Source organism: Acanthochromis polyacanthus, chromosome 20, assembly GCF_021347895.1.
Source record: "Acanthochromis polyacanthus isolate Apoly-LR-REF ecotype Palm Island chromosome 20, KAUST_Apoly_ChrSc, whole genome shotgun sequence".
Taxonomy (NCBI): Eukaryota; Metazoa; Chordata; class Actinopteri; family Pomacentridae; genus Acanthochromis; species Acanthochromis polyacanthus.
Window position 1 is genome coordinate 12889441 of NC_067132.1, and position 144179 is coordinate 13033619.

At 41.0% G+C, this 144179-nt stretch overlaps 1 protein-coding gene across 2 annotated transcripts; it reads right to left on the reverse strand.

Annotated features, from left to right (window-relative positions):
- Window positions 1-22391: 22391 nt before the first annotated feature.
- On the reverse strand, window positions 22392-112762 carry LOC110970245 (matrix metalloproteinase-16). 2 transcript variants are annotated; one of them, XM_022220503.2, is made up of 11 exons: window positions 112255-112762; window positions 90450-90598; window positions 89110-89124; window positions 87311-87433; window positions 79745-80049; window positions 56941-57102; window positions 49466-49683; window positions 37672-37810; window positions 31024-31174; window positions 29991-30106; window positions 22392-24743 (listed from the first exon to the last, which is right to left on the reverse strand). In XM_022220503.2, the coding sequence occupies exons 1-11, from the start codon at window positions 112378-112380 to the stop codon at window positions 24409-24411; spliced, it is 1839 nt and encodes a 612-aa protein (XP_022076195.1). In that variant the 5' UTR covers window positions 112381-112762; the 3' UTR covers window positions 22392-24408. The 2 variants fall into 2 exon arrangements, with proteins under 2 accessions (XP_022076195.1, XP_022076202.1); XM_022220510.2 differs by lacking the exon at window positions 89110-89124.
- Between the last annotated feature and the right edge of the window lie 31417 nt (window positions 112763-144179).

Consider the following 144179-nt stretch of genomic DNA (forward strand, 5'->3'; position numbering starts at 1 on the left):
AAATCATCCCATGAATTTGGGAGGTCAAATGGTCAGTGCATTGTGGGATTAGAGGAGAGATTACATCAGATCTGAATTAGAGACGCCTTCTGTTATTGAACCAGAAATAAAGTCCGAGGCCTGAGCTCGCAGACGTCATATATTCAAGTGTGTCCACTAAAAATACATCTTACTTATTGATAGATACAAGTCTCAGAGTTAAAAATTAAACTGTACAGAGCATTTTAAATTGAGTGCAAATTTATGTTTCATATTTGGAATAAGCTTTGCCCGAGTATTTTAATCCAAACGTTTCAGCCTGCGTTCCTGAGAGGTTTGGAAATGAGATTCTGCTGTCGTGTATAATCCACTTCTATAATGACTTCCCTGTAAAAGGGATAGATAGTCTGAGCCCACAGGGGTTTGCTAAGTAACTCTGTCAGAGAGCCATGGCTACTCCCGCTAACACCGCCTCGTACTATAAATACACTCCGTATGCTGAGCAGCACATTTCACAGCTCTGCTCTTCACTGTAAATAGACAATTTTTCTACATCCTCACGGTACAGGTGACAACTTTGAGTCTCACCCAGCTTACAGCAGAGGCTCATGGATGACTGTTTTAGCTTCCCTCATGTTTCCCCTACAAAGACCCATCCGTGGTGCAGAGTTTTATCATGCCTGACACCGAGTCATTAATAATGAAAATTCCATTATGAAGTCTTAAATCGATTCATAAAGTCGTGCCAAGTGGGGCCCAAGCTGAGAGTCAGAGGAGGCAGAAGGGTTCATTTTTTAAAATTCAGTATGTTACTGTTGATAAAGTCATACTGAGTCCATTCTGACGAGATGCATTAATGAACTTTAATGAATGTAGTTACAGCCGCTCCTCCTTCTGAGCGGATTTTATCCAAAGTACAACTATGCCAAGTGATTTATTACAGTAAACACTAAAATATAACCAGATTTCCAGCCAGCGTCTGTATCTGAGATTACCCATCCAAACACTAACACACATAAAAAGCTTTTTATTCTCCTATTAGAGATCAAATATGATCTGTAAACAAAGTATGAAGGTCACTGTCAGCTGTCATTATGAGGCATTAGTACAAGACTGGGGAGAGGAAAAATAGGAAGACGGAACTTAGAGTAAATTCTGTGATTTCACTAAAACAAAAACAGTATTGCTTGACTACAGCAATGGAGGTATATATAAATGTCAGACAAGCTGCACTTAACACTGAGAAGACTGTCTACAAACCAGTAAACATATCCTCTTAAACCATAAGCTCTTCATTGTTTATAACTTTAGTGACATGGCAGCAAAATCATTTTACCATTTTGGCAGCATGTTTCTCTTTATAATCAGCAGAATAATGGGCACTTAGACCAAAAAAAAGTATCAATAATGTTCATAAAAATACACATCTTCACCTGCTGGATACCTGAGAACATGATAGCGAAGAGAAGTGGAAAAATGTAAACATAGTCTAAAAATTCCAAAAAAAAGAATCAAATGCTCCTCTTTCTATTAAACTGAGATGCTGTCATTGGTGGAACAGGCAGCTGAGGTGAGAAAGACGTTGGCAAAAGGTGGGGACAACATAACAGGACTAATCAAAAACGGGGATGGAATTGACATTTTGCATTATAGATGCACGGGTCAGGATTTTTAACACCCGCTGACCTGTTCTGAAAACCAATCTGCACCACCCAAACCACAAAAACATGGAGGCAATCCACCACCCCAAACCCAAGCTCAACCACTGCTGCAGGACGCCTTATAATCGTGACATTTCTAACTTCACAGTTCCATTTTATCCAGTCATCTTCCTCCTCTGCCGACTACAGATGTGTTTTTTTTAGCTTCGTATTAGCAGCTTAAGCGTAAACACCTCGACACTTAATAAGGCAGACTGTGTTTACTCAGGCAGGGTTTTCTCATGTTTCTCACAATACTCTGCAGGGCCATTTTAAGCTGCATGACCTCGAATTATATATATATATATATATATATATATATATATATATATATATATATATACCGTATTTTCACGACTATAAGGCGCACATAAAAGTCTTAGATTTTCTTCAAATTGTGCGGCGCGCCCTATGGTGCAGTGCGTCCTGTGTGTGTTGTTGTTGTTGTAAGGCGGACGTAGACCAGGTGGTTTTTTCCACGCATCACCACCGCTGTTGATCTGTGACTCTATGCGTGCCCATCTCACAGCCGATGTGAAAAAACAAGTGAAGCAAATGAACTCTGAGCTTGCTGTCATTCCGGGAGGCCTGACAAAGGAACTCCAACCGCTGGACATCGGTGTGAACCGGCCGTTCAAAGTAAGGCTGCGAGCGGCGTGGGAGCGATGGATGACCGATGGAGACCACAGTTTCACTAAGAGTGGAAGGCAGCGCCGGGCGAGTTACGCCACAATTTGCCAATGGATTGTAGATGCTTGGGCTAACGTGTCTGCTGGCACTGTTGTTCGAGCTTTCGCAAAAGCCGGCATCATTTCCGAAGCGCCGCACGGCACGGAAAGTGACTCTGACAGTGAAGAAAGTGAACCTGGCATGTTTAATGGAGGTTTAGCGCAGCTGTTCAATTCAGAAACAGAGGATGAGGACTTCCATGGGTTTGATTGATAACGATTACCGGTAAAAAAAAAATGTGAATACCAAACTCAGTTTTGCTCCCGCTTTATTTTTAAATACGCACACTTGTGTGCTTGTTTTATCTGTGTTTTACCATGCCAGCGCCTATTGATGATTAAAAAATGTTAGTACTTTGTAATCAATACTTAAATAAAGCACAACCAAACTCAGTTTTGCTCCGGCTCTATTTTTAAAAACGCACACTTGTATGCTTCTGTGTGTGTTGTAAGGCCGACGTAGTAGAGGACACCATGAGAACGTTAAAGGGGGAAGTGTGGGCGTGGATTGTATATAAAACCCTCGCCATATAATCAGGTGCGCCTTATGTGTGTTTTAAATACAGTAATGGCACACATAACTGAGACTGCGCCTTTTGGTACAGTGCGCCTTTTGGTCGTGAAAATACGGTATATATAACTGTAGCAGCTGAGCACTGTGGGGTCAGAGCAGGTTAATTTCCTCCATCGCATGCCCTGCTCCGAGGTTACACCAAACTTCTAGACGAAAACTGTATCTGTAGGTTGTTTTTTTAGTTCAATAATGCAGATTCTTGACAGTCGGGACATGTGAGGACGTGATGCGTTTGTGTGTCTGAGAGAGTGTGAGTGACGGAGGGGGAGGAGGAGGTGGAAGGTGGATGAGTAATCAGGCATAATGCACACAATGTTCCTGTAAATTATTTACAACACCAACAACAACACAGCGTTGATTTGTCACTTTTTAACCTAAAACGCTCTAACTTTTGAGATTTTCTACAAACCTTACCTGAACCTTTCGGGTCAACCCACACACTCAAAGTTAGACATGGCCAGCTGCCACATATACCTTTATCCTGAGACGACTTTATCCAAATATAAACACACTTTATGAGAGCAACGATTACGTTCGACTGCCTACGCTAACCTCACATCATCTCTGTTCCTCCCACTGATGTGTTGGTATCTCCCATGGTAAACAAGTGATATTACATGTCAGCCGCAATAGACTCCAGACCTTCACTACACTCTACATTGAAGTGTAATTGAGATGTAGTTGAGCTGGTGTGCTCAAGCTGCAGGAAACAGGGAGGGCTGGGTGGAGAAAGAGAAGGGGACAAATTCTAGAAAAAGCAGCACGGTCCAGTTACATCCAAGCCATTTGAAGCTGTCATGGAAAATACATGTAAATCTGTAACTTTGATACACACAGATGAGTTTTTAGAGGTTAAATCAACAACCGGAGCAGCAACCCTAACCCTTTAAAGCAACATTTCACCATCTACTTCCAAAAACTCATCCTCCATCTTGTTTTCCTGCTGTCATACAAGTGTTTGTTCATGCTCCTGTTGATGATGCGTGTGATCTGCTGTCTGTAAGCTGACCTGGTTTCGCGTCGGCCTTCGGGCTCCATGTAGCCTACATACTGTACGTAGAGCCTGGAGGGAAAGAGTAAACTGTGTGACCCAGCAACAGGATGCTCCTGTGTGTGAAGCCAAATACAAACCTAAATAGGCAAGCAGGCCCACAAACACCAACACCTCAGGACACCTGTGAGTCATACTGAGAGCACATCAGACGTAACACAGAGACACACACACACACATACACAACATATGAAGCATATTTCAGGCTATCCAGGCCACTGACCATACATCCTGTAAGTGGAACACCATGCGGCTCTGCTCTCCATCGCTCCGAGTCAGTTCCTTTGTGATCATACATCGCAGCGTACATAACATGCACTTTGTGTTACAAGGCCAAAGCGCACATTTCCTCAGTAAAGAGCCATTTACATCAGGTTGACTGCCTCATAGAGCTCCGTCTCTTTCCCACAGTCATTTGTCTCATCCAGCCTCCTGTCATCTTATTTTAACCCTCACTTCCTTTCCTTTACATATTCCCTAGAGCCTTAATCCTTATGTTGAAATGTGCTTATGTGGGTAAAATGTTTTTGTTAGATATTAAAGATGTAGATGTGTTTGACTGGGGCTCATGAAATCCCACAGATCTTATCCTAATTGCCTGAGATTTGAGCAGAAATCTGCTGAGCGCAGGAAAGAAAATTGTCTCTGGAAACAAACAGGGGTCCATCGTGACTGTGGTAGCAAAATAAAGTCCAGAGCAGCTCCCTCATATTATCTTCACATCGAGGCTCGAGACAAAGCAAGTGAAAGCAAATAAGACGGGTTGCCAGCGGGTAGCCATGCAGCCAGTCTCTGTGGACTGTTTGAAATGCGTAACACTTCCTGAGCCTGAGTTTCCCCTCGCTGAAAATAATCACCAAAGAGAGTGAGAGACAGAAAAAAGGGAAAACGTCTGGGGTGTGTTGATTTAGCAGATTTGTTGCTGAGGTCCTCAGAAATGGTAGCATTCGACATGAAAAGATTGTATCCCAATGTCTCCTGCTGATAAAACTTTATCACTGTCAAAGGAAGCTGTGAAATCAGTGAAGGAAAAAATAAACAGATATTTTTGCTCTTCGGATGTTCTCACGCTCATGTAACCACTTGTGTAAAGGTCAAAACGCGGACTCCTAGCGCTCAAAGATACTGTAACTTCTGTAAAGGGCACTCCACTATTTACACATAAAGTTCAGTATGACTAGTGATCATTGGTTCATGAAAACAGCTACATATGGTCATAGACACACACACACACACACATATATATATATATATGTGTGTATACACAGTATGAAAGATGGACGTCGCCTCTGTGTGTCACCCATTGGTTTGTGGACCCTTGATTCGAAGCACAGGGAGTCCTTGACTTATGTCAGAGTTCCGTTCTTATGGATCAATGAGATTTTCGATTTTGGAGTTGAAGTTGGAACTCCAGTGAAAATGTAAACAAAGCTGTAACATGCATCACAATATTGATCAGTTCTTGAGAGAAGTCAAGTTCTGAGAATTTTATTATATCTAATTTCAGTTCCATGGAGATGGCTTTACTTTTCTTCAAAGCACTGCCATCAGAAGAGTCTGACTTCTGCTTGAGAGCCATAATGAAGGGCAAAAAGTTAGCAAATGTGACACAGTCCAAGGTGGCGTACAACCAGATAATGTAAACAAACCATCTTAGAGCACCATGTGACGTATTTGTCCACTCTGTTTGCCAACTAGTTCCACGTAGCTGGTTTCATGTAACCAATTCTGACATAACGACAAAACGCCATAGGTTGAGGACGTCATAAATTGAGGAATCCCTGTATAGAATTATGAATTTGACAGCAGATGTGATTAACAAGCAGTAGGTCTGACAGAGAACCCGAAGAAACTATGTATGCTCACATGGTAACTGTCACGTACGGGCGGTGTGAACCCAAGCAGCAGGTGAAACAGACAGGCAGGGTGAATTAAACAATAATTTTAATGTTAACATAAATTAACTCCAAGAGAGGAACAGGGGGAAAAAAATAATCAGGAAGGGGACAAAACTAAACAAACTAAAGACGACGGCTTAGAGCCGCGATGAAAACTAAGCTAAATGAACAGGGAGAGGGAAAACTCACTGAGTGTCCAGGAAGGGAGTCGGGAGACCAGCTGGAGAACAGAGCTGAGGGAGATGGCGGTGGAGATAGGGTGAGGATTGAGCAGCAGGTGGATTGGGAGTGGACAGAAGAGGGGTGCAGAGTGGGCGAGGGATCCCGGGGTGAAGATGACAGGACCGGCAAGGGTAATTACTGGAACCAGAGTTCTGACGGCGGTGTGTGGGTAACGGGGTGCAGCGTGTATCGGGGAAGGCAGATGAGGTGATCCGTAATCCAAAGAGCTGTAAGCTCACAGCAGGGTCCAGTGTGTCTTGGCCAGGAATGGGATACAGGCAGTAGGTGACAGGTATGTGGCAGGCATGTGGTAGGTATGAAGCAATGACGCAGCAGAGTAGAGAGGGACACGCCAGGCTTTATGCTGAGCTGATTGATTGTTCATTGCTCTCAGCTGTCTCTCTCCCCAGCTGCTCCTAATCAGCTGAATTAGCACTGGCACAGGAGGAGTGTGACAGTAACAGTTGAATCACAATGAACACTCTAAAACATGGCCAGTTTTATTTTCTGTTTTACTCTAAATGTAAGCATAACTGACACAATCAACATCATGCTGTATTGAAGGAGACTCACAACTCATGATTGAGACCACAAACATATTAGTCAAATGTTTACTGAGGCAGCAGATCAAGTGAGAAGTAGAATTATTTTCTCACAGACTTTGGTACAGTTGGATTTGTCTTTGAAACCAGAAGAGCCCTCTGCTGGCTGTCACAAAAAGTGCAGGTGTAAGTCATTTTTCAGACACATGTCTGTCTTTTATTTACAGTCTATGGCTATATTTCTGTAGAGACCATTGAAATGTTTAAAAAAATAACTGTTGATATCGTCAGGGATAGTTTAAGGTTAAAGTTAAAACATGCAATGCAAAACTTTTGTATCAAACTTGGGTATTGTTTTTGAAAGATCAGTGCAAGTCTAAAGGTGCTACTGAGTTGTGTTACAGAAAATGTAGGATCCAGGATTTGTAAAGCATTTTCGGGATGCAAAATCAGGACAGGTCACCCCTACCATTCCACAACTTTTAGGTTCAGACTAATGAAACATTTGTCAACTCCATTACATGTAATAGGTCCCTGCTGACATAATATATTCTAGTTAAAAATATTTAATCATAACTGCTTTAGATACACAGACTTTGGCAGAACTGTCAAGCAATATCCCTCTTAGGTTCTACCAACAATCAAGTTTGTAAGATTTATCCATGCAAAACAACACAGAAAACAACGCTGCCTTTTAGCTGCTCGATTAGCTTCTCAATTAGCAACTATGGCCACATTTATACCAGATATTGACTTGTCATCTGAAACTGGGTATATATTCTTGGATAATGACATCTGATCAGAAGGCCTTTACATCTGGTATTATCCCCTGAAGCCACAGAGTACTTCTCTGTGAAAAACATCCCCAGATTGAAAGCCTAACAGCTCCACAACTGAGGTCAAACTGAACAACCTCAGGCTCTACAGATAAGGGACACTCTGGTGAACTTTGAAATACAATAGGACCCTGTGTCCACATCAGTAGGACAGACGGAGATTGGAAAAACTGCACCAAAACAAAATGACTTTTTTTCCACATGCCACTGTCAGAACTATACAGAGAGAATATAATTCCTATGACACTGAGTCAGTTAACAGGGACTTTATTCATCTTGTTCTAAAAATGTTCAACCAGAACTAACAAATTTTATTACAGCAGAACTGGAGCACAATGGTGCTGCAACTATTTTTGCCAAACTAGACGACCTCTACTTTGCATTTTAATAACAAATATGGCCTTGTCCCAGTACAGGGACTCCGGCAATACCTCATCTTTCGAACGAGTAAGCAATGCCATGAGTGGATCTTATTCCTTTCAAAAATAAGGACAACTTGCTGCAAGGAGTGGTCATTTTTAGGCTAGTAGAAAATTGCAGAGCTAGGAGAATATTCAACTTATGTCTACACTCACTGGCCACTTTATTAGGGACAAATTCTTAATTAATTCTTAATCCTTTGTGTGATACTTTCAACAAAGTGTTGGAACCATTCCTCAGAGATTTTGCTCCATATTGACATGATAGCATCACAGTTGCTGCACATTTGTTGGCTTCACATTCATGATACAAATCTCTTGCTCCACCACATCCTAAAGGTTCTCTACTGGATTGAGATCTGGTGACTGTGGAGGCCACTGGAATACAGTGAACTCATTGTTCTATTCAAGAAATCAGTTTGAGATGATTTTACACATTCAAAGTCTCTTAAATTTCCTTCCTTCCGAATTCTGATGCTCGGTTTGAACTTCAGCAAGTTGTCTTGATCATGTCTACATGCCTAAATGCCTAAATGTGTTGCCATGAAGCCGAGTGATTGGCTGATTAGCTATTTGTGTTAGCAAGCAATTGAACGGGTGTACCAATTAAAGTGACCAGTGAGTGTATATATTCCATTTAAACCAGTTAGCCACAACATTTAGCGTAGCTGCCTAATATTTTGTAGATACACTTCTGCTGCCAAAATAGCTCTGAGGCATGGACACTGAACATCTGAAGGTGTCCTCTGATACCAGGGTCCTGGACCCTTTGGGCCCCAGTGGTTTGCTAATTTAGGTGTCCATATATGAGCTTGTTCTGACACATCTTACAAATGTTTAACTTGATCAGAATCCGAAGAGTTTGGAAGCGTTAAGCTCTTTGTAATGTTCCTCAAGCTCTTTGTTAGTAGTAGCAGTAGAAGTTGGGTAGCTGTAGCCTTTGGGGAATGCTTTTGCCATCGTAGGTGTGCAAAACATTGTTTAGATACATGTCAACGTAACATCCACTGGAGTGTGAGGACTCGATGATTAATTCCATTCACTTCATGTGCCAGTGGCTTCAATAATGTGGCTAATTGTAGAGATGATGTAATCAGATACAGATTGTATAGAAACAAGAAGACATCTATCTACAATTTAGGTACAGTTCCTTAATTCTTGAATGAAGGTATTCCGATTAAGAACAAGTTATTCCTCACAGACAATAATGTATTCCACCTTGTTTAACAACCATGATGTAGGCAGTGAAGGAACAAACAGGGTTTTGACCACCAGGTTCCATTGTTTGGGGGCACTGCATGGCACAAGCTCTTAGAAGAAAATCATTGGAGCGACTAAAGGGAAATGACTGGGTTAAGGAATGCAAATGAGTTATTTGCATTTCTGTTTCAACTTTAAAAAATACATAAACAGACCTAAGTTCCTGCCACGGTAATAAAAAAAGCTACAGTTTCTCTTTGACTTTTTTCATTTTACAGGTATTTGACTTTGACGGTTGATGCATAGTAATGGCTTCTCTGGCATCTCCCCTTTGAAATCTCATACATCTCTCTGAAAGGTGGATATCAATAAAAGAGAAGGCTCTTTCACTCCCCCTCTGGAATCTGGCCTCTAAAAAATGAAAACAGTGCATAATGTCTGGGTCAAGAAACCAGCGGAAAATCTATTGAGGGCAGGAAGGAGGGAGAACAAAGGTGGTGATGCAGAGAATAAGATTTAAAAGTTTTTGAGCGAATCACTTTTGAGTCCCACTTCTGTGAATGAGCAGGTGATGGAGGAAGTTTTCAAGCGCAATTCTTCTTAATCTACCGGCAGACAGGTATCGACTGTTCCTCTAAAGAGCGAAAAACACAAAGAGCACGAGAAAAGAGCCTCCAGATAAACAAAGACATTTCTGCAAAGACTATTCCACCACAATCAAAACATATCATTTATAGTTAAGCAGAGAGTCCTGCCAGTCTCCAGAAGTTCATAAGTGCTTCTGGTGAAGGAGACAGAGAAGAGCCATTGCGTTCTGCAGATGACCAAATCAATGGTGTGATTAATGGAGCTAATTTTACCTGGACATAGCGGATCATTACTTCCTGCTCTCCATCTCCTCCTTCCTCTTGTCTATATGAAAGCCGGCATGGATAATGTGTTTGCTTCACTAATGAGAGTCCCACAGAGAGTCAGAGGACAGTGGAGGGTAAAAGCCACGGACGACAAGTCATCTGGGACTGCAGCTCGGGCACGCAGAGATGCTATCTGCAGCCGCCGCTGAAAGCATCGCCACGGCTTATGGAGTCGTGACCTTCCACCGCTGACAATGTGCTGACTTGAAATGTTACCCTGCATACCTGTCTCATAACAATATTTCATTAGTCTGGTTTTCTATGGAGAGGTTTTTTTATGCCTCTGAAAATGTTGTTTCAGACCTTTTTGTACCATGACCTGAATGAAAATGCTGGAGGAAAACATGAACTCAAATGTCAGCTTTAGTCCAAACTGAATCCTAAAATATGAATAGGAATGTAATTAAACACCACAGATTTGCAGCATTTCTTTTGGTTTCTTTTTAACCTATAAACCTATTGTTATACTACTATAAACCTTTGGGAAATCTTTTTTTTTCTAGAAATCTTGTTAACATGCCCATATGGTGTTATTTCGTCTGCCTGATGACACATCATGAGAAAAAAAGCAGTCAGCACCATGAGTGTGCATTTCTTTTATTTTGAAACTGTCGTGGACCAATGAAGCCTCAAAAACATAAATTCAGTATTCCCAGTTTTTATACATAACAAATGAATCCTGTTAACTTGCAGGGTGGAATTCTGTATAACTGTTCTTCTTCGAACATGTATGACTGAATTACTCAAATATCAGAGCTTGCCATTGTGAAGTGCAGAGTAGTTTTACAGGGTCTGAGCAGATTCGTCGGTGAACTAGTGTGCTGGAACTGCAGTGAGCAGGAGAAGGTTAGTAAACAGAGAAGCAGGGACTTCACAGATCTGTATTCTATAGGAATCTATGGTAGAGAGACATTTTAAGGCAGAAAGGGGGAAAAATGAATCTAGATATGTAAATTTGATACACAAAAATAATTTTTTAGGGTATTATTCAGCAATCAAAGAAGGACTTTAATGGTGAAAGGTGATACCAGAGATTGTTTACACTACTGTTCAAAAAATTTGGGGTCCTTATTTTTGAAAGAAACACAGTTTTTTTCAATGAAGATATAATTAATTTAATCAGGAATACAGTTTAGACATTGTTAATGTGGTAAATGACTATTCTAGCTGGAAACAGCTGATTTTTAATGGAATATCTCCATAGGGGTACAGAGGAACATTTCCAGCAACCATCACTCCTGTGTTCTAATGCTACATTGTGTTAGCTAATGGTGTTGAAAGGCTCATTGGTGGTTAGAAAACCCTTGTGTAGTTATGTTAGCACATGAATAAAAGTGTGTTTTCATGGAAAACAAGAAATTGTCTGGGTGACCCCAAACGTTTGAATGATAGTGTACAACAGTGAATGGACCTGAGCATTAGCTATTAAGATCTGTGTGGTTGCCATCATGACAGTGCCTGACTCCTTTAATACCTACTTAATCCAAAAATGAGCAAAGAGTTAAATTCAAAGTAAAGCTGAAGAGTGCCATCCACACATCTTTGGGCCGTGGACTCTCCTGTGACAGTCCCTTAATGATGCATAACTTACATAGAATGAATACAGTTTAAACATAGACGTTTCATAAAAATTCCCTGGACAGCTAACAACATTTTTTTTTCTGCTGTAAAGATGTTTATTTTTGCCGCAAAATCTTGCATTTTACAGTGGAAGTCTATTGGGATTGGCAAGTGTTCATTCGAGGAACTTCAGTTTTGATGCATCTGTGTTGAAGTCATTTATCAGCCCTGTATGTTGCCACTTGGCTGATAACAAACCTGTTACTCAACAAGATAAAATTGCACGAATTACCACAATCAAAGAGGCAATGCTGGGCTAAATAAGGTTTAGTTAGTGTTATATGTGCTACGCTAGTGAGTGGCAGCTAATTTTCGTGCCCAAAACTCTGCAGTACAGCCTCTTATTTATGTGATAAACGCGGTGTCTTTTAGGTTTGTACTCTTTAGTACAACATGTTTCTCTGTGGCTTGATATTTCGAGCTTTTGGGCTCATGAAGTCCTTTCAAAACACAAAATGCTTTGCCGTTTAGATAAGGTCAGCATAAGGCCAGGGCTGGTTTTCCTGAACCCTTGCAACCTTGACATTTTGGAAATTTTCATCTGACAGCAACAATAAGTAAAGCATCTTTAGCTGACCTTAACCTTGAGCTCAGTTTCAGAGGGGGATGGGGTCTTATGATGTCCTTCCGTGTGAGTTTCGGTCGCATGGCTGCAGAGGCCACCTGAGATGGCAGTTTGAAATACGACTAAAAACATGCAGCCTCCTGGGGGTGGTTTTCTCAGGATGACCGCCGCAACGTATGAACTTGTGACCCGTGTAGAGAAGAGAGGAGAGAGAAAAAATGGGCCCACTGGGACTTGTACAATAGATGGGTGGGGATGACAATAAGAGTCAGCTGAGCTTTATGACTCCATTAACCACTGAACAACAACATACTGTGTGCCTTCTTGAAGAGCATATTTCCCCCTTTGTTTACACCACTTTATAATGAGATGAAAAAAGCAGACTTTTCCTCATTACCTGTATCTTTGATAGGATCTGACCATGAAAATGATTTTGCTTTTATTTCTTCATGTAGTGAGGCATCTATCTCTGAGATTACAGCCACCACATCAATACGATGAAGGTCAAAGGAGTTTTGCTTGAGGCATCCTGAAAACGTGCAGTGTGTCCTTCTGTAGTGCCCAGGTTAACAGCTGTGAAGCACTTTCTTCTGAGGAAGCAGTCTCTTTGAAAACTGTGGATTCCCTTTCTGGACAAAATGTTGCTTTTTAAAATGTCCTTTTTCAAAGCTAACTTTTAGATTTAATTTTTTTTATTGAAAAGACTGATCAGTCTGTTCAAAATACAATTAAATGAACTGAAATTTCTCAGTAACTATTGGTTGGACTGACAACAGTTGAATTACTGCCATGATATTTTGTAAAGATATTCACTCAGCCAAAAGAGCGAACCCCTATTATTTTGGTGTTCCACTGACTTTTCATTCAGCAGGTCATTATCCCAACATTTCCTTAAAGGATTGGCATAGAATTTCTGATCAACAATTTGATTTGTTTTTGCTGTTATTTCCAAAGGGATGATGAAGAAAAAGGGAGAAAATGCAGGAAAGATGGCAGGAAATGAAGCTAGTTTTGATGTTCTGTCTCCAGCATTGTAATTTCCATCCCTAAGTATATGAGGGTCTGCTGTGGTATTAAGGATGTACATTTTGTCATCTACACAGTTTCCAAGAGTCCACTCAGACCCTTCTGCACGTGCAGCACAAATTTTGTATCCATGTGGCAACTACGCTATGAGAGCAGTAGTTCATGTGCTCAGCAGTGGTGTGCAGGTGCAAACCACATGCATGGAATGGAGTCCTACTGGTGGACTTCAACCAGACTAGAAAGTACTATATGAACAACAACTATGCATCTGTGGCATCAGCAGCTGTCGGAATGCGCATCCACAAGGGAGTAGAATCGAGTTATTTGTTTATTTCTGCACACATTCAAAGTGAAGGATTATGGGACTTCTTGTTTGAGGTGTGTGCAGTCATCAGTGTGTCGCCCATTGACATTGATCAACTGGTCATTGGTTGAAACGTTGTCTTGAACTGGAAAGGGTAAAAGGTGCTGTTGGTCTGATGAACAATGCAAACCTTTTAAAGCTTGTGATACAACACTCCATACTCCACTATGACTTCTGACTTTTCTACAGGAGGGGCAAAAGCGAAAAGCACTAAAGCAGCACAAGCATGAACAAGAGTAGTCTACATTTCCAGTTGTTCCACAAATTTTAGACTCTGACCCCAAGTAGCAGCAGAAATCTGCATCATGTAGAGATAGACTGCCCGGGCAAAGAAAAAGTTGCCTGCTCAAATATTTTGTTGGACTGCATTTAGCTTTGAGTATGGCACACATTCTCTGTGGTATCGTTTCGATAAGCTTCTCCAGTGTCATAGCATTTATTTCTGTCATGAGATGGACTCATTTTTCACCAAGATCTTATATTGATGATGGGAAAATCTGACCACTGCATAAAGTCTTCTCCAGAACATCCCAAAGATTCTCAATGGGTCTGAGGTCTGGACTCTGTGGAGGACAATCCATGTGTGAAAACGATGTCTAATGCTCCCTGATCCACTCATTCACAATGTGAGCCTCATGAATCCTGACATCATCACCTTGGAACATTTTCATGTCATCAGGGAAGAAAATCTACATTGATGTAAAGACCTGGTCATTCAGTATATTCAGGTATCAGCTGACCTCATTCTTTGGGAACAGAACGTTGCTAAACCTGACCAACCCCAGATCATAACCCTAACCCCCACAGACTGGTAGGAACTAGACATGATGATTGCATCACTTCATCTGCCTCTCTTCATACCCTGATGCCCCCATCACTTTGGAACAGGGTAAATCTGGACTCATCAGACCACATGACCGACCAGATGATGGTTCACCACTATCCTTCAGGTTTTAATGATTCGTTGGACGGTTCTTAACCTGATTTTAGTAGTTTCATAAATCTCCTTAGTTGTTTTTTTTTTTGATGCAGGCCAATAATTTGACCCTTCTGAGACAGATTAACATCCTTTCTATGACCACAGGATTTGCCTTCTAACATGGTTGTTTAAGAAATGAGAAACTCCTCACTGCATCAGCTAGAGTTAGTTTTTAGCCGCGCCTGACGTGTACGTCAGCGGGGTTACTGCATTCGCTTCGGTATCTGGCTGGCTGGGTAAATATGTATGTGTGTGTGTATGTCCGTTCAGATATCTCTGCAAGTGCTGAAGTCAGGATAATCAAACTTGGCACTGAAGATCGGTCTAAGGTCCCCTGCTCAGTTGTGGAGTTACAGGTCAGCAGATCAAGGTCAAGGTCACAGGGGTCACTTAGCACATTTCCTGCATATCGCATCATTTGTATAGGAAGGGATATAAGTAGGATGATCAAAATTGATACAGAGTATCATGCATGGGCGTGGTTCTGCCCTCTACTGAGGGCTCGTCTAGTTGCAGCTGAAACGGATTCATCACTGCAGTAATTATTCAATGGAAGGCTCTTACCTGATTGCTTTGTTAAATCCAGGTGGCAACTTTTGTTTTGCCATGCAGTTTACATCTGTCAAGCTCTGTATAGCACCAACACAGTAGCATGTTGTGACTTTGATGTATCACAAACTCATCCACTGCTCAAGGTACATGAACCCATGTGTTATACTCCCCAACCACTCAGTCTTTAAATATATTTATGGTCACCAGATGACATCCTACAGACTTTGGTTGGATGAAGAAGACGAAATATTTTGCCAGATTTTAACATACAACTCACCTGACAGATGTAAGTAAAGAGGAACCACTTCAGCATGGAAAGGTCTCATTACTGTTGTCTTCATTATTAATTGTAATGATGCTGGTAGACATTAGCTTGAAGAAGCTCAGCAGTAATGGAGACCTCATAGTGGAAGGATTTTTAAAGCTGAAATCAGTATGAATGAATGACCAGATGGTCCTTAGGTTTTTTACCCTGAGTCTATATTACCTTAATCTGCATAGTAAGATAATGCCTGCAGCTCCAACCTCATTAGCACCTAATTGTAGGCTGTGTCATCTAGTGCCCCCAGTACCATTAAACCAAACGCTTAGTAGGAGGGATAGCAAATGGACACGACAGGGAGCAAGTGATAGCACCGTAAAGAACTACTTCTTTGCTTCATTTAGGCCTGTTCTGTATTAAACCTATTCCTCTTTGTGTCTCAATCCATCAGCCCCATACCACTGAAGTTAATGATGTGAACATAGTACGCATAGCGGCAGTGCTGGAGACAGCTGCAGAGTCAGAAACTAGAAAGCTTTCAGTCAAAACATGGTGGGAAGGCTAAACAAAATGTCAGCAGTCAGCAATTAGAAAAAGAAAGAATCTAATACTGTTACTACAGGGCTGAAATACTTTCAACAAAAGCATAATGTGTCTCATTTGAGTGTCTGGAATGTACAATATGCCCTGGGTATGTTTTCATATGCATGTAGGTGTTATTCTAAGCAGATGTCAGCGAGAAGGTGCACCACGGACAAAAACCATTTGGAACCAATGATGGAAATGATAGAAATTGGAAACAGATTACGAGCTCGTCTGGTCCGAGCGGCTCGTTCAAAGCCAGCAGACGCTGAAATGGGTATTTCTTTGTAGATGTAGAGCCCGGTGTATTGCGGCGGAGAGGTGTCATTGATTTGTTCATTCAATATCATTCTACATGGTGCCGTGTTGGAAATTCTCCTGTCCTTACAGAGGTGGTTTACGGCTGCAGAAATATGAAGATGGTCTATTCTGTGGTATGAGGAGAAAGGCTCTCTGCCTCTGAATGGACCTGAGGGAGATTGGAAGATGGCTTTCATCTGTCACACTCCACATCGTGACAGTAAGTATTCTATTTCATTACAAAAAAAAAGTGAAAAATCACGGGCACGGCTCTGTTCATCTCTTTGAAGGAATGATAGAGGATCTCTGAATGGATGTGGGAGGAATGGCATGAAAGGATGACATATGATCAAACTGTGAATATAAATCATCAGAGAAAAAAAAAATTGGCAAAAGATACAATTTAGATCCGCTGTTTGGCAGGTTCATACTCAAATACATGTAAGGGAAAGTTCAACAAAGTTCATCTGTAAACTTTTTTTCCCTCCTGTTGTGTCACAGCTGAGCGAGCTCGACGGTGCTTCTGCAGAGAATGGCGACGGGTCGAGACCATGCAAGCATGAACAAGACAAAGATGCATGGGGAACATCTTTTCAAATGTATTTATTGATCGACAGAGCGGCATTTCCAAAGACAAACCACAACAAAAGAGCAACGCAGAGAAACAATCAGTGGAAAAAATGGTAGAAAAAGACATTTTTTTAAAAATGGGTGTCATCAGTGTGCCTCCCCAAACATAATGACATGACTGGACAGCTCAACTGATGGTTCGCTAAGCTCCATTCCCCTGAAACGGGCCCTCTGCTCTAAGAGGGGACACACTCAGTTTACAGAGACAACAGTGGAACAATTACTGCTCAAAATTCAGGGTTATATTTGAAAAATGAGTTCCTGATTTCAGGTGTTAGTTGAAAATAGCAGGCTTCTCATTTCTACCAGGCAACTGCTTTGCTTGCAAATTTTATTAGCCAGTTAAGCTAACATTTTGCTAATGACTTCAATAAAAAGGTTGTGTTTATCTGACTTTTTTGTGTTTGTGTAACTTAAACTTAGGTGGTATCCTGCTAGAAAAATGCAGCTAATTCACATGTCCCAATTAGCATCCTGATCAGTTGATGAGCCGTGTATGAGACATGGAAATGAACAGTACTGATCTTGGATTGCAGTGCAGAGCTTCTTAGTATTATAACAAAATAAATGTAATATCGCTGTATTCAAATATTATGCGGTTTGGCTTCTCCTGTTTCAATCAAGAGCATGACAGCACAGCTCATGCTAGCAGAGCACCACATAACTCTGTGTACATTCTATGTGAGTCATCTGGAATCTAAAACTTTTCAATTTTTGCAGTGGGATTGTAGAGGGAGTGCCTTCTGTTCCAGGTGCTGGTAAAACATGAGCTAACAGGCTGTTCAGTTGCTTCACTATGCTGACCATCAAATTGTGAAAATGTTTAATTAAAAATGAAGTTGTTCAGTTAATTTAACACAAGCTAGCAAGTAATCCAAAGCGCTTTGGACTCCTCTTTTTGGTTCTTGTGGACATCACACTTTCATCCAAGAGGCTTCCTCAGGTCTGACTGACTGTCCCAAGCATTTATTCTCATCCCAAAATTACTCATTGTCTGTCAGCAACCTAACTGCAAGACTAAACTGCCAGGTGAGGAATGAGTGGAGGTGTTAATGGTGGTGAAACTGGCTGAGGAGGAATCTCAGGACTGCATTATAAGTAGCTGATAAGTGGTGTCAAAGATCCTCTCATCTGTTTAGAGTTTGCATCCATCACATATGGCTTCCTTCACTCCTCTCTCAAACGATCTGTCTTCACTGTCCAGAATGAGAACCAACGAAGGAGTTTCTTATTCTTCACAAGCAGGTGGACTGTTGAGTCTTGTCCCTATGAGCCACCAACTTCTTTAGCAGTTATTTAATTGAACTTACATGTGAGTCTGTCCACTCCTTGCTACACTGAACTGCATGTAGAACACTGCTAAGCTGTATTTGGGTGGTTTAAGTCTAGTCTAGTTGCCTTCTACTGGATTCCCATTATCTTGTTGAGTGAGAATCTACACAGACATGCTGACTGCAATGCCCAGACTGCATGCATGGAGGTTCTCCTTTCTTTTACCAAAATATATTACAGAATGTGCTACACACCTGGCAGGCGAACCTCCTCATTTGTTGCATTAATTCCGTTCCATGCATTACTATTGCTCCATTTATCGCAGTAATGCTCCATGTGCATATTATATGAAACTGAACCATGAGCGACTGATATTAGCCTCTTTGCTGTTTCAATCCATCCATTAAGAAACGCATTTGCTTGTGTTGAATACTGGAGGCGACCATTATATGGAATCATTAACACTAGGTGAAGTCGTGCTGCATCCAAGACCGAAATGCTACATAACGAGCGTGCAGCTAATTGTGGACATGGATATTATGTTTGTATGTAGCCCTCAACTGTAAAATTAATGTAGCCTTACATAGTTAATAATGTCCTCCTTGGCCTTGGAAGTTACTCTTGAAGAATAAACTAATTAGCAGAACATGCTAACAACTGCAGCTTAGGGCAAGAAAACACTGTTGAATCCATTACTCAAACATTTGCTTTAGTGGTTTAGGTAAGGTTTTAAAAAGGACATCTCACTCAAACTCCTTACGGTTGCCTCATGAACACCACTTGACAGGCCTGCTGTGTCTACTTACACAAATCAGGGAGAGTTTTAGCGAACGGTCAGTTTTGACAATGAATGAGCTGAAAGCTGAGGACATGCTACACATGTACAGTAAGCACAATAAATGTCATCAAACTCACATAATGATCCGACGAGCACATAACAGAAAATGGCAAGAAAGTATGTTAGGACTTGATGGTACAATGTTAACACCCGTGATCCACTGGCCTCATTGCTTTAAAACAGTACAAGTAAACAACCGCTGATCTCCGTTTGTGTCTTCAGTAAATATTTTAACCCTTTTTCATCCGAGGCAACATCTTGACCCCTGCTGACCTTCAACCGAGCTCCTTTCAGCTGCTAATAGCCACCACTAGGATATATGGACTTTAACCTAAGAGGGGCCGTTAAGAAGAAGTGCACCGTAAAGGACTCGGGTTAAATGAAAATGTATGACTTTGGTTCCCGTTGTAATCATTCAAGTTTTGTGCCAATGACAGCAGGAGGAGGAGGAGAAGTGCCGACAAAAATAGCACTGTGGAAAAACAGCCCTGGCCAGTAGGTCAGTTTAGCACCAATGTTTTAGCCTGGCAGGCGCAGAAGAGGCTGCTGGGTCCACAGGGTTTTGTCCGAGCTCCAGTTGTGAGGCTGACATGCACTTAAACACACACACACACACACACACACACACACACACACACACACACACACACACACACACACACACACACACACACACACACACACACACACACACACACGATCTCACACACATTTACATACTAGAAAACAGACTGTGAGACCAAGACACGGATACACCCTGATGGACACAGCAACGTGGTGCTCAGGGACCAACTTATAATTTCTATAACACACACGCAGCACTTTTCTCGGTGTAGATATATACAGAAAAAGTTTGTGAGGCTTTCTATCGAACTAAACTGCTTGTATCACTGTTAAGAGGACCTGTACATACAGCAAACCCTGGGAGATGTGAGGGAGACATGTGAACACACACTCCAAGTCTGTATTTACAGTAACGGAGGAATGACAGACAATGAGTAAAAGCCTTTAGAAAAAGCACCAATCTAAACATAGCCGAGCACATAATGCCTTTGTCTGAAAGCAGAGAGGCAATTTCACCATTGAACAGTCCTATGATGAGAACCAATGAAGTGTTATTCCTAAGAGTGTAATTTCATCACACACACAGACACACTCACAAGGAGTCAGTGACCGCAGTCAGTAAACTGGTTTGACCTCACCCACTTTGTTGTCAGCAACTGTATGTCAAATGTGTCCCAGCAAAGCTAAAATAAACACTATCTGGCCCTATGAGGCTCCTGTTTCACATTCAATCCACAGTAAATGCCAGCGCTGCACCTCTGGGATCGTACATCTAAAGAGCTGTTTTTTTTTTTTTTTTTTTATCATACCACCCCAAAAATACAGCAGCAGCCGCACACAATACCAGAGGACTGCTGAGCGCTCAGAACCCACATCAGCACGTATACACATTTTTCTGAATCAAACGCTACTTTATATTTTCCCTCCCCGCTGCTGACCGGGTTAATCTGTGGAGTTCAGAGAACGCTGTGGTTCGAGCCAATACTCTTATTTACTGTGGGTCAGCCCTGTGTGGGACGGCACAGGCAACACTAGTCCCAGTCAAGATTCATGTAAAGGAATAATTCGATATTCAAGAAATATGTTTGTTTTCTTGCTGGGTTAGACGAGAAGCTCAGTATCACTTGTACCTGTAAGGCCAGTGTTATACTTTTCGAGTGTGTACATAAGCAAAGGTCGGCGGGGAAGTCCAAAATTCGTGGTCATGTGGAGTTTCCTAAAAGTAGGGTACGTAGGCACCAACCCTCTCAACATGGATGGAAGGGAGACCTTGTAGACTTTAAAGTAGCACAAGAACAGCAACTATGCATCAGTGGTGTCCACAAGTTGTCTGTGTGCACGTCTGTAACTGAATATAATGAAGGCTTTTTATTTTTTACATCCATGAGGATGCAAGTGTCCATAGGGCAGAATTCATGTGCAGTCCAACATTTGTGTTTGTATGGACTACGCTACAATGGCAGCGGTGCAGATACTCTAAAGTAACCATGCATGTGTAGCATATGATCTGCCGTAAATATATACTCTCGTTCAAAGGTTTGGGGTCACCCAGGCAATTTCATGTTTTCTGTGACAACTCACACTTTTATTCATGTGCTAACATAACTGTCCAAGGGTTTTCTAATCATCAATTAGTCTTTCTACACCATTAACTAACACAATGTAGCATGAGAACACAGGAGTGATGGTTGCTGGAAATGTTCCTCTGTACCCCTATGGAGATATTCCATTAGAAATCCAGCTAGAATAGCTATTTACCACATCAACAATGTCGAGACTGTATTTTTGATTCAATTAATGTTGTCTTCATTGCAAAAAAACCTGCTTTTCTTTCAAAAATAAGGACATCAATGAGCCTTTTGAACGGTAGTGTTTCTAACGGTCCTCGACAAGTGGATTCAAAAGGACTACCGGATGTGGAGGTGTTGTTATTTGAATACCCTCTCGTCTCCTTGGAGCAACATATTGCAAACTATGTATTCCGTACATGCACATTCCTGTCAAACAATACGGCCCTTGTAGCGCAGTTGTTACGGACACGAATTTTGAGTTGTATGCTGACGTCCGCATGGACTCTCGTGGACAAAATGTACGTCACACAAACCCTCATGAACACTGTATTCATGGATGGAATAAGTATAACACTGGCCTGAAACATGAAGCTATAGCCAGCAGTTGCTTAGCTTAGCATAGCATAGCACACTAGAAACAACTACTTCTCTAAGACTCTATTTTTGTTTAACCCACACAAGTGTAAAAATTGTAATAAGGGGTTTAGTTTACCCAGTTATATGTGGGAATATTTCTAGTGTGGTGACTTAAACAAGTGTAGACCAGTACGAGAATTTTGTACGCTTTTCTTCAGTTTAAACAAACAAGATATAATATGTACTGAACAGAGCTAGGCTAGCTGTTTAAGCTAATGTGAAGCTACTTTTCAAATCTGTTGAATGCGTAGTACAAATTTGACCTTTGATATCAAGACAGATGTTTATTTGTGATGGATGCTCAGTTAGTTAGAATCTCCTGTTTTTATTAAATTTCTTATTCAGCCTTTACGCATTCTGGCAGTTGCATTACCCTGACATCATTAGACATGAATTCTGGATGTTCACATTATCACTAGCTGCCATTTCAAGCTACGTAAGCCAGTTGGATGTGTTCAAACCAGACAGCGCCACGACACACAAGCACCACCAGACAAATGCAATACACGACCTGCACCAGAAAAAACATGCAAGTTAAAAGACGAGCAGAGAGTTGGAAGGCAGCTCTTCATCATGTATTGATCAGTTTATTCATTCAGTCGGGACATGTTTTTCTGTTGTCCCAAAGTCTTACATAAAGAAGTCATTGTGAGATGTCCAATTTGTTTTGACCAGAAAACAGGAAAGAAAGAAAAACCAGTATGTTGATCATGGAAACAAACACACATTCAAAGACTGCTCGCCATGGCGGCGAGGACACTTCACGGTTCATTGAGGCCAATTTGAAGAATCCAATCACCCATCAGATCTCCCAATAGTTTCCCAAATGTACCACTTGAATATTTTTGTTCCTCTTAGATTTCATTGTACCTGGAGGAAGGCGGGTGGGGGGACATTTAAAAGGTACAAAAATAAATGCAAAACAGTACTTTTAAAGAGAAAACTTCCTCCTCAGCTGTTGAGAGAGGGCTCCAAAGCCATGTTGAGCAGAACCAGTTGGGTGTACAGTAAATGCTTGCATGCACGTTGACACAGGCACTGATCTTGACTTGGTGTCTCACTTTGTGGGTCCTCAGTCACAAGACAAGAGCATTCTGGGAACTGTAAGCTCTCTCAAACAAGGCAGTCAACAAAATTTCTTTAAAAAAAAGGCCTGTCTATTGACCAATAACCATAAAGAGCGGCCATTTTGGACGCACACTTTAACTGTTCTTCAAACTGAGGGGAATATAGACCAATAACAAACCCAATAACAAGACTCTTGAGACTCTCTATAGCCTGGTTTCTGTTGTATGGAAATAAGAAAAGTAACAGTAACAAATATCTTAACACACAAAAATAGTGGCTTTACTCCAGAACCTTCCAACATCTTTATACGATACAATACATTACTCTCAATACAGGCTGGCCTCTACTGTATATTCTGTCCAGAACGGCTCAGCAAGCCAGTGCTGAGGGTTCTGTGTAATGTACTAAAATCCAGAAAATACCAATCACAAGAAGCACTTAATTAGCTTCTTTTTACAAACAAACATAAACAAAAGCGGTATACGAATAAAAAAAACAAAACAAAAAAACAACACCAAGAACAGCAAAACCAAGCACAAGTAGTAATGATCTATAATTAAGGCGAGTTAAAAATATTGCAGAATAATTTGGCCCCTGTGTCTCAAACAGACTGCCACAACAGTCAGAGCTCCCCGACTCTTAATCGCTGCAAGGATCCAGAGAAGGGAAAGAAGGATGAACTGAAATGAGAACCAAAACAAACAAAAAAAGAACAGAAAATTTAAAAATGTGATCCTCTTTGGAGAGAAACTGATTTTATTTGGTTTAGTTTGGTCTCTTCCTCAGGAGCGTCTTAAAGGGAACAGTGAGGACCTCCTTTCTCAAATAAATTCAAATAAAAAAATGAAATTAAGAAAAATAAAAAGGATGACTGGTAATGTGATTAACTCGTGTTTATCTAAGACTGTTTTTTCGAGTGCAGTATGAAGCTGGGAGGGGGGCACCCAAACCAGAACATAGAAAACTGTTGTTTTACCAACAACCTGATATGACAGATGACAAAGCAGTGCCCTGTGGGAAGAGTGCGAGTCCCCCTGAACGTCCTCCCTCTCGTTAAAAGCAGTCGGGCGGAGAAACCAAAGAAAGGGATAGAAAGTCAAGTTTCTGCGATACAAAGTGATGCTGACCCTCTTTTTGTTTTGTTTTGTTTTTTTTGGACTGGGACTGAAGGTCATTCCTGACAAAGACCCCTCCCTCCCCCCACAAACTGTCTCTCTACTCCCCTGTTTGTTAAAAAGGCTGGGGGCTAGCGGAGTCAGCTTTAAGTCCTGGGATCGCCTTTTGTACGAGGGATCACCGTCAGACTGTCCGGCTGTTTCTGCGGGTCTGAACGAAGGTATCGGGTCGCCCAAGAGGAGGAGGCATGGCTCTGTTTTTTTAATAAAGCTGTCCGAAGTCCGCCGTCCTCCTCTCTGTGAAAGCGGGGGCTGTGGTCCTGTTTTTTTTTTTTTTTTTTTTTTTTTAAACCAGCCTCTCCTCCCACCCTCGCCCCACCCTCTTGTCTCTTTCCAACGCTTCAGACCCATTCCTGCATGGAGCGTTTGCAGTACAGTATGTGGCGTGGCGTACCCTTCCTCTTGAACTGCACCACAGTGTAGACCAGCACCAGGAGGCACAGCGCGAGCACGCAGGGGATGACGATGGCGATGGCCTTCACCGTGTTGGCCTCGTTGTCCAGCTCGATCACCACGTCCGAGTTGCCGTCGTCGGTCGGTTGGCGGCCGGGGTCGATGGGCGTCAGATCACAACCCATGAAGTCCTTGAGGATGGAGCGAGGGTAGCCCGGTTCCACTCGGAGGAACTGGTTGTTGAACTTCCAGTACTCCTTCCCCTTGTAGAAGTAGGTAAAACCTGGAGTGGAGAGACGGGAAAAACAAACTTTAAGTGCAAAGTGGAATGTAGTTTTTCAAAAGATTCAAAGAGTCACTCAGCACTGGTTCAAGTGTCAAGTCTGCCATCTCTGAGAGGTAAAGTGGAGTGTAGTCATAGCCCTGACATAAGTGGTTCTTATGTTTTGCTGTTGGAAAGTCGTTTAAACTTAGACAATGGCTCCGAACCAGTTTTGAAACTGCCTTCAAACTTTAAACAAAGGGGCAACAGTGGATTGTGTCATTTGAAGTGCAAGTAATAAGTCAACCCACTAAAAATCAACAACGGCAAATAAGAAGATTTTCAGTTGCTGTTATGCTGCTCTTTAAAATACAAAAAAATGGAAATGTGCTTTAAGAAGTCACAGAACAAGTCATCAAACCAGATACAACAATGAGATTTTATATCAAGAGAGGACACCATTAAACTAAATGTCTTTTAAGGCGTATGTGCAGTGGTGGGAAAAAGCTTTAGGACCCCCGTAAAATCGCAAATATTATCATGAAATATTTGTGGAAAAATCTTTCTGTGTTTCAAACGGTGTGGCTGCATTAGACAGACACAAAAAATAAAAATGATACAAATGATTTATTTTGTTTACTATTTACAAGAAAAAGTAACATAAACTAAATTCTACCAAAATGACCCAATAGTCAAAAAGTCTTACGTATTTTTATGGAACCAATCAATTTGAAGTTTTTAATGGCTTTTTTTAGGATGTATGTAGTATTTTGGCTGTGACTGTACTAAAACAAATTGTAGCTGAAGACCTCAGAGTCATTCTTAATGCAATATTTCACCACTGTATGTACGCCCTGTGTGTGTGTGTGTGTGTGTGTATATATATATATATATATAGTATACATAGTATACATAGTATACACTAGTAGGAAAAGATTCACTTGAGTAAAATACCACAGTTTAATAACACTATCGTACTTTATAGTAAAAATATGCAGCTCAGTGGTTCCATTATCAGTCATAATATTGTTTAAATAGTTTTACTTACGCCTGACTATGTAAAATTATTTTATTGTTGTATCTGGTTGAGGTGCAGATCAATTTTTAAACAAATTTTTATTGTGTTGGTTTGTTTAACCAATAAAACTACAACGTATTTTATGAAGTTTCATGTTTCATATGTAAAACCTGCAAAGTAAGTAAGGACTGGTGTAAAAGAAAATGGAGATACTTTGGTAAAGTGCAAGTATCTGAGTAACTGTCCTCACTCTGTTTCTTTAGTTCACCACTCATCATACTTTAGGAGCTTTCTACTACTTCTTATGCCGTGAGACAAACTGGCCAAATACAATCCAATAATTTCCAACACCCACCTCACAACATTAAAAATCAACTCGATGACTTCATCTGGCAGATGTAGTGCTTGTGCCTGTTTACTCCCAATTCAGGAAGAACATTTTCTTTCGAAGGAAAATATTCCGTAAACCTGCCGTTCCTCTTAAAAGTAAAATACTGACTCAACTGAAGTCAAAGTGATGACAACCCACCAGTAAGGTTAAGAAAAGCCCACCTCAAACTACTTCACAACCAGTGTGGTGCTGCTGTTGAAGCGTTGTTTCCGTTTCAGCTCGACTGTTCAGCTAAGATGTCTCTGACTGTCTCTCAGGACTAAATATATCGGTCATAAAAGAGAAAGTACACCCATGCAGAAGCCAGACCCCACAACTAGAGTCACACAACAGCACAGCGAATGTCATCGAGACACAAGCTGCTTTTCAAATCACAAGAGTAACAACTGTTTTTGACAGGAACGTGTCTTTGTGCTGCCCAAATGAATACAGCCACCACAGTCCGCCACTGGCCACTCCATTTGGGAACCATTTTTGCAATTAAAATGGAAAGACAATCATTTCTCAGACAAACACAAGTCAATTTCAACAACTCTTCCGACGACAGTTTTTTCGGTTCCATGATAGCACCATATTGGGAAAAGGTTGCTTCCATTTGTGCTGACACTAAACGTTGCTGCCCGCTGCAAGTTACTGTCCCTGAAATGCTTGTTGGGAAAGTATATGCTGTGTAAAACTGAGCCTGACAGCCTGGCTGAATTCTCAAGCTCGCCTCTTCCTCGCTGGCCCCCTTTTACACTTTGTGTCTCGCGATTTATTATTCATGTACACCCTTCTCTGGGAAGATGAGGGAAGGAATGCTCTAAATTTCCAGTGAAGGAGGGCCAGGGCTTTTTAAATCACTTGTTAGCTGGAGATGTTTCTGGTGGGGAAGCAAAGAAGCACAGGGTGAAGTATTAAAAGATTCATCTTGGAAGGAGATAAAATAATGAAGCGGCATTGAGGGCATCCACAAAGGAAGAACTGCTCACAAATTATTGGAAACTGTATAGACCCTTTGTACGCCTTCTCCCATGAGGCTGTCACACACCTGGCAGCATATAAAACAGAGCGTTCATGAGATGTAACACTAGGTTCAATTTTAATGTTACTGGTGTTTTGGATGCCCAGGACATGATGTACCTATACCACTGACATACTACATCTAGTTCAGGGGCAGCAGGAAATCACAACTGATCCAGCAGGCGATAATTTTGGTTTCACATCCAACCAATAATCTATTGGGTGTGACTAAACGCTGGTTCCACTGGTAGGCCTGACATTTAACAGTTCTGCCTGTGTGTGTCTATGGATGACCTGCCCGGGTAGATAAAATCACTCGGTTTCAAGTAACGTAAGTAATCAGAAATCATTTTTGGCCTCACAACCTGAACAAGATCAGAGAGCGCAGTGCTCCACCAAGGCTGTTCATTCCCCTACATGGCATTGTCAGAAATGCAGAATATTGTTGTAGAAATGCAGCATTTGTTTATTAGTTACTGATGATCAGAAATCATGGCAACATAGAATGTGACCACTTAATATAGATGTACCCACAAACAGAATGAAAATGCACTGAGCACAGGTGTGTGTTATGCATGTGTACATTAAGTACGGATGTCGAACTGCGTGACCTGAATATGTAGGGGGCGGTGGGAACTGATGGAACTCGGAAACACCCCCACAATTTAATCAAATGTCCGACGGATAAGTCCTGACAAGTCCGTTCAATTGTTGTCATAGTTACAGTGACGCAGTGCCGCTATCTCGCAATGACACAGAAAGTCTGCAAAAAATCTGTGGATTCAGACTATAAGCCACTTCACTGCCAAAATCCAATCAGGTGGTCTTTGCGTCATTTCTGACTTTCCCTGAAAATTTCATCCAAATCTGTTAGTCTGTTTTTGAGTAATGTTGTGACAGACAAACATACACATATCCTTGGCGGAGTACTTATATGCTTGTGCCACTTAGGTGCACCCGTGCAACCAGATGTAAAACACAAATCTGGTGCCCTGATTCCAGTTTCCAGTGTATTTTGGGAAATCACATGCAAAGATTGATACCAGGTAGCAATGAGTTTAACCAAATAATTAGTTTAGCATAATGCCAGCAATCAAGGAGAAAGCCAGCTTGGCGAAGTTAGAATCTCACTTGCTTACTGGAACGTGTAAACCTTAATGATTCACATGTTGTATTCCTTGTGTTGTTTCATTTACAGGGATTTATGTGCTTTGAGTATTTCTTGGCAAGCAGTGGCAGGGAACGGTGGCTTCCCAGAGCCTTGTCGTCAAACTACTCTACACAACGCTCTCTGAGACCACAAATCTTTGTTTTTTTACACTTCTGTTTGTGTAGAGATTAAATAAATGTAACACAGTCTGCTAATTAGTGATCCTGGAGGCAGGTTTTTTCAACTTTAGACAGAGCCAGGCCTCCCAGCTGTAGCTTCATGCACAACTCACATACATAAGACCAGAATGTATCGTCTAAAACTCTTGGCACCCGAGCAAACACATGTATTTTTGAAAATGTTTAATCTTGTACGGCTTATAAAAGGGTTGGACTCGTATTGTGTTCCATGAGAAAGCACAGTTCGGTCTTCCCAACCTGACCACTTGCAGTCTGAGCAACATGTGGTTGTGTACGCAAGTCAAACACAAGCCAATCTACACACAACGCCCTTTAAGTTCTCATTTAGACTTCAGCTGCGTATTGTGATTAGCTGAAGAATTATAACCGCTGTTGGAGTTTTATTCTTTCCAACCTGGCAGCTGCTTCTGCAATACTTTTCTCCTACATTTAACACAAATTAAGCAAAAACAGGATTTTTTTTTAGAGGTAGAGAGATCCAGATGAAGCAACAGATAGAAAGCAAACATACAGTGTAGTGACAAGAATGGCTATTAGGAAAGGGAACGGGCAGTGAAGGGAGAATGAGAAGAGAGACAGGCTGAGGTATCGTGGGTTAGAGCCAGGTCAGCGTCGCCCTGGGGCCTCTGCTCTGAAACGTGCTGCCTCACCCACACTACCATCGGCTGCAGCAGCATACTCAATTATGCCTGGTTATCTGGGTCAATGTTATGAGCGCGCCACTTGACACAGTCTGTGCAAACAGCCAGCCTGCCAAATAAATGCATGCCGACACATATACGAGCAGAAATACATAGACACATCATCGTCCCCTTGGGTATCAATCCACCCTTCATGCTCTGATTGACGCCTGCTCCACCTGGCCTCACCGGCAGACACGCCCGGCGACGGATCTGGCAGCAGATCCTCGGCACAGATGGCCGGAGCGTTGAACACCACCTGCTCTTTATTTTCCAACCAAGCTGCTGCCAAGACCAGACCCAAACCCACCTGGCACGGTGCGGCCAATGGGAAAAGCTTTCCCCTCTTCAGACTACGTCGCTGGCCTATCGGTGAGCTCTCTGAGAGTTATAAATCCCGCCTCCCCACCCTTGGCAAGTGCCACTTGGCTTAAACCGGAATGAGCGCCCAGCGGTGGTCTTGTCCTTTCTGCTTTCCACAGCCCTGCTCCAACTGGGTCTTATGGCACACTGAGCAGGATGAACTGATTATGGAATATTTCGCTTGTGAAACAATTCAAAAACAAGACAGGCATTTCTGGATAAACTGACCTGTTTTCATCTTGTGTTTGCAATATGCAAACACTGCTTGTTTCCCTTGATATTGCATGTATGGAAGTGTGCCACCCACCAAGACTCGCTGTAATAACTGGGGCAAATTTCAATCAATGCTACCCTGGTTTACCTCCCACACAGTGTGTGCCAGTGACCAGCTGAAATCAATGCAGCCTGGAACATGAACTGTGCTGTTATTGCCAAATCAGAGTTTTGGGCAGGACAAATCGTACCATTGGCTTTGTCGACGAAGGCCCCCTGTGGCGAGTCAGGCACACCTCTCCACACTGTGATGGGCTTAGGATATCCAGGATCCATGGTTCTCATTTCCTCATTGTAGCGCCAGTACCTAAACAGGAACAAATGATGAGCCACAGGAAGACAAAGCTGGTACTGTACGTCTATAAATGTGGAGGAAATAGGGTTGAAACTGACAACAGATGGTAGATTATGTTCATATTTAGTATCTTAACACCGCATGTCAGGTTAAGGGCATCCTCTAGATGACTGTATCTGAATTAAGCCGAATAATATCAGTCAAAACAGCAGTGAGAACCACTGGGCAACACGCAGTTTGCAGAAGAAAGCCCTCAACATACCATCATTTATTGATTCAGAGAGCCCATGCTATATATTTGGGGGAGTTTGCTTTCCTTTAGCTTGCTATGTAGCTGTTTTCTGCAATCTTACAAAGCCTGCAGTTCAAGCCCACAGAAATCCCTGCTCCTTACCTGCCTGAAATGCCACGCTTTATCTTCGGCTACTTATTTATGCCACCATCTCACACACATTTGCACAGCTAGCTTGCCACGAGGCAGAGCATGTTGACAAACTCTAGTCAACCCCCCATAATACAACTCCAGATCTGTAAAAGTGCACATAATGGGATCTTTAAAACTATAACTTCTACAGTCAAACATTTACTCTGAAACCATTTTTCACACTAATCAAATGAGATTACAGACAGATGACAAATTAAAGCAAAACTTAATGACAGTAGTTTCGATGTGATAATGCTCCGTGTCCACAGAGCAAAAGGGGTCAGTGAACTGACAGCGTGTTAGATGGTGTTCTTTAGTACCATCATTAAAGCACAAAATGAAATCTGAAGTAGAATCTACTCAGTCTGTGGTCATGTCTAACCTTTGTTAAAAGATACTAACTATACCGTATATATTAGAATATATTTGTATGATCCTATGTCCTAAAAGAGATTTGCAACCTAAATCTTATCTAAATCAATGGTCCTCTTCCACTCATACCCACCTATCCTCTTTAAAGAAGTAGGTCTTGGCCACGTCCTCCCACCACACGGCGGTCTCGATGCTCTGGGCCGGCATACCGTGGCCAAACTGGGTGATGTCCTTGGGGTATCCAGGCTGCAACACCGTGTCCTTAAACACCCAGAACTGCTTCCCTGCACATCAAGGAGGAGACAGGGAAATAAATTAGAAGAACAAGGACAAGTAACGGCAGGGATTACCCTCCAGGAGGAAAACGTACGTGAAGGACAGATACAAGCCTCGTAACAAACGGTAGGCAATAACCTGTTGCCTTGTATTACTGTATTTGATGTTGATGTTTCCCTAATTTAAAATAGGTCGCAAACATGGTGACAAGTTCTCCTTGCCCTTGCTTAAAGGTACTCTGGGAACTTTTAGGGGCTGGCAAACAGAGCTGGTGACTGCTTAGCTGAGATAAAAAAGAAACAGCACCGACCCTTGTGGGAAAACTGGCGACCAAACAAATCAAATTAAAGCCTTTTTTTGATAGTTTCCCAGCCCCATGAGGCAAAGAAAACACCTGGACTGTGGGCTATTTTTAGGGAGGGCTAATGTTGCTGAAATATTAAAAATCTTGAAATATTCTTAAATCATATTACATTGTGTGTTCCATTTGTTCCTCTTTTCCACTCTTCTCGCTACACATTCTTTCCTGTGGTGTAATTAGGTTAAACTGCACATTTCTGACACAGTATGACCCCAGGAAGTGCGTTTCTCTATCAATGGTGGAGGTGTAGTTTGGCCCAGGAGGAAGTGTGTGTGCGGGGGAGGTGTGTGTTACAAAAGAAAAGACGCAAGTGGAATGACGAGGGCAGAGCACATACAGTTTTTTATTATTCCCTTTTGATTTGGTAAGTCGCTGGAATGAGGCCTAAGGCTACAAATGTTCAATATTTTATGCAAGGGAAAATAAAATTAATCACAAAGACTATAAATATGATAATATCTCCAAATTGGATGTACATTTTACTGAGTCTTTCAATAATCTCAGGAATGACAGAAATAAATGAGCACCTCTTTTTGCCAGCTTGAGAGCGAAAACATGAAAAGACCGACAAAGAAGAGAAACAGCAATAAAGCGGCGGATAAATGTACAATATGCTCCTTCTAGGACCTGAATGTACCTGTTTCTTAAAAAGACTTTTGTTCTTTGCAGTTTGATTAATATTTGAGAACATGAACACTTCTTCCCCAAAGAAAACAGAATCAAACATTCAGATGTAAAATATCTGTGCGATGTTTGCAGAAGCTGATTAACACGCTGTGTTTAAAGAGCCGGATCCTGACTCCTCCTGGGCGTCTAACTAAACACCAGCCAGGCTGGAGACCATGTGGAACTTTTGCAATGTCAGCTTTAAGATGACCTGAGCCCTTTTCTTTAACAAATACAGGAAATGGGAGTGAAAAAAAAAGCAGACGTGATATTGCAGCAATATTTGCACTCTCTTTCTTGCTCCATAAAGGGCGCACATGTGACATTTAACCTTAAAGAAGTAAACTATAAGAGAGTTACAGATGGAGCGTAGGAAGGAACAGTAAGACAGGGTGTTGGTCGAATGTTAAGTGGGAAGGAGAGACCTGTAGTGGCCTCTTTTTGGAAAGGAAATTCCTGTCATTTCACTTACAGTGCTCCATCGCCGTGGGTCACGTTTCCTCTGGCCTTGACACACACACACTAACACACCCCACCCTGAGATTAATAGTCTCCAATCCCTAACAAGAATGAGTTCAAGTTGATTCACAAAAAAACCCCAAACTACCCTTTCTCCCCTTTTTATTCTACATAAAATAGGATTCTCCATTCCGTCTTTCTTTTTAAATTGGAGTCGACTTGCATCGCCCTCCACATAAAAGTCTAGCTTCATCTTCAGAGCTGTGAGGGCTGCTTTGATGTAGTGGCAGCTCCAGCATCTGCTGCAGTGCAGCGACTAATCCTCTGCTTGCCCTCAACAGTGTATGAAGAGTGTTATATAGGATGAAGATTTGTTCCATAAAAGAGATGCCTCCTCCTTACACAGGCCACACACAAGCACACATCGTAGAGGAAAACCAACCACACATGTGCCTGTGCGTACTGCAGTTAAGATGCACATGCACACCCATCATGGCTCTGTGGTAAAACTGCTTGACAGTTTGCTTGAAACCATCAAATGCAAAGAATATGTCAAAGAATCTGCAAAATACATTCTACCACATTCATGCAACTGAAATTACAGGGTTTTTCTACATGCTCTGACCTGAACCACAAAGTTTATGAAAATTTCAGGCCTGTCAGGGCAAAATGTTAAAGCGGTGCTCATGGGGTTCTGATTGGAGTTCGATACCTTTTGATCTCTGCTGTGTGTCATTGCCCTCCTCTCTTTTACCATAATTTCTGCCAATCTCAACTGCAACTATCAAATAAAAGCAAAATCATGTTTAAAAAGTAAAGTGTAAAGGTTGGATTAACCTGTGTGTGTGTCTGCTCTAGTCTCTGCTACAAACTTTAGCAGGTTCTCTTCACTAGGTCACTATTTTCACTGGTAGCCTAGTTTTATCTGCTAAGGTAAGGATCATATTAGCTACTATAACTACTACTATAACTATAAATACATTAACAAAAGCTGTACAGCCGCCGGAAGGCAAAATGCTGGGATATCAAATTTGAGGATAACATTCACAGCTCTGCCCTGAACTTAACTTGGTCTGGGAAACTTTACACTCCAACAACCCTTTACAAACTCACACGTTACTTACTGTAAGACCTCTTTCTCCATCTTAAGTCAGAATGAATAACTTTTAATAACATTATTATTCAGAATCAGCACTAGTATTGTATGATAACAGTAGCGCTAATTAGCTCTAAACTGCCTCACAACAATAATGCTGCTTGAAAACAGTTCCGTTTTGTCTTTAACATGTAGCTTTGGCATTATTTCATCTACAATGCATTCAAAACCCTTTTAATATAATTCTTGTTTTAGAAAAAATCAGCTGGAAACATTAATAAAACAACTAGAGACTGAGCTTCAACCAGTTCACTGATTTTTTGTGTTAGCGTTAGCACCCACTTACAAGCCACAGCTGATAAAACTGTCTTCAGATTTTAGTATTTCAAATTGTAACATACATCTAATGTACATGCTAATACTCATATATGTGCCTCAAGCTAATGTTGGCAGACATATTGGCCCAGCTGATGCACTGCTCTTCCTTTAATCTAAAATAACCTACTTTCAGACATGTCAGCGTGATACAAATGAAGCTAGCAGCTCTGTCTGTCCTCTGACACAAAAGGCCCAATCAAGCTCTGATTGGACTCTGCCTCCCAGGAGGAAAACGCATACTGATGTATAGATGTCGCTGCATATGCACGGTGTCTGGATGTAACCCTGCAAGAAGCATCACTTTAATTTGATTCAATTTATAATGCATCCTCTTACCTGCCATTTAGACTAAATAAAGAGTTCTACACATAAATTACTCAAGATCTACCTGCGTGCTGAGCTGTGAATGATGATTCTGTGATGATGTTCAGGCTGAGTAGAAAAGCGGACAGCATGCTTGAGTTGCATTAATTTCAAATACACCTTCTTGATATGGATATCCAGTGTCTTAGAAGAATGGAAACAGGGAAGCAATGACTAAAAATTGGCACTAGGCTTCACTGTAAGAATGAACAACACATGCTGAATCTACTTCTAATGTATACCAGTGGTGTCTGCTTTCTGACCTGCTCTATGATGCCGTAAAAATTAATCAGTGTCTTAGTCATGACTTCAGCGCAAACTCGACTCTGAAGTCCCCATCTGTGCATTTATCTTAAAAGAATTCATCAGACCAGGAGCTATTAGAGGATATTCAAAGCGGCTGCTTAGACAAGGACCTAGAGTGCTGCATTTTGCTTTCTGACCGACTTTCTGCCTAATTTTTTTCTTCCAAAATGGGGACAGACGGAATAAGGCCTTCTGGGAAATCAGCTGTGTGTGTTCAAATGAAAAATGGCATTCTGTTAGTATAAATTTTCTAAATCTATGCAGCCCGGATGGAGAGCGTGGTGGAGGAAAAGGCAGCAAAATCAAACTTGCAAAGTCTGCGGTGCGCACGGGACCAGCAGTCTGCATTTCCAGGAATTGTTTGGTGTTGAAAATAGAAATGGGTTTGAGAGAAGATTTGTAGTTTTTATCCCAGCAGACTTCCAGTGCTTACCTACATCTCCTTTTGTCAACACTCGTCTCTCTCTCTCTGTCTGCCACCCCGTCCGCCTCTATGGAGCAAATACGAGCGCTGCCATGTTTCTTTGCTGTTTCTTTTGAGTGGCTTTTCAGCTTTAGACATAATTAGCTTTAAAGCTCTGTGTTTTGGGGCAAGCTTAGTCTAGATTTGAATATGTACACAAATCTTTTTAGAAAGGTGCAAAAATCTAAATTGGGCACCATCAAGCACAGACAGGAAGCAGTGAACCTCCTTGGCATGTGTTGTGATTGTGATTTCTAAGAGCTATGCATGCTAATTATGTACAGCTACAGTTGACGATTTACGCTAAAATACAGTGCCTATCATAAGTATTCACCCCCCTTTGATGCTTTACTCTTTTATTGCTTTCATAAATCAATCATGGTCAATAAAATTTAGCTTTTTTAACAAAAAAAATATTAGAAAAAAACTCTTTAATGTCAAAGTGAAAACAGATTTCTATAAAGTAATGTTAATGAAAGAAAATTATATAAATGAAAATAATTGTTTGCATAATTATTCACCCCCTTCAAGTCAGTATTTAGTAGATGCACCTTTGGCTGCAATCACAGCAAGTGAGTCTGTGTGGATAGGTCTCAATCAGTCTTGCACATATGCCCACTGCAATTTTGCTCCATTCTTCTTTGTAAAACTGCTCAAGCTTTGTCAGGTTGCACAGGTATCAGGCATGAACAGCCCTTTTCAAGTCCAGCCACAAATTCTCTATAGGATTGAGGTCTGGGCTTTGACTCGGCCACTCCAGAACATTTACCGGGTTCTTTTTTAACCATTCCTGTGTAGCTTTTGCAGTATGTTTTGGATCATTGTCTTGCTGGAAAATAAATCTTCTTCCAAGATGTAGTTCTCTTGCAGACTGAAAAAGATTGGCCCCCAGGATTTCAGTGTATTTTGCAGCATTCATTCTGCCCTCTATCTTTACAAGCCTTCCAGGTCCAGTTGCTGAGAAACATCCCCACAGCATGATGCTGCCACCACCATGCTTCACAGTGGGGATGGTGCGTTTTTGGTGATGTGCAGTGTTTGGTTTCCGCCAAACATGACGTCTTGTCTGATGGCCAAAAAGCTCAATTTTGGTCTCATCAGACCAAAGAATCTTCTTCCACTTGACCATGGAGTCTTCCACGTGCTTTTTGGCAAACTCTAGTCAAGATCTAATATGACTTTTCTTCAACAGGGCTTTCTCATTGCCACTCTCCCATAAAGCTTTGACCGGTGAAGAACCCGGGCAGCAGTTGCTACATGCACAGTCTCTCCCATCTCAGCAGCTGAAGCTAGTAACTCCTTCAGAGTAGTTGTAGGGGTCTTGGTGGCTTCTCTCACTAGTCTCCTACTTGCACGGTCACTCAGTTTACGAGGGCGGCCTGATCTAGGCAGATTCATACAAGTGCCATATTCCTTCCATTTCTTGATAATTGATTTCACTGAACTCTGGGGGATGTTCAGTGCCTTGGAAATTTTTTTAACAATCCCCTGAATTGTACTTCTCAATAACCCTTTCCCTGAGTTGCTTAGAGTGTTCTTCTGTCTTCATGGTGGAATGGTAGCCAGGAATACTGATCAACCACTCTCTGGACCCTTCAGACACAGATGTTTTACAACTCAATCATTTGAAACACACCAACACCACTCAGGTGATCTTCATTTCACTAATTGTGAGACTATTGGCAACAATTTGATGGACCTCTATTGAATTAGACCATTAAATTAAAAATAATTATGCAAACAATTATTTTTATTTATAGAAATCTGTTTTCACTTTGACATTAAAGAGTTTTTTCCAATAAATTTTTGTGTTAAGAGAGCCAAATTTTATTGACCATGATTGATTTATGAAAGCAATAAAAGGGTAAAACATCAAAGGGGGTGAATACTTATGATAGGCACTGTATATCACTAGCCCCAATAACACATGTATTGTTATTATTAAAGGTCAAAATTGGTTGATTATGGTGAATTTTCAAACCCAGCAAAACATTGCTTTAATCTTCCCCAGATTTACACTGAACTCATACACAGATAAGATCAAGGCAGTGGTTTGAGTGAGCATGATAACATACAGCAGTTATTGAAGATAAAAACCCTCTAAACACAGACACGTGCAGAAAATGTGTGCAGGGCATTAAAAAGACATGAGCATACAGCTTATATAAAAAGACAACAGGGAATCCATGTAAACAAAACACATCGAGGGATTCTTGTGGATGAATAATACATAGGATAATAACAACATGAGGCTAATGTAAACCAGAGCTGCACACAATGTTTTGATTGGACTTCAGAAACTGCAGGATCAGAATAAATCAAAGCTTTATGATGCTTTGCCTCTAATGGAAAAAGGCTTTACAAAGCAAGATGATGGCAACAGTGATGATGGTAATGGAGAGCACAGCCTTACCTTTGAAGAAGACAAACTTGCCCTCGCTGTTCTCGTAGACTGCATCTATCTTGGGTGGGAGGCCCCTCCAGAAAACGCTGATAAGCATGGGGTATCCCGGCATCACAGAGTTGTCTCTCACCCGCCAAAACCAATGGTCCTGAAACGCAACAATGGAGGGTGTTAGGAAACAAAAGAGTACGATAAAGGTCAAGCATGACTTAAAAATACCAACTGATGGGTGTAATACAAGGGTGGGTTGAGCATAAAAGTTGAACACTGCCACTGTGATGGCATCCGTTGATTCGTAAAGTATGGTTGTAAAGCCTTGAGTTCGGGATTTAGTTGTTGCCATCTTGGTCTTTGGAAACCAAATGTTACAAGTGAAGAGTAAGTCTGTTTCAGAACCCGAGGACACTATGTAAGCCCACATGTTGACAACCTTTCAGTCACAAGGTAGACATGTCCTAAAGACACCCCGTTTTACTGTTTATTTTGTTTGGGACCAAAATAATAATAATAATAATAATACATTTTTATTTGTATAGCACTTTTCCAAAATACTCACTTTACATAGTTACACTATAAAATCAGCAAACAATAAAACAGAGGAACATCGTAGAACAAGTCATGAAACACATCATAAAAATAAATTAGTATTATATATTAAAAGCAGTTCTGAACAGGTGGGCCTTGATGAGTGATTTGAAAGTGGTCAAAACTTCAAAGGAGACTGGAAACTAACAACTGAGACCATAAACCCGTTGGAAAATATGTACTGAGACAAATCAAGTCAGAAGTAGGGTCATTTTCTCATACACTTCCATAAAATTGGACTTTTTTCTTTCTGCCCCCTACTGGCTATTCAGACCCGGAGGCTACGTCCATCTTTTAACGGATTACATTTAGGATATAAGACAACGTCTGTGCATTTTTCTTCATGAGAAGTGGTTCACGAAAAATAGGATTGGTTAAAGCAACCAGATAGTGAATTTCTGTGTTGCATATTTCTTGTCAACCGGCTTCTCAACTGTTCTTGAGAGTGGAATGAATTCACTGCTCCTTGTAGCCAAAGTGCCGTAAAAAGAAAGTCACTATCATTACAGCTCTGGCCAACATCAGAAATTCAGCTCAATTCAGTTCCATTTATATAGTTCCAATTCACAACATAATTCATCTCAAGATACTTCCCATAGTAGGGTCACGATTTCACAAGATTATATTAGTGAGAAAATCCCAACAAATCCAACGATTTCATTTTAACAAGCACTTGACAACAGTGGGAATAATAACTTTCCTTTTAATAGAGAGAAATGTTAAAAGAACCAGGATCAGTGAGACAAAGCATCTAACCTGACTGGTGTAAGGAGCCTAATTATAATTAATACACCAGAGTGAAGACGAGAAAGATGAAATGTATGCTTTGAGTGAGTTTTCAAATGATTATTTTTTGATTTACAACAGCAACGCCTGTGTAACTCAATATGTAGTTTATTGGTCTGCAATTCTACTGTTGTTGAAGAGATAAAGCTAGCAAGTAGCTTTTGAACAAAGCTAACAGATAAAGATATTTGTGTTGGTGATCAAAAATAGAACAAGAAAGAGTGAATACTGAACTTACAGTCATCGGGTGGTCAGAAACATGACTAGAATTAAATGACAAGATTACTATGCATCAGTTGGATGTGTAAATATGAACGTTGGCAAACACATTGCCATCAACATTAAAGGTCACAGTTGTGTTTACAGTTTGTTTCCACTGCCCCAAGTGACCAAAAAATCATTTAATGCAGGAATAACCTCTGATAAAGGGCAGCGCAGCGCCGCTTCCCTGAGCTTTTTATTAGAAAGCATCCAGGACTGTTTCCCAGTAGATAAGACACAATTACATGATGCGTGTGTTTGTAGATGGGAGGTCTATTTGTTGTATCTCTATGAGGAAAATCAAGTAGCGACAAAATACAAAAAGAAGTCTCATTAAAGAAAAAGTCTCATGCAAGAGTTTTAATTACTTTCAATGTTTCTTGAGACCAAACAGCACACTGCCCCAAGGCGAGTAAAAATCTATAAAGACTCTGCATATTGTAACACACTTGGTGGTAAATTCTAACATCTGATATTGGTGAATTCAGACCAACTCCTCGCTTTGCTGCTCGAACAACAAAGCCTGCTCGTGACGATCAACTCCGGCTGCTGCTTTGACAGCCGTGATGCCTCTAAGATCCACATACACTCTCTCAGGTTGCCTGGAAAGCTTCAGTGACAGTCACCTCACATGCAGAGCTTGAAGAACATACTGGGGAAACCATCAAGTAACAGGGGCAAAGTGATAGCCAGGAGCTTTATGAGAAGCCAAGAGTCTCTGATTTCCTTTGGGGGGAAACGTGAGCGCGGCCAAGTGGAAGGTGTGTCTTTTTGATGTTGGATGAAACTTGATGACAGAGGGAGCCGGGGTGAGACCCAGCTGTGAAAGCCATTAGGACTCAGCGAGATGTTCCACCCTTTGGCAATGACTGGCCAATTGCGCCTCCTGAACTTGCCGACCGCTCGGGCCAAAAAGCCTGACCTCGTAGCGAGTGACGCAGAGTCAGAGAGAAGGGAGACAACACATCATCATACCCTGCTTCATTCACAGCGAAAGCTAAATAAACAGCCAATTCATCAAGCACTCTCTGTGCTGCTCTCTTTCTCTCTGTGTCTAATACAATTGTTTCTCTGGGACTCTCCACTCTCCCCAGACTCTTCCTCCTCTTTCTTTTCATTTCCCCTTGTCTCTCATTCCAATTCCTCCTCTCTTCCTCTCCCACTCTCACTCCATACCTACTGCCTCTATAGATTTCAATTGTTCAGCATTTTCTTCCGTACACGGCTCGGCCCAGTAATTGAAAACAGATCAAACTGTGAAATCCGACCCATTTGAATCCTTTTGACTTTATAAAAAGGAAAATGTTCTTTCTCCCACCCGCCCGTCCCACTCCTGCTCTGAAAATAAAGCTCAGGCGAGCAGACTTCACTTGTAGAAAATTTCAGCAGGCACTTTGCAATTACAGGAATGTCCAGAATGATCACAAGTTCAGTCGTAGCAGAAGTTGGAAATATTACAGCGCAAACTGTTCATGTTGTCTGCTTTGAGTAAAAGGGCAGTGGAGTGTTTGTCATGCATACTGTCTCATGCTGCATGGTAATGCTTTCAGAGCTATAAGGCTGAATTACCATATGCTCTCTATAGGAATATGACTTGTGGACTGCATTAATAAATTGTTTCTACCAATGGGTTTATGTCGGTGTTGAGGATAGCTTGTGAAGTAGAACAGAAATTTATGAGCTGGGTGTTTTTTATGCTCAAAATAAACAATGTACGAGATATCACTGTATCGCATTAGGCAACTGATCTGCCACATTGACAAATCATCTTTTAGCTTCAGAACAGCATTGTAGCTGCTATGTATTAATACTTACCATATGTACCATTTGTTGGGTTTGATCAAAAGACTTGATGATACTCATAATGCTACAATCAAACCTAAAACAGCCACAAAGATGCAAAAAATGGTTCACAACGAAGACATGTAAACCAAAAAGTGACAAAAGAAAAGTACAAACGGATGCACATGACAGATAGACTACAACAACACATAAAACATACAAAAACAGACATAGTAGGACTACAAAAGGATCCAAAATAACTGCAAAAAGATGTAAAACATTCACAAGGTGACAGATTCAAAACTCAAGAATTTACCCATGTTGATGTCTTTATTCAAAAATCATATACAGCGTCCTCCATAATTATTGGCACCCCTTGTTAAGATGTGTTGAAAGCCTTAAAATAAATTCAGTTTTTATTGCAGGAGCACACCCTCACACTGAAAATTGTACAAAATGTATTATAGGAGAAGATTAGGTGTTGTTTTTTTGGCAAAAGGGGGTTGTACAGAGTATTGCTAATAATTGTGGCACACATGATTTGACGTAAAAGCATTATTTCTTATTGTGTAATTTTATCCTCACTGAATAAATGCACTTGAATTAAAGGTTAGATTTTCCTCTATTTTTCATTGTGGTCCTGTATTATGTAGAAAAAACTGAATTCATTAGAAGCTAAAGAACACATCTTAACCAGGGGTGCCAGTAATTATGGAAGGCGCTGTATGTAATTTTATCAACTCGAAAATGAACACTATGCACTCTCTATATTTGTGAAATTTAAATATATAAAAATGGAAAAATTAAGAAATTAGCAAAAATGGGAGAAAGAGTGTCGAGAGAACTCTGCTATTTAGAGAAAAGAGGAGAATATAGAATGACAAAGGGAGACAACAACAAAGCATTAAAAAAAACCTTTATCCGTAGTGTTTTTATCCTTCAAAGGGCAAAAAAATAAATAAAGGCTTTGTTGTGTTTGGTGGGGTTAAGCCCAACTGTAACGAGGTTAAGGCCAGAACCTCCAACATCCAGGTCAGCCCTGGGTGAGCATCTGCTGCTGCTATGTGTGTCTGTATCTGCGCAAAGAGATGAGAATGTGACAGATAGTGGTGTTAGGATGGCAGTGGCGTTGACCTCTCGCTTGGTTTATATGGGGCACACGCTTTACTGTAAGCAGAATGAGTGCAAATAATTCAGAGGGATGAGGATTAAAGTTGAAGCCTGAGATCACAGCACTGAGCTGCAAAATCTACTCTGTTCACCGAGGAAATGAAGTGCAGAAGACCAGCTCGTTTAATGTGTGTGTGTGGTTCTGTACAGCCTTGAACAAAACCCCTCCAAACTGCATGAACAAAACTGCAATCGTTGTAAATAATTAAGCGTGACCTTGAACAGCAGTGGTCAGAGCAATAAACAGCGGTTCAACTTTTCAACCTGCAGCTGTTTCTTTCCATTACTGCTCATTCTAATATGTCAGCTTTATGTCTGCATGGCGAGATTTTCCGATCCAATAAATGTCAACACAGCACAGTGCTTTATGCAGGCACTTTAATCATACATGTAAGCCTCCATTCTGAAAATCAGAGAGCAGCGGGGTGTTCAACAGGTGAAGCATCAAGTGCAGAAGATACAGCTACATCAAAGCATTGTAGAGACGTGCTCCTGTATTGCGAGTCTGTGATCATTATTGTGCAGTTCTATGATCTAAAATAAGCTTCAGCCACATTAAAAAGAGTGAGTTTCCTGAGAATAGAAGTTACATGACCGTGGGAAGCAATAATAGGAGCTGTTTATTGGAATTATAAGTGTTTATGTTTAGATAAACAGTCTGATATCATGGAAACTTTGATTTTTTGCTGTCTTGCTAAGAGCTATAAAACATGATTGATACCACTCTCATGTCTGTAGGCTAAACTAAAGCAAGGAGACAGTTAGCTTAGCATAAAGTCGGGAAGAACTGGGAAAAATTTCATGTTTTAAATGTGCCCATATGAAACAAATCATATATAACATACTAATTCGTATAATTCTGAATAGTCTTCAGAGGGATTGTGTTTTGTTTAGACATCCTCTTTCCAGCTTTATGCTAAGCTAAGCTAAGCTACCCGTCTAACTCAGCGGTGTTGATCTTTTCTTCTAATGCACTTTTTCTAAGGACTCTTAGAACGGATAAAAAGAATCAGTATCAAAGTTGATGAACTTGACACGGTAATCAGCTCTTTAGTCAAGTTTGACTTTTTAAGCCTTTTAACTGGTCAAAATTTCATTTGGTGTCATTGTAAAGTCCACTCAGTCTTCCTGCTTTTTCTGGACTCTCCATATCTTTCCTCCCAGTACTGGAAAAGAGAATGATTCTAAGAAGGGTGAACAGTCTACTGCCGACTTGGCCACTGTGTTCTCATTAATAGATGTCGGAATCAAAGCATGTCTCCAACAATCCTCAACAGCAAGGGACCCTCCGGCATCCCAGAATCCCTAGCACTATATCTGGCCACATCAAGGAAGGAAATGTCCCTCGTTGAGTGGGGGGAGGGAGGTAGTTTCCCTTATTATACACTGTCTCATGTGGAAAGATGGGCAATAAACTGACAATGGAGGTTTGAGTAGAACAAAGTCAATTCAAGCAGTTTTTCTTGATGCAGGGAGAGTTTCTGTATAAATATATTTGCTTGTATGTATCTAAGTCTGTTTTTCCCCTTTCTTATATCTGCAAATGGGCACAGTGAAAGCCTCTGACTGTGTCTATGCACTGATCTTTTAAAAAAAGAACTGCAATTGTCATTAAATGAGAGCTACAGTACAATGAGCCAGCATAACAATACATGCAGCCTTTCCTTTACCATGGCTTTTACATAAAGGTCTTAGAGAATTATAAATAATTGGCTTTGAGACTAGGAAACTGGAAAAGCTCAACTTTTAACAAGAAATAAATTCACAAAGTGGCTAATTTTGCTTGCTGATGTCCTCGTGTTGGTCTTGTTGCATTATTGTTCCATTACGAAAATATTAAAGCTTTAACGGAAGTATGTTGTAGGGAATGTTTGGTCTAAATCCCTAAATCCCTGTTCGGATTTTCTGGCTCTACAAACTCAAAAGATAGCAGCGAGCCATAAACCCAAATCCAAACTTCAATAATGATGTCTGAGACTCTACATCCATATTTTACTACACTCCAAGCCTGATGGGAAATGAATGGAGTCTTGGAAACTTTCTGTCTGGTTGTTGTCAGACAGTATCAGTCTCACAGTCCGGCGGTACAGCTGGATAAAAGCGGCTGCAATTAATGCCAGAGAAGAGCACTATTCATGTGTGTACGCATGCATATACATGACTGGTGGGATACCATATGGTGTGTGGGTTCAGAGAAAGTTGAACCTGAAGTGAGTTCAACCATAAAACTGGTAACTTTGTAGTTTTAATGGGACATTTACTGGTGACACTGGATCCAGGCAGTCATCTGTGAACCTTAACTGACCCCATGTCACCTCCGTAGAAAAGAAAAATGAGCCACCATAAAACAAGCACTTTAACAAGCATGACTCCAAGCCTGCCTCTGTAGATTAACAGGCCTTGTGTAAATCAGGTACCTCTCAGCACTGGTGGGAAGAAGAGCTTAACACTGCACTAATGACACCTACATCTGCAGTATCTGCAAGAGATGTATTCAGGAAATATAGGCCATAGACATATATAGATGAAGCTGGTATTTTAGAAGTTATAGGGGGTATGTCTAATGAATGACTATATGCACTGTATGTTGATTTTCAATATGTCTTCTGTGTTTCCCCAAACTTCATCAAAGTACAATCCTGAATCTGTAATTCGTCACCACACTCATTACTGTACTAACTGGCACTGATCATGCAGAAGTCCTGCTGTAATAAAGAATATATTTATCTTCATGACTTGGCATGCAATTGAATATTCAACAGTTTCCCCAGCAGTCCTTTGATGAACTGTACTACTCTGTGATTTCAAAAGTGGAGCATTTAAATATTTTTGAAAACAATAACCTCTGCCTCTGCAGGGCAACACACGATTCCTGGTTTCACCATTTTCCGTTGCTATAAACATGAAGAGTCAGAGGCTGTTTGTGCAAATCACTGATATTACAAACTCTGAAAGGATCTAAAAGTATAGCACAGGAGAAATATTTGTTGAAATGACCTGGCATCCCACTGTCTATATTGCAAATAACCCCATAGATTGAAAAGAAATGTTCTATTTACATGTAAATGGGCGGGAGGGCAATATACAAACCTGTAGCCTCCATTTTACTTTCAAAAGGAAGAAAACAATCAAGAGGGAATAACATTCAAAGTTTTGACAAAAGGAATCATCACACTGGTGCCGTGAATGAAGGCTCTTCTGAAAAGATAACTGTAACTGACCATCATCTCTTTCTTTAGCTTTATTTTGCCTTTTGAAGAACAGAAGCTTCCACTGAAATCAAGTCTGATCTCTGAATTGTACTAAAATGCTGACAGTGAGCTGCAAATGCCAACAAGTCGTGCAGTTAATAACTGTTGAGGAAAAAAAACGCCCAATTAGTCAATTTAAGCCAAAAAGTAACTGATTTCTCCGTGATAAATGTAGTTTTTGCTTCCTAGAAAACCTCATTGCTCCCAGTGTATTTCACCAGATAAACCTCACTCTAAGGCCCCCTACTTTACATTGCTGGACCACCTGTGGACCTTAGGGCCAGTGAGACAGCTGAGATCTCTGCTATAATGACTTGGCATCGACCAGACTCCAGTCTTCCAAAACAATCAAGTAGGGACGGTGAGTACAGCCAAGCTGTGCAGGCCAAATGGACCTACAAAATGGAGTTACCAAGCGAAGAATCAATGGAACCGTTAAGCATTGAAGAAATCACCCATATAAATGACAGTAACAAGTGACAAAAATTTTTTAATAAAACCAAAATGAGCTATAACCACACACTGTCCATGACTCCTTCTGTGGGAGCCATCTCTTTAACCAGTCCTTAATCTCATACTTAGACCTTGGCTGGTTCTAAAGGGGATATATCACAGCCTGGAGTAATACAAACATCTGTAATTATGATTCCAGATAAACTGCCTTACAGTTGGGCAGCTTTATCTACCAGGAGAAAAGAAGGCGTTAACACGATACGTCGGTTTTCTTGAAGAAAACTGGCAAAACATTCACTGAGAATCAAGAAATATTGGGACCACCTGCTCCTCCTGTGAAACACTGACAGAGTAAATCCAAGTCAAACCTGTGATCCCTTATTGATTTCACTTCATTAAACACACTTGATTCACAGACAGAGATGAGGATTACGCTAAAGGGTGAGCAAATCATCACAGGTCCTAATATTACTGGTGGTCCTAATGATGTGAAGAGGGTGGATTTACAGCTACGCTCGCATGCGTTCTACAACAAATCACCTCTTTCTGTCAGCGTTTCCTTTCCACTCCTCTGGCTCTTTGGGAAAATGTGAGCTGAAACATTCAAAGCCCTCAAAATGATGGAAGGAGAAAGCCAACTTCACATCAGCAGTGAGTCCCACTTAAGCAAAGTAATTACAGCTACTTCTACTTACTTAGCGTGCTGTCATAAACTTCACAGAGAATTCTACAATCTGGCAAACAAACTGGTTTGCACACACTTTTGGTTCTATACGAGTGTACTGGCTGTTTTTGAGCACTCTCTTCTCACTTCATGTTCCACTTGTCCACACCGATAATGCTGAACATAAAGCTGGCTACATCTCATTGGCTTCTCCTAGGGATCAATTATAATTATCATATATATATAAAATGGAAGGGTGGCAGTAATATGTAAAGTGCAGAGCTGAAATGAATGACAGGAGTCATGCAGCTCATGCCAAACATCATTTAACATGATTGGCACCAGAGGATCGGTTCTCCAAAGTGGACTCGGCAATTCATTTGAAACGGGAGCAGCAGTTTTTTTAATCCAAGTAGAAGTGCAATGCAAAAGAAATACAAGTTATTATATTCAATCAAAAAGTTCAGGGAGTGTTTTTGGTGTGCGCTAAACATGTGCAAACATTAACTGTTACAAGTCCGGAGTTCTTGCGACACTGTGCTAACAGCAGGAACAGTGTTTGACATGTTTTTGTGTCACTAGAAAATGATCAAGATCAAACTCTGAGTCAGTCAGCAACCTGGGATTACAAGCATCATCGCTACTGATGATCAGAGGTGGGTCTGCAGCTATCATTAAGAAAAGAAACTGCAGTTTTTCCTCAACATTTAGGTGGCAGGGGACATGCTTATGTAATAGGACTTTCCTGGGAGTGTGTCACGTGTTTCAGAAGCACTGGGCTCAATGTGTCGCGACACAGTGGGACTACTTTGATCAAGACGTTGGTCAAATTCAAATTACAGTTTGATTTTTATAGAGTCGTGAACTTCATAAATAAACTAAACTTAATCAAAGCATTCCTTTCTATTTTTATTCATTTGACAAAAAAAGTGCTCCATAGATACAAACCTTCTCATCTCTGCATGTCAAGCATCTCAAAAAATACAACCCGGTCACTGGCATTCTTGAAAAGTAATTATTAAGTAGCACACAGTTATATCACTTTTATGGTTTTTGATTGGTTTTTTTGCATGCTAGACCCATATATCCTCTTTATCTCCACGCAGTAAATTAGCATAAATGTAGGCCAAAAACTGTCAACTGGCTGTATAAAAGAGAAAAAAGTTCATAAAAATGTCACACGGGATTAAATATGGCACCAGAACAAAGAGATGCTTTACTGGCACATTCACAGACTGTAAAATTTCAAAAGTGATCAGAATTTCAAAAAAAAGCTGACATACTAAATGAGAAAAGAAATATTTACTGGTGGTTGTTTAAAGTAGTGATTTCATTTCAAAACAGATGTAAGCAAGCAATGTTCAGTGTAACAGAAGTTATAAAAGTAGAAACAAAAAAAAGTAGCACCGAGACAGTTTCTGCTGCGATAAATTCAGATTTAATGACTGTGATTACTGTGACGACGGAGACTTTGTGCAGCCTCTCTGTCCTCGTCTTCTCCACTTCCTTAACTCATAAAAGCATTGACTGATTGCTGAACTCCTTTTTGTCTCAACTCTAAATCTGAACTCTGCAGAAATCTCATGATCCTCATCACTCCATCAGACCAGCCTGCTGCCTTGGGAGTAACGAAGACTCACAAGAGCTGCTGCAGACGCCGTGTGAAAGAGACAGGGGCTGCGTTTACACTATTGTGACAAGCAGATTATTTCAATTACAAAGCAGACACTGTGTGGGCTTTGAGGCTAATTTTGGTTAAATACCTCCACAGGTAGCAGCTCCACTTCCAAGCCAGATTTATTTTTTGAGTGTAAAGGAACACACTGGTGAAGGTGGTGGTGGGGGGCAGAGAAGGGTTTTTCCCTGGTTCCACAAGCCTCTTATTTAACCAGTGAATACTATCTATTTATATCCTCTGAAAAATACAGTCACACTCATGTTAAGCATCACAGGCACTCTTTCTCCTTTCTGTGGAGAACACAGGACAGCTTTGTGTTGCCCCAAGGTTTTTCTCTGTTCCTTGCTGCATGTTGCCAAGGCCTTGTGTTCTCAAGCTTAGACCCAGGATAAAGATGTGTACTTTCTGCCTTGTACTTGAATAAAAGCTAGGCTGAGTTCTCTGGGAGAAAGGAAAACTATTGCACTGGGCATGGTGTTTCATCTTAGTCAAATATCCACTTTCTCTACATTCTTGCTCAGCTGGCCCCAAGTAATCTGGAAAGAGCCCCTCCAGACATAGTAGTCTCTTTAATTATACAATAAAATACACAGGCGCTAGTTTCAAGATAACAGAACAGGTTCCGCCATATTTGTACAAGCTTTAACCACAGTGTCAAACTTTCTCTCCTAAAAATTCCGGCCAACTTCCCGACCAAATAATTTATAGCGCATCCAAGTGAGCTTTTTCCACATTATGCACACTATGCACATGCTAAACATGAAGCAGATTAGCAGAAAAGCTCCCACCCTCTGTATACTTAGGTAATCCTCCAAGCGCTCCAGCAATCCATTCTGTATTCAACCACTGCCAGCTGCAGCTCTCTCTCTCCGTGGGCAGTTTTCAAAGCTACAGGCCATACTGGTCTGAATTAAGGGATGAGTTGCTCTTTTGTCGCATTTATCAGCCAATTAAGTTATACATTTAAGCCCGAAATGTCACACAGCAAAGGACTCTCCTCAGGTGCACAGAGCTGTTTGGTGTGCACAGACAGATTGCTGCGCTCTCACGCTGTTCAGACATCCAGGCTACGGGTAAAAGCAAAACAGCTCGAGGGTTCAAAATGACTGCGGAAAACAAACTGCACGTGAAAAGGCCTCGGGTCTGTTTTGATATCACAGACACTTCATTTACCTTGAAGACGAACATCTCTCTCCTCAGTATGGCCAGGGTGTTGAAGCCTCCGTCGCAGATGTTGGGTTTAGAATTGGGGTGGGACGGTCTGTCTCCTGGGGGCAGCCTTGGGGGTCGCGTCTGCCTGTCTGGCTTACGTGGGTCTGAAGGTGGATGGGAGCGAGGAGGGGGCGCCGTTGGCAAAGGTTTAGTTGGCTGAGGAATCTTATCAGGAGGCCCTGGAGGAAGGAAGAGAAACACATCTCACTGGTTGGGAAGCAAAATCTGCAACATGCAAGTTTACAGCGCAGCTACTCACACTGATGATAATAACATGTTGGTATTTAGCTGGTTTGGTGTTACTGGTGGTGCTGGTGCTACTATTAGCAAATTAGCACAGAATATAAAGCTAGCTCTAATATGAACGTCTTGCAGATTATTCAGAACTAAGCAAGAATAATTAACCCTACAGGCTCCAGGCTATTTTCAGAATAATTTCACTACCTTTACTTTCAAGCCCATTTTGCAGTTACTATAAAGGACCAGCTACACCTGATGTACCTTGTTTTTTTCAGAGCAGTCTACACTATTGAGATATTTACAGTATTTGAATGTACAGCATTTTTAAAGTTTAATTAGCCTTTCTATCAAGGGCAAAAAATGTGTCTCACCAGAAAATGAAGAAAGAAGTGCTTGATGTCTGATAGAAAAAAATATCATTTTTTAAAATTCACCTAAGTTTTGTCATGTTAACATACAGTAGCTTATTTTCAGAGGTGGCAAACCATGCAAAAGTCTGCTTGGCCTCATAGCCTTTTACCCCAGGCTTCTGAGAGTCTACGAACGCCACTGCCTACGTACACAGAGGTGACCTGTCTTACAACTTTTGAAACATTGCAATGAAAAGCATATCCATTATGGTGTCTTTATTTTTCATGCATAGCTGGATGCCCCATGTTGGAGAATATGCAGACATTTGCTGTAATTTGAAAGTCTAATTTGTTTTGGCTGCACAGGTAAACAACGGGCATTATCTCAAAGACTAAGTTCCACTTACGCGGATTTATAGAGGGTCTAATAAATCTAGATGTCGACGTATCGGTGCATTGATGACTTCATAAGTATTTCAACCAATGGTAATGGGTGTGGAGATGTAGACACAGTTGCAAGCAGGTTATATCTAGGATTAGACTTGATATAAATTCCAAATTTTTGGTTAAACAGACAAGCAACTGGTATTGTTGGAAAGGTCAAATCATTTGCTATGCACTACACCTTATCACACTGCAATAAGCACTTTGACAGCAATTTAATCAAGAAGAAAGGATGCGAAAGTAAAGTGTACCCTTTGGGTTCTCAGGGCTAAAGGATCACAAAAGTTATTAGAGTTTATCGCGAGCAGGGCATGATGGGTGAAACACATTTCATGGCAATCCATCCCACATGAAACCACAGAGAGGATCAAAAATCATCTGGGACACTTCGATGTTACTACAAAAATATGCTCCAATCCCTCATTTATTTGTTGATATGTTTTCACTACGTAAATGAAATTCTGATCTGCTCATGGCACTAGGTGACAAGTCACCAAATTCATCAAAATTCATCATCTGGGTTCAACACTAACATGCCAACAGTGGTGTTGCTAAATGCATCTGAGAAATCCACGTTACAAATTCCTTAATTGAAGTATAGCACAGTGTACGAGCCAAAGCAGAGCCCCAAATGCCCAAATTTCATGCATTTCAAAATGGGCTTTCCTGGGTAGGCAGAAGATAAACTAGTTTTTAAATGTGATATTTTCAGATACTTGTGGATGTGAAAATGCATGCAAATTTAGTGCAAAACACTTTGCTCATCATTACTACACCAATTAGACCCAACCAGCAGTCTGAGATTGTAGGAGAGCCCAACGTTCAAGCTAAGTTTGGCTTTTTCACCTGAAACAGGAACCGTGGTGGCAAAAAAAAAAATGCAAAAAGAGACGAATGGCAACAAGGAATCAAGAAAAAGGAGAAAACGACTACAGAGAGACAAATGAGGAAACAGAAAAGAAAACAGGATCATGCAAAAATCAGTGGGTAAACCTAAACTGTGTCACCGGGAAAAATATATATTTAATAAAATAAAAAGTGTCAGAAAAAATCTTAGCAGGATAATCTTAACAATGTACACACTGCAGAGATAAAAATAAAATTTGCTCCCAAATGGAGGCCAGACATGCCTGGGTGTCATTTAACATTCATGAATTACATGAGAGAGAGAGTGCGATGGTTGCAGAGGAAAAACAGAGTGAGGAGAGAGGTAGAGGCGGGCCAAATGAGTGGGCTGTGTGTATGAATAATTGAGAACATGACGACGCATGAATAACACACTGTGTAACTGTGAGGATATGAGTTGCTATGTGTTGATTGGGGCCAGCAGATACAGGAATAGATGGCCGCGAAATGAGAGATGTAAATGTGACTAGCACCCCACTCTTTGCCCCCATTTCCAGCCATGAAAAGTATCAATGAGTAACGGTGGCATATATAGATAATGACCTTGAAAGCTTCTGGAAGCATTCAGCAGCTATGGACGAGTGATGACTTGGCGCATGATTTAAACGTGAGCGAATGAAAAGAGGATTAAAAACTGCTGAATGGGTCGGTCCACAGTCAGCAATCAAACAAACGAATGAAGGAAGATAAAGCATCAAATTAGTTGACAAACCAGACGATTGCAGGATTAAAACATCGCCCAGTCTACAAAACTGATCAGCGGGGCCTACACGAGAGCAATTCCATTCACCGCCTAAATTAAATCCTCTGAAAGACATCCCAGATTAGTGAAGGCAGTGTACTCTGCTGTTATGTAAGCATGGGGAGATTCACAGACATGTAAACAAACATGCTAATGTGTGCACACAGCAGCGTCGCCGTAAACCCGTGACATGAAAAATTAAACGCGGCATTTTGCAGAGTTGGCCTGTTTCAGTCCGGTTGTAATTTGAGCACAACTGAGCTGGAGATCTTCAGGTGGTCCCACTGGTTGGACCGGTGCTGGGAGGACTGCCTCAGCCAATCAGCTCATTTCACTGATTAGCACATTTGAAACCAGAGGATGAGAATCTAATCAGTGATATCAGCTGGTGTGGCGGTCGAGGATCTACACAGGCCTTAATGGACCATAGATGGAAACCAGCAATCTAGACTTGGAACAGAAGCATCTTAAGAACCTTTCAGACTGCTTTTAATCACTTTATGAACTCTGTAACCATGAAGTTACATTCATTTATTACTGATTTGCTTAACTAAATACACAGGGATGTTAATGAATTATGTTAAAATACATTTTAAATGGTGCTGAACACATAAAGGGGCATCTGATGTCCTCGGGGTTATTTGAGGGTGGTGTTGAGCTGATTATTGAAAACGTAGAACATCCAAACAGTCAGGATATGTCAGTTTTCTGGTGTTATGATTCTTATTTTGGTCACCATCCTCAAAAACTCTTCATTTAGTTGTTTTTGTGTAGCTACTATTACATTTTTCTCTCAATTTCAAGCTTGAAATTGAAAATCAATTCAAACTTGGTACAGGTATTGCTGTGCGATTTCAATAACTCAGTGTTGATTTTCACTCTGCTGCCAGTTGACAACATCGTCCCGTGCGGTGATGTCAGTGTTCTCCTAAATCTGAGGCTTGTGTAAATAGGAAGTGGGCTATTCTCTTCAAAAGGGGTAGGAAGTCATTCTCTTCAAAGCTCAGTGAGAAAAACATGATTCGTACACGAGGGATTAAAGGGAGAAAGAATTACAGACTAAATGGCAGCAACTCCACTTCTATAAGCCTGTGAATCATCTGTGTTTATTATTACAGGGTCATTCTATGAAAAAAATCCATCAGTGCCTCCCACCTGACCCCTTACACTCAGCTGATTTATTTTGTACAATAACTTTAGTATTTTTAATAAAGCCATGAAAAATGTATGAAGTATCACAGACACCATCAGTTTGATATCTACGATATAGAGTTAAAGAAAAAACTGTGGTAGATGTGCTATCTGTTTTAAAAAGTGCATTTCTGGGAAACATTCAAGACTGACATCATCATGTGGGACAGGCGGTTGGTCAGAAGAACAATTGTCTAATATAGTTACATTTTATTACATCCAGGATACCAATGCTCGTTTCTATTTTCTATGTCAGACATTAAACTGGTGCAGTTTTGATATTCAAACTATGATCTTGATGTTTATAGTTGGTTATGGACGGAATCGTACTGGACAAAAACATGCTTTTGGCTTTAAACTGTCACACTTGGAGTCGTAAAAATGAGTTGGTTGTAGTTGTCAACAGAGATCAAATGTGTTTTCAGCCTTTAAAAGTTAAAAGGGCTCAAAAAATCTGAAAGAAGAATTAAAAAGTGAACTTTGGAGTCTGTAAGTCAGAAAATATTAATGATACGAAGGTAAAACGTTCCATGTCTTCATTAAATATACTAAAGTTATTGTACATTAAAAAAACTGCTGATTTTAAAGGGGGTAAAGTGAGAACTTTTTTTTCAGATTTGGTTGATTTTATATGGAATGACTGCAGTTACTTGCAAGCTGCTAAGCGTTTTATCATTTTTTAAGGCAATAAATATCTTTATGGGTTTGTAAAAGAAATAAAAATGATCTGAGGAATAAATGCAGCCAGAAGGCATCCCTACAGTACTATCACCTAAGCACAGAGGTAATAAATACAAACAGCAGAGCTGCACACCCAAAAACTGTAACGGTGATTTGTCAGAATTTTTTCCCCCCACAATTCCTTGTTATCGTACCTGACTGCAAATGCATTCTTACATTAAAAACCTCCTTCCTATTTCAGCATATTTATCGTTCTCTTCACATCTCAATAAACGTCTCTGCGTTCATGCAGTCTCATTTACATGTTTGCCAACTGAGCCTGAACTCCGTCACCGTCTAGCCCATTTAAACCGTGCACCTCCCGTCTTTGTCACCGTTTAGCTCCACATCTAGCATCACTGTTGCCATGAGGAAAGAAAAGGAGGCCAATCGCTGCACGGAAACAAAATGAGGCTGAGCGAAGAGCTGCCATCACTTGTCCTGCCCTTCAACTCTTGCTACAACAGAGAGGGGGAGGAGGGAGGGGCAGCAGAGAGGAGTAAAACACAAGAGGGATGAGGAGAGATTTGATCGCTTGCCCAGGTCTGTCACTCCCAGAGGGATGTGCCCTGACCATGTAAGCAGATGGCAGGTTCTTTTGTGCGTTTGCTACTGTGTGTATGTGTGTGTGTGTGTTCATGCAGACATTCATGTGACAGACCCGAATCATCTCAGCGGAGTGCGACTGGTTTACAGCGTCGACAGCTGTGAGGGACAATCCTGTCACTTACCACCGAGTTGTTTCCTAACTTAGATGTCGAACTGAGGTAGAGATGACAGCATGAACGTTCACATTTAAATATCTAAAAGGGTTACTCCTCACCAAAATGACCTCATTGGACTAAAACAATAAAAACGCATCGAGACTAAGGTTTTAACAAGAAACTCTGATTTTGCCACCCTGATCTACTAATTCAGCTCCAAGAGGGTGCAAATAAAACCTAGGTTGCTGCTGCTCACGTAAATCCTTTACCATCAAATTGAATTTCACACACCCCAGAGCCGTATCGGCTTTATGAGGAGACAAAGCGCTCTGCAATCAGCGCCTGTCAACTCCAAATGTGTGTCAGTGAGGAATGTGTGCTGCAGGTGCTCTGATGGTGACGTCTGAGATCCTAAATTTAGGTCTTAATCTTACATCTATGCCTTATCTGTTATCAAAGTGATTCGCTGCTGTAACTGGGGTAAAATAACACAGAAAACACACTATTCCTGCTATGAGAAAGCCATTTACGATGGCTGACTTTAGGCACACCAGCGTTTTAAATGTAAAACCCTACACATGTAACTCTTTAAAACTACACTACTATCCAAAAATTGCAAAGCTGGAACAGGGCATTTTTTAGTGACGGTATGTTGTCTGAGTTGTTTCATATGCTTAGATAAGGACTGCAGTGTGTCGTGATTTTTGCTGGCTTCAACAAACATATGTCTTTAACAAATGAGTTGAGGGTTTGGGGCAAACTCAGACATGTCTGTAATAGCAGCAGCACACAGAGGAACGACCGCTGTGGAAGTGAATTAGGCATTGCTGTAGTAGATGGTGTTCTGTCCTACAACAGATACCATATCAATCACTATAGAAAATAACCCTAAAGACCAGGGATCTTTTTTTTTTAGACAGACAGTCAAAATAAATTCTAAATGATAAAAATAACTGTCAAATTAATCTGTAATGTCACATTGAATCAAAAAAAGGCAGTGTGAATTCAGATTGTTGGCAATAACTGCTTTGGAGCGAATAAACTAGGCTGCATAGTGTCACCACAAGGTGTTGGAAGACGAAGAAGCAAATAAAAACGTGGCAATCTTTGAAAAATGAGTAGTAAAGTCTTCAAGAATTGTTGTTGCGGGCCAGAATTTTGTGGGCTTTAGATATTCAGCCGCAATTAATGACGAATAACGAAGGGATGAGTCGAATACCGATCACAGGGAGGGGGGTTGGGGTAAATATTCAGATACCACTGTAACGACCAAATATTCTGATATTCAGGTCCAGCCCTAGTGAGTTGTAATTATTTCTCCAGGTCAGCTGGTACTGACCATGTTTCATGTTGTCCAGAGACGAAGACAATTAAGACTTATGGCATTAAATAATTATCTGAAAAAGTCAAATACCACCTCAAACTTATAAAGTTTTGTGCAAAGTTGGGGAAATGTTTTCAAACCTTGCAACTTCCATGGACCTTTTCAAATGCAGTGCTTCAAAATAAATGTGCTTAAAAATACATGACGAAAGTTCAGTTATTGGCTAGCTGGCACATGACATCAGGATTTCAACACCATTTCCTGATAATATAAATTCATTTCAAATGAGTTTCTGGGGTCAAGGATTTGCTCATGGAGATCAAGTAAATTCACGTAAACCTTTTATGGTGAGGTCAGTAGAGGACTCTGAAATGCACATATTTGCTGCTGAGCAATAAGGAATGGTCTTGACAATGTTGACTTTAAGGAGTTGAGGGTCAAAATGAGGGAAGATATTGCAGTTAGTTATTTGTGTTGGTCTATCTGCCTTTCTGCTACTCCACTATGGATTGCAAACAGTCATAGGACTGAAGTTGATGGCACAAGTTTGTGCATTTGTACAACACTCTGTTAACTTATTGCCCTGTTAGCTAGCTAAGTAGCTTAGGAAGCTATTGTGCCTGACAGTGTTAGCATATTGTTGGCTTGCTGGCGTAATATGTGTAGTTTGTCACAGCTTTTACAACCAAAAACTTCACAATAACTGGCAAATAAATCTCATTGTTAACTGTGTGGTGTGTCAATATTCAGGAAGTTACTGAGACACTGGCCCCAAAGTTTACAGTGTGCATCTGAATGAAGCCAGTAGGCCTTACCATAAATCTTCTGGATGCCCAGCAGGTCATCCATGGGGAGTTTGAAGTTGTCAGTGTCCATGTACTGGTAAAACGGAGCCATGATGGCCGTGGGGTCGTTGGAGTGTTCGAGGCCTAGTGCATGGCCGAGCTCATGGACGGCTACCAGGAACAAATCGTTACCTAGAAACACAAAGACAGGATAAGGAGAGAGAAAAAGAGATGGCAGTTCTGTCAGTGCTGCTGGCAGTAAATTTGTTTGTAGCATTTTATGTCTTTCACAAGTAAGCGAAGAGGAGTAAAAATCTTGGTCAGCCTTAGGTTATTTTTTGTCACCTCGCGGCTTGTCAGTTTGCACCTGTTCTGGTTGGCAGAGCCAGAGCACTTCCTTCAAAATGAAGCCAAGTTTTACAAGTTTCATACCGACTGATTTTAATAGAGCAGCATAGAACAGGAAAGTTAGTTCACGGTTAGACAATAAATGTACAACTGTCACACCAATATGCATTCAAACATGTATGGATAAGTGTGTGAGCACAGATAATCCATCTTTTATGTACCGAATGAGTGGATTATGTGTGCACTGATACTGTACACAAACACACACATGTATACACACTCACTCCCACTGACAGAGCACAGACAACCCTGCACTCTGTAATTAGACTCGAGCCGTGGTAAGCTGATGACTACACTCTGTTGACCTTTTGACTCAGAAACCCTCTGTGGCCGACAGCCAACCCCCAAACCAATCCCAAATGTATTAGGTTGAGATATTTGGGATTTGAAGCCACCCCTCTGTGTTCTATTCAAATTCCTCAACTTGCGTCACTGGCAACCAAAACAACAACAAAAACCAGCCTCCCTTCTGATGCTTCGCCAAGATGTCGAATCTGACCCAAAAGAAGCTCATCATCATACAATTAGGGTAGGACAGCTCAGTCTTCTATTATTTATAATACTACACAGGCTGTCTGTGGCAAGCTATTAACCTGATTCCAATGAGACATCTCAAGCTTCAATATGTTATTCTTGAATTTCAAAGGAAAGTCTTTCCCTCCCTATCATAAATAAAAAGTTGCGGTCTCTTTTTGCATTAGAAATGAAGCAATGTAGTGACATTTGATACTGTTAAATTGGAATTGTGCTGGCCAAAAGCAAGAAATAGGATCCCACATTTTTAGTTTCAAGGTTGCCTCCTTGATGCCTTTCCCACTGCCATCATGCTCTCATCAGTTTTACCTTTCTCTCTTTTTCTTATCACACTGAGACTCGACAGGAATGGAAAAGAGCATCACTTATTCATTGGAATTCCTACTAAAGTGAGGCACTTATCTGCTGCAAATCTGTCACATGAATAACGCATCAGCAGATAGAGACGGTGATTCAGATCACTTCATTGCAAGTACAGTGCGATACTTAAGAATTTACAGACCAGGCTACCACAGAGAAATGGCTTAATTGAGACCTTGTGAATGATATTTGACTGTATAAATGTCAAGCAGTCTTTATAGGCCTGATGTAAAGTCTGGCACTGCACAGTGTCAGTTTAATATCCAGGGTTTGGCCAAGAGAACTTGATGTTTCAGCCAAAATCTCCCAATGAAAATAGATGCCTTGTTAAAGCTGGAGAAGTCCAGAAATTGAGGCAAAATTTATGCAAGCTTGTAATATTGAACAAGTATCTGGAGATGTGGTTTACAGCAAATAAAGAGAGGCTGAGGAAAGACGGGGGATAAAGAGGACAGAGAAACGACTCAGTGATTCGGGAATCACTTGTGGAGGAAACGGCGTGACGCAGCTCTGCAACTGAAGACCCCTCCTCAGGCTGCTTCCTGTGATAGCAGTGGAGAGTGAAAGAGCGCAGTGAAATCTTAAACTTCCAAATGCAATTTTCAAATGAACTGTGCTACAACAGCTGGTGCAATAAGTGTACACCAATGTGACAATGATCTGTAATGCAGACGATGCTCTTAAAATAGATGTTTTGTTGGTGCTGCAGAACAATTCCTGAAAGGAAAGTGTTGACTGGCATCATTTGTGACTTTTGAATCATACAAGGAGTCATTGACCAGAACATCTTGACGTTCACCTCTATGTTTGTTAAAAGGATATCCAAAAAGCTTGGAAGAATTTTGTTAGTCTGACTGTTCAAAACAGTGTGCTGCACATAGTAATGCTCCAGTATTTCACAGTGTCTGCACTCATACACTACTTATTACAAAGTAAAGAACTATCGCCACTGTAGTATCTGCACAATAAAATGACTTACATTGTGTAAATGGTGAGGCTTGTGTGTTCAAACAATGCACACTTTGTAAAATATGATCCAGAAGAGGCCATTGCCATTTAACTTACAACAGCAAAAAAATTCAGTGAGTGTTAAGGATGTGATGTATTGGTTGAGAGGAATGAAGCTCCATAAAGTTCAATGGATTGTATAAGACGTAATGACTCATAAAATGTACATTTCATCGCAATGAGCATATGGCGCGCTAATGACCATTCTGAGTTGTTCTATTGTGGAAAGGCGCAGTGATAGTTTCAATATATTTAAATCTGTGGAAATGCTTGCCACATCTGTCATACAGAACATGTTTTTTTCAGGAACAGCCTATTAAGCATACAAACCTCCATATATTTTATGAATATTTGTGGTTTAACAGGCCTAGTTGATCCATGATCCGTGTGTATTTCATTTTACATTTTGGCATGCAAGTGAACTGGAGACTAATTGCCAAACTTAACCATGAAAGCGGCTGACAACCTTTCTTTCTAAAGAGGGGCGCTCGGAGATCATGGTCCTCCACATGATTTGGATCTGTAATGGAATTTAATTTGCCATTTCCCATCTCTCCATCAAGTTTCATGAAAATTCACGCAGGCGGTTATTGTATGATCATGCTTATCGACAAATAGACATAAAAAAAAGCAACATTAACACATTTTAAGTGCTACTTATTACCACAAAATGCTCTATATGTCTAAACAGCTGATGTAGCAAACATGTTTGTTCCACAATTATCTACAAGACCCGAAAAAGGGGGGAAAATGAAGGGTGGATTCTGTCTAATTCCCTGCTCTCATACATGCAGCCCTAGTTCCTACAGCCAATGGAAGCTACTTCATTGTGTACGCTATCTGATCAAACATCCATGTTACAAGTCAAGCCCTGCAGTTGCTGTTACACCAATTAAATGAAGTTATAAAAAGGCACTGTCCATTGCTAAAGTAGGTGCTATCAAAGGTGTTCACAGATAAATGCAGTGCAATGACAACAGAGTTGTATAAAGCTCTGATACTAAAGATGCTCCAGTCACTCAGCTGCACTAGTAAAGTGAAAGACTGTCTCGATGTTTTTCCGTCTCGCTCCATCCCTCAATCTTGAGTCAGCCTTTCTGCCTCCTGGGTCCATTTGAGGTCAGCGACGTCACTTTGTTTCAGTTGCTTATGTAAGTCACGTTGCTGTAGACAGGGATGTCCCCTCGGCCCCTGGGGCCACAAACTCAGCCGAGGCACTTTGTACTGACTGCCTAATTATCAGCTGGAAGGTACACAGAGCCAACACAGGAAATGGTGAAGTGTGGAAAGAGATGGGTAGGATATGAGGAAGACGGAGAAAGATGAAAGACACAAAGAGCAAGGGGAGAGTGCACAAGAGGAGAAAAGAAGCGAGATGAAGGGGAGAGAAAAGAAGTTATGGGATGAAGAAACAGATGAGTGGGAGACAAAGATTCAAAGGAGTAGATAAATACAGAGATATAAAAGGATGAGGTAAACCAAGGAGAAAGGGCGTTCGGAGTAACAGTTGTGTGAGGGAAAGTGGAAGAAAACTGGATGATAAAGAGAAGGGGAAAAACTGAGGCGAGGAAAATGATAAGGCTCGGGACTATACGTTATCTCATAAGATGTTCCAGTGTTGGTGCAATCATAGACGACAGATGATGAATTATACAACCCTAACCTTTGACCTTGGCATTTATAGCATCGCCGTCCTGTCAGTGGCCGTATCTCAGCCCCAAACGGCAATAATAAAACACAAAATGGAGGATACAGTTGAAGACAACAATACAGGGAGATGAATTTCATTTCAAAGCTCTGCGGGTCTTGCGTTACAAACCACTGAGGTAAAAAAGTTTATTTTGTTGGTGAGGGGAGAAACTGATCACGTTAAATCATCATTCTTATGTGTGCCATTTACTAGTTTGGGCAGGAATTTAGGATGAAAGTAAGTCATCCCAAGCATCTATTTAAAGCATGAAAACTACATTTGAAGTAACAAAATTCCACTTCTGTTAAATTATTTAGCTTTTTTTTTCTATGTTAAGTGGGCAATGATCACAGAGGCAGCCCGCGGCAGCAGCAGTCTTGTCGGCACTCTGTGCAGGATAGGTCAAGGTTGCTGCTAATGAGATAGTGTAGCTGAGGAGAAAGGAAAAAAAAACTGAAATAAAAAAGGGAAGATGGAGTGGAAGAGGCTGAAGAGGAAAGACACTGGAGATTTATGATCAGATGTGCCTTCCTGTGTATTTCCCCACAGGGGCTGCAGTAAAGCAAACATGGGTTGTGATTAGAAACCAGAAAGCTCTACCTGCTCTTTCTCCATAATTTACCGGCTCCCTGCACATGCCACAGCTGCTACAGTCCATCAGTTGGCCGGGGAGAGGGGGCTCACATGACACAACAATACCGGGTTTAAGACAGAAACACACACAGGTAAACACACACCGGCCCGCAAATCAGATGTAAGGTTCTGGTCACTGCTGTTCAATTGCAGTAATAGCTCAGGTTGTCAGCGGATGCCTCCTGGGGCCTGTAACCCTCTCTGCCTTCTTGCTGCATAACTAAGCACCTGGTTCATTTGATACATGACATCTGACGTAAACTTCAAGCATGGGTGACCAGCAGGCTGCCCAATCCTTAGTTTTTCTGTTCTTTATCCCCCTGCACAAGTTTTCCCTCAGCTGTACATGTTCATTATCACTCTGTTGTCTTTGTTGGCCCAGTGTAGACACACTCCCAATGCCACCAAGGGACCAAGTTTTTCCAAAGCTCAACATCCCTTGTGACATTTACACCATATAAACATCTCGTACTTGTGAAAGTCTTCAAACAAAACAATCATACTTCTTACCACTCTGGTCGTAGCAGCGAGGGTGTCCAGCAGAGAGCTCAACTAACTCCTCCTTTCTTTACAGAACAGCTGTTTTGGCTGCTGTTGCTTTGCCATCCAAATGTAAGCAAGCATACGCGCTCTCTTTGTCCCTGAGGAGCTGCAATGTTCCCCATTGTTCAGCTCCGACAACTCCCTGAGTGGCTGACACAGCGCTTTCGGAATTGGTGGTGGAAAAATTAGTGTTGCACAGTAAACACAAAAAGGTGTTAATTGCAATTTCAGGAATGTTTTTGGTGGTTTGGTAGAGCGCTGGGAACACTGGGCGGTTTCTGCAGCGCCACAAGAACTTAAAGCCTCCTTCCTTTTAAAAATATTATTTTAAGATGTACACGGACAAGCATGATTTGTGGAACCACATATCACAGACCTACAAGTTATGTACAGAGTAAGAGTGTAGTATGCATGTTTCTAACTTTAAGCAAACACACAATGACAATGGACTCTGTGGTAAAGAAGGAGAGATGTTGCTTTAGATTTAAAACTTGTAAAAGGAACAATAATTACATATTCAAAGATATTGATTTTTTTTTAGGAAAAGAGTTAATGAAGTTTTATGTGGAAAATAAAATGACACACAAGTCATTACTCACACTAGAGTAGTGTTAAGTGTCCTAATGGCTAAAGGGACCTTTAAATATCTCCTACAAATTCCTAAATTAGATAATAAACGGGATGTTGTTTAACACTATACTACATGAGTATCACCTTGTACAATTGTAGAAGTTTTAACCATTTAAATTCTAACTAATCTTTAATAACTATAAAACTAATTATTTAAACAGTCTGTCTATTATGGTTAGCAAAATATTTGTTGTTAATCCAGCATTCTTTACTTGTACACACTTCAGCTGTTTACCCATTGCTGTTGTAACTCATTATTTCAACTATATATCCATTTCTTTAAACTTAATTATTCCAATTGCTGATCCATTATTTTTTTTAGCTATTTCAACTATTTTTCCTTTACTAATAGCTCATTATTGCAACTGTTCACATATATTTTTAGCTAACTACTTCAACTGCTTATCCATTACTTTTAGTTCATTATTTTACCTGTTTATCTATTACTTTCAACTGACGATTCAAATGCTGTTATAACCTTTATTTCTTTCAAGCAATAATCTATTTCTTTTAGCTATTTCAATCGTTTAACTAATTTCAAGTCTCCATCCATTTAGTGCAGCTAATTATTTTAACTTTATTCAATGCATTTAGCTAAATATTTTAAATGTTTATCTAGCCCTTTAAAATAACTCTTCCACTGTTTATCTGTTACTTTTAGAATTTTTTTTCAACTGCCATACAAGGACCTCTGTTTGGGAAGCACTGATACAGGCAGCGCTGTCTCACTAGCTTCCATTCTTTACACTTAAAGTTCATAAATCTGTTTGGAAGACACCAACCACAACCTTTTTAATGAAGCAGCAGTCATAAAAACCTTGTACAGCTCAGACAAAGTCTCTCCAACACTAAAAGAAGGGAAGGTCACCTGAAAGGAGCTAATTAAAACAATTTCAATATTTGAAAAGTGCTTGTCCAGCATTGATTCAGGAATTGGCAGTGAATTTTATGAAGCTAAATTCAACGTAAAATGCACACACTGTCACACTTCACTGTTCCTGACACTGGCTGAGGGCTCTACAGTGTGGAGCAGGAAAAGGAAGGAAATCAGCTGTTATCCACTAGCTGTGGTGAAGTACACAATCCTGACACAAGATGTTGTTTGTTCGAGGCAGTACGTCATCAGAAATCAGAACAACCTCGACACCGAAGGAAGCTGCAGATATTTGAAGTGAGAAGGAAAAGCAGAGAGTTCGGAGCAGCAGCGAAGACAGTGAAACAGAGTGTGAGTCAATGAGAGCACTGGCTGTCCAGGAGTGGTGTGCTGTACTGACAAGCTGCCAGATGATCTCAGCCCAGTGGTTCAGTGCCTGGCTCAGAGGGCCCCGGGCACGCACAGCTCTGCTGGCTGTCAAACCAAAGCTGTGTGCCTGATTTGACAGAGTGACCATTGTGAAGAATGCAGCCAATGTACAATGGCTGCATTCTGTTTGCTTCGCTTTCACACTCTCCCCCGCTTCCAAAATACCCCCACAGGACAAAACAGAAACACACATTGTATCAGTTGGTGCATTTCACCAAATTAACTTACAGTACCACAAGTATAAACACCGAGGTTTTCAGATGTCAGATCTTGAAAATATCTTTCCTTCCTGGTGTTGTGGGCACAATTTGTTATTAAAATGTAGATGAAGCACCCACCACTAATAATCAGTTACTCAGTATATTACACAAGCTGCCTTTTAGTGGCCAGTGTGGCCACAAGACAGTCTGGAAAATGATCATACATAATGTTAAAACACAAAGCGACAGAGGCAGAATAGTTATACAGTGGTCCCTCGTCTGTCATGGGGGTTACATGCCAGACCTCCCACCCATATTTCGATAAAATACTGTTGTAATACGTTTTAATTACTATTTTTTTAACATTGTTTTCAAATTTTTAGGCTAGAAAATGCTTATTTTACCACAAAAAAAATTAAAATAATGTAGCAATCAGAGCCAGTCACTATGACTGAACTGTTCTGCAATGCACCATGGGAGACAGGTATGTTGGGGGTCTACATGTCATTATTGTAGTTTTTGTTAGTGTTACAGTGTTATTAGTGTCTGTGTTTTATTGTGTTTTTGTGGTGTAGTCAGCCTAGTTAATTTGGTTAAGTGTTATGCTGTCAGGACCGTGAGTGTGAAGTGTGTTTGATGACTTCCTACAACATTTGCTAGGTCTGAGTGTGTCAAAATAAAAGCATCTGCCAGTTGCAGAGTACATAAAGGGCAGATATCCTTTCTCCGGCGTCATTCTTCAACGCAGCTAGCCACAATAATAAATATATAAAAATTATGATATAGTGAAAAATCTGTGCTACAGCGGGACCACAAGAAGTGAACCGCGATATGGCGAGGGACCACTACACAATCAACATACTCAACAATGTTACTTTTGGAGAAATGTAACAAAACTACAAGTCTAATATCATCATAATATCATCCATTTGCAATGTTCTCTCAAAATGTCTTACTTCAAAGCAAATTTATCATATTCATAAACCTATTCTTCTCAAAAGGTGTTTGTAAAAGTGCTTCCTTACTTCAAAAACACCACAAAGACCAGTGGAAACTTCAAGTAGCCTCACCCTCAGTGTGGTTATCCGTAGCGTTAATCAAAGCCCCGACCCTGTAGTATTACAGCACTATCCACTGAGTTACACTATCCTGCAGAGGAAAAGACTGTGCTGCTCTCCTCCCTCCCCTCTTCTTCTATTCCCTTTCTTTTGGTCTGTCCTCTCTCTCTCTGCTCCTCTCGCTCTAGGCTGTTGACACTGGTTGAGCAACACTTGTGCTGCTGAATCTATTACATTTAATTCTCACAAGCTTGTCAGAGAACAAAACCCCGACTGATGAGAGCAACATACGTACACTGGAGTAATTATTTATTTACAGAGGCTGCTACAGACTGAAATTCGGTGTGTGGAACGTTGCCAGCGATCCAAATATTGGTCGCTCCTGTGGACTCGGGGTAAATAAAACAGCAGAACTGAGGGGAAAAAAACTAAGGCTGCCATCCAAAGGACATCTTTTATTCTTGTCATGTTTATCTCTTCGCTGCACCTGTGAGCGAGACAGGGATGTGCGTACATTTTCATTGTAATCATTAATCATTAATAATGCATTGGCTATGGTAAGTGCAGCGATGGTGTATGCATGCGTGCATTTGAATACACTTCAGCAGCTCAGTCTGTAGTAATGTTACTTCACCAGAAAAATGCTGGAGGTAACTGTCTGAACTCACCTTGTACCAGTCAGCAAGACAGATAATGGTAGTAGAATTTTAAATAAAACCATGAAAAACTCAACATAGTATACATATATTGTGTAGACCCTCTTAAATTCAGAAAGTAAGTTCAGCAAAGATGTGAGGACTGGACCAACACTGGAAGATACCATTCTTCATCTTTGTTTCTACTCTTCAAATAACGATTATTTCTTTAAAGAGTTGCACTTCAACACTTCTTTCCGTTCGTCTGACACTTCAACTTTACTTAAATTGACACTTCAGGTTCTTTCAGTGCTTCCGGTTTCAGTGCCATATCAACTTCTTGAAGTGTTTCTACTCTGGCAGTCACTTTGACTACAATAACATTTCAGCCATTGCAACCTTTCAGCTATATTCAAATGTTTCAACTGCAAAATTCAGCCTTCTACTTTCTCCACGTTTGCGTAGAGTAAAAGGATTTCCTGTTTTGTCGAAACTCTTCTTGCTTTTATGATTGGATCAACTGAAGCAGCATTATGAGGTGCGATTTTCTCCCAGGATGCAGAGCTAGAAATCAGATATTTACAGACACGTGCTGTCTTTGTGAATGTGTTTCAGAGCGTCTAGCCTCAGGTCTTAATGTAAGTAGGTTACAAGTGACAGTCTGGGTTTGGAGCATTTCCCTTGAATGATCTAAACAGGAAGAAAGGTTGAGATCTCACTGATGCCACAGAGTCCTTGTAAATCAGTAAATTATTTAATTAGAAATACCTAACATTGATGACAACATTGCTATTTCCATCTTCAAAACACAGAAATATGCACAAGATGAGTAATATTTCTTCAAGAATGTTTTGAAGAGAAGGAGGCATACTCTGGGCAGGACTGTTGACACTGTTTGTTTGCTAAGGATTATGGGTACGAGGTTATGACAGCATCTGACTGGCTAGTGGGAGGGCAAGCCTCCCCAGGTGCGCGATTTGTGTGCCTCTGAGTGTGTGAGTGCGTGAGTGTGTGTATTCATGTGAGGGGGCGGAAGAGAGTACTGCCACCCACGAGGAAGTTGATGCCGCTGTCAGTAGGCGGCCGTCTATTTCTAGTGGCAACCTGGTGGGCAGGAACGCATGGTGATATCTCTGCTTTCTCTTCTCTTCGTTTCTTTTGTCTTTGAGAAAGTGTGAAAGCAATGATTTAAATCGTCCATCTCTCTCCAAAGCGGTAATCGGAGATGCAAAAGTGGTTATGTAATCACCAAAGGCATATTCGTAAACATAAACGAGGTATTAAAGATTCTGGATCCAAATTCAAGCGGTAGTAAAAACATGATAAAGAAGCTTTGCTGTTATCTAACACCTGTGCAATTGTCACTGCATATATAAACAAAAATATAAGACCATACTTCACATAAATTTATTGACTTTCTGCCATGGAATAAATGCTCATCCTTTACCTCAACCCTCCATGTTACTCCTGTTTTTCATATGCCTCTTATTTGATGATTTGATGACACGGGTACAGGCGATCCTTTCACTGATCCTCACGCCACCAGGAGCGACCACAACGCATTTTTTATAGCTTTCTTTCCTTACTTCTGCACATCTAAATTTTTGACACAAGCAGCTAGTCTTATCGGTAATAATCTCTAATTCTGACTTTCATTACGGTTGTATTTGTATCTCTACAAAAACAACAACAGTTCTTTGCTAGCATTTGAATGGTGTACATGAGTTGGGCTGTTTTAGTTTAGTGCTTTTCAATGTACAAATGTCTTTCTCATCACATCACTCCCAGCAAGGATGTGAAAAAGAGACACAAGGAAGACACAAGTTGACGGAAGAAACAAATCTGCCAAATGAGAATCCCATCGTTCCATAGGGCCAGTTTAAAGTAACACCAATGACTTATTACGTGCGGCACACCTCCTGTCAAATCGAACCAGCACCCATTTTAGAGAAAAATTCTGCACTGGATACAGTTGAATTTTCCCATTCTAAGCTCCTTCTCTTTCTTCTCTCGTCTTCTCAAGGTGCATTTAAGCAACAGGAACATCCTCTGTGATGGTGGAGGGAGAGCAATTTTTGGGTCTTTGGAGTCTTTGGAGGGGAGAGGATGGGAGGAAGCATAAGTTAGCATAATGAAAAGCAGCCCTGAACATCCCTGAACAGTATTTGCAGCTCTTCCTGTCAGGTCACGTACAGCCCCTTCCCTACTCAATGTTATGACAGCCTGTATCTAGCCTGAGAGACAAAGCCCAGGGTTAAAAAAGCATTGGGGGGGGGGGGCTCCTTCAACATACAGAGCTATATGCACTACACCATACTTCACAGATATACATCGTATAGTATAGTGTATGCTGTATATATGTATGTAGTATATTATATATGACTGTATAGTCATCATGACGTTCCTATACTGGATTGCACAACATCACACACTGATCTATTATATTACACAGGATCATATCACAGTGTTACATCATGTAATGTCAACCGTCATCCAGGATCCTTGAGATAAACTGCCTACAATATAGTGAGTTCTTCCAGCACCCTTGAACATGGTGTGTGTGTGTGTGTGTGTGTGTGTGTGTGTGTGTGTGTGTGTGTGTGTGTGTGTGTGTGTGTGTGTGTGTGTGTGTGTGTGTGTGTGTGTTTCTGAGCTGTTTTACCGCCTGTGTCCTCCCACAAAACCATTCGACTTACAGTAACCCAGCCATCAATACTGTTCCTACTGCCTGCCCAAATGTAGCCATGCCGGTCGTAGACTCGCACATGCACATGTTTCCAGTAAAAGATAAAGATCTACTCCGGTGGTAAGAAAAAGCATCTGAATCTCCCCATTTATTTTCTCTGGGAGCTAGCGACAGGCAGCGGCAGAGTTAGGGAGATAGAAGGACAAAGATAGAGACTGAAGGACGCAGGAAAGATTAAAAGTCTTTACAGAAACAGCAAAATCATGAAGGAAGGTGTTTTGTTGGCAACCTTGAAAGAACGAGGAATTATTTAACTTCCGGATCATCCTTTGATTTAACAAGAGCTTAAAGACCCCTTGAAAACCTAATATTATATGTACATTTTCAGTCCACTCAATATTGTAATGTATTATTATGTACAGGTCATCAAATTTAAAATCCAACTCCTTATTTACGCAGATGACACGCTTCTTTTCCCTATAGAATGACTACAAATACTGAATCTGTAAAGAAATCTACATTAAAGAAACGGGACGTACATTTTAAATGGCATGGAGTCTGCAGAGTTACACAAATGTTTTATGGAAACATGAGACTCCCAGAGTTTAAAAAGTCATTTTAAGCCACTGATCGTTCATTTCCAATCCAAATTCTGCTTAGACAAAGAGCTTATGTGAAGCTTTTGAGGTTTTGCCCTTTCCTATAGTTTCTTATGCATTTTGTGCATGTAAAAAGGTCTTCAGATTTAAAAGATCCACACAAATCATCCCCCATAAAAACACACTGCTCCTTACCTGCTTCAACGCATCATTCGAAGTCCAGGCTTTTCTTTCATTACTTGTGTACATCACCATGTCATGTATTTGCGTAAGCTAGTGTGGCATGCCAAACAAAGAATCAGCAGCTGCTTTACAGTTATTTTTATGCTTCTACTCGAGACAGTTGACCTATCAGAGCAGACTGGGCTTTTTAGAAAGAGGTCCTAAAGTGACAACAGCTAAAACTGAGCATTTTTAGTGAGTAGAGGTGCTGCAGCAATGTACAGTCTAAGAACAACATGTTTATAGAACATAAAACTCCGTACACGTAATCTACATGACCCCAAAAACAAAATCAGAAACTTTAAAATGTGCATCGGCTCTTTGATGTGAACATTATTAGTGATTATGAGGAAACAACAAATGTTTTCCCAAGAATTTCAGAGCTTTATCTGATCCCAGTACAAAGTTGGTGTTGCCAAGTAATCTACTTAACAATGCACCACAGAGCCCCAGAAAACACTGAGACTATCTGTCGAATCATACTGGAAATAGACTGTGAAAGGCACTTCCATTTGATTAAAGTAAATAATGCTCAGGGTTTCGGTGAGATATGAGGCTCTACCCGCTCCAATAAAGAAAGTGGAACAGAAATCTATGTGGAACTGAGCTCAGCAAGTATTTTCATGGCTTAGTAAAGCTCACACTTCACTTGAGGTCAATATCTTTAACATTTAAAAAGATCTACAGAGACACATAGAAAACAGCGACTCTACCTCTTAACATTACTAAGCCCTTTTTTGCTAAGAGGATGGCACTAAAAGGAGCCCCAGAACCAACCTGAACCAGCCATGTAGACAGAGAATATAATAGCAAATTACCACTAAAGAAAAGCAAAAGTAGATCATTTTCTGGGGTAGAACGACAAACGCAAACAAAACTGAAACACATGCAGCACCACATGAAATGACTAAAATAAAATACCTGATGAGAAATCTAAAAAATGCCATAATAGTATATAGCCTGAGAGTATAGTCTGACAGCAGACATGTAGACCACACACTCCAGACTAACTCAACTTCCTAAAACGTTGTCTGAACAACATTCTTTCCAACATTTGGAAAAATATACACAAGTAAGACTTTAATGTCTGGACAACGAGGTGAAATAACTCTTAAATCTGGGGAAGTGCTGGCTGTTAAGTATGTTACTGCCTGCCACAAAAACCCGACACCCAGAGGGAAATATCATCAAGTCAATCAAGCACATAAAGTGGATTTTTACATTTCCGCTATTTGGGGATATGCAGTCACTCGCATATCTGAGTCAAATTTGTTTTTATTCTTGTTTTGCCAGTTTGTTTTGTAGTCATTATTATTTCAAAAGCTTTAACAGTGCTTTGGAAACGCATCAGGCCAACCAAAGGCACTGAACGTAATGGAGAGAGTGAGTGCAAGAATGACAAGTGAGGAACAACAGAGAAAGAGAAACAGGGTGGAAAAGACAGAGTGCACTGCTTCCTCCTCATCACCCAGTAGGAGTAGCAGCCTAAAAATAAACCTGCAAGGACACCATATGCTCCTCTATTCCTCAACTACTCTTCCGTTATCCTCTCTTGTGTTCTACCTGCTCCTGAGTTTCTCTTATTTCCTCTTCTATTTTCTTTCTTTACAGTGTCTTGACTCGACAGAGGCTGCTCCAGATAACAATGCCGGCCGCGGAGAAGACAGAAATTGATCCCCTTTCATAGTCAACTGGTAAAAACACCTTAAATGACAGCTGCTTTGAATGGGCAACCGAGTAGCTTCGACATCGATGATGAACTGTTCTGCCAATCGACGTCAAGACGCCAAGTTTTCTCCCATGACCATCAATCAAATCAGTTGATTGATGTTGTGTCCGACCCAACATCTCCTCCCTCAGCCAATCATCACTCAGTTATCGAGTGCCCCACCGACCCAGCCCCCGTTGTCTAATCCCATTACCTGGAAACATAAATTCTTGCCATATTTTTTCTCCTGGTGGCTGTGTGTTTTCCTAACCTCTTTGGTTCATTTTGGGGGCAAGGGTGAAGAACATAATAAAGCCCTGGAATCTCTCATTTCCTGTGTGTAGGTCTAGCTCGCATGCTGTGTTGTTACATAGTTTTTCCACTGATATTACTGGAGGCTGGAGGTCCTTGACATAGACATACCAGGCCTTATAAGTCACCCTCGCGTGAAACTGGGTGTTTGTGTACAGTCATGGTATGCACTAGTGGTGATATTTTTTTCTCCGGGTGCCAGGCTGCTTTTTTTTTGTCTTTTTGTAAAATCCAATCAGCCTCAGCGCGACTGAAAGTCTAAATGGAATCCGTCTTATCTATTCCTGCGTGAATCGCTTTGATTTCTCACAAAGAAAAACATGGCAGCCTCAGCCCACAAAGATGACCTTGTGATAAAGCACAGATGAGCTCTCCGCTTGTTCGCCTTTTTTGTTGCGCACAAGTGGAAAAGCGGAAAACAAAAACGCCTTTTGCAAATGCGCTCCCTTTGAAAAGTGGTCGTGGCATGCTGAGATCTGGTGAAAAGACAATCTAATCATCTCCATCTCCAGTTCCAGTTCTTTTCTTCCTTATCCCGCATTCGCACTAAATCCCCCCACAATCCTCTCCTCTCTGCCCTCCCAGGCTCTGCCTCTGTATCCCCATTTCACTTTTTCCATGATGCTACATGCAACCATATTTCATCCTCTTACTCTCCCTGCATAATTTTCCCTTTTCAGCCTCTACTCTCCCCCAGCGTAACCTATTATGTCTTTAGTTTTCTCTCCCATGCGCCTATCTGTCCCTCCATCTATTGATCCCTCACAGCTATTCATCCATCAGGTTCTAAAGCCAAACAGTCAAAGCAGCTGAAAGAGCTCCAGAACCACTTTCTGTTTTGGCCGTAGGGTTGTTGCACTCTGAATGGGAGTATTGGCTGATCACCCACCCCCTCACGCTGCTTCCCTGTTGTCTCTCGCTGTGCATCATCCTGGCTAAAATAACACCAGGAGCTATCATTGTGCAATCCTTAACACAATAATGTGCAAATTCTCACAGTGTGAGATAAAATGAAACGGAGCGAGAGAAAGAGATGTAGAACAGATGAAAAAGCTCCAAGAACAGTCAGTCAGTGTGTTTCATTTTAATATGACTTCGTCTTTCTTCGACGGCTCAAAGGCATGAGGGAAAGGAAGTGCCCGGTTTAAGGTGCCAGCAGGTTTGAGATTAAGTAACAGTGTTATCTATCTCTAGAATGGATGCACAAATCAAATCCTCCTGAAAGCTGCTCTGTTTAACAGCATCTACTCTATGTACGTGGATGCAACCAGGTTATATTTATCCAATTTACTTTCCCCACCCAATAGATACATGTTTGTTAACGCTTGTTAACAAGAGTCGATGTGAACAAATGTGATACAGATTTTTATTATGATGGTATAAAACTTCAAAAAGAGCCAACAGTCAATCTCTAATCCACTGCTGGAAATGTTTTTTCATTTAAATATTGCGTCAACAAATCCTTTCCCTCGACTACAAGCCCGCTTTGTTTTAAAGCAGCACCAAAAGCCAACGCACGCTTTGTAGTAAACACAAGGAAAGTGGCAGGCAGGGAGGAGCATGGGTAAATCCATCAGTTAGTATTCATAAAAAAAGAGGATCTCTCCAAAACTCTGTGTCAAACCCTCTTCACTCATGCAGTGTTCTTTTCAGGCACGGTATGTTGCACATAAAAGCTTCTGGAGGTTTGGCATGTGTGATGTGATCATGGAGTCCAGTGTCAGCCAGAGTTACTACACAGCATAGAGGAGGGGGTTTAGTGGGAAGCAGAGGCGATAACGCGAGCTTGATGTGGCTGAAAGTGAGATTCACTTCCCGAGAGCTTCCCTGATCTTTCGCAGTCGTGACACACAGATGACACCACTGCTGCTAAGGGGAAGGACAGTCTCATTTACATTCTATATAACAGCCATTTATTGTGGCTATTGTACACCATGATAGGAAAAGTTGTGGGTATGTATTCATAAAGCTGACAAATTAAAAGGAAAATGAGGGCTGGTTGTGTGCAAACAGACACAATAAGGAAATGTGTACGAAATCGACTCATTAAGCATTCAGTGTAAATATATGAACTGCTTTCATACAGTGGATCACAGATAGTTCACACATCATTACATCTGATCTTTTATGATCTTGAATATGCAGCAATGTTTTTGTAGTATCTTGTACTGAATCTTTTTTTTTTTTTTGCTAAAAATGGGTCTCAAAACCCCACATGATGTTATTAGTTGATGCACAGCTAAGAAATGGATGAAAGTGGAGTGTCAACAGATGGCTTAGTGTGTTTAGAAGTATGAAGAGCTGCAGCTGACATTCATTATCAGTGCATCCCACAAGTATGTTCTTAATCACTTCGTTTATCAAATGTCAAAAACTGGCAGCACTGAATGGCAAATATTACATCGGACAATCAAAAGTCGTGTTTATCTCTCATTTTGTCCGACAAATGTTCCAAAAATCCATTCATCCATCCATTATCTATACACCGCTTAATCCTCATTCGAGGGACTGGAGTCTATTCCAGCTGATTTAGGGTGAAGGTACGGGACACTCTGGGCAGATCACCAGTCTATCACAGGGCTACATACACAGACAAACAATCACACTTCTATTCACACCTACGGACTATTTAGAATCTCCAATTAACCTGAGCATGTTTTTGGACTGTGGGAGGAAGCTGAAGAACCCGGAGAAAAGTTCCAAAAACCCCCGGATATTTAATTTACAGTGCTATAAGTTTAAAAAAAACATAAATCCTCACAGGGAGAAGCTGGATCAAGTTAATGTTGATGACTGAAATTTCTAAATATTTTGCAAAAAAGGAAGCTCAGATCAGATGCTATTCGCTTGATCTTGATGCTACTGTGGTGGTGTGTTTCCCACACATACAGAAAGCAGCTGCTGCATACTGTACATCCAAGTCTCTCCGAATGCCATTAGTTAATCCTAATAAGTACATCATTCTGCAGCGTGTGCTAAAAATCCCACTGAATTTAACTTTTGAGTAATCCTCTATCCTCAAATGCCTGAGTTGCAGCGTGAGAGAAGGTGCAGACGTTGTGTGTGAGGGACAAAGTGTATGTGTGAGGACTTAAAACACGTGTATGCGAGTGTTTATCTCCAGGCAGACAAGGATTAATCCTCCAGTGTGCATCAGTGATGTCATCATCCAAAACAACAACAATAACATCTATGGCGCGATGCTGGCAACAGTCGCCGTGACGACTGATCCTCCTCGACAACAGTGTACGGGGGATTAGGTATGACAGGCACGGGCAGCTTACCGGACAGCAGCTCATCTCCTGTGTGTGTGCATGTGGCTGTAACTTTGAAAAACACAATGAAAAGGAGGAAGAGGAGACTCAAACAAGAGAGATGAGAAAGAGAAAAGAAACGCCAGACATCATGTGCCACTCTGAGCTAAAATTACATCACTCCCAGCTGTTCCTTACAAAGCACGGATGTGGAAAAAGACAGGAGATGGATGAGAGATGGATTACAAATCCTTGAAACAACATGTACTGGAAATATATGGAATTATCCATCTCTGCTCTGACAATATCGAGATTAAAATGAACATCTACATGCGTGTACTTTATTAAAATATTGGATTTTGGAGATGTAGAAAAAAGGCTGATTGGAATCAAATGATGAGTATATTTAGGCAAAAACAAAGTCTTGGACACGTGTTTATTTAAATCTGTTCTATCAATTCCATTTAAGACTCATAGGTTTGGGGAAAATACCAACATAATCTAGAAGCATCACTTGTTTCAGGGAGACGATAGCACTGTGGAATAAAACAGAAATAAATAAAATGCAGCAACGTCATTCGAGTGCACTGCTCCATTAAAGAGAATACAATCGTCTGACTCATCCTTTGTCACAATGCAATGTCATCTTGAAGGATACATGCAAATCTAATATGTGCAAGAGCAGATTATGATAACTTCATAGAGTTGTCCGTTCTAGTTTCACAACATTACAAAGCACTGTGCAGTATTTCTGGCATCCAGTAATTCTCCAAACGCACAGAACTGAGAGCACACTTTCTTTCTCCAGGACCTGCTTTTGTCATCTGTGCCTTTAGTAGTAATGTGGTACTGTGTGCTTCGTAACCAGTCACAATCAGGACGCATGACATCCCGGCTGAATGGGAATTCTGCAGTTTTAATGCACATGTAGTTGGTTTGAAACCCTAAATACATTTACCATTTATTGCTTAACTGCAAGGTGGATCTTTGCTTTTGTCATTAGATTCGAACTACAATTAGCTACTGATAACAGCATTGCTCTTAAACATCAAGTAAATCAGCTGTTATTAAACAGGAATCAAACCTATGATGTGCATTTTACTGTATTGTTGCACCAAAGAGTTCTAAACTGGCAAAAAAACTGACTTGGCAGCGCAAACAATATCAAATCAGTTCATGAGATAAAAAAAGAGCATTTCTGAACCACACAAACTGTAGCCAGAGTGTCAATATTGCAGCATAAGAGATTGTTTCATAATATATTAATCTCATCACTCCTACACTGGTTGCAACTGTACATGCTGCAACGAAACAGGACTATGTTTGATTATTAGTAGTAACGTTGGTGTTATTACTTGCAGTACTATTATCTTACAAGTTTTAGGTCTTTGCCTGCCAAAAGCTACACACTGCCTCAGAAGTTTGGCTATCGTGCCAAGACGAAAAAAAACTCTCTGGCAGGAATACAGAGTACCTGATATTTGTAGCAGTTTTTGGCATAAGAATTCTGTCTCAGCACAAAATACTGGTAACAAGCAGCTACAGGCTGTATCTGTCTTCAGAACCACATCTCTGTCTAACACTGGTCATCATGGAGGAATAAGAGCAACGACCAACTCCACGCTGGGCAGTCAGGATTCAGCCGGTGCATGTTCGCATTTGGTAAGAAAGCCAGCTGGAGTGAGGGTAATAGAACTGCATGCATTATGGGATGTTTTTACAGAAGTGTGGGCCGCAGCAGGGCTGTATTAATATTGCATTGAGGGGTAGAAGAGAGTGAAGGGAGTGAATCATAGCCTTCAATGACAGCTTCTTCTCCTTCCTCCAAGGCACGACAGCAGCAACGGCAACACTGTGTGTGCATGCGTGACTGTTCACCCACACATGTGTGCATCTAAGCGTTACCACATACCTATCATGTCGGTGAATGAAACACGCCTATGTCAACAGTTTACTTGAGGTAACGGTTATCCCGTCAGTTGTGATATTAAAGTTGCAGGACTGATTCTTGTCGGTTCGATCAAACTGCGCGTTCTCAAATGCCTTATCTGAAGCCTACAAACGGCCCTCTGCTCCTGCTTAAAATTCAGTCTCCAACAGCAAGTTCCTCACTTCTATTTCCGATGCATAGTGCTCAACAGCTCCCACTCATCTCCTCTGCTCTCCTCTCTCCCCTTTCCTCTTCAAATGTTTTCTTTACTTCTCGCTATGCTGCTCTTTCAGTCTTTCCCTCTCCGCCTGTCTCTCTTGTGAGCTCTTGAACCTCCAATATTTGTCTAGAGATACTCTGCCATTCTCTCTTATCCTCTCTTTTACTGTCATCTCTGCTGCCTCCCTGCTAGTAAACTCATCTGTTTTTTCCCCTTTCATTTGTGTCCCTATTTCTTAAGAGCATCTCTTTGTCTCCTCTGTCATTGTTTTGACTCATGACTCAGTAACAGTCATGACTCCTCTTGAGTTCTCTCTGTGGACTGCAGGGCAGGACTTAGATTTAAAGGAACGCAAATGGAGAAAGTGGAATTTTCTTTGTTTTACAATCTCCACGACAAGTTTGAAATCAATCTCAAAACCATTTATCTGGCTGTATATCTCTCTCATTGATCTTGTTTAACTTTGCCTGCATTGCATCTCATTTCAACTTCCCATCCTTTCCTTTATCTCTTTACGCTCACTGAAGGATGCACTGGATTCAGAGGTCAACTGGCTGCTCGCCGCCACCGATTCACAGACATGTGTACACGCAAGTAGAGATCTGCTGGATCTCTGCACAATGCAAGACAGCAACACAGCTGCTCAACATGCAACCCACACAACAGAATGACATACAGACCCCGCTAAAGGCAGCCTGACAAGCCGCAAGGCTCCGAGGGCAAGTGCTCAGCTAGGGCACGGACTGGAGGTCAGCGCAGAGCGAGAGGTGATATGATTACTGTAGTTCAGCAAGGGAGATATCTGCTTTCAGAGAGAGGGGACTGAGCAAGACTCAGCAAATCAAAGCGAAATCACACCAGAGCAGACCAGAAATCAGCAGTACACTGAGCAACAGGCAGCAGACACCATGTATCAGACCTGCTAGCAGTGCACTAAATATCTTCCACTTCCATGTTTGTCAGAGTTGTAGACTTGTAGATATTTCTTGCTATAGTTCTTTTATTCTATGACTGAACCATTCAAGACATACAGAGGGTAATGTTATACACAGTCCATTCAGATTACATATTTAGAAGCAGCAAATGCACAGAACAAGCTATGAAACAGATTATTCCGGCATACATATGGGGAAAATAGACTCAGATTTCTCAGGGATATATTTACAGTTTGTGCAGTGATTTCAATGACTTGGAATTGTCTGCAATGAATCACTATATATTGATAACATTATTCCATTCGCCAATGATGAGTATAAAGCAACAAATTAGTGGATAAGTGTCGGTAAGGATAATTAATGCAATCTAAGATGTTGCCGAAAGTTCAGAAAAAATGTTGTAAGTGGTCCATTGACATTATTTAATCACAAACACCAAAAAAAGTCATAAAACATGTTAGAGTTGCATCCACAATAATACATGAGTAATAATAATCTATGGATATAATATACTGCATGTATGTAAGTATCATAAATATAACAGTCACAGGAGACATTTTTTGCATTGTGTACCTTTACTTAATCACCACAGTGCGCTTTCTTTACTTAAGATAAACGTAAGACTTTTATAGTGTGGTACTTAAGTGAACGATCTGCATGCTTCCTCCCCCACTGCCCATCTCTGTCTATCAAAGGAAACAAACTATGTCATTATGCTTTTTACTATTGAGGTTAGAACAGCCACAGTCTGACTGCACATCTCCTTTAAGGAACGTGGTGACACAGACTTGTGGGTTTGTTGTGTGAAGTGAGTCTCTCTCGCTGTGTGAAAGAAGCACCAGCACACGGTCAGCTGTAGACACGGGGAAGTGTTGCTATAAGGGTGTCAAAGTTACTTTTATCAGCCGTAACGTGACTCAACAAACAGAATAGTCACTAGGTCTGTGTGTTGTGTTTGTTGCCACAGAAGAGAAATGTAATGTAATGTTACAATGACATCCACTCTTTATAGCAGAGCTGTGTGTTAGCAGCAGAAACAAAAAGCTTGATGAAAAAATCACAGCGATACTGGTCTCTTTTCTGGTAATTAGCTTCCTGGCTGCTTCGGCTACTTTACTGCAACGTTAGCGAAATGCAATCCGAAACTTGTCAAAGAATTTTCTAGCAGCATTTGCTTAATTAAGGTGATTGCAACGAGACAATCACGCAACTTGAGCTGTTCACCTGTTAATCAAGCGACTCAGCAGCAGCTGATAACTGAGAATAATGCAGAATCACAGTTTAATAATATACAGTGGGTACGGAAAGTATTCAGACCCCTTGAAATGTTTCACTCTCTGTGTCATTGCAGCCATTTGCCAAAATCAAAAAAGTTCATTTTATTTCTCATTAATGTACACTGAGCACCCCATCTTGACAGAAAAAAACAGAAATGTAGAAATTTTTGCAAATTTATTTTGTTTGTTTCATTTCTATTTATCTGCATTTTTCATCTGTCTACTACATTCACAGATTTCCGCAAACTCAATGTGCAATTACAGCGATTATATTCAACATTTTAAGACTTTTTATAAACTCAAACACTTTCAATGTCTGGAAAAGAGGTCTGTTATGTGCTGACTACACCATAAGCTAGTATCAGGACTGTCATAGCTAACGTTAGCTCTGGTGCGTCTTCTTCGCACCTGGCAAACAGATTTTAAGCTCATTATCACCACCTACTGGGCTGGAGTGTGCATCAGTGTTACCAGTGTGTCAGAAATTAGGGAACTGAGAAAGGTGCGATTAAATGTGTTTTTTTTAATTTGATATTTTTTCTGTAATTAATTAATTGAAATTCACACCTTAAAGTCCCAGCCCTAATGTAAATGTATCAGACATTCACATATTTATCCATTTTGCATGACTTGGCTGATTTTTCATGTTTATTCATTAATATGTCATAAGAATACTGAGCGCTGCTTACCGTCATGGTTGGGGTTTCCCAGCGTCCACGGTTCATCTGAGTCAAAGTGTGTGTCGCCTCCTATTCCTGGCCCTGGAAAGTAGGCGTGAGCCAGAAAGCCCCCCTCGCCATCAAAGGGTGAGCTGTCGCCATGGAAACCTGAAGCAAAGATGATGGTGATGTCCACGTCTTTCTTGGTCCTCTCCAGCTCGCTGTAGGGCACGGCCTCAAAGCGCAGCGGCGTCACGTTTTGCCACACGTCAAAGGCTCGCCGAATGGCATCGTGGGTCTCCTCGGCACCCACTTTGGGTGTCACGTTCTTTATGCTGCAGAGACATGAGACGAAGGAAGAAAAAGTTAGAGTGGGGAAAACACTAGAAGTCTCGGTAAACATTTCACGCACCCAGATAATTTTCTCTTATCATCACGCCCCAGTAAGCCTCAGATCGGGATTTCTCCTTCAGCTGTCAGGATGAGCAAATCCATTGTAAATTGGCCTGATAAGACTCTTGGGTGCTCCGAGCGTTTGGTAAAACAAGCACACCGAAGAGTGGCTTATTCTGCTCGGTGTCCACTCAGAGGAAAAAATAAAGAATAGAACCTTATCAGGGAAAGCAAACTCCGCTGAAGCGCGAGATATGATGGAGTAGAGAACAATGAAAAGTTTAGGGCAGCATAAGAGCTGAAAAAGGAGACTACTTCTGCATGTCAATCTACTTGATTCAGCTACGCCAAAAAAGACTCAACTATCACTGTTTTCCCCGGCATGCAGCCATTTCACGCTCATCCTGTTCGCCGACAGAGAGCTAAATGGAGCGATTTGTGAGAGAAAACAGCTGAGTCCTCCCCTGCCGGCTTTGAGTTGCTGCAGGTGTGGCGAGGACGGGACGATTTCCTGCCTCTGGAATTTATTTTCTAATTAAGGATTATCAACAGCCCACTGCCTGCTGAGAGCCCCAGTCTGGTTCGGGCAATCAGGAAAACCTCTCCCACTTTATTCGCTCTGGAAATATCTCAGCGCCACGCTCTATTAAAATCTGGTTTGTCTCCAGGGATAGGTAGATAGGTGTCGTTTACATCATCCAACTTAGACTCTTGTAAACACACAATTCTCGATGTCTCATTATGCTGCTGGTGGTTCAGCGTCTGGGTTTGGGTATGAAGGTGGTTGGCTGATGTTCAGTTAATAAGAGAAGTGTGGAAACAAAATGTGCAGCAAAACAGCGCTGTGCCAATTTCTTTATTTTTGTTCTTGTTCAAGTGTTTCAAGTTTATTCACGGTTTCCCTGTTTTCTCCTCCCGTTCACCCTGTGTCCTTTGTGCTCCCTCTGTCACCTCCTCGCCTTTGTTCCCTTTTTCATTTTAGCTCTTCTGTCAGGCTGTCATTTTTCATAATAGGAATAAATATTATCAGAACGTCTTTGTCTGCTGCTGCAAGGCACATTTATCCATACTGCATATTTATACTGCATGTAAGCTCAGATTCATTATTAAATCAAACTCAGTGAACAGGGAATCCTAAAGGCTGGTTAGGAAATATAAATAGCGTGCTGCTGAATAACCTGCACTGTTCATTTAAAATGTTGTAATCGCTAATACCAAATCACACACCGCTTCTCTTTCTCTGTCTGCTCCTTCAAGACTGACTCGCTGACGGCCGACAACCACTTTAGCAGAGACGTGTCTGCTTTAATTACGCTCTCACAAGTTTTGTAAAACTTTCTCTTTCAGCTAATGATTTCTGTTTTGACAGGATGGAGGGCTACAGACACACACAGTCTCACACACACACACACACACACACACATACAGGTATCACAAGGAAATGGACGATATTTCATGTAAAAAAGGCATGCCCACAGAACCACACCATAAAGCATGAAAACGGAGGCAGGAATGGCTTTGTTTGTATCAGGTGATGATCATTTGATATTTTTGCATGATTTATATGATCTAAACCTTGTCTGTAGAGCTTTTACTAGCCTGTCACTTGCATTAGCCTGCATCGATAAGGCTAACATAATAGCACAAGTAATGGAATGCATTGTATTTAGAAAATAAAATAGTAGTAACTGCATTTAGCTGGTTAGAATATAAATAAGTGGCATCAACAGTACAGTTTGTTTCTAAAAATCAATAGAGCCCATGAAGGGATTCCTCATGCAAGGAATATGCACTCTGAACACCATTCATCGCAGCCAGGAACCATGAAAACGGAAAGTCTCATTGGATTTTTCAACTTTTTCACGGTGCTGTGATGTGCTGTTCCTGCAGAAACTTAATCGAAGCTTGAAATTGTGATATTTCATCAAACACAGTTTATTCTACATGTCTCCGATAAAATTCACAAGAAATATTTTTGAGTCTTCATTACTTCTAGCCTTTGGGATTTTGGTCCACAAAAGTGCAGGACTTTATATGACAATGAAAAATGAGCTCACAATGGGTAAAAATGTGACAAAAGAAGAAGGTTAGGTAGTCAGAATGCAATTACTTCCTTAAAACCAGCAGACTACATAAGAGATTAGCTGAATGCTTACTAGTCAAACATCTTACCTCGCAAGCTAACTGCTTAGCAGCACTGTTAGCTTACTGCAGATCAGCCTAATAATTACATAGCAAACTTGCTAAGCAGAGCAAGCTAACAAACAAATCATAGAGCAGCCAATTTACAACATCCATCTGTGTAGTATATTTTTGGCAAATTATTTATTGATTAATGCTGATATGCATTATTGGATAGAACAATTACTTTCATACTCCTACATAAATGCTCCATCATGTTCATTAGCTAGTCATTAACTTTGTCTTCCTGCTGTGTGGTTTTCAGAAACTTGTTAACAAGCTGTCATGTAACTTATGTCTAAATATAGCAGGTAAAACCGTTGCTGGTGTGCACTGCAGGGATGGCAGGTAAGCATAAATTATCACGATGAAAACTATAAATAGTATTTTAGTGCTGTAAAGGTTCTGAGGCTGTGTTCCGTCAAAACATTTTAGTCAAAAGTATGTTGGCTGAAACCCCGTAAGACCCAGCATCTGAGCTTGTGTAAAGGACACAAGGTCTATGAGGACGCCCTTAACTATCAAGCCTACCTCTTCCCAACACAGTTCTGTCAAGAACATTTTCACACCAAACAACTGATCAGCTCATAATCAACAGCACCATGAGCTATAAGCTGCAGCAGCCACATTTTGACTGCCTGCGGCTGAATGTGATCAAATTTGTCTTAAGAGCTGCAAATTATGATGAATAACAGCTTGAAAATTGTGCACGTCCTCAATTGTCCTACAGCAAGTGTGAGTAATAAGTGCGTCCATCAAGATGGCGGCTGACAAAAAACGAAATTACAGAAACAATCTTGAACATCAGTTGAAGAGGCATTGGTGCCATGGTTAGCTGTTGACTAAGCAAACTATCTCTGCCTGATTGAGACCACTCATGGAGGCAGCACAAACGGCTGCTTTGTCTTTTGAAGGGCTTACGTAGAGCAGATGAAGGTAAAAGCATAAACTAAAGATAAAGGAATACAGCCTCTTCCAAATCAATACCAGCTCACCCAGACAGTCTGCAGAGGTACAAATGTCTTGAGCAAACACTGTAGCACCTCCTGGGTTCTTTTTAAAACATGTCCTTGTCTTGCCCGGTCTGAAAGGCCGTACCAACAACCACGGCCACTTAAGGAATAAAAAGATGGTTTCACTTGAGTCTATGACCCAACTTGCTGTATGTGTGTCCTACTTTAAAGTAAAGATGCATAAAGAGAGAAACATGTGCGGGTAAAAGCTGCAAAACAACAAATGAAAAAAATCCCAGTCTGCTCTGAGGCCATATCAGACATTAAACTCCAAGTTGGAAGTGATAATGATACCGGATGCGACTCATGTGCAGTAATAGTACCTGCATGCAGAGAGAACAGTAGGGATGCCAAAGCTAATTAGTGCCTCCCCACATAAAGTACTGTATGTGGCTACATGGAAACTAGTACACACCTGGGGCGGTCATGCATTTCTTATAGTTTCCAAATGCCAGCGTTGTTTTTCAAGATTATTTTAAAAGCTTAAAGCATCAAAGAGAAAAAAAACTGAGGTTTTTCAAGGAGAAAGAATGACAACACATCAGGTTTTAATTGATTTCTTTAGTCCAACTAAGGCACCAAGAATGAAAATTCTCATTCCCTGATGTCAGAGTCACATGATACATACAGTTCCCTCTTTCTCAGCTTCAAGCTTTACCTAAAAAGACATTTAACAAGTGACGCCGTTATTGTGTATAATAGAATATATATATATGTGTAAATTTTGGATAATATAGAACTGCAAGTTAGTGTTTTAAACTATGCAATTAATGACTTGAGTATCTATCAGTTGCACATTTCCACTTAAGTTTACATGTTTGCATGTTGTGTTGTTACTTGCTCATGTGTCACAGCAATGGAAGTCCTCAAATGGAAGAGAAAATTCTGGCTCGCATTACAGTCTTAAACAATGTAATATAAAGGTGTGTTTGTAAGTGGGAAAATGTACACTATAGTTGAAAAGTTTGGACTTCCCCCAGACAATTATATATTTTACATGAAAACTCATACTTTTATTCATGTGCTAACGTAACTGCTCAAGGATTTTCCAATCATCAATTAGACTTTCAACACTATTAGCTAACTCAATGTAGCATTAGAACACAGGAGTGATGGTTGCTGGAAATGTTCCTCTGTACCCCTATGGAGATATTCCATTAAAAATCAGCCGTTTCCAGCTGGAATAGTCATTTACCACATTAACAATGTCTAGACTGGATTTATGATTAATTTAATGTTATCTTCAATGTAAAAAAATGATTTTCTTTCAAAAATAAGGACATTTCTAAGTGACCCCAAACTTTTGAACAGTAGCGCATGTACAAAGTTTGAATAAATCCAGTGCAGCCATCCACACTCCTGCAGAACAACCCAATGTTGAAGGAAAACTTTTGCAAACTCTTGTTTTGTGTAGTAGTTCCTGTATAGCTGTAGCTCTAACAGGACAAAAACAGGGTAAGAAACAGACATGGTTAGATCATCAAAAAAGTCATAAGCAAGCCATAATCACCATTTTTGTTCACAGGTCTACTGTGTAATGAAGGGTTATTGCTAAGCTGCTGGTTTGTAGAACTTGTTGTAGTGATGGCAATTCACAGTTCCCAACACTATAATGCTGTAGTTTGGAATGATATGATAACTAATTACCAGAAATTAAAAACCAAAGGCCCGAGTATAGACTGTATGTAAAAGATAGATGGAGGTTCCAAGTGTGAAAAGTAATGCCAATGCAAGAGTGACTTAAATCTGCACTGTCTAACTGCCAACAGGAGGCGACTCCTCTTGTTGCAAAAATAATTCCTATTTTATAGAAATCTATGAGAAAATGACTCTTCTTCTTAGATGATTTCTTATATTAGTAAACATTTTACCAAAGATTTTATGGTCTCAATCACAAGTTTCAAGTCTCCTTGTGTAAATTAGGAACCCCATTCAGAGGAAAACAGACAATAAAGCAGGATATGCTTTAGGACATGGCTACATAGTGGCTGAAAAGTCGCTATCATATGGGCCTACATTGAGTTCTAAGTCAGATTTATCCCTCACTTGTCAGGTCCACTTTAAAAACACAATGGTGACAGCCAAAATTACAAATTTGAGGCTTCAAAATGGCAGTCCTTAACCCAGCAGGTCACATCATGGTGGCTATGTCCATCTTAGACACAGCTTGTGGACCAAGCTGCAATGACTCACAATTATTCTTTAAAATGTTGAATATTTTCTCCAAACTCAGATGTTTTCCCAAAAGCAATAAAGATGTTGCTTCTTGTTACTGTTCTTTTATTCTATTTAGGTGCCTTCATTTCCATGTAAAAAAAAAATGCTTTTGTTCTATGACTGCTGACAACACAGCATATTTTCCTAATACTTTTGGTGGTGAGTTGTAGCGCTTCACACACAACTTCTAAGCAGATTACAAGAATCTTTCGATGAATGTGCTGCATTCTCCAACTACCTCCATTGCGCCAATCTGAGATAAAAGCAGCAGCTGCAGGCACATCTTCCCACTGACTGGAGGCCAGGCACACATCCATGTACAACACACACACACACACACACACACACACACACACGTATGAATGCGCACACACTCTCAAAATGCTCCCATCCTATTACATAACCCTAATCTGTCAGCGAGCACCCTCTGCCTTCCACCGGGGTTTCCTCCTCTCCTCTCCTCCCCTCTCAGCTCATCTTTTTCTCTCTGCAGCTGCTTCTCCTCCCTCCACTCCACACTTTCCTCTCTCATTTCCACCAATCTACTCCTGCGCTCTTCATCAAGCCCGTTCATTCCCCTCTTTTCAGAGCAGCGCCATCGCAGAAGAGCCACACGCTCATGTAACTATTTTTGAACGTGATCCCAGTGTGGTTTTTTTAAATAAAAAATGTGCAGGCAGTGGTGCCATCAGTGATATACAGTCCTACTTCAGCTGTAGGTCACTGATCCATAGATTATATTTAGCATGTAATACTACTTACACATTTATCCCTGAGGCAGAGCAGAAATGAAAAACAAGCTCACTTCTTAAGGATTAATCCATGAAACGTGTAGCTGGGGGCAAGCGGCAGTACAGTACATATAAAATATTACAGAATCTGGGTGACTGGCCTCACTAAATCTACAGAGAAATATTACATAACCACGGCATGTTGTCCTATACATTATTGTTCATGTAGCTGGTTGCCAGAAACTGGGCTTGTGAATTATGAAATTGGCAAAGAGGTCTCTGGTACATGTATGCACCAGTGACATGTACAGTCTTTTCCCATCTGCACTACATGTGCCCTGGAGGATAAAGCTGGTTCCTCTACAGTGGAGGTTTGAAGAACAGGTCCTGTGTTGTATGTGATGTGATGCTGGCTTCAGGCAATGTCAAACTTCAGTTGACCTTTTGTTATTTTGTAGGTTTTTTTGTCCATTATGTAAGTTCAAATACTGTCAATTGTGTTCAGCTCTTGTTTATGTGCTTAATAAGGCAGAACAGGGAAATATTCAAGCCTGTAAACAGAGACAAGGATCTGAGCAATCAAAAGGCGAAACAACATCTTACAGTTTCAAAGAGGCTTCCACATCAAGGAAAAATTAAGAAGCTGGTTTTTAAAAAGAGGCAAATACGTGAAAGACAAGAAAAGAGTGAGATAAGCATAAAAAAGACAGCTGGTGATTACTGGTGGTCTCTGTGTACCTTAATGGAAAGGTCAGCAACACTGGTTTAGTTCTGAAGCCCTGCTTGTGCGCACGTGTCTCTGAATGTGTACAGATATCAGTTACTTCTTTGTGGCTGCAGGCCTGTACTGGGTTAATCTTGTTGACTGAGTGTCTGCAACTTGACAAAAGCTCCCTTGATGGGGAAAGTCAGTGTGTGTTGCTGGGATTTTCTGAGCATGTCGGGGGTGGTTACAGGGATTGGAGGGAAGCTGGATTATTTTGTGAAATGTTGCAATGACGCCACCTCAAAAGAAAAAAAAAACAAACCCAAATAAAAAAGACAACTTCAAATCCACCCACCTGTATGTGATATGTTTGTGTTGCCATCTCTGTCCTGTGAGGGCGTACCGCCGTTTCCTGACACTGAATTTGGATGCCCCACCTATCTGGTCAGGAACCCCACATCTGGGCTTCTTCATCCACCTACAGGACACAGGTGAGGAGGCCACAAAACAACAGTTAATAGATATTTACGAGTTTGTTATAGGTGTTGACTGCAACATTTTCCTCATGAAGTGGTGCACAAGGGGTGATCGTAAAGTTCTGAGACTGCCCCTAAAACAATCAAACACTAGCCTAGCCATGCTACACCCATGTTTCTGATGGCACAAGGGTCTAGGGAAGCTCGACAGGGAGGGAGGCGGGCTAAAAGGTTGTCTATCAAATCCCTCTGCAGCAATTGGGTAGGTATACAACCAATCAACGCAACGAACAGGCTGACGTAGTTCCGAGAGCACCGGGGGATTGTGGCTAAGTCCCATTAGCTTCCCAACCAGCGGACCCGCGGAGCCAACTGGTATATTAAGGATTTGCCATATCCCGTCGGCATAAGTCCAAATACGTCTTTCTTCTCAATGAAACACTTTAGTGCCGTCCTTTGTTTATCTTTCAAGTTGAATTTTAGCTTCAAATCTTTAAGGGCTGTGGCCAAAGCCCAGTCGAAAGATAACTGTTTATTGTGCGCCGGTTGTTTCTGTCAGAATCGTCATGCCTCTGTCGTCACTTCGTTACGCCCGCCTTCTGACTCTACACTTCATGGTGATTGGTCCGGCCAGTTTTAGGAGAATCCAGCCTCGAGCCTTATGGAGGGTAACTAGACCGTCCCTGGCAGAGAATTAAATTCGTTGCCGTGGGTTGTCTAGCGCGGCTAGGGTAATCAAACACTGTACCTCATGTAAACTTCCTCATGAAAGCAGCCTCCATGTGTAGTGACACAGCACTCCCAATGTTTTTGCTAGTAACGCTCCCTGGAACTCCTGTTATGTAAACATGTCAAACACCATCTGCGATGAACCATGACTCTATTTAAGAGTGTCAAAACGGCGACCCTTCAACTCGAATTTCCCTTTGGGCAAGAGGGGGAAGTCGCAGGGAGCGAGTGGGGATTGTGGGGACAACGATTGTGCTGTTGTGGCCATAAACAACCCCAACACAGGAGTACCCGCAGACCGTAGCGCCACAGTTCACGTCGCTACAGCAGAAATCTGCCTGGGCAGTCCAAACATGGAGAACAAGTTCACGGTGTACAGCAAACACATGACTGCTGAAGACAACAATAAGCCTGTTTTTGGAAACTGCAGGCTCTTCTACTGTTGAACCTGCTCTTTCTTCTCTTCGTGGTAGCTGCAGACACACTTCTCGAATCATCTCAGGCTGCTGACACACACACAGCAGGTGATGATTTCTTCTCTGGTCTAGTTTGCGATCCACTAAGAAATCATATCTATCAGTGGCCACAAAAATGTCTAACAAAGTTGTGCTGGCAGAAGCTTTATATCACACCGTCTCCTGACTCACAGAATGAACAATCACCCCTTATACACTGACTACTGTACATGTTGAACAGAACCCAACTCTAATCCAGTGTAGCTCCAGCTAAACAGATGAGAGCAAAATGACTCACATGAAGCTGTTTGTGCATTTGTATGTAGAATACAAGCAGTTAAAACATGAGGAAGGGTAGGCAGAAGAGACATACAAATCATCCATCTATAAACACATGGAATGCCTAATAATTTTCATGTTATACAAAAACACATCACGCTTGCATGTATTTTAACATACGCATTCACACACGTCACACACAAAAGGTGCCTCACCTTATCGTGTTATCGCTACATCAACCAAGCGAAGCAGAAGAGAAAAAAAAACAGACAGACTGTTAGCTGATCACATTTCTCTCTGTTTCAGCCCAGTGGTTGGACAGCTGTTAGTCCGCGTTCACATCGCTGGCCACCACATTGCCATGTTACAGTTCAGTGGCCAATTTGAGCTCATTTGCTATTTGTAGCACGGATGGTATTTCACTGTTGGTGGGTACAAATGTCAGTGAGCACTGTTTTAGTGATCTGCAGGTACAAAGACATCTGGGTAAGGCGCAGAGGTTAATCTGGGTAAAACAGACTATATTTGGTTTTAAAAACATGAATTATCTATTATGCTCCATCACTATGATTCTTTATGTGATGCATAATTTAAAAATACCTCTTTAAAGATTTATAAACCTCAGGTGGGATTTATCCTCCGTTACACTCCTGCGTGTGGACAACATAAGTATGAGTCTTTTTTAATTATTTTAATCTAAACCAATGTGTCATCCTAGTCTGCTTTTAGTTTTGACTGATGGATGAGGAGGAACCAAACACCGTCCCTGTTCTTCCTTCTCTTCCACTGAATCTTAATACTAAGGCATTTTGCAGCCTTTGATCTGACATCGGAGGTGTACTCTCTGCAAAAGGTCCCTTTGATCAAATTAAAACGCCCCACTTAATCTATGTCAGTGTAACTTTGCGTCTGGCAAAATGGCTGTGCTTGCCTTTGGAATGCAGAACAGCGGCTGAATGAAAGAGGCACCGACCATTTGTACCCCCATTTTGAAAATGTCTCGTCCACTTAACTGTGAGCACTGTGAATCTTAATCAAAAACAACAAACAACCGCAAAAACAACAGAGTTTACAGCATGTTTTACCTGCTGGCTTTTGTTCACTCCTTTTTGTAAACGAGCTCTCTACGCCTAAGGCCCTGAGAGAATTCAAATTTCAACTGGTACTGTTTTTCAAATTATAAAAACTCAGCATACATAACATCAATTTGTTTGGAAGTAACATGTAAAAAAAATAGAAATAAAAACAGAGGAGCATGCATTTCTTTTTGGCTGATGTTTTGACATTTCCGGAATTAATCACACTGATGTATAATGTTATTAGTCAGTAGGCATTGGTTTAAAATTAAATAATATACATTTACAGGGCTAATGACTAATAAAAGACATAATCACATATACTAGTATGGTAAACAAAGCAGCTTCTTTGTGTTTGGAGTCGACTTCTTCCTATCGTACACCCACCCATGTTTTCTTATTGTTTTTGAAAAAGCAAACATCATGAATTTAACATCCAGTTCATCTTAAAGCGTCGTTTTAAAAGGTGTGTGACTCACTCTATAGTGTTGCTGTCCAGACCCCCTGTGACATTTAGGCCGTAGCGGCGCTGCATGGCAGCGATAGCAGACTGCATGACTCGGGCAGAACGCAGCACTGACATTCTGGGGTCTGCAGGAGGTAGGTAGCCATACCTCTGGAGCCATGCCTGCAAACAAGCAAACAGAGAGGAAAAGGTTAGACATGATCGTAAAGTCCACAAAATAATGCTGATGCGAGGACTTCAAAGACGAGCATGACTGTAGTACAGCTGTTACAGGAAAAGATAAACATTTTCAAAAGTGTGTCAATTGATTTTCTTGAAAGGAGTCCTTACCATAAATAGATTAATATGAATCTTGGAAACAGTTAGCTTAGCTTAGCAAAAAACGGAAAGTAGAAGGAAACAACTAGCATGGCTCTGTCCAAAGTTAAAGTCACTCTACCATTAATTAAATGCCTAAAAACTCATCTCTGAGTATCAAAGTCACATATTTTGAAGGGTTTGTTATTTTTTAAATAAAATATTCCCTTCCTGCTTTATAATGGCTTACATTTAATTCCACATTGTGTACAGTTTCTAGTTTGCTCATGGTGCATCTTCTAGCAAACAAACAACACCATGTGGATATGTTCAAAGGTTAAAAGCTTGATTTTACCTGACATGGTTCAAATATATGTGCTTTCCAACAGCTCTAAAGCTCATTAACTAACAGTCTACGCTTTGGCAAAGCACTTCTTCCACCCGGCAAATCACGGCAGCGCTGGGCCATCAGTATTACAGTTTAAGTTTCCACGTTAGCTGTGAATTTATAGTACCGCGTTTCAATGTGAGAAGCATTTTAAACAATGCACTCAGCAGAATCTTCTGAATACATTAAGCCAAAAAATATTCCCTGTTCTACATGACCTACAACAACATTTAAATGTCATCACGATACAGCTTTGTATGAAAGCTACAGAGACCAAAGACCAGCCAATAACATATCCAAAATGCTTCAGAAAAGACATTTGTAAAAGGGCATAAGCAGAAAAAGAGAAATCTCTATTCCAGTTATAGTGCAGAATGTCATCTGTTATCATGTCATTTGGCTTGTCAGGGAAAAGCTTTGGTGTAATAGAGCTTTCCGTGTCTATAAAATCCAGCCAGAGGGAATCACGGCTCAGATCTTTGGACCAGGCAGGAGAAGGGGGAATCGGCTGGGTTTTCCCACAGAAGAGGCTTTAGGGATTTGGATAGTCCCAGCCTCTTTGTAGTCTCTCAGTTTTCATCATAAAAATGGTAAACAGATTCGGCAAACGCTGCACATCCTAACACAACACCAACCGACCAATAAAAACACAGCTAAACTGTTTTGCTTGAAGTGTGGAGAAATTGGAACAACACAACGCTGGCCTAGAATCTCAAAGACCCAATGAACTGCCAGGCTGCAAATTTGCCTCAGACCTTTTTTTATTCCTCATTCAGCAGCACTGTGCTGTGAAACCTGAGCGTTATTCTCGTACACAATGTTGTTGAGCTGCTTCAGTCATCACGGAGGCCTGCTGCTCAGGATAGCATACACACTGAGAATGAAATTCACTAAACAGGGAGGGAAGCATGGTGTGAGAGCAAGCGAGGAGAACGCAATAAAAGGCAAACCATCACTCAACAATGGAACGAATGTGAGCCTATAGCTTTGGTTACAGTGAGTGAGCCTCGTGTCAGACTCTAAGCAGCAACAATAAGTTCTTTAAAACTCACTGTTTGTGTGGTAGACTGAAAATACATCCATCACAGCTGTAAAAGATGAATATGAAGAAAAATGAAGAAATTAAACTTAGCTGAATAAAAAAATTCTTTGAAAAAAATTTTTTTTTAATACTAATAGTCAACAGATGGAAATGCAAAATATATAAACAAATCAATATTGTATTAGGGAAACGACCGGTGCTTTAAGACGCATTTTTAGCGAGTATAACGGCTCTACAGAAAGAATGAAGAGCCTCATCATTGTACTTTGATGTTTAAGTTGCAGCAAATAATTAGCCTAGCTTAGCGCAAGACTGGGATGATGAGGAAACAATTGGTTTGTCTCCTACTGCCAGCATGTCTAAAGCTGACTAATTAGTAAGTTACATCTTGTTTGTTTAATCTGTAAAACAAAAAAACAGGCGGATTTTTTTGAACATTCAGACTGAGCCAAGCTCGCTGAGCCTGCTTCCTATCTTAATGCTAAGCTAAGCTAGCTAGCTGCTAGCTATAACCTTGCCATGTTTGGTATTAACCTTTTCATTTAACTCTCTGCAATACAGTGAATGAGTTTATTTCCCAAAATACCAAACTATTCGTTCAAAAAAGACTATTTTCTGTGGCTACTAAAGTGTCCTGAAAAGCAAAATGCAGAACAAAATATGCAGAAATGCTTAACTTAATTGTAAAATTACGGAGTGAATATTAATCTGAATACAGCGGGTCAACTGAATATGCATTGACAGCATACAACTAAATGCTAATTCATACAGTATTTACCTGGTTTTCATTGGAGCAAATCAACAACTGATTATTCACCAAATACAACTAAATACATTCAAATTGGGCTTCAGAATTTTGTCTACATTTACCCTATATTGTTTCTGGGGGGAAAAAATCTTAATAAACTAAACTAAGAGCCCATATAATAAAGTGTTACTAATGCATTTCAATAAAGAAAATGAATCTAATAGAGAAAGTCTCGACTGATAAGCTGCCCAGCCTCACACGTGTACAACAGGAAAAAAAATGGACTGACATTAAGGTTTTTTTGAAGTATTAAGGTCTCAACTCATTACATTATCTCAGCCCAACTTTCTCTCTGCAGATTATCTGTGTTGTGATTGGCACACTGACAAACCCTATAGTCCTGCCAGATGAAGTACATATAGGTACACACATGTACATTTTCACACTCTGCAGACATGACTTACACCCATCAGTGAGGCAGATGTTAAAATGACACTGACACAACATGATCCACATCCTGTACACCTGAGGTCCCCCTGCATGTTGTTCTCTCTTACACCTTTTCCCTCCTTTATTTCTTTCTTGTTTGTTTCTTTCTCTGCTGGGTGTTCTGCTCTTTTCCATGCATTTCCCGCTGTCTTTCTGCTTCCATCCATGCACTCTCCCCCTCCTCCCCCAGCGCTGAGTGAGTGGGTGATAACATTACAATGTGTGTCAGGTTTTTTTACACTGCGAAAAACCTCTGGGGAGAGAGGTTCACGGGTGAGATTTTCATTCAGCTGCTCGGCTACTGAAACTACACCTCCGTAATGTGACACACACGCGTGTGCACAAGCCTGGACAAAGACGCAGAGACACACGCACACACACATACGGATAAAACACTTGCAAACAAGCCGTGCTGACAAACACACACTCTAAAGCCCGGTGACGCTTTCAGAGAGCTCAGGCATGAAATGACACATGACAGTCCACAGTGGAGAAATCGTGAGACAACACTGCAGCAGACAAACAAGCACATCAACAAATCTTCCTCCAAAACAGACAGTATGTTGTGGCAAGATGCAGGAACGTGGTGTGAGGAAGACACAACATTGGAGGTAAAATCCCCAATATATAATTAGAAGTTTTGAATGATTTAGATTTAAAACGCACAAATGACTGACTGAACCTCCACAGCTTTATGTTGAGTTCCTGGTCTTTCTCCTGTTAAAATACAGCTGGAAATACCAGAGGGCAAAGTGAAAAGGGCGTGTTTTAGCCTCTGGAGAATGGATGTGCCTTAACACATGCTGCAATTACAGATAGTCAAATCCACGTTTTAATCCTCCACATCATTTTTCAGCCTTCCAAATCTTCCGTTTCATGATTGTAAATTTGGTTTAACCTGCAGCAACATTGAACATTATACATTCACACTGTTAGATCTTCTCTTTCTGCAAGGCTTCGTGTTCCCTTTTCCAGCATCTTCTGTCTGTTATGTCACTCTCTTTTCATTCTAATTTCTACTTTCCTTTTTCTTGTCCTGTAATCATCTCTGTCCCTCCCTCTCATCTCCTCTCTGACATTGGAGCCTTTATATTGAAACCGAACTTCAGCTGCGTCCTTTAACCACTGCCCTGTCTCACTGGTGAATTCTTTGGTGCTTTTGGGGTGAAATAGGGAGGCGGAAAAAAGATATAGATGAAAAAGTTTGTAGTTCAGACGTGGCACTGCATATTTGAAGAAAAATCTTTTTTTCCCCCTTTGCAGTCTTAAAAGACTACTGTACAATTTGATTTTGCCAGCAGAGAAAGAGCTTAATTCAACTCGAGCTTCACTACATTTGATGCATTTTAATAAAATTTGGACCACTTTTTCTGCAGATAAAAGAGGCTGTGTAGGCCTTTTTATCTTTTCTCCAGAGGAAAATGTGGACTCCAGATATTAAGATGTTCTAAAACATAAAGAAAGTATTTGTAAGTAACATTATGAAGGTTGTGCGTCCGTGCCTCCAGACAATGCAGCCGTTATCAGATACAGGGATGTATCAAAGAAAGGACGCTGAGACTGCTGTCATGTCTGTCACTCTGATATTGACAGGATATTGGACGGTGTCTGCGTGAGCGTGCAGGTGGTGAGGAGCTGCTCGGCGTCCTATATGAGGATGAGAGCGAGACGGAGGCAGGAGGTGGAGGGTGTAGCTGTCGTGCCGGTTCTTTATATACAGCACCGCGGGGAAACAGCAAGACAGCACAAAGGATGAATACAGCACAAAGAGGGCAGCCGGTAATTTCAATCAAACTTTTCCACGCTGACAGCGAACGCAGTCAGCCGAGCCATTCTGGTCACCGTGTGTCTTCTACTGCAGCGTTTCGCAGAAAAGTCGAAATGTGGCTATTGATACTGAAATGTGTTCATGCAGGGATGAAGATAGAATTGCAGATAAACGTCGCACATACTGCGGCTCCTTGGCCATGCACGATTACGTACTTAAGAAGAGTACTGCAGCTCTTTAGTACAACACAAGCTCCAAAAATGATCCTACATTTCCCATAATGCCACTGATATTATCTTTTTGTTGCACCTTTTCACTTCCTTTAAGTTCTACACCTTCAGTGTGTGCAGGCTTAAAGCAAATCATTCAGGCATTTAATAGCCAAACTGTAACTAGTCAGACTTTCTGCATCATTCTGATTGAAGGTATTTCAAATGGTAGTGTCTACGGATACGGGTCCGTATCCGTAGCCCACAGGCTACGGGTATGGCACTTTCCATTTGCCAGACAGATACGGACCCGTACGCAAGTCTCGCGAGTCAAGAAGCTGCTAACCACTGCAAACTGTTGAAGTGTAAGCAAAGGTTAAGGTTAGGGTTAGTGTTAGGGTCAGGTTTAGGGTCCGTACCTGTCGCACCGATGCTACGGGTCCGTACAGCTAGCGTCTACCGGGAGTCACGTGACCAGATCTCGCGTATCTGATTGGCAAATGGCAAGTGCCGTATCCGTAGTCCACAGGCTACGGGTACGGGTCCGTACCTCTAGCAACAACCATTTCAAATATCTTCAGATTTATACTTTTTAATTCCCATTTTTACCAGTTATGCAGACATTTTTGTGATACTATTCCTCCATTTCAAAGGGCAGGATTGTTTTAAAAACAGGTAAAAGTTAGAATCAGTGACAAACGAAACATTTAATTTCCTAGGAGCACCATACCAAATTCAACAGACACAAAAGTCTTGAGGCACAAAAGACACAATGACTATGCTGTGCAAACAAACTACATATAAGAAACTCACAATAAGCCTCATAAGAAGAACAAAACCTAAGACTAATTAAACATATTTTTATATATATATTTAGTGAATCTAATAAATACATTTTCTGATAGACAGCTTTGCATGTTTGCAGAAACAATAAATAGCTATGAAGGCAAGGCAGCAGTGGATGAAAGCTTATTGGAGAACTTGAGGTTGAAATATATAGCTTTTTGTAATTTCCTGTCTCCAGACACACTTGAGGGCCTATGACGAAGTCTGGATGGGCTCAGAACACTAATCTCCCACGGACTGCCATATGCAGTTACTGTGTTTGAAAAACAAACCTCCTCCACCTCCATCCACCACTTGCCACAGCTTGTGATGTAACTACAGATATCTGCCATGTCATTTCACCTCGTAAAAACTCTAAATCACAATGTCTCTATTTGCATTTTCACAGAATTCCACTTTATAATATTTAGAACGGGATTCTGACCAGTTCAAACTGAATTTAGGAGATCTCAAAAGGACAATGGGGACATCTTGCATTGAGAGGAACTAAAGACACCTTGAACTAGAATTATGACAAATCAGAATTGAACTATAGATATCTGAAACTAGAATTATAATTAGTCAAAAATTGTACGCATATATCTGCGATTCACATAGTAGGCTTGCTGTTTTAAGTGTTGTCATCAGGGATCTCACACTTATCAGAGATCCTCCCTTTTAAACAGAAAAGTAACTTTGACTAGATTGTCTTTGTTACAGCTTGAAAACCTGCTGTCCATACAATCATGGAAACAATTATTAGACCACTCTTGTCATCGAAAACAATGGTTTTGCAATCAAGTACTAACTTCTGTAACTAGACAGAAAAGAAAACCTGGAATGCCTAAAATCACTGCTTTTGGCAGCACAATGTTACAGCTATTGGTGGAAGAACTTAAGTGATTTTGGTTATTATCAACAAAAGCGTGGAAAATGCCTCGATATCAGTCCTTAAATTAAATGCGTATGAGCTAGTTTTGTTGTTACCACATATTTGTCCAAACAAATGTACCTTAGTTGTACCAGGCATCAAAATGAACAAAATGAACAACAAAACAATCGCAGTCTAATGCTTTCCATGACTGTACGTAACCTTGAGCAACCATTCACATTCAGTCAGAAATTCTATATGTCTGCAACACAGCTGAACTCCCTTAAAGGATTTTTCCAAAACCATCACTGTGCACCTGCTTGCACTTTTCCTCAGTCCATAGTCAAACAAAAGTTGCCACAGTTGCATTTCCAGACTCAAAATCCACACACTCCAATATGAGAATCAAACAGACGCACAAGCTCAAGGCTCAAATACATTAATACTGCATACACTTTCAAAGATTAAACCCAAGTCTCTGATCTTTGATTCTATCATCATGCCAAAGTTCATAGATTACGTCTTCTACATTATTAGTATTTTATGACTTCTTTGGGAAAGAGGGTAAAAAAAAGAGCAGAAGCAATAGTCAGTAAAGATTATTGCATTTCCCATGATGCAGAATACAGCTGGAAACTATGGCAAACTGTGGACAATGTTAAATCCATTCATTTTAACACCTCACCATTTCCATGATGGTGAACCAACTTCCTAGCCTAGCCGCGCTAGACAACCCACGGCAACAAATTTAATTCTCTGCCAGGGACGGTCTAGTTACCCTCCATAAGGCTCGAGGCTGGATTCTCCTAAAACTGGCCGGACCAATCACCATGAAGTGTAGAGTCAGAAGGCGGGCGTAACGAAGTGACGACAGAGGCGCGACGATTCTGACAGAAACAACCGGCGCACAATAAACAGTTATCTTTCGACTCGGCTTTGGCCACAGCCCTTAAAGATTTGAAGCTAAAATTCAACTTGAAAGATAAACAAAGGACGGCACTGAAGTGTTTCATTGAGAAGAAAGACGTATTTGGACTTATGCCGACGGGATATGGCAAATCCTTAATATACCAGTTGGCTCCGCTGGTTGGGAAGCTAATGGGACTTAGCCACAATCCGCCGGCGCTAGGAACTACGTCAGCCTATTTGTTGCGCTGATTGGTTGTATACCTACCCAATTGCTGCAGAGTGATTTGAAAGTTCAACCTTTTAGCCCGCCTCCCTCCCTGTTGAGCGGTCCTAGACCCTTGTGCCTTCAGAACATGGGTCTAGCGCGGCTAGGCTACCAACTTCCTATAATATCACAGAAAAAAGCAAATCCTGGAGATACGTTTTGCTGAATAAGTGTTCAGCTCTTTGCTTTTTTTATACCTTTCACTCTCCTATCTGACTTATATTTTTCTGTTTTCTTTCTCTATCCTCGCTCTCTGCTGCCCACTTCTCTTTCTCATTGATTCACTCTTTCGCTTGTTGATGTATGGTTCCCGGCGTTCTGCCGATGTAAGGATTCCTGAGAGCAGGAGGCTCCAGCTCGACAGCCTCCTTTATTCAATAAGACAGAAATTCCTCCCCGTCCTCTCGCTGCAAATGGATAACAAGAGAGCTTGTAAGCATGGATGGTGCCGTTCAATTAGGACTCTTGTTGGTGTAATAACAGTGACACAGAATGGGAACCATACTGAGGTAGTGCAGCCACGAGTCCAAGCAGAGCTCAGGAAAACATCAGCAGGCGTTTAAGTGCTATTTTGACAGATCGTAACAGAATGAGAAAATATAGGGTTTCCAAACTGCATGAATCGTTAATGAAGACATGTTCACATCTGTGTTTGAGCTCTCTGGATCAAAGCAGAAAATCATTATAGGTACATTTCAGTTTTTCCCCATTTAAGGTTTGCAAACCAAACCATAAGTTGTACATACTAAGTCACAGTGGCTGAAGGAGAGCTGCAGAAAGCAAAGCTGAGGAAGAAATACAAAGAAATATTTACATTTAGGCATTAAAGGGATAGTTCTTCATTCTGATAATGCCATCACTGACTGATGAATGTCAAGCTTCAGCCAGGAGGTGTTTAGTTTAGTTTAACAGTACGCTGTAATGAAATCACAATTATCGTGGCCCAAAGAGTTTGTGAAAACAGAAGCATTGCAATAGTTCTGGAAAACTGGCACAAAATAATTGTTGACAGTCAGATGCTTCTAGTCTTAAGCCAAACTAGCATCAGATTCATATATCTTGATGGGGCATAGGCGTGAATGGGGATAATTGTCTCATCTTAATCTAAGCAAAAGACTGAATATTTCCCAAAATATAAATTTCTCTTGTTAGGCTCTAGCTATAGACAGCCAACATAAGAGCCTGGCAAACTCTTTTTTCAACACACTGTGTGCCTTGTGTTTGTGTTGCATTCTCATCACAAACCGACCGAAAATAATCTTGAAGTGTCAGTTTGGTTCATTTACACCTTCACAGCAATTCTAACTCTCACCAGGCTTCAAATGATTCAAACCAGCCAAGCGTTAACATGTCAAAGAACAAGCACAGGTCCCTCACATCTGTGTGATCTAACAATAACGTTGTTAGAGCTACCGAGCACTTCCTGAAAGCAGAAAGCAGTGAGTGCTGTAACGAGGTTAAACTTCTCCAGAAATCAAGGCACTCATGAAGTGGAAAGATAAGGAGTCCACCAGCAATGCCCTGATGAAGGCTGAAATCTCCGAAATGCATCGGTGCCTATTTTTGGGTTCTCCACACTTGATTTCACTTCACTTTGAAGTAGATTTTCCTCATGCTTGAAATGCAAGAAGAACCTGCCCTCACCTAACCCCCCTCCACACTTCTTCATGCAGAGTCCATTTCTTTTTCACCTTTGTCACATTATGGAAAAAAAGTACAGCTTGCGGTTTAAAATCTTGGTCCTACAGCTGCCTTTAAAGGACACTTCAGTGCTTTTAATACACCCTTATCTAGAGAAAAATACATTTTCCCATTTCTCTAAGCCTCTTATCCAGCTACTTAAGACCTTTCAGGTAGAGAATGGTCGCAAACAGAGTGACTAAAACCAGAGTCAGCATTAGCAAAGGCATCTCAGGTAAACTCATGCAAAGTAGCAGGTGAATGACCCAGCGGGAGAGAGGGCAGAGAACTGGAATGACTCAGAGGCCTTGTCCTCAACCAGATCCTGTGAACTGAGGTGAACCCGCAGCATTCACGTCCCCAGACCACCCCTCAACCAGCCGGCTTGGCCCTGCTACCTGACGAGCAGAAGGCGGGCCAATTAGCCGATAGGTGCCATCAAAAGGACGACTTTTTGGCGAGATTCTATTATTGATGAGACGTGGCTTAGGAAGCACGGTCGGCATGGCAATGCGGCGACGACACGCGGCGACTGCTGATGTTGACGTTTGTGACCGACTGGCTGATAGGCGCCGGGTCCCCTCAGGTTACAGGGACGGCATGCAGTTTGTGCTGCAGATCGCGTGTGCATTAATTGTTGATGGCGAGTTGTGGACACGAGAGCTGAGCTTTAGTCAGGAGGTGGGGGTGCACGTTTGACATTTAAGTCACTTCAAAGTGGCTGAAATTTTTATGAGACGCCGCAAAAAGACATCAGGGAAGAGATCAGGTGACCACACCTTCAATATACTGATGTCAGACCTTTCCTGAGTGACAAACCTGAAGTCTTTTTCTGGGTCTCGTGAAAAAATTCAAGCCTGTGATGCACATGAAAACATTGGAGCAGCCTGTTCTCAGATCCCTGACTGATGCTGGTGATGAGGTTTGGAACAGTCCTTCAATGAATGCAGACAGAGTGGATTTTGTTTACAAAGCTAAGTTACTCAGAGAAGGTGTACAGGCAGAATGAAACTAAGCAGCAGAATGAAACTAAGCAGGTCAGCTGTACCTCATATTTTAATTTGGCAGTATTCACTACTCAGGCTGTGTACACAAAGTGTGGCTGCATGTTTATATGAGTTTAAATATACGTACTGCATCTACACAGGCATTAGCAACATTAGTACTTTATTTTGTCTCAACACAAGGATGCTACTTTTGTAATTAGAGTACGCTTATCTAAATCAAACAAATGTTTTACTTATGTGGTATACTACTGCTACTTTAAATTACAGTTGCAATGATTAATTGATTAGTTGCCGACTGCTAAATTAACTGCCAATGTGTTTAAGTAATTTCTGAAGAAAAAAAGTCTTATTTTCCAACTCCAGTTCCTTAAATGTGAATATTTTTTGGTTCCCTTCATCCTCTAACATAGTAAACTGAATATCTTTGGGTTGACATTTGAGGACGTCATATTTGGCTTTCGGCAACACACTGAATTACCCTCTTCACCACTTTTTGGCATTTTATACACTGAACAACCAGCTGATAAATTGAGAAAATCACTGGCATTAATCAACAATAACAATAGTTATCAGTCCTGTTTTGAACTTTACCTGTAAAATCATTCTTTTGGAATTCAGGGATGCATTTGTCAATTCTGCAATTGCCATTTGATATGGTGGTCAAATGTACCATTTCAAAAACATTAACAGAAAAGCACAGTTGACAGTGTGCCACTCTTACAGCCTGTAGGCTACAAAATGCCAACACTTTTTTCCCGCTATAGGCCAGGACCTGTCAACTGAGGACACAGACACTTAAAGCCCTTCTAGTTTTTATTCTGCTCATCTAATCAGTGAGTGATTTACATCCAGGGATGCTGACAGAATACAATTAGCTCCCTGCCAGGATGGAAAATCAGCAGTGGAAGACCTTGCCCCGAGTCATTTTCATACCACAAATAACAGGTCTGCCAATTATTCCAAACTTTAAAAAGCAGACAGGAGTAGTCACTTATTAGAATGATTCCAGCTGCGATATCCATGTGGCCATGTTTCGGAGTAGCACTGATAAGCACATTTGGCTACTGGATGCATTTGTAAAATTTCAGCCAAGCAGAGATGTTAAAATAAAACATCTAGTGAGTGTGCCAGCAGCTCTGCATTAATCTTTCTGACTGTAAAACAATGCATGGCAGGTGGAGACGATAAGAAGTCAATCTATCAGAGCGGTGAAAGAGCAGCTGAGGGTGACTATAGCTCTCAGCACAGGTGACTGCTGGGAACACGATCCCAGCCTCCTAGGAAGGCCTGCCGCCTCTGACCGCCCTTAATTATTCATCGGTTACACGCCGAACCACTGGTGAGTGTGCCAGGGTCGTCAAGGCAACCGCAGCCTTTCCTGCCCACACCAATAACCACAAACCCACACACACGCACACCTAACACAAACTGCTGTACTTGAATTCATGCTGGTGAAATTGAAATTAGAAAAAGAGCCAGCATGACTTTTAATGATACCAAAACTCTCATCTGCACCTCATGACCCCGATGCAATGTGATTACTGCAGAGGCTAAACAGGGCACGGCTACATTTTCAGCGCCTGCTAGCACCTACACACACACACACACACACACACACACACACACACACACACACACACACACACACACACACACACACACACACACACACACACACGGTTGCTTTATGCATGCAATGTCCACCATCTCAGTGGCCCCATTAGGATGAAATGTCACAAAAATGTCACCCAAAAATGTCACAGTCTGATCATACATACTGATCAGAACACTGGCTTTTGAGTGGATAATCTTTCGGGGAGGTTTGTCAAAGGATTTTAATGACTTCAAGATGATGAAAAATGATAGCAAGAAATGTCTCGACTATGGGATCTGACATCAGCTGCGGTGCAATATCAAATCCTAATAGACAAAAATGCCCATAAGGCTGCTTGATATTCAGGTTTCAACTTATGTTAATTACGGGATGAAGCGCAGAGTAATCACTTATTCAAACACGCTGGAATGTGATTATATTACCGCGCGCAGAAACAGATTGCAACAGTTGTCATGACTCACGAAGCTGTGCAGTGGAGAAGCAGACACACGTGCTCACGTCCCCGAGTGCTTGTCAAAAGCTTAATTGACAGCTTTACACGTGACGGCCCACCAGCATCATCTAACGTTGCAGTTGTCAGTCACGTTAAAGATTTATCAGCTCAGTAAGCTGTGACCAAAGATACGTCTTCGAAAGAGCGAAGCTGTCTGTTGACACGCAGAGAGAAAGATTTAGAACAATGCATAACAATAACAAGTGGCTGCTGTGGAGTGTCAGGTGTGTGCGCGTCTGTGATTATGAATCATTTAGGTCTATGCAGGTGTTGTTGTATTTCTGCAGGATCGGGTGAACAGACTGACACAGACACCCCGGTGCCTCCGAAATCTGCTCCCTTACCGAAGCCAAATGACGTCAAGAATGCTGCGCTTGTGTACGCGTTTTTGCGCTTGCAACCCATATGATTGCTCAGTGAGAAATGAGGGCGAAGCGCAGCAATATAAATGCACTCATAAATACGCCTGCATGTATTCAGACACAGGAGGTAAGCTCATACATACAAAGAGAACTGTATGTAGGAGGCAAATATGGCTGCAGGGGAACAACAGCAACGATGTTAAAGGCAAGTGTGTAAACTGTTAAGGAAATAAAGAAATAACTGACTATGTTTTCATGCAAATAAAAGCCCAATCACTGTCACTGACTGATGGAGCACAAAGCCAATTACTGCAGCTGCTTTTACATTCTGTGCTCTGGAAAAAGCTTCTGCTGCAAAGGAAGAGATGCATTTTCAATTTGAGGCTATTTTGGACAATTGTGGGGAGTAGTTAAGTAGTTAGAATCGATGCTGATAACCACCATGGCTCAGGGAAGTAAAGAAACATTCAAACTTCATTAACAGAAATTTCAAGGAAAAACATGCCATAGTACCAAAGTACACCGTCTGACTGCCAAACAATTTCTGGGAAATGCAGCGCAAAAAAAAACCCATGCCACGGAGCCCTTATCACCAAAAATAGCAAGTGAGAGGTTATAACAGAGTTTTTTGTTGTCTGCAGTTATATTCAAGCCCAAATTAAAGTCTCTCCTTTGGTCCGGTGACCTGCAGGACTGTGGTTTTCAGAAGCAAAGCTGAAGCCATTGCAGGCACAAACACACACACGCAACCAGCTGCAAATGAACACATGCACAAACATTGGAAAGCAAGAAGAAAAGTCCATGCAAGTGAGGGAAACCACAGCACATACGAAGTACACCCACACTCTCATCCACACGCATTCCCACCAGTTGCTTTCCATTATTCAGATGCCACTCGGGCTGAGCATGCCAACTGGTAACAAGAGCTGAGACGGGGATGAAGCTTCGCCATTCCTCACATAGTGACAACAGCACTAAGTAGTTTGAACTGGACAGCACCGAGCTTGGCATTAGCACAGCGCTGACAACAGCCACACTAGTGTAACTAGTGTGGCATAAATCAAAATACGTGAGGATTTGGAAAACTATATATGAAATATTTCATATTCAATTGAAAGTTATATGTGGGTCAATAAATAATTCAAGGACTGTTGAAATCCATTGAATCCTTGCATACATTTTTATTTTAAAAAAAAAAGTTTGTTGTGCGTGTTATGATCATGTTTTTACAAATTCCATAATTATTTATTATGTTAACAGTCACTTATTAATAAAAAAATATTGGATATCACTAAAATGTCAACTAAACAACCGTCTGTATTTAATAACCACCTTCTAATCAGCTAAATAATAATAAAGTGAGCTTATTCAAAAACAGATTTGATTTTGTTCTTTTAATTAAATTGAGATGATCTTTTTTTAGCAATTTATCAAATTTTATATTAAAAATAACAAATTGTATGTGTGTGAGAAATTTACGTCCAACTAAGTTAGCCATTACAACAACACCTCTGAAGGAAGTGGGTTAATTCCAGATCACATGACCTGCTCCACATGATGTCACTTCCTCCTGAAGAAAAGACTGGAAGACTCCAAGGCTTTCTGAGTTATTTAATATAAAGTAGTGTGTGAGTCAAGTGTGGATTTATCTTGTGAACAGGTTTACTACAGTCGAATATCTTTATAAATAACTTTCAATTTCAATTGTATTCAATTGTATATATAATATTCAGAAGAATCTTTCTGTAAAAATGCCATGTGGTGTTTGGTTGTCGGCGGCCATGTTGATTTTAGGCCTGAGAACAGCAAAACTGTCACCTATGATACCTGTCAACTATGTTACAAAAGTCCTGCAATTACATATTGACTCATATCCTACTCTTTACACATATAAAATAACTTATTTTGTTTCTGGTAATAATGTGCTTCATGCCAAAGGATAATTCATAACTATTGGAGTAACACGTTTGGTTAATTGTCCACAGCTAGATCAGACCTTTGGTACCACTCTAATGTCCGTCCATTACAAATGAAGCTAGGACCAAGAGACAATTAGCTGAGCTCAGCATACAGAAAGCCTACCAGCACTTCTAAAGCTCTTTCCAATTAACACATTACATCTCATTTGTTTCATTCATTCCCAACTGTAAAACTGACAGTTTCATTGTGCCCAGTTGAGAAACGGTTCCACCAAACGATTCCAGGTCAGTTTGTGTATGCATCACCCAAACAAGATACATGTTAATTAGAAACTTATATTAATGACTGTAAATGCATATCAGAGCTGTGGACGGATCAAAGCCATCCGTCATCTAGTTTCCACTCTTCGTGCTTTCATGGTTGTAGATTCAGATGCGAGTGGCACCAGTCTTATAATCTAATTCTCTACCATAAATAGACAAATGATGGCAAATATGTGTTACTATTTTAGCAAAATATTTGAATATAATCATGTGATGATACAGTTCCCAGTGCAATTTGATCTGATTTGATTTCACACGATTGCACTGGAAATCAGTCAAGAACCATTAACTGTAGCTTTATGAATCCAATTAACATGCTTCTATCCCTACATTTCATGTCACATAGATTTGGGCATCTAGTAATTTTGTAATAATAAGTCTCCTGTGTCTGTTTCATACATATAACAAAAAGTCAACAATTTACTACTGTTTCTATGTCTGGATGGCGATCAACGTCCAGTTTGCTTTCACTGAAGGTCAGTCTGTCCACCACATTTCTAGGAAATCTGCTGCTAGTTTTTTGAATTTACCTCGCTGACACACAGAAAAACAGAGGGAGCAGATCAAATCCTTGGCGGGTTTAATAACTGGAGCCAACAGTCAGTCAGCAGAGTCTGAACCAAACCATCTTCTCTTAATTCATTCATCCATCTGAGACAGGATGTGTTAACAGATGGGAGTACAACTTTGCGCTCTTTACTGTACGGCAGATTATCTCTGACTAAGCAACTTCACTTTGTCTCTGGTGAGCATAGTGGCATGATTCAAACACTTAATGTGACTCAGAGCGCAGCGCTGCACCTGATGCCTCTCTGTGAAATACTCAGCGCAACCCAGGCAGCGCGATGCTCATGAGGCCGTGGAGCTTCCATTGTTGTTGTTGTGCACCTAGAGAAAGCGACTGCAGCGCGAGGAAAAATGAATCAAAATATCTCAAATCCCGACAGAATGAAGAGAATGCAGACCACACAGTACAGAAATAGTCGAGTGGTACAATGAGGATTTTACGTAACTCTGTGATTTTTAGACGGAAGCAAAAGCGTTCAAGATGAATAAATTTAGCTCCGACGCAATCCAACGCAAAAGCAGCACAGTGGCAACAGTTTCGGACGCACTTGTCCTTAAAAACGGCTAAACATGATGTCGCACTTCGAAATCATTTAAAGCAAATGCCTGTGTATTTGTGGCACTGAATGAGTTATGTAATATGAAGTGAAATTTCACTGTTGGACAGTGTCAAACAAGGACAGGGGAAAGAGATTAAACCTCCATTATCTCTCTTTTAATTACTCCGAGTTATATAAAAGCTAATGATAAAAATAACTCAAGATAGCTCCACTGCTCTCACAGCCCACCTACAGCATGAGGCCTTGCAGAGAAAGCACTGAAAAATGACTTCATGGCTGTCACACAAAATCATTAGCTTTTTTTTCCCTCCTAAAATCAGTATGAACCGAAACAGAAAATAAAACTCCTGAGGAGATAAATAAAATTAACTTGTGGCTGTGCTATTGTTAATGACATTGTCTAATTTGCAGAGAAAATTACTTCTTCGGGGGAAGAAAATCGGATAAACAAAAGCTGAAGAGCTTTAGGAAACACTTCTGCAGTGCGCACAGACTGGCAGATCTATAGGGTCGAAGTGAGGTGTAACATGTTAGCATTAATTACTGCTTTATCACACAGTGACAGGCGGCTTTTTCTGTAAATCCAAAGAAGGGAAAAAGAGGAAATGATTGGAGAACAGTGGCATTAAAGTTAGTTCAGCCATGAAGTCAAATCCAGAAAGACGGCACTCTAAAGCCGCCATCCGAAAGGGTAGGGTTTTCTAGAAGGCCGCAGTCTGACCAGCAATTACAGGGGAGGTTCTGTCTGACCTCCCACCTCAAACCACACCTATTATTTGGAAGAAATACTCATCTCTGGCTTCATTATTACCCTCTGTGACCTGTGGTGTAGGTGTGGTGACAAACACTTACATACACACAGTCATAACAAGTGCAGAAAGTGGCTCCAGTAAAAGCAGCTCAGGTTTTCAAAGACAGAAACTGTTTATAAGTCTGCAGACACACAGAGGAACATCAGTCAGTTGTTCAAACAGCAGCCTGTTGGACTATAGTGAGAGAAACGCAAGGATAATGCACAACATACGGTATGTTTGTTGCTCAATGTCGGACCCCAGAGATACACGTCATTCTTCAAAAGTGTTTTATTCAATCATGTCTTTTCTTTTTTTTTACTTCGTCAATCAGTTCCAAATATTAGGAAGTTCATCTTCACCAGGTATTACTGAAATTAAGGAGGGCAGGGTCACTTTACCAATGATTTTGAAGGAGACAGACACGTCACCTCCTGTGCTCTAGCCTAAATACTCTTCTTTCTAGAATAAGGTGAAGGTCAAATTTTATGCTATGATGGTTCTTTCTTATATTAGTCTATAGAGATCTCGCGAGATAAAATCGTGACGATATTTCTCGTTTAAGTGAAAAGCTGTCTCGCGGGCACAGAGAAGGGTATGTCTGCAGAGCCGGAGGCTGCACGAATATGGCCGCACGAGGGCGTATTCGTGCAGCCTCCGGCTCTGCAGACACATACGATTGTGGGCACAGGGCAGAACAGGCGTAAAAATGAAGCCCGGATTTTGCTACTTCTTGGTCGCCGTTTTGGATTTTTTGGAGCCAGTGACGTAAAAAGTGTCATCAAACAGACTGGACCGGAGAGCAACTAGGGGCAGGATTGGCTGAGGACTCTCTTATCCCGCCCACGTTTTACCGCAGAGGCTTCTGTTGCTGTCTATCAAGTATAGCCACGCCCCCTGGCTCCGCCAACTTTAACAATTTATTTAAAATTCAGTATTGATTTATTTTAAGATCGGCCACCTGATCTCTCATTTTGACCATGAAAACTAACAGGAAAAAATCCTGAGCTGTAGAACATCAGTCTATCAAATTTTATTTTTTCCAAAAATGAATTGGGGTCTATGGAGCAAAAGCTTTTTGGAGCCAACCCTAGCGGACGGCGTGATATTGCAAGTTTTTGACACGTTTGGGTTGGCTTCAATTCTGGAGCCAGATGCTACGTCCACTATATATACAGTCTATGGGGCAGAAGCCCATAGATATCTATGCAGAAGCCTATCAGACTGTGAGCTATGTAAACATCTATTTGTGACCTATGGGGGCAGTAATGCTCCTTTGCTGCGTTTAGTCTGACAATAACTGACAAATAGAAGGAGAAGGAATACAGCACCAGCAATAGCCAGAATGACGTCGGAGTCTGAAATCACCATTGAAGATGCCCCCGCCACATTTAAGTCGTTTGTGTGGCAGCATTTTGGGTACCCAGTGGAGATAATAAACGGCAACCGAGTGATGGCCAAGACACGGACAATATGTAAGCAGTGTAAGAAAATAATGCCGTACACCGCAGCTAACACGAGCACTATGCTAAGACACGTACAGAACTACCACAGTTCGCTAAAATCACCTGCACCTGTGATGAAAGCAGCTAAAGGTCCCCCAACACTGACTGACCCCTTTGCACCTAAACTTCCAGACTCAAGCGCCAGGGCCACGGCAATAACGAGAGAAATCGGCATTTTCATTGCAGCTGATATGAGGCCGTTTTCTGTGGTAGAAAACCCGGGATTTCACACCATTCCTCCATACACTGTAACCGAAGTACACCATTCCGTCAGGTACGCATTTTACACGCACAGTGGTCCCGAACCTTTATAAAGAGTCGAAGACTAAAGTTTGCACTTTTTTGCACTCTGCATTGACAGAGTAGTACTTTGGTTACAGTTTTGCGGATATTGTTTGCACATTAAAAAAAGAAATATTTACTTTTATTTGTGGAAAGAAGGTCAACAGTTAATAATAGCATCTTTTTGTGACTGTCAAATAAAAAAAAACTCTTTGTCCAGTTATATATTTTGTCATTTTAGTTTTCTTAAAGTAATGTGAAAATATCGTCTTGTCTCGTGAGCTGAGTGTATCGTCACACCCCTATTAGTCTATTAGTGGGGACGGTCCTTCTATGTTTAATATGTTGGTAATATCATTTAGGAGCCAAAATCTTCACCCTTTAATGCACAACGTGGGTCAACAGATTTCCATTTTCCATTGCATTTGGGTCACTTTTGACCAATGTTGTGCATCAAAGGGTTAATCAATTTCTATCTTTCATTTTGACCTCCTTGCATGATGTCATCATTTTAACCAGCTTTTAATTAGCTATCCATTTATTATTATTTTTTATGTTCTAACCGTCAAAGCACTTTGTAAATGTTCTTCTTAAAGGGGCTATACAAATAAAGTTAATAGGATTATGAAGATAAAAATTCAAGCAAAGTACTTGTGAAAGCTATTCTTATACCTGATATTGCTCAGAAAAACAACAAAATTATAGAAAAATGCAGTGCCTTGTAAAAAAAATCAATAGGAAGTAAAACCAAAGTACTGAAAGTAACATAAGTAAGCTAAAATAAGACTGTAATAGAAAAGTTAAAGGTAATGCCGACTGATACTGAGGTAATAAGTAATATCACACATGAGATATGACTATTGCACCTGAAAAATGAAAAATTCCACATTACATTGACAGATGAGCGATAAAATCCTCAAAGTTTGCACAAGGGCACTTCACCTGTTGTTGATAAAAGGAGGTTTAAATGCTATTAACAGGCTCTCCACAGCCTCGAGACTCTCCTCTCACTTCAAGACAATAAGAACAGTTAAATTAGCGGCCATAAAGATCTCCTGTTACTGTGAAAAGCCCTCTTCTCGCTGACAAAAGGATGTCGACATGCGGAGGCTTTGAAATCCTGCACACATGCTGTCATGTCAGGAAGCCGGAAACACAGAATCCACCGATGTCAAACTACTTTAACCACGATGATGCAACGCTGCTTTCTATAGGCGGGATAATGTGCTGACAAGTGTGAGCTCAGCAGTATCTCTACACGGCGCACACAGCAGGAGGCTGCCAACGACATACATGCAGAACATCTCGTGCTTGCATTTATTTTGCCTTCTTTTCAAGATAATACAGCATCAAAGCAGATGTCTCTCACTGCACGCGTGCAACTGCAAACACACATAAAAGTCAAAATATCTTTAACTGTGAGTCATTTGAAACTGAATTACTATGGGTGCAAGATTTCTAAAGAGCAAGTCAGAGTGCCAAGGCCATGTTCACAATACAGCGACACAAAGAAACAAGAGATGCAAAGGCAAGGGAAGGATAATAACATTCAAGTGGAGGCAGACTATGTGGGAGAGGGGAAGGCTCTAAAGTATGACAGTAATGTTAACACTAATATTACGCTCTTAATTACATCGCGGTTTGTGTCTTGCAGCAGAGAATGAGATTAAACGGAACTGAACAGCGTGCGTTTTGACAGCAGACAAGCACGGAGGAAATAAACTGCTGGTCAGACAGGGATGACAGCGGAGTAACTCAATCCAGGGCTGTGAACAAAACTCTTTACATCTTTCCTCCTCCTGTCATGTGGGCATTTTAACAGCATAACCTGTAGCATCTGGACTAAATCTGCTGCCTTTCCGCCTTTCCAAATGGAACAGCGTGGCATGCCAAGCTCGCAAATCATGTGAACGTGGGGCTTGAATGACTGCCGGTGCACATGCCAGGACGGTCCTGTGTGGCGTCTCTGTGTGCATGTGGGTGTGCAGCCGAGCGTGAGAGACAGCGAAGGGGGTCGCAGCGTGACACTTCTCTCTGGAAACAAGAAGCGGGATGTGAAAAACAGACAGATGTGCCCCTGATGAAACCCCACATTCAGGGATGGAAGTTTGTTCTGCAGAATCGTGAAAGAAAGAGGTTTATTTCCGTAGCACTTGTAGCCTGAAGACTTTTAGTCAATCCATTAAGCTGGGAGATCAGATCAGAAGAAAAGCCCCCTTTGTAAAGAAGCCCTCCTCTCATCTGGCTGCCCACATTGTTGCTTGTGACCCCATCAGATCTCTTTCTTCGGAGTTAAGCCCTGGAGCATGTGCTGATTTAGTTACTATGACAAGTGATGGTATCTGAATGCTCCATAGTGGAGGTTACCATGCTATGTATTCATTTTATTTATTAATTAAAACACTGAATATTCACCTCACTGACTTTGACCCTTTTTTTGTTGACATTGGCTTAAATCAAAGGAGTGTGCAGTGTTTGCATGGGGAGGAAAGAGTGGACAAAACTGGGGATTTTCTCTTGTCTTTCTTGGGATTATTGTTATTGAATGACAACACAAGAAATCAACTCATCCTGCTTCATCCAAACTGAGATGTTCTCCCACTTTGAGCACGGACTGGAGGACAAACGCAGTTTTTGTACAACAACAATGGCTAAATTTGCCTTCAGAGTGTCCATTTGAAAGAATCAAAAAGTGGAGAAAGCACCGTGGCTGAACTACAACCCAGCTGGACATCTCACAAAGACCCTGTTGTTGATGTAGAAACATCAACACAGTGGGAGCGACAGCGTGCCTCCAATACTTCATTCTTCGGGATTTTTAGACACAGAAAATACAATTTAACAGGAAGGGAAGCTCTGCTGAGAGGTTGTCATGTCAACAAACATCGCTCGTGTTTCTTACCTCCACGCTGAACGGCTGCTCCTCTCCGTTCACGGCACATAAAATCCACAGCAACAACTGCAAGCATAACGTCCCCATACAGCAGCTATTAAGACATCTCCTACTGCGGAGCGCCAATAAAACCATAGTGAAGCCCGCTGCTGTAGCTTACTGTCTGTGCTCGGCTTTATTTACAGTCGCTAAAACACACGGACACCGGGGATAAATCCTAGACGTTTAGTAGCAACATCGCTGCTGTCTCGGTGTCTCTCTTGCGGAGCCGTGAGCGGAGCAGAGAAATGGGAGAAGGAGCGGATGGAGTCGCTGGCGCCGCCGCTTTCAGGAGGAGGTTATCCCCGGGGAAAGAATCGCTGTTAGCGCCTGTCAGCTGCCTCCTGGTCCCGCAGTCCCCGGGTCAGTCCTCCGGTACACCGGTCGTTGTTCCAAGCGGACGCGTCCACCCCGTTTTCTGCAGCGCGCGGCATAGCTGCCCGTTTTCAATCGTGTTTCCCACCGAGTGCGCATGTGCGCGCTGGCACGAGCGCCCCCATCCCACTCCTCATCCAAAGTGTGCTATAAAAACAGAGCCGCTGCCAGCAGAGCCGCACACGCTGCTCAGGAGCTTAGCGGCCACTGTTTGTCTCAGATCATACTATTATACTTATTTTACATGTAAATAAACACTTTTATAGTATATCCACATTAGGGGCACACTTTATCACATGAAACAACCAGTGACACTCTACCACAACAAAGACAACCTGTGCTAATACCCTGGAATATAAGCAGGATGTGGCTAATGCTAATTGTATACCCACCTGTTCATATATGTGGCGTTTTGATTGATTTATTTGTTTCCATTGGTGTTTGTTATATTAATTCATTTTGTAAATCTCTTACCATTATTAACTCTGTTTTGAAACTTTTGCTTTCTGTTGTCCATTGGTCTTCATGGACAGCCTCCTTTTTCGGGCTGTAAAGCAGTTTGTACCCCTGTTTTAAAAGGTTCTACATATATTAAATAAAAATGATAATGATTAATTATTATCATTATTGTTGTTGTTGTTGTTGTTTTGGAGCTTCAAAAATGCATTATGCAGATCCAGACTGTGATTATTGTTATGCGTTCTGTCTGCTAGTTGTTCTGTGACTGTGTTTGTGTGTCTGTGTGGAATTGATTCCGTTTATTTAAGTTATAAACCCTTCAGTGCCAGTAGAGGGCGATGATAGGCCCAATTCACGTAATCCTCTGTGACTGGATAGTCATACTCAGAATGTGTCAGCATCACTTCCAGTAGATGATGATGATGGTGGTGATGATGATGATGATGGTGATGATGATGCAGTCAGGACTGTCATTGTTGTTACTGTAGAGAAACTGATGTGTTCAAGGTTTCAAGGAAGCCTATACACCAATCTTCTTAAAATTCATAAGTGTAATGTTACAGTTGTGTGTACTATCAGTAAAAATAGCCGTGTAAAGAGTCATCCAGAGGCTAGTGTCCACCCAGTAATACAAAAAGAGCCTCAAATAATACAAGTCATTCTTTAATCTTCTTGGATAATAAAGAAGGGTCAGATCTAATGAGCCAGCTCAATGATTTTCCACTTAGACTAACACCGAGGGGCCAAGAGGAAGCAGATGTGTGTGTCAGTGTGTGTGCTCCAGCCGAGTTAGGTGAGCTGCACCATTAGCCCATTGATGAGGTTTCAATTTGCACACACGCCCTGTCATGCTCCTCCGAGGACGTCTCAGAGATCACACTAAATGGAAAGCTCCAGTTGAAGTTTGAAAACAGTCTGACAGCATTCAAGTCGGGTGTACAGCCACGCATGACCCCTGTGTCACCCACGTGTTGAATTTCTGCAGGACATAGAATCACGTTGAATCTTTAAAACAAACATTATCATGCAAACAGTGGAACTATTGTTAATATAGCCTGCATGTGTGAATTCATTGTATCTAGACACAGGGGATGACATGTGACACAGCTCATCACGGGTCCCAAAGGATAAAGGTTGTGTTTGTGCTCAGGGACCTGCTGCTGCTGCACACAGTCATTAATCGACACTGTGTGTAACGAGATGGAGGATCATGAATTGTTGATTCACCTTTTGCATAGCTGAGCTGCTGTTTAGAATTGAGGGCAATAAGGGAAGACAGAAACGGTTGATTCACCTCATCAGTGATGAGAATATGGACACTAAAATCAGCCTCAGAGCTCCCAACAGAGCAGTTCAAATTAATACGACGAGCTCTCATTTTCTTACCGGGGAGATGATGCTAATGTCGTCCTATCACTCAGAACAGTGAGGGCTAATGTGTAGATGGGTTTTCTGTGTAATAACTGAGCAGCAGGAGGTAGAAAACTCATTACCACAATGTCATGAAAGCTTATAGGCATATTTTAAGTATTTGAAAAATACAGCGTGATGTAAACCAATGAAATTACTGCTCAGTGGTGAATCTGCATGCAAAAATTGTCTTAGCTAAAATAACTTGCAAATTCCATTAATTAACTATAAGTAGCCTGTGATAATAAAAATGCCACGCAAAGGCAGAAGTGTTTCCCGCTTATGCAGTGTTTGAATTTTTAAAAAGTTATGTTAGCATGCTGTTGACTAGTTAAAGGCACAGAAGCATCACACAGACACAGTTAAGTTACATTTCATGCTGCAGTTTGACTGTTACAGAAGTTAAAATCACACAAGCAGAGCCCCATGCATGACATTTTATTTTCATAAAAAGGTGTACCTTAAGTCAAGCCACTGTGACTTCTGTAGCAATGTTAAAACAAGAGACACTGAGCCAAAGTGGTTTCCAATAGACAAATAAGAATATTTATGAGAATTTATCAAACAGCTTAAATATTACAGACTCTACAATGACATTTATTGTATAAGTTGACCTAATTTAAATATTAAGACTAAAATCCTGCAAGAATATACATAAATCAACCTTTTCTGATTGACATAATTATTAAGGTTAGGATTCTACAATTTTAAATATGATTTAAAAAAATTACCTGGCTAACTTAAATATTGAGATAAAGACCCTACAATATTAAATGTAATACAGATTTACGCAACTCAAGAGATAATATTTAGACCCTACAGTATTACATATTATGCAAATTTACCCGACTAACTTAGATATTAAAAATAAGACCCTGCAATGTGATGTATTATGCAAATTTACTTGGGTAACTTAAATAACAAAACGACATAGTCATCAATATCCCCCACCACATGTGATGTCTATGAGTCTATATGCAAAATAGTGATAAAGGGCCATAACTCTGTTAAATATTATCGCACAGGTCTCATTTTCGAACTTGATCAAGGTGTCCATGGTGTGAAGCTATATACTAAATTGTTAGTTGTAAAATTAAACATTCACTCACATAGTGTGCGTCTCCTGGGGGCTAAGCCCCCCTGTCCTGAAAACCTAGCGCCGCCCCTGCAGCAGTTTACAGCTTGTCAGCTGCAGTCGCGTTCTGTCGCTAATTAAACCGCTAACTGTCGCTAACCGTGAATGCTAGCTCAAAAGTAACCGGATGGAAAGTGGCAGGATGAGTCCCAAGGTCGGTATGTTTAATGTTGCTGTAGAGTGAAAAATGACTGAGAAACGGCAGTTTTAAAATCGCTGTGTGTGAAGCAGCACAAGGCCTAAATTTGCATTAAGCCTTATGGAGGGCGATTCAGGTTCCCACGTCAATTAAGGGCTGGCGCGTGACGTAACAATGTGCCAGGTGAACAATGTCGGACTCATATGAATGTAGAGAGTCTTTACTATAGTCTGTGAAAGGATTGTCCTTGTAGTATGTACCGTTTTGCCAGGATGGCGATTTAAGTAAAAAAAAACTGGACAGATTTTGTCCCTCTTCACACTCTAGTACCAGAGGAGCACATGCTCTAACATTGGATTTTTTGCTCAACCTAGGGGTTTTTGGAGGCTCCTGTATGGAAAACCATAAATCCCGCCGTCACAATATGCACTTGCCTGAAAAGAAGAGAGTTGGGGCTTTTTTTAAGACTAAAATGAAGTCTGTAGGTGAAAGTATGGCGAAGCAGTAGCATTTGGAAAACAGTGCATGACATGGTCATAAATATCCCCCGCCACATGTGATGTCTATGAGTCTATAGCCAAAATAGTGATAAAGGGCCATAACTCTGTTAAATATTATCGCACAGGTCTCATTTTCGAATTTGATCAAGGTGTCCATGGTGTGAAGCTACACACTAAATTTCGTAATCCTAGCTGTAACAGTTTCCGAGAAAAGCTGTCCCCTTCATCTCGGACGGACGCACGGACGGACGGACGGACGGAGGCCAAACCTATATCCCCCTTTTCCACTTCGTGGAGGCGGGGGATAATAAGGTTGAAACCCTACAATATCATGTATAATACAAGTTTACCTGACTTAAATATTAAGAATCAGACCCTACAAGATTATATATGATACAAATTTGCATGACTAATTTAAAAATTAAGGTTAAGACCCTACAATGTTATATATATGGAATTATGTTGTAAACAAAAAGTGTTAATCTTCAGTATTAATCTACAGTGTAGAAAATAATACAAATAAATGAAAAAAAAATGAAGCAATGAATGAGAAGGTGGGCCCAAACTTTGACTGGTAGTGCATGGTTTTTACCTGTAAAATATGCCGGACAGACAGATGCTATAGTTCAAACCCTCTGGTTACATGACTGCTGTGTATTTAGACACATGTCTGCTCATAAGAATCTATGTTAATACAGCAATAGCATTATTTGTCAGGCAAACAGGATTATGAAAAGACATTTTTACACATATGTCTGCAAAATATAAACATAACAAAACATCTGGTTATTGTTTACAATATTCATTAGGCAGCTTTAAACACACAGGAGCAGCATGAGCTCTTTTGCCTTAAGACAGGTATTTCTTCTTCACCTGTTTCTTCACAGAATCATTAAAACCCAGAGCTCTGACTGTGATAGTAAGGTGCTAACAGCTAATTACGACCTCAGCTGAAAAATAGATTCCCTTCGTGGGATTTTGAATATTTTCCAGCCATCACTTTTGCAGTTTGAGCAGTTTGTGGCACAAAAACAACATGTTGATGTTCCCATAAGCGCCCACTCATTCTGCTTTGTTTACCTCACTCAGACACTAGGACAGAAGCAGAAATGTATTAACATCGTAGCTATGATATTTGAAAGTTCTTGTCATTTCATAATGCTCCTTTACCTTCAGTGATGATATTTCTATTGCATTTGCTGCAGGATAAGTTGCACAAATACAGCTAAAAGAAATATAAATTTGTACATATTTATAATAGTTGTGTGAAAAGTCTAACATCCCATCTCTGCACTCATGTACAAGTTTGTTGACAGGTTGAGTCATTTTCCCATCCTGAGTTCCTCTTTCCTTCCTTAATTCCCTCTCACTCACTGTCTCTCTTCCTCTCCTTAATGATTTCCCCTCTCTCTCGATAATCCTGAATACCCGTTTTGAAAGGTTCTGGCCCTTTCCAACTGGTCCTCCCACCAGCACACAGCTTTGCCAGGATCCTCAAAGCCTCCCGTTGCAAACACGACTCTGTCTCATAACTGCTGCATCTGCTCCCAGTCAGACCTCCTGGATCTCCTGGCAGCATGAATCCAAAGCCTCCCGTCTGTCTCGCTTTCTCTCGGAGCAAAAGAATAATAAAATAAAAAAGACGTGATGAAGAGAGGCCAGTGATCAGCAGTGGAGCGCTCACTGGTAATTTAAACAAAGCAGCTAAAACCTGCACTATTCTGGGGATGAGTAATTCCCATGCACTTCTGCTTTGGCTCACGCTCTACAATATCAAATAAACCTCAATTTATCAGCAAAAAGCAATTTGAAGCTGGCATTTTATTCACTTTTTTGGGGAGTAAAGCAACAAAACACAGCATGTTTAAGTTCTAATGTGTTTCTTGAGGCTGGGTGGGATCACCATCGGATCACATTCTCTCTCCAGATGGAGCTCCGGGGTCGACTTGGAAGCACAGTGAGAAGCCACCCTTTCAACAAGGTCTCGGATTGATTGCTGTGTTATCGTACAACCCGCTGAAGCCAAATAAAAAGAAAAAACATCCCTCTCCAGTAAGAAATAACTGCTGTATTCCAACAAGAGGCTTTTTTTTGTTTTGTTTTTTTTAGTGTTGGACCATTTTGGTTAGGTCTGGATCCAAAATCATTTTGGGGTGTTTTTCTTTCACATGAAAATTCTTCCCAGCCACGAGCAGTTAGTGATAATCAGCGTTACATTTTTGCTTATTCCATGTTACTACTTTTTAATTTAATCTAAAATTAAATAAAGAAATAAATGAATAAGCACCTCATATCTTTCACATTAGATGTTAAGACATTTTTATTTTTTAAAAAAAAGGTTTCTTGGTTACATTAAAAACTCAATATCCTGATTTTTTTTTTCCAATCCGGTGTGTCTCATTATTGCTGTAGTTTTTCCTTTGTTAGTGGATTTATGTTAGTCTGGATGTCAGTGCTGCCAAAGCTCAATAAGAAATAGAACGTTTGGTCTCATTCTCTCCCACTTTGTCCTGTATTTCTTTCACATTTCAGCTGCAGTTTTCACATGCATGCATTCCTACACGTGAGGTCATTTTACAATATGGCACCGTGTGCTTGCTGAGCCTGTAATTTTGCCATTTTGAATCATGGCTTGGCTCCACTCTCAGGCCCAAACGACACAGGAAATCAACACATCTGGGCCCCTGGCTCCAATCACAGCCCATCGGTGACGTGATTGCGCCTCCTTCTAGGAAGTTTTGACACGAGGCAGAGGGCTGATCTCTATTAACTCAGCCATGACGCCACAGTCCCTGCCATCCGGCTCCATTGCAGCTGGCCACCGGCTTGTTTAAACTTTGGACACACAGACAAACAGGAGAAATGGGTCGACTTGGTATAAAAATAACCCGATTACAGCCCACACGCTGCCATCGCTGAAACAGACTGGATATTTACATAATAAGCTTAGTCGTGCAGTCAGCTTCACATCAGCAAAAAAACGATCGGTCTCCTGCAATCTGCATTTAGAGAGACGCATGCAGGTATCACCAGTGTGTGTCACACTTCACTGCTGGACTCAAAAACCACAACCTGATGTGACTGAGAACAGAAACTGATGTATGAATGAGATGAAGGTGTTCAGTCAGCAGGGTGGTCAGTTGATTTGGCAGTAAATTGGTTGAGGACACATGGGGATGACAAAGGATGTGTTGGCTTTGAAATCCTGGCAGTCTCCTTGCTGATAAAAGCAAAAACCCTAATAAAAGAAGCCTGGACAGACAAAAGAGAGAGAAAGACAGAAAGAGAAGGTGTGGAGGAGGGCTATGGAAATCAAAGCTCAGCGTAGGACATACTACACACTTTACTATACGTGGACTGCATCTTTGGAGGCTGGGAATGTAGCTTGACTGTAGTTCTTTCTTTAAAAAAAGAAACTATATTGACTTTTCCAGTGAAAGATCTTTGGCTATTCTTAAACTCAACCAGGCTCTCTGTCAGTATTTATCCAGGTCCAAAAATGGCTCAGTGGGAGGTTCTATCTTCCATCTTATACACAATGTAGGGAAGTTTCTACTTTCATTCAGCATTTTTTTCTGTAGGGTCTTCCCACAATGTAATATCAATCCAATATCACATATTGTATAAACATATTCAGCCATTCTTCTTGTCCTATTTCTCTTCTCAAATCTCTCAGTCAAGGCAATTTCACATTAGATGCCTCATTACTTACCAAACTATCTGTTGATTTATCAAATTGTGTGTTATTCTTGTGGCAGATTCTACCAATTATTTTCTTTAAGTCAAGTCAAGCTTTATTCACCCTCTTTAACTTCAGTAAGTATCATATCTGCAGGCACTTTGTGTGTCCAAGACTAAACAGCAAGACTGGATCATTCTGGAAACTTTATTTTTACAGCAGCTTTACAGGTGCCTGCATGGTTCAGGTAAGGTAGAAAACGATTGTGATTGTAGCAAATGACTGAGGTATAGGGATAAAGTTTTGCCTGGAAAATCCAGACTGACTTTATTTATGTATTAATATAAATACAAATAAAGGCAGTCTGGCATTGTGATGATAGGAGACGATTTCAAAAAGGAGGGGCTAACGAATGCAGCTTGAACGAGAAAGAACCAATCAGCATAACACGGATGTGACGCACAAACAAATCGACCTTGAAGTCCATGTAGTCCAAACAACAATGGCATGCAGCCGAGAAAGCGTCGCGGTGAATGATTACTGCCGTTTTTGTCACAAAAATCTGCAAATATATGGGGTACTCTCAAGTACAACACTTACTTTTGAAAAGGCTACACAACAAAAGACTCCTTCCGAACGATTAGCGGTGTTAGGAATAACTTTAAATCGGAGCCAAACCAAGTCGGTGTTTGGTTACGGGAGGTGCGCAGGTGTTTTATGGGTAATCCAGGCGCTGAAGATGACGCAGCATTAACTCCCGCCTCCCGTGCTATGATTGGTCGTACCAAACTTTCCCAGGAGGGAAACGCAATTCAATTTACCCAATGCCAAACTGATTCGCCTGTATCTCCTAACATGGAGATAGGAGATTACATGGAGATTCAGTTTGGATTTTCCAAGCTAGATAAAGTTAGGCAACTGAAACACTTGGTTAAAGTCATTAAAGGGATTTTTTCAGCTAGAGCCTTATTCTTATAATGCAGTTTTTCACTGTAGGAACTCATGACAGGTGTGAGGCAGCACAGGTTTTGCCTGAAAAGCAATCAACTCCACCAGACTTCCTGTTTCCATTATGGTGTACAAGGGTGCTTCAAAAAGCTCTCTGCCTCACCTGGAAACAAGGCACATAACTCCCATTTTGTGGCATAACTGTATAAGACAATGTGTTCGTCCAAGGTAGCAGAAGCAGCCACCTTTGAAAATGGCTTTGAACTGTTGCCTCATGCCCCTTCTCGTGTGTGACCTTCATCCTTCAAAGTACAGCAAGACTTAAACATCAGTCGACCAAGTTCATTGGAGTTAAAGGAGACTATGTAGAAAAATATTGCAACTTCTTGAAGTACCTTTGTAGGAGCCAGAACTTCAAGGTTTTTTTTTAATGGTGATGTGAGAGAAAAGAGGGCTAGTAAACCAAGACATCTAGAGGTGACAAAAAATGGTGTTTGTTGTCTTTTAAACAGTTAATTCAACCAATCAGCATTGTCTTCTGTAAGTTTAACCGATCAACGTAGAGTTCTCCACACACTCAGTAATACATACCCTGGAAGTACCCCTTATAAAGGTTATACAGGGGCATTTCCTGCAGTTGGGACACACTCAAAGGTCAGGCCTCCCAGAAATAGGCCACCAGTTGCTGCAGTAGAAAACAGCTTGTATGTACAACCTTTCCAATGATGGGTCTTGTTAACTTTGTCCTCACGAACATACATCACAGCAAGCAGGGCATGTCTCCCAAAGCTGTCCTGAATAATTCTAAATAGCTCAAACACATGAGTTTGACTGAAATTGAACACAAAAAAAGAAGCCCATTGATTAACAGGGAGCTTGCCAGGTAAACAAACTACATGCCAGTAACATGCTGACTGTAACTATACTGCTGGCATGGACAAGACTTGCTTTTTTAAAATTCACACAATTGATAATCAATTTTATTCAGATGAGTGATTTCACTCAAAATGGAGTTTTATGGAGCAGACGAGGAAAAACATAATGGAGACACAAGCAATGCTCTCCTTGCTTGATATCTTTTTTTTTCTCTTCTCCTGATCAGCATCTCTCAAATCTCCACAGTACACAAACCTCACATTACCATACATACTGCGGGACACACTGTCAGTGCAGGAGGCAGTGCTGACACCGGATGTAAATTTCCTAAACAGGAACACAACTCCTGGTGAATCTGGCCTGATGCATTAAATAAGGATGCCATTGAAAAGAACTTGACAGCCTGATAATAATTTGGATCCGCACAAAACACACTAGTCCACGTCTGTGTCATTTAGTAAAAAATGAAATTGAACTGTTCAATCAGTGTTCTGTTCTAGATACTTTTCCTACATCCATCTACCGTAGCATTATTAGCATGCAGTGATAGTATCAGCCAACATACAGACTTTAGATGGTGGTGCAATGTCAAAAATAGTTGTGCAGTACCTCCCCAGAGATCTGATAAGACTAGAAACTGTAAGCTTCAAAGTTGGAGCATTGGAAAGTAATTCACCACACACACAAACACAGCGCACACACAAATGGCTTTGGGGAGATTTCCCCTCCTGATTGGTTGTGGTTACACTGCTCTGAAACCCAGAGTTTCTGCTCTGCACCAAAAATGTTCCCACCCTTCCTGTATGGGGTAAACATTCGTACCATGCAGCCACCCACTGGCCATAAACCTGAAACCGATCTTCACCACATAATCGGAAGTAGGTCAATTGGTGCTGTTGGCAAACTCTCTCCCTGGCTCAGTGTGGCCAACAGTTTCTTTTTCAAACTTGTGCTTGTGGGAATAAGGCAGACTGATGCCATATCTGAGCTCTTAATAACTTCAGTGGGAGAAACTTGGAGGGGAAGTACAACACTATAGAAGGCAATGACCACAACCCATCTTCTGCACTTAAGGACAAGACATGAAAATATGTAGATTGTGTAGAGGCATGATATCTATCTTCTGCTCTAAGTGTTTTTTCTGGCACTGAACACGGTAAACTTTAAAGGATTGTTCACATTTTGGGGAATATGCTTTTCTGCAGAATAGACAATATATTTTCAAGTATAGCCAGGCAGGTTAGCTTAGCTGGAGAGTTACTGTACAAGCCTAAGAAGCAGCATGTGAATCTTTTACACGTGTTTTTCATCAGTTGGACGAAGAGCATCCAGATTCTTGGCAGGAACTCAAACATATTTCTGATGGATGTTGGGTTCCACCAGGATCTTCATGGACAGCATCTCAAATCCAAGTCAATGTAAAGAAATCTTAGAATAGCTTCTCTGTTGTTTGCAGATGTGGACTGTAACCTCCAGCATGGACTGCAGCAGTTTGCAGCCAAGTGCAAGAGGTCAGATCAAGAGTCAGCAACCTCCATGCCCTGTTTCTTAGCTGGAAAATAATGGATTTTCTCCTCTGGTGTTGAGAGTGAGTTGCTGCCACAAGAATCTGAGTAGCTTGAGATAGATTGGTGATCTGCAGTAATGTAGGTTTTGTAAGGAACCAATGAGCTTTGCCCTCAGGTTCATTCTCTCCATGAGTTGATGTTCCATCAAGCGTTAAGTGGGGCCTGAAAGGGGCAACCCAACAGACAAGGGGTTACGACGCAGGGGCGTTTCCTGCATGTCTACTCTTTAGTCCCACATTTTTGGTCTTCCTCCACAATGGCCGTCAAATGAAGCCATAAAATGCTCCCACAAAAAAATGTAGTGATACAGAGAATGAGATTGCAAATACAAGCAACCTCTGCAGGGTGGGCTTTGAAGGTGGTTCAACCATCTGATCAAGGTTCTTGGGTGCTTCTTTTTGGACATTTTTCTGTGCATTTCTAGGAGACACCCAGAGAATACTCACAACATGCTGCAGGGATTTTATCTCTTCTGGCTTGGGAAGGCTTTTGGATCCCCTAGAAGAGTCTGAAGATGTGTCTGGGGAGTGACGTGTGGATTGCCTTGTTTTGCCTGCTTCCACCACAATCCAGCACATAATAAGCAGCAGGGCATGGACGGGTAAACACTCTGGATATAACATGTTAATGAGTGAGGTTTAGAGGTTCTGGCTGGCAGATTTTGACACCTCTGAACAATGCCAGTTATACGTCTCCCCTGTTTCCACTCTGCATGCTAAGCCAAGCAGCTGTTGGCTGTAGTTTTAAACTCACAATATCTGCCCAGAGTGGGATCTTCTCCTGTAACTCTCACATTTTTTCTCGTCTAAAATGTCTAATTACCTCTTAATCCAATGCTGAGGGAAGAAAGGGAAAAATTGAAGAAAAAATCCTCACAAAATATAATTGCTTTTCCTTTTTTCATTTTTGATGATTGCTGTTTGTACAACTCGTATTGATATACTAATATGGGAAGAAGAACCACTGCATGTGTTTTGTATCGAGAAAAGAGAAATTAATGGCATAAATTACTGACACCAATACATTATTCATTGTTAGAGTCATTTTTTTTTAATGTTGTGGTGAAATAGCTGAAAATGTTCTATAATCGTGCAAGAGAATGTTGCATTTGCCAGCTGATCTATAATTTGCTTGTCAGGGTGTAATGATCTGTGCACCATCGTCTTCTAATGTCTGTCTTAGTTATGAACAAATTAAGAGTTTCTGTGACCTAAGAGGCTTTGCGAGGGTAACATGATGTTAGCACTTTGGCCAGAGTGTTTGAATACTCGACTGTCTGACATCGCGGCTGACATTCACTGCCTGTCGCCCACTTATACATGAAGCTGAATAGATCAGGTTAAGCAGTGACAGGACTGCCACTGCAGAGAGGTGAGCAATGCACTCACCTCCCTACTTTGAGCAATTATGATTGATTATAGCTCCCCGAAGCAGTTCCCACACCAGCCTTCTCCGAAGACCAAATTGGTTCTTGGCTCTGGGCAAAGCAACATGTCACACCCGACCATTTTAAAGCAGAATGTACCCTGCAGAAGTGGGTTAGCCCAGACTGGCCACAGTTAGCATATGAATTAATGCTATGTCACACTAGATGAGCTTTATTCTTATTCTAAGTGTGACTGCAGTAACCCAGCTGTGGGCACAGATTAGCCTGTAGTCTGAAAGGGTTCAAGAGTGAATACCTAGACCTTCCCGACTGCAGACCAGGCTCAGGGCCAGTCGGGGCCCTGCACGATTTTTCAAATACATCTGAATTGTGGGCCCAGATTGGCCAGGGTTATGAAGTGTGAAGCAGTACAAGACTTTGCAGACAAGGTTTTTGTCAGTTCAGCTCAAGGGAAGGAAAAGAAAATGTAGAGGAACTGAAGGCATTTTTAACAACAATGCACCACACCGACAGTTCACATCAGCTCAGATTCAGAACTCCATCTGCTCCACTCTTGATAAGCTGCACAATTGGACAAAATGCTAAATCTTACACATGAACCAGAATAGAATTTAAAATTACATAAACACTGTTTTACGTGACTTGCTTGTGCCATTTCATATATATTTACCCTAATGGGTTAAATGCAGGGCTGCACAGTGGTGGAATGGTTAGCACTTTCACCTTGCAGTAAGAAGATCCCTGCCTGGGCCTGGGATCTTTCTGCATGGAGTTTGCATGTTCTCCATGTGCATGCGTGGGTTTTCTACGGGTACTCCGACTTCCTCCCACAGTTCAAAAATATGCTGAGGTTAACTGATAACTCTAAATTGCCCGTAGGTGTGAATGTGAGTGTGATTGTCTGTCAGTATATGTAGCCCTGTGACAGACTGGTGACCTGTCCAGGGTGTCCCTTGCCTTCGCCCGAGTCAGCTGAGATAGGCTCCAGCACCCCCCGCGACCCTAGTGAGGATAAAGTGGTGTATAGAGGATGGATGGATGGATGGGTTAAATACGAAAGTGCTCAAATTTGGCACTGTCCCAAGCTGTACTTTCTTTTTGTTTGCATGTTTAATCCTTAAGTCGGAGACACAAAAATGAGGGTTTCCAGAACAACAAAGACCTTCATCAACAATGAGGACTTTCTCTTCTACAGATAGCCAGTTCATTTATTGGTCACAGAGATTCTGTATAGTTAAACGTTTATGCAAACAAAGATTTTTGCTTCTGGACTGTCCTGCCTCACCTGGAGTCTGACAGTCTTGTGCATTTGTGCAACAAAGCAAATGTTTAGTGTCTCTATTTTTTCTGTAGAACTATGACAATGGATTTTTTCCACACCATTAATATCACAAACATGTTAGCAAAGAGTTTAAACATACAAAGATCTACTGTATTATTCACAAACTTGGGTCAGATATCATAAGCATTCCTTCAGTGTTTTAAGTCCACACTTTTCTAGTAACGTATTTACTGCTTATAATGCTGGTGATCTTAAAATTGAGGCCTGCTCCCCTGATACAGCTCCAGCTTCAAGAGTTAGCTGTGCATCTAAAATGTAAATGCAAAATTTGTGATGGGCTAAATCAGCCCTGGGCCAAGAATAATCATGAGCTGAAAGATGCCATGGGAAAACTATTATCCGGCAGATGCTTCTCAGATGAATGATCATATTAAAGCAAAGGTGTTATGACATTAGAGGCCTTTAAAAATGTTAATTGTAAGCAAAAAGCCCTGGGCTGTCAAAGGCAAATTTGACTCCAGTGTTTATGGAGTGTTTTACACTTTCTGAGGAGGCTATGCTGCAGAAGCACAGCTGATATGAACTGCAGGCAGAAGGACCTTCAGATTGTGATCATCAAGTGAAACATGTCTTCCTAATAAGCTGGGTGAACAGGGAACACTGGTGAGGATTTGCATTTTGTTTCATTGCGCTGCAGATGTGAGAATGCAGCCAACTTTCAAATGGTGCAAGTGGAAACACTACAGAGAGCATTCAGAGGAAAGGAGGTGGGCTTGCTGTGCTTGTTAACACCAAATAATGCAACCTCATTAAAAAGTATTCCTTTAACAGAGCGCACCTGAAGCTCAGACATTAAACTGACATAAGACTGCTAATCCATTATAACCAGAGTGCACACACAACAGACGACTGTTTTCATGACTATTTCAATTCACCTGCAGGCTCTGACTATAAGTAATAAGATCCTACATGAGCACAGCATTTGCTGTCAGAACAGTTTTGGTTATTAAACAGTTCTTGACGTCATCCCAGCACAAATAATCTGCTGATATTCCGGTTTGTTATGCTGTATGTTTGTGATGACTCTGGGTTTCTGCAGTGGTGCACAGAAAGTTCACATTTGTGGAACTGTGACCTGAGGTGCAGGGATCTTTGTGGTCACAGACATCTGCTAGTAAAAGACATAAAGTGTACAAAAAACTGGCCACGTATTAGCATGCAGAAGAAGCGACCAAGTTTGTTACAAAAATATAAAAATGAATTTAAAAAATCTCTTAAACAATCTACTTCTAGTAAAAATGATACTATAACTAAAGGAGCATCACATGCAACATGCAAGACCTTTGTTTTTATGCTGTATTGTTAATTCATCTTAGTGATAAAACACTAAAGTCCATGTACAACAGGCCATACAATGCAGTTACAATACATCTTCGGCTAATTTGCTTGGCGACCAGTTTTCATTCAGGCAAATGGCAGCCATTTTTCCATGCATCCATGCCACATATCTGCAGAAATAATGATATTCTGCTCAGCCGTGCTTCATGTTTAGTGATAATTAGCAATTGTTGTTAATGCTAGCAAGCTAAACTAAAATGGAAAACTTTGTATCCAATGAACTTCAGTGTGCTAAACTTGATCTATACTCCTTTGTTGAAACTGCACAGAGTTTACGTCATTGTCAGTATTTATATTAGTGTGTCTGCATTGCTCTACACCACCAGAACACTAGTTAATGGCCGGATTTCTATGACAATTACTCAGAAATGAGAGGACACTTTAAAACCAACTGAGTCAATACATGTAAAGGCAGAGCTGTATAAATGAGAAAGCAGCATATGGCCACACTTGTAGAATAGAGCCTCTTGTGTTTGTATTATGAGCTATTATGGGCCAGATACACACGTGGACAAAATTGTTGGTACCCCTCAGTTAAAGAAGGAAAAACCCACAATTCTCACTGAAATCACTTGAAACTCACAAAAGTAACAATAAATAAAAATTTATTGAAAATTAAATAATCAAAAACAGCCATCACTTTTGAATTGTTGATTAACATAATTATTTAAAAAAACAAACTAATGAAACAGGCCTGGACAAAAATGATGGTACCTCTATAAAAGATTGAAAACTATTTGACCAGAGTGACATGATTAACTCAGGTGTGTCATTTAATTGACATCACAGGTGTTTCCAAACTCATAATCAGTCAGTCTGCCTATTTAAAGGGAGACAAGTAGTCACCCTGCTGTTTGGTGAAAAGGTGTGTACCACACTGAACATGGACAACAGAAAGCGAAGGAGAGAATTGTCCCAGGACATCCGAAAAAAAATGATAGACAAACATCTTAAAGGTAAAGGCTATAAGACCATCTCTAAACAGCTTGAAGTTCCTGTGACAACAGTGGCTCATATTATTCAGAAGTTCAAGACCCACGGGACAGTAGCCAACCTCCCTGGACGTGGCCGCAAGAGGAAAATTGATGACAAATTGAAGAGACGGATCGTTGGAATTGTATCCAAAGAGCCCAGAGCAACCTCCAAAGAAATTAAAGGTGAACTCCAAGGCCAAGGTACATCAGTGTCAGATCGCACCATTCGTCGTTGTTTGAGTCAAAGTGGACTTCATGGGAGACGACCAAGGAGGACACCACTGCTGAAAAAAACTCATAAAAAAGCCAGACTGGAATTTGCAAAAATGCATGTTGACAAGCCAAAAAGCTTCTGGGAGAATGTCCTTTGGACAGATGAGACCAAACTGGAACTTTTTGGTAAGGCACATCAACTCTATGTTCATAGACTCAAAAACCAAGCATACGAAGAAAAGAACACTGTCCCTACGGTGAAACATGGAGGAGGCTCAGTAATGTTTTGGGGCTGCTTTGCTGCATCTGGCACAGGGTGTCTTGAAAGTGTGCAAGGTACGATGAAATCTGAAGACTATCAAGGCATTCTGGAGAGAAATGTGCTGCCTAGTGTCAGAAAGCTTGGTCTCAGTCGCAGGTCATGGGTCTTCCAACAGGACAACCATCCAAAACACACAGCCAAAAACACCCAAGAATGGCTGAGAGAAAAGCGTTGGACTATTCTAAAGTGGCCTTCTATGAGCCCAGATCTGAATCCCATTGAACATATGTGGAAGGAGCTGAAACATGCCATTTGGAGAAGACACCCATCAAACCTGAGACAACTGGAGCTGTTTGCTCATGAGGAGTGGGCCAAAATACCTGTTGACAGCTGCAGAACGCTCATTGACAAATACAGAAATCGTTTAATTGCAGTGATTGCCTCAAAAGGTTGTGCAACAAAATATTAAGTTATGGGTACCATCATTTTTGTCCAGCCCTATTTCATTAGTTTGTTTTTTAAAATAATTATGTTAATCAACAATTCAAAAGTGATGGCTGATTTTGATTATTTAATTTTCAATAAATTTTTATTTATTGTTACTTTTGTGAGTTTCAAGTGATTTCAGTGAGAATTGTGGGTTTTTCCTTCTTTAACTGAGGGGTACCAACAATTTTGTCCACGTGTGTACAATTCCAACCTACTACATATTACATTTTGTTTCAAAAGCCTGTATCTTTGGGCCAATCGATACATTTTGTTAGAAGTTTCCATGTCTAAAAAAGTAAGCCAGTGCAAATGTGCCAGGAACTGCAGCTCCTCAAATGAACATGTGATGTTGGCTCCAAAAGCAAGTCAATCCCCATAATACCCTATGTTAAAATGTCCAGCTTTATAGCAAATAAAAAAAGCGCAGCCTGGTGCAAGAAAATGGTTTTGATTTTAACAGACGCTTTTCTTGTACAGGGGTTGAAGTTTTCTATAAGTCTGTTGTTTAAATTGTATGAAGGATTAAAACTAGAAAAACAAAGATTGTCACCAGTCTGTGGGACAGGTAGATGCCATCCCAGAACAATCCCGGGGCCAGTGATCTTTGCTCGCTCAGCTCCACTCATGGTCCTCCTCATTTCTGAATTAGCTTGGAGTCAGGATGAGCCATTGTGACTTAAGAACGTGTAAAATAGGAATGTAGAGTCATGTTTAAACTTTGATTGTTACTCAGTGAGGCCTTTTCAGACATGTACTACTTTCCTTTGATCTGACAACAACTTGACATCACTTCCATCATTAACAATAGTTGTGCAAAGTCATTAAAGGAAGTTTTTTTCCCCACATTATAGCACCAATCGCCCAAAAACACAACAGAGAGAGTCTTTTGTCTAAGTTTATTACTCCGCCAAGAAGGCAGAGTTATGTGATGATCGGCGTTGTCTGTCTGTTAGCAACATTATTCAAAAACAGAATAACAGATTTGAATGAAATTTTAAGTTAAGGTCAGAAATGACACAAGGACGACCTGATTAACAATTTCGTGGATCCAGATTATAAGCTGCATCACTGCCAAAATCTAAAGCTTTTTTTATCATTGCCAGGTAGCGACACAGTGTCACTGTAACTATGACAACAAGCGAACACTACGTCAGCAGGCAGCTGATGATCCCATTGCGGACTTATCCATTGGAAATGATACAAGGAACAATTGATTAAAGTGTGGGGGTGTTTCTGAGTCCCATCAATTCCTGCCGCCTGCTGCACATTTAGGTCACGTGATTCGGTATTCGTACATATGTACACATGCATAACACACACCTGTACTCAGGACAACGTCATTTTGTTTGTGGGTACATCTATTTACTATAGTAAATGGCCACATTCTACGGTGCCATGGTTTCTGCTACACACGTGGACAAAATTGTTGGTACCCCTCAGTTAAAGAAGGAAAAACCCACAATTCTCACTGAAATCACTTGAAACTCACAAAAGTAACAATAAATAAAAATTTATTGAAAATTAAATAATCAAAATCAGCCATCACTTTTGAATTGTTGATTAACATAATTATTTAAAAAAACAAACTAATGAAATAGGGCTGGACAAAAATGATGGTACCCATAACTTAATATTTTGTTGCACAACCTTTTGAGGCAATCACTGCAATTAAACGATTTCTGTATTTGTCAATGAGCGTTCTGCAGCTGTCAACAGGTATTTTGGCCCACTCCTCATGAGCAAACAGCTCCAGTTGTCTCAGGTTTGATGGGTGTCTTCTCCAAATGGCATGTTTCAGCTCCTTCCACATATGTTCAATGGGATTCAGATCTGGGCTCATAGAAGACCACTTTAGAATAGTCCAACGCTTTTCTCTCAGCAATTCTTGGGTGTTTTTGGCTGTGTGTTTTGGATCGTTGTCCTGTTGGAAGACCCATGACCTGCGACTGAGACCAAGCTTTCTGACACTAGGCAGCACATTTCTCTCCAGAATGCCTTGATAGTCTTCAGATTTCATCGTACCTTGCACACTTTCAAGACACCCTGTGCCAGATGCAGCAAAGCAGCCCCAAAACATTACTGAGCCTCCTCCATGTTTCACCGTAGGGACAGTGTTCTTTTCTTCGTATGCTTGGTTTTTGAGTCTATGAACATAGCGTTGATGTGCCTTACCAAAAAGCTCCAGTTTGGTCTCATCTGTCCAAAGGACATTCTCCCAGAAGCTTTGTGGCTTGTCAACATGCATTTTTGCAAATTCCAGTCTGGCTTTTTTATGAGTTTTTTTCAGCAGTGGTGTCCTCCTTGGTCGTCTCCCATGAAGTCCACTTTGGCTCAAACAACGACGAATGGTGCGATCTGACACTGATGTACCTTGGCCTTGGAGTTCACCTTTAATTTCTTTGGAGGTTGCTCTGGGCTCTTTGGATACAATTCCAACGATCCGTCTCTTCAATTTGTCATCAATTTTCCTCTTGCGGCCACGTCCAGGGAGGTTGGCTACTGTCCCGTGGGTCTTGAACTTCTGAATAATATGAGCCACTGTTGTCACAGGAACTTCAAGCTGTTTAGAGATGGTCTTATAGCCTTTACCTTTAAGATGTTTGTCTATAATTTTTTTTTCGGATGTCCTGGGACAATTCTCTCCTTCGCTTTCTGTTGTCCATGTTCAGTGTGGTACACACCTTTTCACCAAACAGCAGGGTGACTACTTGTCTCCCTTTAAATAGGCAGACTGACTGATTATGAGTTTGGAAACACCTGTGATGTCAATTAAATGACACACCTGAGTTAATCATGTCACTCTGGTCAAATAGTTTTCAATCTTTTATAGAGGTACCATCATTTTTGTCCAGGCCTGTTTCATTAGTTTGTTTTTTTAAATAATTATGCTAATCAACAATTCAAAAGTAATGGCTGTTTTTGATTATTTAATTTTCAATAAATTTTTATTTATTGTTACTTTTGTGAGTTTCAAGTGATTTCAGTGAGAATTGTGGGTTTTTCCTTCTTTAACTGAGGGGTACCAACAATTTTGTCCACGTGTGTATGATTTTTTTTTTCAAGATTTCATCCATCAAAAATGATACAAGTGTGCAGCCTCTGTGGAGTCCTGTGCTCTCTGAGTGCTTTTCATGTTAAATATGTGCAGCATCAGACAGCGGTAGAATCCATACAAGCGTCTCCAACTGTGCATGTTCGGCCCCTGAAACAAGAGCGCTTGTAACCTCATTCATAAGTTTTGTAGATATTTGCAGAGTCAGATAAGAGCAGGACTAATATGAGTGTTGCACATTTATGCACACAGCAACAGCAGCAACTTCTTTATTTAGTTATGATTATAAATGATCCCCGACATGGAGACAGGATCCATAAAATTAATAATAAGTCACACTGTTATTTTTTCTGTTGGTAAAGATATCATTACACATAGACAGAATTTTATTATTACTTTATTATGCATTACACATCACTTGGTGTATTGTCTGACTGTCTCACTTGGATGCTAAGTTTTCAGGGACCATGCCTCGAGTTATGTCTCCCTGTTCACTTTGTAGCCCCATTAGTTCAGCAACAGCCCAGCGAGGGCATATAAAACACAACAGAAACTTTAACGAGCTTTAACAACCTCCACAATAATTACTTTGTTTACATCACGAGCAGCAACCTGAGGTCATGTGATCCAAATGTAGAGAACGTGAACAAAACGAGGGATAGAGATCTTATTACTAACATATGGGAGCATCGCAGATACACGCACAGACAAACTAACAAAGCATGTGTGTGTGTGTGTTTGCATGTGAGAGAACAATCTGGCAGCATCACCACTTAGACATGGAGTCATTTCCTGGCAGCCCCTCCCCCCCGCACTCACATGTGACGGCATCACAGGAAGTTTACCTGCTGCTTCTGACCCTGACTCATAAACCAAACCGCCAACCGGGAGGAGGATGAACAATATGTGTGTGTTGGATCCCTGAACAGAGGATGCAATAGGTCATATCCTCTGATATTTACTGTATGTTGGCCTTTTATCATATGTCAGACTGAGCTGGTGTGATCTCCTGGTGTTACATATATATAAAAGTAATTCAGTCTGATTGATTATACATCACATAGTAAAGTTTAAGAGCCTGAGCAATGCAACCTTCAGGAGAAACTATAAAATCCACTGTAGAGACGGTTTGATCAAACAGCACTGTGGACTCGCAAAAAAAAAAAAAAAGAATCAACATCATTCCATATCAGTAGATTTGCTGTATAACGGTTGTTTTTGCAGGGCAGGCAGCAGAGCTGATGGTGTTGCACTGAAACATGTGTTTACACACACACACCGACAGTAAATTTCACACTCTAAATTTTTCATTATACAACCCCAGACAGGTTTGTGGATTAGGTGAGGATTGTTGACCACAGGTGGGAGAGCAGACTTTTATTCTCCGTGTGGGCTGTCTCGAGTGTGTGGTGCAGGTCGGCAATCTCCTCCCCGAGGATGATGAGCTGGCCCTGATGAGCGGCTCGCTGCGTGGAGCGGGGCACATCAAAATGCCACCGCAAATAAATTCAGCCGAAGGGAGCGCTGTTGTTTGTATTCCGGGTGGCAGCAAACAAATCTATCAAAAGTGCATTCATGATAAGAAGATATATTCATTTGAAAGGTCAGACTTGTCTGAAACCGGCAGCTGAAGATATCTGCAAATATTCCATTATCTTTGTATGGAACAGTTGGAGGCTAGAAGGCATCCACAAGATGAACAAACATACTGGGACCAACTGAGTAGGCCTCTGAATGCGAATGGAGCCTCAAAGTTTGCACTGTGAGGTTATTTTTTTGTTTATTTCCGAACAGAAACGCATAAGAGAGACGACAATAATCACTGCTAGTGTGTGTTTCTGGAGGGGGGCGATCTCCTCCTGGGATTCCATGTTCCCCAAGTGAGATCCTAAGCAGGTTTCCTATCAAACACTGGGGTTTTCATTGGTTTCTCGTTCTCTAATGAGTGCAGGAATAATGCGCATTTCATCAATATGCAGCTCCTTCCCACCAGCTTGTCGGGGCATGTGAGTACACTGTATCTGTGTGAGTCTATGCTTTTCTCTGTGCACACTTGATGGGCTTATAAAGCCTGCTGAGTTCATCATCATCATTAATCCCCATTACAAAAGCAAACAATGCTCAATCGCTCCCATTCGGTTTTCTAATGAATCCAGTCAGTGTCATCCTCCACTGGTGGCCTGCTGCCGAGCCAAACAGATGCTGGCATCGGCCTGCTATCTTACCATCAATCACACACATTGCTATCTGCATTATTATCCATTTAACCCAGTATGAGCTTGCAGCACATGGGTGCTTAAAGCCTTATCTAAAGCTATGATAGGCAATCTGTGTGAGCTGTAATCAATGGCTAATAACCGTCCAGGCAGCTCAGCCGGTCGTTTGGACAGCCAGGTGGAATTGGATTATCTGATTGGGTCATTTGTGATTTGTCTGTGTGGCTATTGAGCATTTTAGCCAGCTGCAGGGTAGATGTTCCAAGTGGGAAGAGCTTATTCACTCTGCCGGTGCCGCAGGGACTCATGGGTGCCAGAGATATAAAGGACCATAAACTCACAAACATTCAGACTCGATCTGGAGAGACAGCTGCTGACATTCTGCAATGAAGCTGTTCAATGTTTTTAATTGTATGTTTACTCCATCAGGGATTCTACAAAATATGTGCTCGGCTTTAGAGCAGAGTGATCATTATGTTTCTTTAATGAGTAATTCTGAACTCTAATCAACAATATGTAACAACAGAATGCACATTCTACTATATTATGATATGTAGAAAAAATATATATGGCCTGTAACACATTCACTCATTCCCTGTTTCAGAAAAAGCAATGTGATGGCTTAGCATAGATGGTTTGCCAGCACTTTAAATATACAATAAACACACAAATTAAGAACATTAAGAACACATTTGATTGAATATAAATACTTTTTATTAAGTTAAATCATCCAGTCTTTACTCTGTATAATGTCTAAGCAAGCAGTGCTTCACAATTATAAGCTGTACATCAGTACTTAATTAAGAAGTTTTTAAAGTCATGCTGAAGTTAAAGCAGTTTTTGTTAATAAGTCATTGTTTGAGGTTTGTCTGTACTTGAAATGTTAACTTGTAATTTTTAATAGTAATAAAGGTCTTCATGGGTCTAGAATATTTGACATGTAGGTCACACACTACTGCTCAAAAGTTTGGGGTCACTCAGAAATGTCCTTATTTTTGAAAGAAAAGCAGTTTTTAAAAAAACGAAGATAATATTAAATGAATCAGAAATACAGTGTAGACTTTGTTAATGTGGTAAATGACTATTCTAGCTGAAAATGTCTGATTTTTAGTGGAATATCTCCATAGGGGTACAGAGGAACATTTCCAGCAACCATCACTCCTGTGTTCTAATGCTACATTGTGTTAGCTAATCATGTTGAAAGGCTCATTGATGATTAGAAAACCCTTGTGCAGTTATGTTAGCACATGAATAAGAAAATTGGAAGTGTTCTTGGAAAACATGAAATTGCCTGGGTGACCTCAAAGATTTGAACAGTAGTGTACATATATATATATATATATATATATATATATATATATATATATATATATATATATATATATATATATATGTATATAGATAGATAGATTTAACTTAGTGGGACCCATACAGAGAGAAAAAACACAGACTGCAAGTATGAAGAAGAAATGATTTCCATATCATTTAATTTTCTTTATGCATGTACATTTGTGTGTTTTCAGTTTTTTTAACATTTGCAAAACTTTTTTCCTCCTGGTATTTTTTTAAACAGCCAATTATGAATCATCAATAATAATCAATACTGACTGAAATTTAATATTTTACAGTGATAATTCTTCAGTCCAGCACGAGTAGAAAGTAGTGAACCTCACTTGCAAGTTTCTACGATGTGAAATTCAAGCATAGCAGCACAGTTAGGCTTCTGAATGCTGCCTGTTGAAAGAGGATAGAGGTGTTAAAGTGCTAATGATAGCTACCGCTATGTGAGCATTCATGGGCTGCAATCTGACGTGCTTCAGTCAGCAGCACAATATAGAAGCTGACAGCACGCATTCAAGCAACACCAGCTCTCAGTTGTCAGTCAGCAGCTGCTGTGGAAAACACGAATCACGAGGCTGAAGTTTCAGACAGTTTCCACAAAAACATCCAAAAACCATTGCATCTTCTTTTGAAAAATTGGAAATATGTTCACAACAGCTGCAATTTGAATTTGTTTACAAGCAGAATTAAAATGTCATGTTTGACGCGGAGGCAAAATTAAACAGAGGGAAATGGATGAAAAACAAAGCAGTTTTCAAATACGCCAAATCCCAACAAGCAGTTTGAGGTTTCTTAAAAAGCAGAAATAACTGTTTTTTTTTTGTTTATGTGTGTGTGCAGCGCTACACTGGGATGTTTGACTCAGTGTCTCTGTCTCCCTCTGTCCATCTCTTCGTCCCTGACAGCCCCTTTGATTAAGATCATGCTGTCATCTGCTTTCAGTGTTACTCACCCTCAGAAATGGGACGTGTCCCTCCCACTACAATCTGTCTCTGTTACAGAGCCGACGCTGGGGAGGGACACTGGTCACTTTGCTCACTTTCTCTCCGTCTCTCTCCTGCTTTCCCCCCTCTCTCCACCCACTCGTCATTTGGAGCCCAGATGGAGCCGTTGCAGGCGAAGGAAGCTTTAGCTGTGCACCCTACTTTCTGCAGAAGAATCTGCTGCAGGGCAAACAGACAGAGAGAGAGAGGAAAAAACATCAATGAACAACTCCGGCCTGATTCTGTGTCCAGTAGAGTAAGCAGATAGGTTCAGAAGCACTGCAGAGCTGCTTTGAAACTAAGTTTACCAAAGGAATTTAATGCTGACACTGAAAATTTGCTGCCACATTAAATGCTGATGCGTAGAAACACTTTCAAATGAAAACACGTCAAATTTATTTAAGTTTATGAGACATATACTTGTTTTACATTATTTTAAATAATGGACAAATTGTAATACCTTCAACTGTAGTTGCTTGAACTTTTAAGACAATATTTGAAAATTTCATCCATCCATCCATTTTCTTCCGCTTATCCAGGGTCGGGTCATGGAGGCAGCAGATGAAACAGGTCATTCCAGACTTTCCTACTCCCAGCGATGCTTTCTAGCTCTTCCTGGGAGATCCTGAGGCATTCCTGGGCCGGACGAGATACAAAATCCCTCCAGCAGGTTCTGGGTCTACCCCGGGGTCTCCACCCAGGTGGATGTGTTTGGAAAACCTCCAAAGGAAGCCTCCCTGGAGGTGTCCAAATCAGATTTCCAAACCACCTCAACTGGCTCTTTTCAACATGAAGGATCAGCGGCTCTACTCCGAGCTCCCTCTGGATGTCTGAGCTTCTCACCCTGTCTTTAAGGCTGAGCCCAGCCACACTTTGGAGGAAGCTCATTTCAGCCTCTTGTACTCACTATCTCATTCTTTCAGTCACGACACAGAGCTCATGATCATAGGTAAGTAAGTAAGTAAATTTTATTTGTATAGTGCCTTTCTCAGACCAGGGCCACAAGGCGCTTTACATTTACAATAAAAACAAGAGAACAGTATCAATAATAAATATGTACAGTCACAAGTAGAAAAACAGGTACAACTCTGTGATCAGTCAGTGTCCTCAAAACAGTCAACCAAAGGCTTGAATAAATAAATGAGTTTTGAGGGCTTTTTTGAATGATTCGACAGAGTCCAGTGAACGCAGAGAGAGTGGGAGACCATTCCAGAGCCTGGGAGCAACAGCCTGGAAGGATCGGTCACCTCTGGTTCGAAACTGTGTGAGCGGCACCATCAGTAAATTCTGGTCCACAGACCTCAGAGCCCGAGCAGAGGTGTAAGGGTGGATCAAGGCACTGATGTAAGGAGGTGAGGTTTGGAAGCTCCCTCTTCACCATGACGTTTCGGTACAACGCCCTCATTACCACTGACGCTGCACCAATCCGCCTCTCCATCTCCCGCTCCATTTTCGCATCACTCGTGAACAAGATTCCGAGATATTTGAACTCCTTCGTTTGAGGAAGCAAATCCCCTCAACCCGGAGGGAGCAACCCACCGGTTTCCGGCAGAGAACCATGGCCTCGGACCTGGAGGTGCTGATCTGCATCCCTGCTGCTTCACACTCAGATGCAAACTGCTCCAGTGCTGCTGAAGGTCATGGTCTGTAGAAGCCAATAGAACCACATCATCTGCAAAAAGCAGTAACACGATCCTGAGGTCCCCAAACTGGACGCCCTCCTCACCCCAGCTACACTTTGAAATCCTGTCCATGAGCATCACAAACAGGATTGGAGACAATGGGCAGCTCTGGTGGAGTCCAACACCTACTGGAAATGTCCTGACTTTGTCCCGAGTATGTGGATACAGCTCTCACTTTGGTTGTACAGGGATGGAATGTTTCGTATCAGTGAGCCTGGTGCCACATACTCCTGCAGTGCTCCTCACAGAGTCATTCGAGGGAAAATTATGGACCCAAAATATAAAGTGTTACACCAAAATGAAACAAATAAACACCTAATCAAATACAGCTACTACTACTACTACTGCTACCATGTATATTAATACTAATACTATGATGTACGAACAGGTTTCTGCACAGCATGGACAAGTTTGGAATTAGATTTTAGTGAGCTCCAGGTTTGGATAAATATGTAAAAATGTAAAAGGAGTACAGAAAAGCATTTGTTTTCACACTAATTCCCCTATCCTGTTTTCTGAAATGTAAAATTTCAAATTTCTATGGATTAATAAAGATGTAAGCACACGCATGCCTCACACCTGGACCAAATCCAGACATCCTCAAACAACTCATTTTATTAATATTTGAAATTACTTAGTTATACAGCATCATAAATAGACAAATATTAAAGCTGTCTGAACATACATGAGTTGTACAGAAACTACCTTTATAGCTGGGTTTAGTGTTGTTTCCATGGATACAGTGAATAAACAAGGCAGCACCGATGCTGTAAAAATGAACCATTTTCAACATATTTTTGGCTCTTTTTATGAAAAGCAAATATAAAAGTAAGAATCATGTAATATAATTTATTCAAAACGCTCAATAATATGAGTACAGGTATTCTCTGAGGCAGAAATGTTGCTGTTTAAACACTGCAGCTTGGATAAAATGCTTTCAGCTTGTCTGGGTCCGGTGCTTTTTGGTTGGTGTGAGATCTACAATTGTCTGGCAATCACTTGACAACTTAATAGCATACGTAGTCAGAATGAAGCATAAATTTTAACAGCTGAACTTTCAAACCATTTATTTGCATAATAAACATCCAGCTCTTTATACTCAGTTGTTATATGGTTTGAAAAGTTTGGAATTTTGAAATGGAAAATGTGTATGAACCCTGTCAGAACGTGGCTTCAGCTTTTTCTCATTTCACTGTATAATGTCCTAGGTACAAACAAATATTATGCTTAAACTTGGGGTTTTTTCAGCTGTAAGTGGGCTTAAAAAAGTAAAGCTCCTGGTAGGGTTCATGTCTTTACACTGTGTGATTGCATTGTATCATTTCCTAGATTAGACTCGATGACTAAATGTTTGAACGGTCGTTTAATCAAACTTCTAGGTGAATGTGCAAAGTGTGAATGTATGACTGCAATATTTGCAATTCATATTAAACATTTATGAACACTCAATTGTTGTTACCAGAGAATAATAATCAGAGCTCCAGGAATACAGTATTTGTTGTTATATAAGGCCTTCTGTACACTCATCTCCTGCCACTTCATTCTCAGTTTCTGACCTTAATAAATACAAGTCCATCGCCCTTTTTGTATTTTATTCATCTGTGACTTGCTATGAAAGTCTAATCACAGCACAATCAGAGCACCCGGCGGTGAACACTCTGACCCTGTGCAGGCTTGTTATCGTAAAGCCCGTGGTTTGCTCGCCACAGGAGGCAAACGGCCGCTCTGCTTTGAACGAGGGCACCTGGCTCTGCTTTACCACTGCAACACGCACTGGATGATCCAGCGCAGGAGGCCGCTCACTGTGGAGATGAAATGTGCTTCAGCGTGTTGTCAAAAATGAAAACAACCGAGGCCCGGTGAAGGAATCCCATCAGGGAGGAACAGGGGAGCTTGGATTGGATTACAGGTCATTTTCAAAACATATCCTCCCTCACAGTCCGCACAGGCATCAGCTGCACATCCCAGGTTCTCAAGGAAAACTGGTGTAGCGCAGCTTTTACTTCTCACTCGACAACATGCAGGCTAAAACCAAGGCCAAACATCTGGCCTTGGAGGAATAATGCTCTCTCAACTCTTGGAGCTGCTTGCTAAATGTATTTATCCAAGAAAATACAGTAAAAGCTACCTGGATGTGGTAGTAAGAATACTCCACATACACAATATGAGTTATGTATGACGATTATAGAAAACATTTTGTTCATAAAAGTTTCACAGTATATCTGCAGAAATGGATTTGGTGAAGGTTGCCTGACATATTTCAAGTTACTGTGAACCTTCAGAGAACATCTGCCTGCACTGTGCTGCACGATTATTCTGCGTATTTACATACTAATGTATCAAATGATCAAAAGGTCAAACTGACTGTTTGCCAGCCCTTATTCACCTCTCATACTGTTGCTACACCATTTATTCTCTCAGAAGTTACACTATACATTGACAGACAAAAATCATTTTTGAAGCAACATCTCCTTGATTTGAGACTGAAAACAAAAGCTTTTAATATGTAATTCATACTGCTCACATATTTTATTAGCTGCAGTTAATTATGCTAAAATTTGTTCCGTGAGTTGATCAGCCTCTAACAGACTTTCATTTTTTACAATAACTGATTTGTTCCTACTTGTCAGCATCTCCAAGTCCAAGGCCACGGTCCTCTGCCGGAAACTGGTGGACTGCTCCACTGGTTGGGGGGTAGTTGCTTCCCCAGGCAACTAAGTATCTTGGGCTCTTGTTCACAAGTGATGGGAAAATGGAGCATGAGATGGACAGATGGATTGGCAAGGTGAGAACTGGTGCAGATAACATCTTGTAAAACCAGTGCAGTTTGGCAGTATTTTGATCAAGAAAATTAAAATAAGGTTATATGTGGACTGTGTCAGAAGAAGAAACTGGAAAAAGTGTCATTTTTGAAGGTGAAGTCTGTGATTTTGGATTAACATTGCTGCTATTTATCTAGTTAACCTACACCAAACAGCAAAAACATTATGACCACTGACAGGTAAAGGGAATAACATCGATCATCTTGTTATAAAGCAATGTTCTGTTGGGAAACCCTAAGTCCTGACATTCATGTGGCTGTTTGTTGTTCAACCAACCCCTCAACCTCTCATGGCAACAGCAGTCCTTGATGCCACTTGCCGCTCTCAGAAGGACAATACACCCGGACACACCTCAAAAACTGCTCAGGAGTGGGTCCCACATGCCCCAGATCCAAATCTTATTGAGCATCTGTGGAATGTACCAGGATAAACTTGATCTAGGTAGGTCCCACTTTAAAACCCACAGGACTCATAGACATCACTGCCACCATCCCGATGCCACAGGACATCCCCAGAGAGTCCTGAGTCCATGAACCACTGGGTCAGAGGACTTTTAGCAGAATAAAGGAGACCAACACAATACTAGGCAGGTGGTTATAATGTTATGCCTGTTTGGTGTATTCAGATAGTTAACAAGTGCCATATTTACTGTCTATTGTACTCCCACTACCTCCAAAGTACCTGTTGGAATAGTGATGAGTGGTTTTGTCCCAGTCACTTTGTATGTTTTCTATTTACACAACCAAAGTTGTTATTCGATGAATTGGACAAAAAATGTAGTTGATCAGAACCGCATACTCCACCTTTAACTGTGTATTTTTTTGAAGAGTGCTCCACTGAAATACAGTATTATCTACGATGGATGCTCTATATTGTTCCTTTTCTCTAGTTTTAAGTCCTGAATGACACTACTCTGTATCCAGTTAATTTGTTGTAAGCATCAAATTGCTTTAATTTTTTCAGTAATTAATTTACAACCACACTGAAAACTTAAAAAGCGGTCTTATTCAGTTGCAGGAGAGGAAGGTCCCATTAATAATTTCTTTCATAAACTGTCAGAGAACAATGAAAAATGTCCAGAATTATTCTCTGACCTGTCAGAGCTCATGGCCTTCAATGTAACAGTGCTTTAGGATAACAGACATGTTTAGGGTGTGTTTAAGCTGGATACAGCAGATAAGCACAGTGTAAATCATACCACATTGAATTTTTGCTTTGGAGAGGAAACAGTTTCTCTGTTGAGCATCACTCTTACTACAGCTGCATTAGGAGGGGAAATCAATTACACCACCAAGCTGGATGCTGACCAAGTCACCTGTAAATCATCTAAAAACAGAACACCATGAAGAGGGCCTATTACTTATTCTGTCCTGGTCATTAACGGCACATTCCATGATGTTTAAAAATCACTCTTTAACTCCTGGTTAAAATAAAAATAAAAACAGGCTCATGAGAAGATTTAATGGCCTACTTGGAGCGGAGCCCTCACCCTGCTGTGTCAGAAGATGAACACTGGCTCTTCCAAATGTTCGTTTTACCAAGGAGGAAATTTGGGACGGCATTCACTTAATGCCCTCTGGCAAAGCACCTGGTTTAGACAGGTTCCCATTAAAATTTTATGATGCTTTGCCCTGAATTATACCCTGCTCTAATGTCAACAGTCTCCTGGAGGAGGACAATGGGAACAGAAGCAGAGCGATATTACTGGCCAATTAGTATACTGTATGTATAATGCAGGTCTGAACACAGCAGCCACATTAGTAAGACTCTGTATTGCTGCAGATAATGCTCTCACAGAAGGTCTCTTTTAAAGCAATAGAAAATAAAATTTGAGAAAGGAAAATGTTTCTGACCTGTAAAACTATCAACATCGGCCTTTGGCAAGTTTCTCTGAACCAGAGTGAAAGCTTCTTTCTACAGCTGCAGTGGGACACAGGATCAGCATTCAACAGAAATATAAGGAGGAATCCATCATAGAGATGGGAAGAACTTCACTGTGCAACTTTCCATGTAAATAATATCCATGCAAGTTCAAAAACAAATCTATGAATGTCAGGAGGCACGGGAGAGGAAGCCATGAGGGAACCCAGACAAAGAAACTGTGGGAAAATACATTTGTTTTTTTTTTGTTTTTTTTTTGGAGGACTAAAATCATTGGACTATCTTTAGCAGTATGGAGAAATTGCTGGTTAACATGCTAAGGGAAATGGCTAGGTTGTGTCTTAAATGTGTAGTGTGTGAGATTTTCTTTAAATATGTCCAAACTCCCAGCGACAACCCAACAGTATGGAAAGTTATTACTATTTAACGATGGTTAGTGCAGTATGTTAGAACTGGACACTGTGTAGCACAGATATCACACATTCAATGTACAAGTGTGGCAGAAAATAAACAATTGCACACAGTAACCAAGTAACTCAGACTTTAGAGATAAGGTTTCACTTTCCACCTAGATGGAAATTAAGTTTAATGAGTTGACATTTCTGTATCAGGCAAACACAGGAAAGGGAGTGAGGCTGGTGGATTACCATGGAAACACACACGCAACTGGCAATGAGGCTTTCAGGAAGCGATGTGTTGACACTGAGTAGTGCATCTGAAAAGATACATTACTGGTTTGTGGACCACTGTTTTGATTTCAATCTCATTTTGACGTCACCATTTTATGCTTTTGAGACCGAGAACCCAACAACACAATGCATAGA

Coding starts and splice junctions, on each gene's coding strand:
- LOC110970245 (XM_022220503.2), bottom strand. CDS start 112,380: ATGGTTTTATTGGCGCTCCGCAGTAGGAGATGTCTTAATAGCTGCTGT. Junction 37,811..49,465: donor GAGAGATGTTCGTCTTCAAG/GTAAATGAAGTG, acceptor GTTGCGTTTCAG/GACCATTGGTTTTGGCGGGT. Junction 24,744..29,990: donor CTTCGTCGACAAAGCCAATG/GTACGATTTGTC, acceptor TCTCCACTCCAG/GTTTTACCTACTTCTACAAG.